This window comes from Zea mays, chromosome 6 (genome assembly GCF_902167145.1).
Source record: "Zea mays cultivar B73 chromosome 6, Zm-B73-REFERENCE-NAM-5.0, whole genome shotgun sequence".
In the NCBI taxonomy this organism is placed as follows: domain Eukaryota; kingdom Viridiplantae; phylum Streptophyta; class Magnoliopsida; order Poales; family Poaceae; genus Zea; species Zea mays.
Genome location: NC_050101.1, coordinates 101,235,190 through 101,378,187, shown reverse-complemented (window position 1 = coordinate 101,378,187; position 142,998 = coordinate 101,235,190). Strand labels below are relative to the sequence as shown.

At 49.3% G+C, this 142,998-nt stretch overlaps 4 protein-coding genes, 3 non-coding genes and 1 pseudogene across 12 annotated transcripts; 5 read left to right on the top strand and 3 right to left on the bottom strand.

The window, feature by feature from the left end:
• The first annotated feature begins 42,619 nt into the window (after positions 1-42,619).
• LOC100194212 (uncharacterized) lies at positions 42,620-47,349 on the top strand. 2 transcript variants are annotated; one of them, XM_023300233.2, is made up of 9 exons: positions 42,626-42,820; positions 43,191-43,317; positions 43,463-43,979; positions 44,095-44,225; positions 44,331-44,737; positions 44,858-45,525; positions 45,625-45,982; positions 46,315-46,467; positions 46,584-47,349. In XM_023300233.2, exons 1-9 carry the CDS (start codon positions 42,669-42,671, stop codon positions 47,026-47,028), a joined length of 2,958 nt encoding a protein of 985 aa, XP_023156001.1. In that variant the 5' UTR covers positions 42,626-42,668; the 3' UTR covers positions 47,029-47,349. The 2 variants fall into 2 exon arrangements, with proteins under 2 accessions (NP_001337972.1, XP_023156001.1); NM_001351043.1 differs by having other exon boundaries at positions 42,620-42,820; positions 44,858-45,982; positions 46,584-47,154.
• A 3,660-nt stretch (positions 47,350-51,009) lies between these two features.
• Positions 51,010-52,484, bottom strand: LOC100304367 (uncharacterized). Its single transcript, NM_001165805.1, has one exon. It carries the CDS (start codon positions 52,385-52,387, stop codon positions 51,206-51,208), a length of 1,182 nt encoding a protein of 393 aa, NP_001159277.1. The 5' UTR covers positions 52,388-52,484; the 3' UTR covers positions 51,010-51,205.
• A 2,420-nt stretch (positions 52,485-54,904) lies between these two features.
• Positions 54,905-57,969, bottom strand: LOC110175867 (uncharacterized; annotated as a pseudogene). The gene is made up of 6 exons (NR_147029.1): positions 57,325-57,969; positions 56,779-57,231; positions 56,028-56,681; positions 55,864-55,939; positions 55,662-55,757; positions 54,905-55,488 (listed from the first exon to the last, which is right to left on the bottom strand). The product of NR_147029.1 is annotated as an uncharacterized protein (transcript).
• A 15,205-nt stretch (positions 57,970-73,174) lies between these two features.
• On the top strand, positions 73,175-73,247 carry TRNAR-CCU (transfer RNA arginine (anticodon CCU)). The gene has a single exon. It is a non-coding gene; the product is annotated as a tRNA-Arg (tRNA).
• Positions 73,248-77,518: 4,271 nt separating this feature from the next.
• On the top strand, positions 77,519-77,591 carry TRNAR-CCU (transfer RNA arginine (anticodon CCU)). The gene has a single exon. It is a non-coding gene; the product is annotated as a tRNA-Arg (tRNA).
• Positions 77,592-77,675: 84 nt separating this feature from the next.
• On the top strand, positions 77,676-77,748 carry TRNAR-CCU (transfer RNA arginine (anticodon CCU)). The gene has a single exon. It is a non-coding gene; the product is annotated as a tRNA-Arg (tRNA).
• A 16,374-nt stretch (positions 77,749-94,122) lies between these two features.
• On the top strand, positions 94,123-103,594 carry LOC100281753 (uncharacterized). 3 transcript variants are annotated; one of them, XM_035959591.1, is made up of 8 exons: positions 94,123-94,621; positions 101,086-101,144; positions 101,496-101,639; positions 101,758-101,873; positions 101,956-102,166; positions 102,261-102,498; positions 102,748-102,898; positions 103,019-103,594. In XM_035959591.1, exons 3-8 carry the CDS (start codon positions 101,570-101,572, stop codon positions 103,376-103,378), a joined length of 1,146 nt encoding a protein of 381 aa, XP_035815484.1. In that variant the 5' UTR covers positions 94,123-94,621; positions 101,086-101,144; positions 101,496-101,569; the 3' UTR covers positions 103,379-103,594. The 3 variants fall into 3 exon arrangements, with proteins under 3 accessions (XP_035815484.1, XP_035815483.1, NP_001355023.1); XM_035959590.1 differs by lacking the exon at positions 101,086-101,144 and adding an exon at positions 95,278-95,381; NM_001368094.1 differs by lacking the exon at positions 101,086-101,144 and having other exon boundaries at positions 94,178-94,621; positions 103,019-103,590.
• LOC103629641 (uncharacterized) lies at positions 95,388-99,324 on the bottom strand. 2 transcript variants are annotated; one of them, XM_008650727.3, is made up of 6 exons: positions 98,897-99,324; positions 97,350-97,490; positions 96,966-97,276; positions 96,789-96,867; positions 96,038-96,627; positions 95,388-95,950 (listed from the first exon to the last, which is right to left on the bottom strand). In XM_008650727.3, exons 2-5 carry the CDS (start codon positions 97,486-97,488, stop codon positions 96,041-96,043), a joined length of 1,116 nt encoding a protein of 371 aa, XP_008648949.1. In that variant the 5' UTR covers positions 97,489-97,490; positions 98,897-99,324; the 3' UTR covers positions 95,388-95,950; positions 96,038-96,040. The 2 variants fall into 2 exon arrangements, with proteins under 2 accessions (XP_008648949.1, XP_008648950.1); XM_008650728.3 differs by having other exon boundaries at positions 96,966-97,273; positions 98,897-99,323.
• Positions 103,595-142,998: the final 39,404 nt, after the last annotated feature.

Here is a 142,998-nt window from a genome sequence, read left to right as displayed (position 1 = left end):
TGTCCATTCCGCTGGTAGGCGGCATGCTTGTCCATTGGCAGGCAGCACGCCCATGCTGCTGCATGTACTATACTCATCATCACGCGTATGAACCGAGGAAGCTACCGTTGTGTACCGACACTGCGGGGGCTGCGTACATCTAGGCGCCAGAAGATCTCTCAGGCGTCATCTACATTAGTTGCTCCATGTATTTCTTCCATTATGTCCCTGGGCCCACATGTCGAGGCTCAGCAACCTTGTACGTGCCCCCCTTGGGCTATAAAAGGGAGGACACACGACATTACAAGACACACTCACTTAGACTCAGACTCACAAGTTCATACAAGCTCTCAAGCTCAATACAGCACATAGTGGAGTAGGGTATTATGCTCCGGCGGCCCGAACCACTCTAAACCTTTGTGTGTTCTTGTGTTCATCGTCCATCTAGCAACAGGCAAAACGCTTAGGCCCCCTCCTCATCTTAGGATTTAGGGCGGGTGCATTCCGCCACCCAGCCAGAGAATTTCCTCTCCGACATTTCCTCTTCCACACCACGGGCCTCCAGCCGCCCTACGCCTGGTGCAGCTGCTGCTGTGCGCTCTGTGCGGCAGCACACTCCTGCGCAGACGTTCAGGGCGTCAAGGGCCGCTGCCGGTGCGCTGTCCGCAGCCAGGGAGTTGTTGCGCCACCCTCCTAGCTCCATGGCCTCGCTAGGGACCATGAAGCAGTGGCGTGACGACGTCGACCGGCTGCTCGGCATGGCGCACTCTGGCTCAGCCAGGCCTAGGCCTCGCTCGTCCCGGCGTCAGCATGAGGCATCGGCGTTGGTGCGCTCGCCCTCTGTAAGTGTTGCGCCAATCGAGGACTTGCGAGTGGAGCTCAACCGACGACGTGCGGGAGAGGACGCTCCAGACTCTTTAGAGGGACCAGACGACCTATGGGCAGAACTCACAGCAGGCATGTGGGCGAGGATGCCCGTGTCTCTCCGGAGAAGGCGCGTGAGCGCCGACAAAACATCGAGGGTCGCAACCTCGACTACGACTTCGCTGCGGTTGCACCGCAGACCCTGACGGGCGCCTGGATCCTGACGGGTGTCCCGTTGGCCGACGTGGGCTACGCCGCACTCGCGGATCACCTCCGCGCGGCGACGTGGCCATCCAAGTTCCGGCCACACTTGCCGGAAAAGTACGACGGTACGTCAAACCCATCAGAATTCCTACAGGTATACGTCACCGCCATCACGGCAGCAGGTGGAGACACTGCTGTGATGGCAACATACTTCCATGTAGCCTTGTCCGGGCCAGCCCAGACTTGGCTCATGAACCTTGCCCCATGATCGATCTACTCCTGGGAAGAGCTTTGCACGCGGTTCACCGCGAACTTCGCCAGCGCTTACCAACAGCATGGCGTGGAGGCACACCTCCATGCAGTGAGGCAGGAACCCAGGGAAATTCTCCGGGCATTCATCTCCCGCTTCACCAAGGTACGGGGTACTATTCCTCGTATCTCATATGCTTCCATCATCACCGCTTTCCGCCAGGGGGTGTGTGATGAAAAGATGTTGGACAAGGGCGAAGCCAGAAAACAAAGTTATTGGGGTCTGTTCTACTAATCATCATCTAAATACACTAGCTAACAGTATATTTGTATAGTATTTTCCAAATTTTATAGGGGTCAGCTGACCCCAATAAAACCCCCTAGCTCTGCCCCTGATGTTGGAGAAGTTGGCCACGCACGACGTGGAAACTGTCACCACACTCTTCGCTCTGCCCGATAAGTGTGCTAGGGCCGCTGAGGGTCGTGCATGGCACTTGGCACCACAGACCAGGGTCGCCCAGACGGGCGAATCGGGTGCTGTCGCCTAGGACGGCAAGAAGAAGAACAAGAAGAAGAACCACGGTCACGAGAGGCCGCAAGCTGCCGCTACGGTCGCCGCGGCTACGACTAGGGGCCGGAGCGAGCGAAACAAGCGCCCACGGCCACAAGGGGGCAACAGCGGCTCGTGCCCTGTGCACCCCAACAGCCGCCACAACGCCGCGGAGTGCCATGAGATAATCAAGCTCGCAAAGCGCATCAGTGAGTGGCGCAAGCAGTCCTCCAAGGACGGCTCCCCACCTCATCGTCGGCCTGGCAAGGAGAGGGCCAACGACGGCGAGGTGGCCGCCGAGGAGCGGGACCTCGGGTACTAGTCGCCCGAGGGGTCCTGAAGGACGTCTTCACCGAGGGTTTTGACTCTGGTGACGAGAGCGACTGACGCAAGAAGCTGTACGTCATGTATGGCGGCAGTTGGGAGCTCACCTCCCGCAGGAACGTCAAGTGCCTGCGCCGTGAGGTCCTGTCGGCGACCCCAGGGGTCCCGAAGGCTGCTCCACATCAACAATGGAGGAGCACCACCATCTCCTTTGGGGCATCTGACTACCCCGACAACATGGCAGGTTCCGGTGTACTACCACTCATTACCGCCCCTATCATAGCCAACCTGCGGCTACACCATGTGCTAATCGACGGTGGGGCCGGCCTCAACGTCATCAGCCATGCTGCATTCAAGCAGCTGCAGATCCTAGGGTCCTGACTAGGACCCTCTCGCCCATTCTCCGGAGTGGGCCCACAGCCGGTGTACCCCCTTGGGAGCATCACGCTCCCGGTTACATTCGGGACAAAGGAAAACTTCCGCACGGAGAACGTCCAGTTCGATGTCACGGAGGTTAACCTCCCCTTCAATGCCATCATTGGTAGGCCGGCCCTATACTGGTTCATGGCCATTGCCCATTACGGGTATTTGGTCCTCAAGATGTCGTCCCCTGCCGGGGTCCTCACCGTGCGGGGCGACCGCGCCGCTATAGTGGCGGCTGTCGAGAAGCTGCACGCCCTAGCAGTGGAGGCTGCTTGCCCCGACGACGGAGGGAGGGACCCCTTGACCTCCGGCACCAAGGCGCCGACCAAGGTGCCAAAGGTGCGACCATCTGGGGTGGACGACGTCCCCGTCAAGGCCGTCCGGCTCACCGCGGATTCCTCCCAGACCACTCGCATTGCGGGTGATCTGGACGAAAAATAGGAACTCGCGCTCGTCGCCTTCCTCCAGGCAAATGCCAACGTGTTCGCATGGGAGCCGTCATAGATGCCTGGGATCCCTAGGGAGGTGATCGAGCACCATCTGAAGATCAACCCTGACGCCAGACCGGTGAGTCAGAAGCCTCGCAGACAGTCCGTTGAGCGGCAGGACTTCATCCGCAAGGAGGTCAGAAAGCTGCTTGATGCCGGCTTCATCGAAGAGGTTCATCACCTAGTGTGGCTGGCCAACCCGATCATCGTCCCCAAGGCAAACGGGAAGCTTCGGATGTGCATCGACTACACCAGCCTGAATAAGGCCTGTCCCAAGGACCCGTATCCACTTCCATGTATAGATCAGATCGTGGATTCTACCTCCGGGTGCGACCTATTGTTCTTCTTAGATGCTTACTCTGGTTTCCATCAAATCCAGATGTCTAGGGAAGATAGGAAGCATACCGCTTTTGTAACAGTGGATGGTCTTTACTGCTATGTTGGTATGCCTTACGGTCTGAAAAACGCCTTGCCAACATTTGTGCGGGCGATGAGTAATACTTTCGAGGACCTCATTAGGGACAAAGTGGAGGTGTACATCGATGACATCGTAGTCAAGACTAAGGCAAGGTCGACCCTAGTGGAAGACTTAACCCTGGTCTTCGACAAGTTACGGGCAACCCGCACAAAGCTGAACCCGGACAAGTGTGTCTTTGGGGTCTCCACAGGGAAGTTTCTGGGGTTCCTGGTTTCACACCGGGGCATTGAAGCAAACCCAGAGAAAATTAGGGCGATTGAGCGATGAGGCCTTCGGCTCGAATCAAGGATGTCCAGAAGCTTACAGGGTCGTTAGCCGCCCTTAGCCGCTTCATTTCAAGGCTGGCTAAGAGGGCGCTACCTTTCTTCAAGCTCCTGCGAAAATCCGGTCCATTCTCTTGGACCAAAGAGGCTGAGCAAGCCTTTCAAGAGTTGAAGTAGCACCTTGTGTCCCTGCCGATACTGGTAGCTCCGGAGCCAGGGGAGCTGCTGTACCTGTACATCGCGGCGGCTGTAGAGGCGGTGAGCATGGAGCTGGTCGTCGAAAGGATGGCACAAGAAGGCTAGGAACCTGAGGGCCTAGGACCAGCTACAAGTAACAAGACCATTCAGAAGCCGGTCTACTACGTCAGCGAGGTGCTCCATGAGGCGAAGACCAGGTACCTTGAGATGCACAAGCTCCTCTATGCTGTGCTTATTGCGTCCAGGAAGCTGCGCCACTATTTCCAGGCACACAGGGTTGTGGTGGTGACCTCCTTTCCGTTAAGGGCCATCCTCCACAACTCTAATGCCACAAGAAACATCGCCAAGTGGGCAGCGGAGCTCGCTGAGTTCCAGCTGGACTTCCAGCCTCGCCATGCCATCAAGAGCCAGGTCCTGGCTGACTTCATCGTGGAGTGGACGCCTCCCCCGAGCGCCCCTGGGGTCCGGATCCCGACTTGGACCCCACACCTGCGAAGCCTAGGGGTCCAGTCTTCACGGAGCCCCACTGGACGCTCTTCTTCGATGGGTCCGCTCGTCAGCAAGGTGGCAGAGCCGGAGTGGTCCTCATCGACCCAAGCGAAGATCAAGTGAAGTACATGGTGCACCTTGAGTTCAAGGACACTAACAATATGGCCGAGTACGAGGCACTTATCTTCGGCTTGTCTGTGGCCCTATCCCTGGGGATCCGTCAACTCCTCGTGAAGGGGGACTCCCAGCTGATCATCAAGCAAGTCCATGGGGAATGTAGCTGCAACGAGCCTAGGCTTGCAGCTTACCTCCTCCACGTAAGGAAGCTGGAGAAGGACTTCACAGCCTTGGAGCTGCAACATGTTCCTTGGGTTGACAACTCGGCGGCAGATGACCTCTCCATGAGGGCATCAACTTGGGCACCCGTGCCCGAGGGCGTCTTCAAAAGATGGCTGCTGAGACCCACTGCCCAGCCTGCCGAACTGGGCGAAGGGGGCAAGCCCAGCACCTCGAAGCTGGCGATCCCGGTGGCGCTACATCTATAGAACCCACCGAAGGTTGTGTGTGCAACAGGGGGTCCTGCCTACCCCTTAATGCCACAGCCAGTATCTCAGAGTGGTCCTGATGCATGGATCTCCGAGATCCGGGACTACCTGAAGGAAAACATTCTTCCTGAAGACCATGTATCCACAGAACGCATAGTGCGGTTGGCTAAACGCTACGCGATGGTGGAAGGGGATCTCTACCGCCGCGGCGCCAATGGCATTCTAATGTGGTGCATTACCCAGGAGGAGGGCCGTGAGTTGCTCACGGAGATCCATGGAGGTGAGTGTGGAAGTCATTCTTCATCCCGCACATTGGTCGGTAAAGCTTTCCGGCATGGCTTCTACTGGCCAACCGCCCTCCAGGATGCAGTTGAGATGGTAAGGTCCTGCAAGGCGTGTCAATTCCATGCAAAGCAGATACACACACCAGCTCAGGCTCTGCAGATGATTCCGCCCTCCTGGCCATTCGCTATATGGGGGTGGATATCCTGGGACCGTTCCCCAGAGCCGTAGGTGGGTACCGGTACCTCTTCGTCGCCATCGACAAGTTCACCAAGTGGCTAGAGGCCACCCCTGTGGTCAACATCACCTAGGGTGCTGCTGTCGCTTTCCTCAAGTCGATTTTTTGTAGATTTGGGGTCCCAAGCCGTATCATTACAGACAACGGGACCTAGTTTACAAGTCGGCTTTTCCAGGAGTATTGCGAGGGCATTGGCACCCAGCTCTGCTATGCGTCTGTGGCTCATCCTAGGAGCAACGGCCAAGTGGAGAGGGCAAATGTAGAGATCCTCAAGGGACTCAAGACACGCACTTACGACTGCTTGAAAAATCACGGTGCAAATTGCGTCAGTGAGCTTCCGTCTATGCTGTGGGGGAACCGGACCACACCCAGCCGAGCTACCGGGGAGACCTTGTGCTTCCTTATCTATGGGGCCGAAGCCTGCCTTCCCCCAGAAATCATCATGGGCTCCCCATGGGTCTAGGCTTTCGATGAGTCTATGCAGGAATAGCTACGGCGTGAGGACATGGACTTCGTCGACGAGCGCAGATGGCAAGCAGCGATCCGAAATGCACGGTACAGCCAAGCGCTCCGGCGCTACCACCAACAGTTCATGCATAGTAGGAAGCTCCGGATTGAGGACCTGGTCCTAAGGCGAGTACTGAACCGAGAAGGGCTCCACAAACTCTCCCCCAGTTGGGAAGGACCCTTCAAGGTGACGGAAATATGCCGACCCGGGTGTGTCCGCCTTGCTACAACTGAAGGAGAGCCTCTTCCCAATCCTTGGAACATAAAGCATCTCCGTAAGTTTTTCCCATAAAAGCAAACCTGGGGACCTAGTTTTTTTCCTTTGTAACTAGGTAGCACATATATGTATGCCAGCCTGGTGAGGTCCGTCCTCATAAACCCGGTCTGTTGGCCTACACCCATGTATATCAAGTTATAAAGAAAAGTTTCACCCCAGCGTTGTTTTTGTGATGGCCTTACTTTGCTTCAATTTACGAGCATTATTTCTTATCTAACCCACCCAAACAGTTCCCACCCTTACTGGTATAATGACATCCAAATTGAGTAGCCAGGCTTGCAGTTTGGGACCCCTCGACAAGGGGGGGTCCGGCAGCCTGGGGGCCAGTTCTGGAGAACAGGTCCTTGTCTCTTGGGGTGGCCCGGAGCTGCGTAGCCGCTTGGCCTGGTCCCGCACCCTAAGCCTGCACGCTCCACCATTCTGTGACGGGTACCCTAGTATCTAGAACCATGGTCATGTGGGTCCGGTAACCTAGGGTCTGGTTCTAAAGAATGGACGCTTGTCTCCTGGGGTGGTGCGGAGTTGTGTAGCTGCTTAGCCTGGTCATGCACCCTAAGCCTACACGCTCCACCACTCTGCAACGGGTGCCCTAGTATTTGGAGCTGTGGTCCAAGGGGTCTGGACACGCGGATTGGCTTCCTAGTCTAAGTCCTGCAGGTCCTATGGCGTGAATCAAAGGATAAAAGATACCAGTTAGTGGGTCCTATGGGTGCACTACTGAAGCTTCCTAGCCAAGGCTGTGTGCAGGTCCCGGTCCCAGTCGAGACTATCTCCTGGGGGCCAGGTCTCCAATTCTCTCTTAAGTGTACTGGCATCCAGCCTCGACAACTCGAACCTGCATCCCGGGGGGCCAGGTCACCAATTCTCTCTTAAATATGCTGGCATCCAGCCTCGACACGACGAGCCTGCATCCTAGGGGGGCCAAGTACCAGGGAGAAGTTGGTAACACCGCACACAGCAAAGACAAGTAACATACATATAAGTTCTATCGATGTTAGATAAATAGTACTTAAGAGTATATTACACAACCAAAAACTATTACAGAGCCACTTCCCAGTGGGACCCTTGCCTCCTCTCTGTAGGTCTAACTACTCATCATCGGCGGGATCCCGCTGGAACCGCTCCGCCACCATCTCCATGATATCCTGCACGGCCTCCTGAGCGGCGTCTTCAGTCTCGGCCATCGGACCAACGATCACCGGCTCCAGGGAGATGGCCAGGTCGTGGCTCCAGAAGCATGTCAAGATGTATTCTATCACTGCCCGGCAGAGCCTGCTGCCTTCGGCCTCCAGGAGGGCGCCAAGTATCTGGTCCAGGCGTCGGAGGCGGTCGGCGGCGGAATCTAGCACCGGCAGCGCGTCGGAGATGGGCGCCGGCGGCTCCAACACCAGGATGGGGCTCACCCCTAGCGGCACCAATGCTGTGCTTGCCTCGCCGGCCTAGGCGGCGATGCACTGGACCTCGACGCGCTGCTCTGCCCGAAGGTCTTCGAGCGTCTTCTTCATCGCCTCCACCGCCTGGAGTCCCAGTGCTGCCTGCGCCGCCTGCGCCGCCTGGAACCGGCGGACCCGCTCCTCCAGCGCTCGCTCCTTCTCCTCCAGCGCCCGCTCTTTCGCCTCAGCCTCAAGCTCATGCTCGGCTAGCGACTTCTCCCGCCCTTCGACCATTTCCTCCTTGAAGGCGAGATCCGCCTCCCGCCTGATGAGGACCGCCTCCTGCCTAGTGAGGTCCGCCTCCCGTCCGGCGAGGTCTGCCTCCCGCCTATCCAAGGATTCTCCTCTTGCTTTTAGCTTCTCCTCGGCCAGGGCGGCGTCGCGGGCCTTGTCATCGAGATCCCGCTACAGCCTTTACAGGCTCTCCATAGTCGCGGTCTGTTGAGTCCGCTGCTCCTCCAAAATTGCGTTCATAGCGCTCAGCTTGGTACTTAGCTCGGTGACGACCTCCTCTCTCTGGTTCAAATGTTCCTCCTTCTTGGCCAGCTTTTTCTCCTTCCAGCTCGCCTCCAGCTCCCTGGCGAACACCCTCTAGAGGTCCTTCTTGTAGTCTTGGCGGTCCCGCGCCAGCTCGGACCGCTCGAAGGCGAACTGGCGGGACATTGTCTTGGTGCGCTCCTTCAGTTGGGTACGCCAGTCGCTGAGGCGCTAGTGTTAAGCCTCCAGCGCCTCCCACTCCCGCCGGATCACCGCCTCGGTCTCTTGAAGGGCTTGATGCGCTCGAGACAGCACCCGGGGGAGGGGAACCGGCACCACTTCTGGCTCGGCGCCGGACCGGAGCCGCCGCCCAAAAATCACCTCTGTCTCCTCCGGAGTGGGTGGCGGGACGGAGCTGGACGCGCCCCCCACGTCGACCTCGATGATGGGGGCGGATGCAGCTGGGGCCTCCTCTACTGCTGCTGACGGAGCAATGGGGACCCCCTCCGCCGCTGCGGCACCGCTGGCCGTCGGTGGCTCCGCTGCTGCCGAACCCCCAGCTGGAGCATGGGAGCCCAGTGACGCTTGCTGCTGGGCGCCTGACCCGCTGGTGGGCACGGCCTTGGAGGCAGAGGGGGAGGAGGCCCTGGCAAGCAAGGATGGGTTGAGACCCGTCGGCATGATAACTACAGTCGCAAAAACAAGGACGGGGCTACACTTACTTGGGGCCCTGAACCTTCCAGCGACCCTAGAAGCGGGACATCTGCTGTTGTTGTTGTTGCTGCTGTTGCTGCCCCCGGGGTGGTGACGGCGGGCCCGATGGCGGTGGCGGTTGTGGCGGCGGCGCACCCGATGGCGGTGGTAGCGGAGGACTGGGACGCCTCTGCGCGCTCTGGGCCTAGGAGCCAGTCTCCTCGGCCCCACTGGCAGTCCTCTGTCGCTTCTAGGCGCTGGCCTCCTCGGTCCCGCTGGGGGGTCCGACACAAACGAGCCATCGGCGCGGCGCAACCGACGCCGCCTCTCTTCCTCCGACCCCCCGGTGACACCCGAGGCGGAGGAACTGCTCGCAGCCCTTTGCCCTTGTCCAAGGGGCTGGGGGCCGCGGGAGGAACTCCGGAACCTACACCGGCGGGCTGGGAACCTCCAGCCGGTACACCGGGGATCTGGATCCCGCGGTGGGGGTCCCGGCCGCTAGTCTGGCGAACCACCATGCTGCTCTCGTCGAGGGTTCGCAGCCAGGCCAAGATCGCCGCCCTCAACCCTGGGTCGTCACAGAGCGGAGAGATGTCCTGTAATACCTCTGGTGTTACTGTTACTAAAACTTGAGCATAACATCATAAGCATTGACATTTCATGTGTTTGGCACACGTAGAGTGCATTCACTAGGCAAAAATTTCAAACAAGTTGTATTGATATGACATTTTGCAAATAAAACCCTAGAGTAGGGAACTCAACCCTAGAATGGGTGTAATAGAGCAAACAAGGCTTAAACAAGTGAAAACTTCAAAGCTTGTTAGAGATAATCATAAAATGTCACCATGGATAAACTCAAGTGGGATCCAAACCCTAAGAGTACAAGAAACCCTAATTGGAACCTTAGAAAACCCTAGCCTTAAACCCTAGGGGGCTATGTGCAAAATTAGAGCACTTTTGGACTAAAGTACAAAAACTATGAAGTTAAGATGTCTTAAGTCATATGGTTTACAATTATGAAGATTTGCAACCTAAACCCTGAGTTTTGGACCTATTTGCAAAAAGGCCCTATTTGAGTTCTAAGGTTAAGTCTAAAACCAGTGATATTGGCCCCACTTTGAAGCCCTATATCTCCCAAATTATGAGGATTTTGTTCTATGTCACCACATCAATTTGGTAGAGCTATTATGGGAGAATAAATTGATGCAGACAGTCACTCTAGTTGTTATATAAAAATCAAAGAAATTGTAGCCCAAAGTTGCTCTGTCAGACTTGTATCAAGTAACTGAAACTGAACCTGAAGACAAAAATGGTCACAGTGATATGGGACCAATTTGAGCATGACATATCTTTGAATTCGTTCAGTTTTGACCCAAGAATCCTATAGTAAGTTTGTAGACTGATGTTTAGTAAACAAATTTTATTAAGGGAAGTTGCTCTATTCTTAACAAAAATCCAGAGATCGGGGGGTGGAAGATGGTCAGTTCAGACAAGTTCTGAAGATCCAATACACTGAAAAATCTGAAGAACACCAAGAAAAGATCTGCAGCACTGTTGGATTGCATGAGCTCGGATGAATCGGTGGGGATTTGATCGCAAGGGAGTAACTCGGGACGTGGCACCATTCCGCGTGCTGAGCCGAGCGTGGCCGGAGTTAATCACCGGCGGCCACCGTGACTCAAATAACTTTCGCCGCGGTGTCACCCATGCCTCGATCTCCCTCACTGTGTCTCTTCCCTACGTGGTAAGCATGCGCTAACGAAGTTATCCATGGTCGGAGAACGCTAGCCGGACCGCTGTGGCTATAAATAGCGCTATGAACCACGGCGGGGTATGCACACCTCCACCCAGTGAGTTGACCGCAATCCAAAATTCGCATTGCCTCTGCCCCCTCCTCCCAAATTGAATGTGCATGGTGAAACTATAGTTCCTTACGGTCGTAGAGCCCCAATCTCCAACCCTAATTTCACCCAGAACCACCGCGACATCATTTCCCCCATTTCTCTGTCACCGACGAGCCCAGGTCCTCTGTGCTCCGTGGCCAGACCACTCTGGTAAGGTTCTGTACGTCTCGAGTGTTGTTTTAGTAGCTCGGTATGCTCATGAAGCTTATCGTGGCAACTGTTTGGTCAATTCGGCCATGATTGAGCGGGAACGCGAGCTCGATGTCACGGTTTCCGCCGTGCACGTGGGCAGACCGTTCTCAAAGTGTTTAAGCCAAATTGACGAGTGTTCCTAGGTCACCCTTGGTCAGTTATGCTTCCCCTGTAGCTAGACTAGGTAGCCGTCGCCAGCCATGGCCTGTACATGCCACGTCGGTGATCGACGGCGAGCGCACCGTGGCCAGGGATCTATTTGGAGAAGAAACAAAGGTCAAGGGACCTCTGTGTAACTGTCAGAGAGAGAGAGAGAGAGAGAATAGTAACTAGGGGTTCTTAACAGATATTCTAAACAGCGGAGGCCTCTGTGCAAGTCTGCCAGCGCGGGCGCGCGCGCGCGTTTTCCACCTAGGATTGGGCCGCCTAGGCTGGATTTGGCCCAAAACTGTTCATTCCTTTTCTTTTTCTTTTTCTACCAGAGCTAAATAAATTGTAGAAAATTGTAAAAAAATGGTAAAAATACCAAACCAATTTTGCTAGATTCCTAATTTCCTATAGAATTTAATAAAAATAGTTTCATGATTTTTAATCCAAATAGAAAATTATAGAGTATTTAAAATAGGCTAAAATCTTGTTTCTGGATTTTTAGAAAATAGATAATGATTCCAAAAATCCCCAAACTTTTTGGATGACCCTTATATATTATTTAGAAGCTTTGGGTAGAGTTTGGTACGATTTGGGCCTTGTTTGATACTTAGAACCTAAATCCCTACCCCCTGCCCTATGAACTTCACTATTGACTCCGAAAACCCTAAGTTCTCGGAGGTCCATGAAGGAAAATTGTATTCAAGACTTTAGATAATAAACTTTTATTATCTTTGCACTCTCATGAGCATTACATGGGCATTCATTATTATGTATGGTTATATTTAGAAAACGAAGAAGAAATAGAAGAAGAGAAGACTCCACCACCACCACCTAAGGAACATCAGGTAGGCAACTGCTTTTATTTTGATATCTGCGGATCTGAGCCTGATTCACCAGTAAAACAAGGCAAGCCCCGGTGCATTTGCCGCCTCCTTGTTCCTTTTAAATCTTTCTCACTTACTTGATGCATTAGGTGATAGGAGTTGTGTGCTAAACTATTGATGCATCTCCTTCCTTGGATTACTTCCTAACCCTGTTTTACAAAAAGGTTTTCTTATGCTTAGCTTTGCTTTAGAAAAACAAAATGTTTTGCTTTATCAAAGATGATGTTGCAAAGTGGGTGGGAAGTTTTCGAAAATAAAACTTGATGGTGGATCCATCATGGCCATGATGGGTTCAACATCGGAAAAGATGTACCTCTGCCAGGTACCAAACTTTGGGGTTTGAAATGATTAAGCTGAGACCAGGCAGGTGACTTGCACGAGAAGAGAGTCTCGGTGTAGTGTCTCCGTCTGAGTCGATTAAGGACCGTGTCAATGTAGGCTTGATGACCGAGGACCCTTTAACTGGTCACATGCCTCGTCATGGGTAAGCTTTGCCTCGGGCAGACTAATACCAGAATAAGATATCACGCAATGGGAGTGGAGAGATGGCGAGAGTAGCGTGTACCCTCCGTGGCAAGAGGCTGGACGGTGGTGTATCTGTGCTCTCGGTTGGCGTGAACCTGATCTGGTCTTAAGAACCTCGGTGGCGAGTTGACATATGCAAGGGTTAAGTGCTACATATGTCGTGTGATTGGAGATCCTCAGCTGACTATAATCGATTCGGATTGTCGTACCTTCGCGGTTATGAAGACTTGGTCACTGACCTATACGTAGAAATCCAGTAAAGAGGAAAGGTTGTTAAGAAATTGTCTAGTGCAGGTCAAGTGATTGAACAAGGATAGAAAGAACTCTAGATGTAGGTAACTTTACCTAACCTGATAAGTAAAACTGGATTTTAAGGATCCACTCTTAGTAAGCATTTCTGCAAACAGAGTCATTGACTATTGTTAAGCCTTGCCTTGACTCCCTAAAAGCCAGCATACCCTTGAGAGTCTTTTCTTTAGTCGGGTAAGACTTGCTGAGTAATCTCATACTCAGGGCTTTGTCCCATGTTGTTTTTAGGTGAGGAAGCAACCAACTTTTGTTGCTTCTGTTCTAAGGTGGTACCAAAGGAAGAGCACCAGGAGTGAAGCTGCGGGAGGAAAGGATCCTCCATAAAACTTTCGTTTAATACTTATCGGGAGGGGTTTTTGCCTCCCATGGTTTGTAATAATAATACTCAGCACTCATATATATTATATTTCTGGTCTGTTATATTATAACTCTATCTTACTTTTCAATAAAAGTAAGTTAATGTAACTGCTTCCGCATTTTCGTATCTCCGATGCTTGTAATGTCTGCATGACGGGTGAAACGCTCTTGGGAGAGGTAAGAAAAGCAGATACCGAACTTGTCAAGTGATTCAGAGGCACCTACAGGGTTGTCTGAGGTCTGTTGGACAAGGACAACTGTAGGTGGGCCTAATGACTTGGGAGGTTCCGTCACAGCTGGTATCGGAGCGAAGCCCATCTCTGCAGATATTGTGAGGCATCTTCAAAAGGAATTTTCCAAGACTTATCTAGAAAAATTTCTTTCTTTCTTATCTAGCTTCCTTCTGGAGAACTTATTTGAAAGACCAGATATTGAGTGCAAGGTATAGAAGGTGTGAATCAACTAAGGTTGATTCTGTAATTACACATGCATCATGCTAAAAACTATGCTAATAAGTTTTTCCCCCTTAAGAAATGTCGCCGCGCACAAGAAAGACCGCGCGCAAGTCTACCGGGCCGATTGGCGTACCCCGTCATCAGCTTGCCCCACAGCATGAAGATAGCAGTAGTGGTAGCAACGATCCAATCGGGGATCTGGAAGCCCAAGTTGATCAGCTTCAAACAGAACTCCGTCACAGGAATGACATATGGGTTGCGGATGGTGAAAGAACAAACGAATTAAGAGCAGACATCCGCTACCTGCAAGATCAGCTCGCGGAGCGAGATCTAGCGCTCGATTGGGCGGTTAACTCTCATTCGCTTGCCTGGGCTAAGGAGGCAAAAGCTCGAGCCCGCGTGGTGGAGCTTAGCTCAGCCGTAGATAACTTGCAGGTTTATTGTAATACTCTACATGAAGAAGTTCATGTATTGTATTCCCAACTGCATTATTGGGGCGAAGGCGAAGACGCCAACCTTCGCTAGATGCCTTCGCCAGACTCGCTGCAACAACGGAGACAAGACGACTGGCAGACTCTACCCTTTGTCCCACGCATCGGAAGACGAAGGCCTACGGCGAAGTCGTCCCATCCCGCGACCTCGTCCAACATGGAGGCCCACGTGTGATCCAGCACATTATAGTAGGCCCTGCGTGGCCGCTACGCATTACGAGCCTAATTTGTAAAGGCTTCCCTGTAATTACAGTTTGTAACCCTGCTTTATGGGAATATTCCGGGGATAACCTAGGCGCCTGAGGGCACATGCATCCTTAACCCAAGACGCTGGGCACTCAGGCACCTATAAATACCCCCGTACAGTGCCCTTGAGAGGCTGAATTTGACAGAGCTATTGCCATCTCGAGTTGAAACTCTGTTTACACTGTTTTTGCTCCCCTGTTGGATCGACTTGCCCAGGAGAGCAAGTTCCAACATTTGGCGCCCACCGTGGGGCTCGAACCCACGACCACAAGGACCATTCGTGCTACAAAAACACCACCCGCGATGGCACCCAAGAAAACCACCTCGAAGGCTGACGAGGCTGCGAAGGCAGCACTGATGGCCGAGAAAAAGGGCAAGGCCCTTGTCAACACCACCCACCAAGAGCCCTGCGAAGACGACGCAAACAGCAAGAGGCAGCGCAACGAACAACCCACTACCAAAGGCAGCCTCCGCACCTGCAGCTCTGGAGGACAACCGCAACATCCCCCAGGCTTCGCTCCACCAGAGGGCGCGGACGCCACCGAGGACGACGAAGTCATCGGCGTTTTGGCCGAAGAGCAGCTACAGCTGCGCGCCTTGCGCCTCAAGAACCGCAACCTCCAGAAGCAAAAAGAGATCCTCGAGGCCAAGCGCCAACGTGTGTCTGCACAAGCCAAGGTGCGACAGATGATACGCGACGAACAGCAGAAGGCTCAGGAGCTTGAACAAGAGATCGCGCTCATGCAGAGCGAAGGCCAATTCGGCCTGCAACACGACCCACCCCTCCAACAGCGCGCACAAATCGAAGACCTGTTCATCCCTCAGCGCGGACACGCCATCCCTCACGCCACGGCATTCCAAGGCGTCAACTACCTTGACGAGCGAAGACCCCTGGCACCTCATCTGCAAGTGACACCATGGCCCGCCAACTTCAGGGCAGGGACCTATCCCAAGTACAACGGCAGCACTGACCCAGCACAGTACATCATGAGCTATCAAGTCGCCGTTGCATCATCCGTAGGGGACGATGCCACGATGGCCAAGTCATTCATCATTGCCCTCGAAGGCCCAGCCCTCACCTGGTACACCAGGTTGCCCCCATTGTCCATCGACTCCTGGAGAAGTCTCTGGGACAAATTCTTGCTCAACTTCCAAGGGTACCGCCCAGACACCGATGCCCTGGCTGAAATCTCACTCTGCAAGCAGCTGGAACGAGAGACTCTGCGGGAGTATTACCGCAAGTTTCTGACTCTCAAGTCACAACTGCCTTCGGTCGACGACCAGATCGCCATCCACTACGCCATCAGTGGCCTTCGGGCCAGCGTCCTTTACAGCCACTGCATCAGGGATCCGCCTAGGAACCTCCAGGAGCTGTATCAGTTGTTTGAAAAATACGCCAGATCCGAAGAGCTCCACCAGCGCAAAGTCGAGTCTCAGAGGAAACCCAAAGACCCTCCGCAGTCCAGCCGCACATGGACGAGGCCCTCGCAGGCAGACTCCGGTCGGGACGGCCGCAATCAGCAGTAGGTACACAACATCGCCAACCAGCACCCCGCTGGTGAGGCCCCTCGCCGCCAGGAGTATCCCCCCCAGGGCCATGGAAATGGAACTCGTGGTCGGGGCCGGGGGCGTGCGCAGCAGCCACGCAGATTTTACTGCCTGTTCCACGGCGAAGACTACGCGCATCCTACAAGAGACTGCCTAGAGACGAAGGCCACCAGAGACAGGATGGCACGGGCGCAACCAGCCGACAACCCTAGAGTTGTCGCGCACACATATCAGCAACCCCCCAGCCATACAACCACGGCCCCGCTCCGCTTCCACCGCACCACGCATACCAACATCACCAGGAGGTACAAATCGTACCTCCCCCACCCCCACCGCCACACCATCAACAGCAAAACATCCACCACCCCCAAGCCCCAAAGCAAGAGGACTTCGCCGATCAGCCGTATCGCGGAGTCATTCATATGATCACTGGGGGGTCCAGCGCCGACTTCGACACAAAGCGGCAGAAGAGGGACCATTACCGTAGCATCAACCACGTCGCCGTCACCGGTCCGGTCGTGCAGATAAAGTGGTCCCATGTACCATTGACCTTCGACGCCCAAGACGTCGATCTACGCAGCGCCCCCCACATCGACGCCATGGTCATCAACTGCAGCGTGGCAGGCTGGGACTTGCACAAAGTCTTAGTCGACAATGGCAGCCAGGCAGATATCATTTTCCTCCATGCTTTCGATCGCATGGGCATAAGCCACAGCCTGCTCAAGCCATCGGACAACCCCCTGTACGGCTTCGGCGGCAAGGGCACCTTTCCCGTCGGCAAAATAGAGTTACCCCTCTCCTTCGGTGCAGCACCCAATGCCCGAAGTGAGTAAGTCACGTTCGACATCGTCGACATGGTGTACCTGTACAACGCCATAATGGGCCGGGGCTCCATCAACAAGTTTGAGGCAGCTATCCACGGACTTTACCTGTGCATGAAGATCCCAGGTCCGCAAGGCGCCATCACAGTCTACAGCAACCAGCAGGTTGCGCGTAACATAGAAAGAGACTTCGTCCCCGGACAAAGAAACGTACACTGCCTCACGTCCCAGAGCGAGGTCCCCGGGTCTGCCAGTCCAACCGCCAAAGAACATGAAAAAGCACAGCTGCAGAGCAACGACGGGACCAAGACTGTCCCCCTCGACCAGGAAACACCCAAGCAGACGGTTACCATCAGCGAAGACCTCACTTTGCATGATGAGGAGAGACTCCTCTGCTGTCTGTTCAAGAATAAAGATGTCTTCGCCTGGTTCGCCCTCGACCTGATCGGAGTCAATCGCTCCATCATCGAGCACAACTTAGGAATTGACCCTTCGGTGAGGCCGAAGAAACAGCGGCTGCGTAAGATGTCTGACGAGAAGAAGGAAGCCGCCAAGGCCGAGGTGCATCGCCTGCTCGAGGCCAAATTCATTGAGCCAATCGCCTACCCCACATGGCTCGCCAATGTAGTGATGGTGCAGAAGAAGAGCGGCAAATGGCGGATGTGCATCGATTTCACCAGTCTTAACAAGGCCTGCCCCAAGGACAACTTCCCGCTGCCTCGGATCGACAAAATCGTCGATAGTGCGGCCGGGTGCGAAGTCATGTCACTCCTCGATTGCTTCTCCAGCTACCACCAAATATATATGAAGGAGGAGGACAAGGCAAGCACCAGCTTCATCACACCCTTCGGCACGTATTGCTTCATCAGAATGCCGGAGGGACTTAAGAACGTCGGGTCCACTTTCTCCCAACTCACCAAAACGGTGCTCGAGAGCCAAGTTGGCAGAAATATATTCACATATGTGGACGACATCATCGTCGCCAGCAGAAGCAAGGAAGACCACCTGGCTGACCTCGCCGAAACGTTTGCGAACATGCGTGACGCACGACTTCGCCTGAACCCCGAAAAGTGCGTCTTCGGCATTTGCCAGGGGAAAATCTTGGGCTACCTGGTGTCACACCGTGGAATTGAGGCCAATCCAACCAAAATCCAGGCTATCATCAATATGACGCCCCCGCAGTTAGCCAGAGAAGTACAACGACTGACAGGCAGGTTGGCCGCCCTCAACAGATTCATCTCCAAGTCCGTAGAGCGAAGTCTCCCTTTTCTCAAAACATTACGCGGCGCAAAAGACTTCGCATGGGGACCAGAGCAGGCGGCGGCCTTCGCTTCATTGAAGCAGTACCTGTCGGAATTGGCGATTCTTACAAGCCCTGACCCCTCGCTACCTCTGTTGCTCTATATCACGGCTTCGCCACATGCGGTCAGCGCAGCACTGGTTCAAGAGCAGACTAGAGAGGGCACGATCAGGCAATGTCCAGTTTATTACGTCTCTGAAGTGCTCACAACATCGAAATGTAATATGACGGAACTAGAAAAGATCGCCTATGCAGTCATGACGGCCTCGCGCAAATTGCGCCATTATTTCGAGGCATTCAAGGTCTGGGTCACCTCAGATAGAGGACTCAGTGAATTATTTAGAAATCCGGAGGCATCAGTACGGATTGCCAAGTGGGTAGCCGAACTCTCCGGCTACCACATCACATTTGAACCCAGGACAGCCATCAAGTCACAAATCCTGGCAGACTTCGTCGTCGACTGGACTGGGCCAATAACACAGCCAGACCCGTCCACAGAGAAAGTGTGGACAATCCATTGCGATGGCGCATGGTGCCATGCGGGGGCAGGCGCCGCTGCGGTCATTACTTCACCCGCTGGGGTCAAGCACAGATACACAGCACGCCTCAGCTTTGCTTTGGAGTCTGATAGGTGCACCAACAACATAGCAGAATACGAGGTTGTCATCCTCGGCCTTCGCAAGCTAAGGGCGCTCGGTGTCACCACCTGCATCATCAGAACAGACTCCAAGGTAGTCGCCGGCCAGGTCGAGAAAGACTATGCAGCGAAGGACCCCGCACTCATGTAGTACCTCGCGACCATCCGCACCCTCGAAAGACAATTCAAGGGTTTCACGTTGCAGCACGTGGACCGAACCAAGAATGAGGAGGCTGATGCATTGGCCAAGGCAGCCGCCAGGGGCGAGGCCCTGCCCTCCGACGTATTCTACCACGTCATCGGCACGCCAGCCGTCCGTAGCCCAGAGGGGCTCCAAATAACCAATGACAGCGAGGGTCACCGCATAGTCAACCTCATCATGACCGAAGACTGGCGGGCACCAATAACCCTGTTCCTGCAGGGGTACTATCATCCAACCGACATCAATGAGGCCAAGCGCCTCAAACACCGAAGTCGGGACTTCGCACTGATCGAAGGCCAACTTTACAAGAAGGGCATCAGTCAACCGATGCTTAAGTGTGTCATCGAGATCGAAGGCGTCCAAATTCTGTGTGAAGTCCACAGCGGGACTTGCGGCTCTCACGCAGGGCCTAGGGCCCTAGCTGCAAAGGTGATTCGTCAAGGTTTCTACTGGCCCGCCATGATTTGCGCCGCAAATCGGGTCACAAGGTCCTGTGAAGCCTGCCAGAAATTTTCTCCATGCTCGGGAAGCCCTTCGCAATTCACGAAGCTAATCGCCCACACGTGGCCTCTTCAGCGCTGGGGCCTGGACATTGTCGGGCCCCTGCCCACGGCTCAGGGGAACCTCAAGTTCACCTTCGTCGCCGTTGAGTATTTTACCAAATGGATTGAGGCGAGGGTTGTATCCACGATAACATTGAAGACTACCCAGAAATTCTTCTGGCAAAATATTGTTTGCCGCTTCGGAGTCCCATCCGAACTCACAGTCGACAATGGCAAGCAATTCGACAGCCAAGGCTTCAAGGATTTTTGCTTCTCCATCGGCACCAAGCTTGCCTTCACCTCAGTGTACCACCCGCAATCCAACGGTAAAATTTTCATAGCCGTCAAGAAAATGCTCCTCGATGACAAAAAAGGCAAGTGGCCAAACCTGTTACTTGAAGTGGTCTGGGCGCTGAACATGACTGAGTGTAGGGCGACTGGGTTCACCCCTTTTTGCCTTCTATACGGATCGGAGGCTATGACTTCGCAAGAAATAAAACATGGGTCACCGCGGACAGTCGCGTCGGTCGTCCTCGACGTAGACGAGCCTACTTCGAAGGACCTCATCGACGGAGACCGCGTCTTCGCCCTATAGGCTCTGAACAAATACCAAGCTCAAACAAAAGCATGGCGCGACCACACAGTCATCCCGAGGGAATTCAGCGAAGGAGACCTCGTACTCGTCCGGACAGCTCGGACAGAGTCCCGGGGCAAGTTGGAGCCAAAATGGGAGGGCCCTTTCATCGTCAAGACGAAGGCGTCCGCTAGCGCGTACAGGCTCACAACGCCATCCGGTGAAGACTTAGAACATTCTTGGAACATTGATAATCTTCACAAATTTTTTGTTTAACTCCTCAGGGCCACTTCGCCCTTGTAATCCGCAAAACAGTTTTATACCGGCCCGCACTCTTTTCCTCCCGGGGGGTGAGGTTTTTAACGAGGCGGAGCCATGTAATATACACGCGAAAAATCCCCCGCAAAAATTACGTCGAAAAAGACCGCATCAACGGTCTTCGTCATTCGACCGACACAAAAGTCACCGCGAGGGGCAGCGCTGGCTACCTTCGCGTGCGACAGTCCGCGCAAAAGTCGCCTAAGGGTGCAGCCGGACCAGCACAAGAAGTGCACAAAAAACAAAGTCTTCTCCAAAACACTATACGTGCAAAAGTCGCCTAAAGGTGCAGCCGGACTAGCACAACAAGTGCACAAAAAACAAAGTCTTCTCCAAAAGACTAGTCGTGCAAAAGTCGCCTAAGGGTGCAGCCGGACTAGCACAACAAGTGCGCAAAATCGAAGTCTTCTCCAAAAGACTATCCGTGCAAAAGTCGCCTAAGGGTGCAGCCGGACTAGCACAGCGAGTGCGCAAAATCGGAGTCCTCTTCAAAAGACCATCTGTGCAAAAGTCGCCTAAGGGTGCAGCCGGACTAGCACAACGAGTGCAAAAAATCGAAGGCGCATTACATCAGTGCAAAAGTCTACAGGCGCAGCCGGACCGACACAATAAACGTGCTAGACAAGGTGCGCAACGCCCTATGAACATAGCCAGATGCGCGAAGGCACATAGCCTCATCATACAAACTATAGTTACACGCGTACAGCGAGGGCATCACACCTTACATTGGTTCAACCTTCGGAATGATCCCCATCTCCCTATAGTTAAATAGCATTATCCTCGGCTCCTCACCCTCAAAAAGACTTCGCAACTCCCCCTCACCTATACTCGCCCCAACCGGCGAGGACAACAATTCCTGCCTACCAGCCTTGCCCACACGAAGCCAACCACCATCCAATTCACTCACTCTACGCTTCGCCACCGCCCTTCGCTGCCTACGCCCAACACTCGGACCAGGCAAAACTTCAGCATCCGTAACACGCGGAGAAGCCTCCGCCTCAGCCACATCCAAGGCCGCAAAGTAATCCAAGCCCTCATCCGAAGACTCTTCCGTCCACACAACCGAACTCCCAGAGTCATCAAACTCAGAAAACTTAGACGTAGACTCATCTGATTCATTTCCAGCGACCACGTTTGAAGCCGCCACAAAATTAGCAGTAGCGGTTGCGTGCGCAGGCCCAAAATCTTGAACCTGCGCAGCAACCAAGGTTCAGTAACACAAACAAAATTCCCTAACTACTCCACACCCACTAAGCCACCTGCGAAGACCCAGCCGCCGCCACGGGATCTTCCACTGCTGGCTCCATCGCTGCCTTCGGGGGATCCTCTGCCATCGGCACAGTGGCTGGCGGCGAGCCTCCACCAGATACAGTAGACGCAGGGGCAGCGTGGGAGCCTTCACCGATTTCCGGGAGCGGCGTCGGGTCGACCTCAGCCTCGGCCTCCACCGGGTTGACCTCCGCTTCGGGCAGCGCGCTGTTCAGATGTCCGAAGTCCTCCACGTCCTCAGCACGCGCCATCTACAACACAGCACACCGATTCAGCACACCCTCGTATACTCACATTCAACAAAACACAAACTTTACCTGATCCCTCGCCCTGTCAGCTCGTTCCCTAACCGCCTCCCGACCGTGGGGGCCCCACATCCGGTCGAAGAGGGCCCCCGCGGCGTCCTTCACCACAGGGTCTTTGACCTTAAAAATCTTGCGCCCGAAGTCTTCATCGGATCGGTCGAAGCCCTCATAGTGACTGCACCCCTCGCGGGACAGCGCATTCATGGCCCCCTCGCAGGTGACGAGGGAGGCAAAGGACATGAAGCCCTCCACGATGGTCGAGAGCGCTAACAATTCCTCTTGTAGCCACTCGAGGAAGCGAAGGCCCGCATCTCGATCGGGCACCTTGAAGTCAGCAGTCTGCGCACCCAGCTCGCGGTATGAGTCCACGAGCTGTTTGCGCGTCCGCTCAACTTCCGCGCGAGTAGAGGCCTCGGCCCTCTCCATGCGGGCCTGCAGAGCGTTGAACCGCGCCTCCCATTCCTTGGCGCGCTGGCTGGCGAGACTCTCCTCCGCCCTCGCCAATTTGGCCTCCGCCTGCGCCATCTGCGCCTTGGTGATGGCCGGGTTGGCCTCCCTCCTTTCCTCCACCAGCTGGCGCCGGAGGTCCGTCCGCTCGCCCTCCAGGGTGGCCACCTTCTCCGCCAGCCTGCGGCTTTTGCTCTCCGCAGCCGATTTTTCCCGGACGGCGTCCACGTGCTGCGCCCGAAGTCTCTCGACTTCGGCAGCCACGTCCGCCGTAAGGGCGCCCGACGCCACGCGGTCGGCGAAGTCGGCCGCCTAACAGACACGCATGAGACCACAATCACCATGAAAGCGGCACACAACGAAGCCTACCTCAACTTACTTGATTCAGCTGCTACGTCAGCTGCAGCGACGCCTCCTGCAGCCGGCGGGACACAGTGCCCGCTTCGTCCTTGACGGCAGTGGCCGCCGAAACCTCGCCGCCAGCGCTGAAAGCGCCACCCTTCACCCCCAAAAACCGCGGTAGACGTCGTGGTTGCCACCGCAGGCGAGACGGCAACAAGTTGCCCTTCACCCGACCCTGCAACGTATCACCGGTCAAAAAACTTACCAACGAGATAGTCATCCACGCTAATATTTGTGCCGAAGTCGGCAACGCGTTTCCCCGGCAAAGGCTGCTCCCGGACCTTCGCAGCTCCTTCCGGGGCGGACTTGGTTCCGCCAGCGCCGGCCGCCTTCGTGCTCTCCGGCAACTTGCTAGATCCAGGCGCGGCCAGCTTCGTAGCCAGCGAAGGCTGACTACCACCAGGGACGGCAGCCTTCGCACTCCCCCGCGCTCTCTTCGGCCTAGCCTCAGGGAGCCTGACGACCGCCCGGCGCTTCTGCGCAGCATCATGGCGATCCTTGTTCATCACTACCGACACAACAGCAGCAATATTCCATCCGTAAGGAAACACTCTCAAGTTACGAGCCATGCGAGATGTAAAAAAGTCTTCGCCAGCCGCGCGGGGGATAGGAACATTCTTGGGCCATCGACGCCCGGTAACCTCCAGCATCCGCGCCGAAGACTCCCGGAGCTCGGGCGAAGACATCCTTCCCCCGGGGGCCGCACATGTCCCCATCAACTCCATAGCAAAATTTTCGGAGACCCCCAGTTTTCCCACCGCAGTACCTAGCTTCCTCTTCTTAGTGGATGGGGCGGCCTCCGGCGCGGGGTCGTCTTCGATCACTGCCGCTGGTTTTTTCCCCCGGCGGTCGACAACATCTACCCCGGGATAACCGCCATACGACAAACCATTCAACTCAAAGACCCTATTCAGGCGGTCGTTGGATCCACGTATGTCCCAGCTCCGCTGGGCCTCTGTCCTCGGCACGTAGCGACCAACAATTCGCACCGCCCAATCCTCTGCCTCACGCACAACCGCAGCAGGATCCCGCCCTCACACATCCAAAACAAAAAGCGGACTTCGCACTTTTCGCCCACCCAGGGAGGGCATCTCGTGAGGGCATACTTCGCCCAGCGTCCATCCATGCGCCAACGGCCACACCCCATACCCTATGAATTCCTCAACCAGATCACGCCCGCTACTCCTACGGGCAGCGATCCGAAGGGCCTTTTCATTCTCATCATCCTCCGCCACTTCAAATAGCGGGTACGCCACATAATAATGAGAACACATGATGGCAGCAGGGAGCCCAGGGTGATCTTCGACTTCAGCCTCTGAAACATAGAACCAATAGTCCCACCAGTTGCCCCACTTATTTCGGGCACAGGGGACCAGCTCCACAACCTCCATCGAAGTCTTCCCGAACTTCGGCGTGAAAGTGCACGATCCGAATTGTGCAATCTTATGTCCAATTCTTCTCTTCTGCTAGTGCAGACAGTAGTGCTTGGCGAAGACTTCCACCGAAGGCTGACCACCATACGACGTTGTTGCCCAGACATACTTCGCTAATGCCACCATGGCGTTCGGTGTCAGCTGATGAACCTGGACCCTGAACTTCTGCAGAACCTCCGACACGAAACGATGCGCAGGCAGACGAAGGCCGGCAATGAAAAATGCCTCAAACACAACCAATTCACCCTCGGGCTCGGGAATCTCCTCTGCCCCCGGCACACGCCCGACCCCGCCGCCAAAATACCCCAACCGTTGCATATCTTGCACGCGGCCCGACGACATCCACGAAACACCGAATTCCACCGTATCACCCGGTCGCAATTCCACCGCTGTCGCACTGCCCGAGAGATCCTCAGAAGGCGTCTCGGCCGTCGGCGTGGTCACAGCAGACGAGGAGGAAGACGGCATGGCTACGTACCATCGACGGCGGCGCGCGGTCTGCTTCACGCGGGCCAGTTCTCCGGCGAACAGGAGCAAGGAGGGCAGACGAGCAAGCGAGCAGTTTGAACAAGGGAGGTTAGGGTTTTCGCGGCGCGCAGAAAGGTAAATTTCAATCCGCGCCGCCCCCACCCCCTTTTTATACACAGGGCGCGACGCTTTGGGAAACCCGCAATCCAACAGTGCGGTGTCAATCAACGGTCATGTCAAAAACCTCCGCGGAACCACTTCGAGCGAGGGCAGCGTCTCCACCATCTAGCGACGCCTTCGGCACCAGATGACTTAGTCGAACTGGTCCCTCGGAGGAAAAATGTTGGGGCGAAGGCGAAGACACCACCCTTCGCTCGATGCCTTCGCTAGACTCGCTGCAACAACGGAGACAAGACGACTGGCAGACTCTACCCTTCGTCCCACGCATCGGAAGACGAAGGCCTACGGCGAAGTCGTCCCATCCCGCGACCTCGTCCAACATGGAGGCCCACGTGTGATCCGGCCCATTATAGCAGGCCCTGCGTGGCCGCTACGCATTACGGGCCTAATTTGTAAAGGCTTCCCTGTAATTACATTCTGTAACCCTGCTTTATGGGAATATTCAGGGGATAACCTAGGCGCCTGAGGGCACATGCGTCCTTAACCCAAGACATTGGGCACTCAGGCACCTATAAATACCCTCGTACAGTGCCCTTGAGAGGCTGAATTTGATAGAGCTATTGCCATCTCGAGTTGAAACCCTGTTTACACTGTTTTTGCTCCCCCGTTGGATCGACTTGCCCAGGAGAGCTAGTTCCAACATGCATCCCAATGTACCTGCGGATCCTGTCGGGATAGAAGCCGGACCTTCTGGGACAGCGGGAGAAGCCTTTGGTGGTGAACTAGACCTTTTCAGGCCTCCTCCCTCTATGAAGTTGGTGGATGAATGGTCTCCTACGCCCGACAGCGAGGCTACTAAAAGTGACAAGAAGCAAGAGTAGCATAGTGTAGAAGTAGTAATAATGTATAATAAGTAATGTAATCCTGTTGTAAAAATTCGAGTCTGTAACATTACCCTTTTCAGTAATGTATAATGGATGGTTTTCTTTGGCATATTATATTTTTCTCAATGTTTGTTGCCTTAGATGCCTTCCAAGACTCGTTCACAGGATGGAGCAGGGACCTACAGTGGGAGGGAAGCAACACCAAACCCACCTCTAGTACCTCTCACGTTAGCTGAGGCCATCGCTGCCTTGGTTAACGCTACAGCCGATAATACCCACTTTCTGCGCGAAATGGCGAGTCAACAGTTACAACAACAAGGCGGGCAGGCATATCCGCAAGGCCCCATGAAACATCCTATCTGGATTTCTCTGAGACGCGCCCTCCATTGTTTGTCAAAGCAGAGGACCCTCTAGAAGCGGATGAATGGATCCGCGTCATTGAACAGAAGTTCGGGCTCCTCCGGTGTTTAGAGGTTCAAAAGACCCTATTCGCAGCCCAACAATTGTGTGGCCCTGCCAGCACTTGGTGGGGAAATTTTGTAGCCGTTCAACCAGCTGCTCATCAAATAACTTGGGATGAGTTCAAGATGGCTTTCTGCGAGCACTATATACCTGAAGGGGTGCTCCACATGAAGCAGGAGGAGTTCATGAAGTTGAAACAAGGCAGGGATACTGTTACCCAGTATCTCAATAAATTTAATCACTTATCCCAATATGCAATTGATCAAGTCAACATAGATTCGAAGAAAAGGAATTGCTTCATGAGAGGCCTGAAAGATCGAATGCAAAGAAAGATGGCCACCTGCATCGACCTTACGTACGGAAGGGCTGTCAGCACAGCGCTGGCAGTTGAGGCTAAATATGCATGTTCCGGAAAATCCAAGGGTTACGGAGGCGACAGACCCAGTCAGGGGTCTGAGAAAAGGCAAAGGTTGGTAATCCAACCTTTCAATCCGAATCGCTCTTCCCCACATCCACCCTCCTACCCTTTCAAGCAACTGGTCTTTATTCGCCCCGCCACTGCCCCCACTCCAACAAGTCAACTGGGTGCCCCTGGCACTCGTTTCCCTGCCCTCCCCAGCTCTTCAACTGGTTGTTTCAATTGTGGAAAGTCTAGACACTTTATCAAGGACTGTCCATATCAGAAGCAGAATTGCTCAAGTAATCAGCAAAGTTCTGGGAATTCCGCTCAAGGGAAGGGAAATGCGGCAAACAATACCGCGGGCAAAAATACAAGGAAAACGGGACGAATTTATTATACTCAAGTGGCCACAACACCGGACGGCGAATCGGTTATGATGGGTACGTTTCTAGTGGCCAATCACCCTGCAATTATTCTTTTTGATTCTGGTGCTTCGCATACGTTCACAAGCAAGAAGTTTGTGGAGCAATATTGCATTCCATACCATGAATCAAGGGAAGGGTTTAAAATTCATTCGGCTGGGGGACAAATATTTACTAAGGAAGTGGCTTTCCAAGTGCCCGTAACATTGGCTGGACGGGACTTTCCTACTAATATGATTGTTCTGAAAGGCCAAGACATAGATGTAATTCTGGGCATGAATTGGTTGGCCCAACATAAAGCTATTCTCAATACTGAATTGAAAACTATCAAATTGAGTTATGGCCAAGAAGAGGTTCTCTTGACCATTCCCCTAGCCATTCCAGCTAAACCATTTGGTAGAGTATATGAAGCCATCATACCGGAGATCAAAGATATTCCGGTAGTATGTGAGTTCCCAGATGTTTTTCTAGAAGATTTGCCCGGATTGCCTCCAGAAAGAGATGTAGAATTTGTAATTGAGTTGAAGCCCGGTACGGCTCCCATTTCTAGAAGATCGTACCGAATGCCTCCAAATGAACTGGCAGAGCTCAAGACCCAGTTACAAGATCTATTGGAGAAGGGATTCATCCGGCCAAGCTCGTCACCATGGGGTTGTCCAGCCATCTTCGTCAAGAAGAAGGACCAAACGCTTCGAATGTGCGTGGATTATAGACCCCTTAATGAGGTTACTATCAAAAATAAGTACCCGCTTCCACAGATTGACATTCTATTTGATCAACTGACTAGAGCGAGGGTCTTTTCCAAGATTGACCTCAGATCGGGCTATCATTAGATCCGTATCCGGCCTAAAGATATACCAAAGACCGCATTCACTACGCGGTATGGTTTATTTGAATACTTGGTTATGTCTTTCGGACTAACAAATGCTCCTGCCCACTTCACCTATCTTATGAACTCGGTATTCATGCCCGAGCTGGATAAGTTTGTGGTAGTATTCATTGGCAATATCTTAATATATTCCAAGAATGAAGAGGAGCATGCCCGGCATTTACGGATCGTGTTGACGCGCTTAAGAGAACACCAATTTATGCTATGTTCAGTAAGTGCGCCTTCTGGCTGGAAGAAATCCAATTTCTGGGACATGTATTATCTGCCAAGGGGATTGCGGTGGATCCCAGCAAAGTCAAGGATATTTTGGAGTGGAAACCCCCAACTACTGTACATCAAGTCCGAAGTTTCCTTGGACAGCTGTCTATTACCGCCGATTCATACCAGATTTTTCCAAGCTTGTGAAACCAATCACAAGTTTATTGAAGAATGATATTAAATTTATTTGGTCTTCGAAGTGTAATGAAGCCTTTGAACAATTGAAGGTATTATTAACCACTGCTCCGGTATTAGCTCAACCGGATATTGAGAAGCCCTTTGATGTGTATTGTGACGCATTAGGCAGTGGTCTTGGCTGTGTTTGCCGAGTAATAGCTTAAGCTACAAGGCAGTTGCGCCGACATGAGGAACACTACCCCACTCATGATCTGGAGTTAGCTGTTGTGGTTCATGCCCTAAAAAACTGGCGTCATTATCTGCTGGGAAATATCTATCACGTCTATACAGATCATAAGAGCCTGAAGTATATCTTCACCCAGTCAGAATTGAACATGAGACAGAGACGATGGCTCGAGCTTATTAAGGACTATGAATTGGAAATTCATTATCATCCAGGCAAGGCCAATGTGGTAGCAGATGCACTCAGTCGTAAGGCTTCCTGTCACTGTCTTACGATGAAGACTTCTGATACTACGTTATGCCAGGAGATGGAGAAGTTAAACCTGGGAATGATCCAACATGGAACCTTAAATCAGTTAAAGCTTGAGTCAGTCCTTTTACAAAGGATAATGGATGCTCAAAAGGATAATGAGGGTATGAAGCACATCCGTGAGAAGATAGAGGCCGGAAAAGCCAAGTGCTTTAGGAAAGACGATCAAGGCATTGTATGGTTCAACAACCGCATAGTTGTGCCAAAGAATGAAGAGATCCGCCAGCAAATATTAGATGAAGCACATCTTAGTCGCTATTCTATTCATCCCAGAAGCACTAAGATGTATCATGATCTAAAACAACATTATTGGTGGACAAAAATGAAGATTGAAATTGCACGCTATGTGGCAAGATGTGACACTTGCAGACGTATCAAAGCCATACATATCAAGACTGTCAGTCCATTACAATCTTTACCTGTCCCAACATGGAAATGGGAAGATATTAGCATGGACTTTATTGTGGGATTGCCCAGAACAACAAAGGGATATGACTCTATTTGGGTTATAATTGACCGGCTTACAAAAACTGCTCATTTTCTGCCAGTCAAAACATATTACCTGGTCCTCACATATGCGGAACTGTACATTGCTCGCATTCTCAGTTTGCACGGTGTTCCAAAGACCATAGTGTCAGATCGTGGACCTCAATTCATATCCAAATTTTGGGAAGAACTTCACAAGGCTTTGGGTACTAAGTTGCTCCATAGTTCAGCCTATCATCCTCAAACCAGTGGTCAAACTGAGAGGGTAAACCAAATATTTGAAGATATGCTGCGAGCATGTGTTCTGGAATTCCCATAGAAATGGGATGATTGTTTACCATTAGCGGAGTTCTCATACAATAATAGCTATCAAGAAAGCATTAAGATGGCACCCTCTGAAGCTTTGTATGGTCGACGATGTCGCACTCCGTTAAACTGGTCTGAACTAGGGGAAAGAAGTTTCTTCAGGCCAGATATGGTAAAGGAGACCGAAGAAAAGGTTCAGTGAATAATTCATAATTTGAAGAAAGCTCAAGCTCGTTAGAAAAGTTATGCAGACAAACGACGTATGCCCTTGTACTTTCTGGTTGGAGATTATGTCTACCTGAAGGTTTCACCAACGAAGGGGGTAACACGTTTCGGGGTAAAAGGGAAGCTAGCACCCCGGTACATTGGTCCTTTTCTTGTACTGGAGCAATGTGGACCAGTGGCATATCGACTTCAGCTACCTGAAGCCTTGTTTGTAGTACATAATGTGTTCCACGTGTCTCAATTGAAGAAGTGTCTTCGGATTCCTGATCGAACCATTGAAGTAACAGATGTTTCCTTAGAGCCAGACTTGACATATTCAGAGTATCCTATTCGAGTCTTGGATCAAAAGGACAGAATTACCCGAAGAAGAACTCTCAAATTTTATAAGATACAGTGGAACCAGCATTCAGAAGATGAGGCTACATGGGAAACTCGAGACTTTTTAGAAAAGAATTTCCCAGGCTTTCTAGCCTCATGTAATGTGTAAAGTATCTGCAATTGTTATAATACAGGAGTGAGTCCCATACCACCCCTGCCTTGTACCAAGAATAAGGAAATAAAAGAGTGAAGCATTTCCTTTTCCATTACTTGCCCTAGGACCTTTTAATCTCGGGATGAGATTCTTTTATGGGGGAAAGGATGTAACACCCCTGGTGTTACTGTTACTAAAACTTGATCATAACATCATAAGCATTGGAATTTCATGTGTTTGGCACACCTAGAGTGCATTCACTAGGCAAAAATTTCAAACAAGTTGTATTGATATGACATTTTGCAAATAAAACCCTAGAGTAGGGAACTCAACCCTAGAATGGGTGTAATAGAGCAAACAAGGCTTAAACAAGTGAAAACTTCAAAGCTTGTTAGAGATAATAATAAAGTGTCACCATGGATAAACTCAAGTGGGATCCAAACCCTAAGAGTACAAGAAACCCTAATTGGAACCCTAGAAAACCCTAGCCTTAAACCCTAGGGGGCTATGTGCAAAATTAGAGCACTTTTGGACTAAAGTGCAAAAACTAAGAAGTTAAGATGTCTTAAGTCATATGGTTCACAATTATGAAGATTTGCAACCTAAACCCTGAGTTTTGGACCTATTTGCAAAAAGGCCCTATTTGAGTTCTAAGGTTAAGTCTGACACCAGTGATATTGGCCCCACTTTGAAGCCCTATATCTCCCAAATTATGAGGATTTTGTTCTATGTCACCACATCAATTTGGTAGAGCTATTATGGGAGAACAAATTGATGCAGACAGTCACTCTAGTTGTTATACAAAAATCAAAGAAATTGTTGCCCAAAGTTGCTCTGTCAGACTTGTATCGAGTAACTAAAACTGAACCTGAAGACAGAAATGGTCACAGTGATATGGGACCAATTTGAGCACGCCATATCTTTGAATTCGTTCGGTTTTGACCCAAGAATCCTATAGTAAGTTTGTAGACTGATGTTTAGTAAACAAATTTTATTAAGGGAAGTTGCTCTGTTCTTAACAAAAATCCAGAGATCGGGGGGGTGGAAGATGGTCGGTTCAGACAAGTTCTGAAGATCCAATACACTGAAAAATCTGAAGAACACCAAGAAAAGATCTGCGGCACTGTTGGATTGGATGAGCTCGGATGAATCGGTGGGGATTTGATCGCAAGGGAGTAACTCGGGACGTGGCACCATTCCGCGTGCTGAGCCGAGCGTGGCCGGAGTTAATCACCGGCCGCCACCATGACTCAGATAACTTTCACCGCGGTGTCACCCATGCCTCGATCTCCCTCACTGTGTCTCTTCCCTACGTGGTAAGCATGCGCTAACGAAGTTATCCATGGCCAGAGAACGCTAGCCAGACCGCCGTGGCTATAAATAGCGCTATGAACCACGGCGGGGTATGCACACCTCCACCCAGTGAGTTGATCGCAATCCAAAATTCGCGTTGCCTCTGCCCCCTCCTCCCAAATTGAATGTGCACGGTGAAACTATAGTTCCTTACGGCCGTATAGCCCCAATCTCCAACCCAAATTTCACCCAGAACCACCGCGACACCATTTTCCCCCTTTCTCTGTCACCAACGAGCCCAGGTCCTTCGTGCTCCATGGCCAGACCACTCTGGTAAGGTTCTGTACGTCTCGAGTGTTGTTTTAGTAGCTTGGTATGCTCGTGAAGCTTGTCGTGGCAATCGTTTGGTCAATTCGGCCATGATTAAATGGGAACGCGAGCTTGATGTCACGGTTTCCGCCGTGCACGTGGGCAGACCGTTCTCAAAGTGTTTAAGCCAAATTGACGAGTATTCCTAGGTCACCCTTGGTCGGTTATGCCTCCCCTGTAGCTAGACTAGGCAGGCGTCGCTCGCCATGGCCTGTACATGCCACGTCGGTGATCGACGGAGAGCGCACCGTGGCCAGGGATCTATTTGGAGAAGAAACAAAGGTCAAGGGACCTCTGTGTAACTGTCAGAGAGAGAGGGAATAGTAACTAGGGGTTCTTAACAGATATTCTAAACAGCGGGGGCCTCTATGCAAGTCTGCCAGCATGGGCGCGCGCGCGTTTTCCACCCGGGATTGGGCCGCCTGGGCTGGATTTGGCCCAAGACTGTTCATTCTTTTTCTTTTTCTTTTTCTTTTTCTTTTTCTTTTTCTACCAGAGCTAAATAAATTCTAGAAAATTGTAGAAAATGGTAAAAATACCAAACCAATTTTGCTAGATTCCTAATTTTCTATAGAATTTAATAAAAATAGTTTCATGATTTTTAATCCAAATAGAAAATTATAGAGTATTTAAAATAGGCTAAAATCTTGTTTCTCGATTTTTAGAAAATAGATAATGATTCCAAAAATCCCCAAACTTTTTGGATGACCCTTATATATTATTTAGAAGCTTTGGGTAGAGTTTGGTAGGATTTGGGCCTGGTTTGATACTTAGAACCTAAAACCCTACCCCCTGCCCTATGAACTTCACTATTGACTCCGGAAACCCTAAGTTCTCGGAGGTCCATGAAGGAAAATTATGTTCAAGACTTTAGATAATAAACTTTTATTATCTTTGCACTCTCATGAGCATTACATGGGCATTCATTATTATGTATGGTTATATTTAGAAAACGAAGAAGAAATAGAAGAAGAGAAGACTCCACCACCACCACCTGAGGAACATCAGGCAGACAACTGCTTTTATTTTGATATCTGCGGATCTGAGCCTAATTCACCAGTAAAGCAAGGCAAGCCCCGGTGCATTTGCCACCTCCTTGTTCCTTTTAAATCTTTCTCACTTACTTGATGCATTAGGTGATAGGAGTTGTGTGCTAAACTATTGCTGCATCTCCTTCCTTGGATTACTTCCTAACCCTATTTTACAAAAAAGGTTTTCTTATGCTTAGCTTTGCTTTAGAAAAACAAAATGTTTTGCTTTATCAAAGATGATGTTGCAAAGTGGGTGGGATGTTTTCGAAAATAAAACTTGATGGTGGATCCATCATGGCCATGATGGGTTCAACATCGGAAAAGATGTACCTCTGCCAGGTACCAAACTTTGGAGTTTGAAATGATTAAGCTGAGACCGGGCGGGTGACTTGCACAAGAAGAAAGTCTCGGTGTAGTGTCTCTGTCTGAGTCGATTAAGGACCGTGTCGATGTAGGCTTGATGACCGAGGAACCTTTAACTGGTCACATGCCTCGTCATGGGTAAGCTTTGCCTCGGGAAGACTAATACCAGAATAAGATACCATGCAATGGGAGTGGAGAGATGGCGAGAGTAGCGTGTACCCTCCGTGGCAAGAGGCTAGATGGTGGTGTATCTGTGCTCTTGGTTGGCGTGAACCTGATCTGGTCTTAAGAACCCCGGTGGCGAGTTGACATATGCAAGGGTTAAGTGCTACATATGTCGTGTGATTGGAGATCCTCAGCTGAGTATAATTGATTCGGATCGCCGTACCTTCGCGGTTATGAAGACTTGGTCACTGACCTACACGTAGAAATCCAGTAAAGATGAAAGGTTGTTAAGAAATTGGCTAGTGTAGGTCAAGTGATTGAACTAGGATAGAAAGAACTCTAGATGCAGGTAACTTTACCTAACCTGACAAGTAAAACTGGATTTTAAGGATCCACTCTTAGTAAGCATTTCTGCAAACAGAGTCATTGACTATTGTTAAGCCTTGCCTTGACTCCCTGAAAGCCAGCATACCCTTGAGAGTCTTTTCTTTAGTCGGGTAAGACTTGCTGAGTGATCCCATACTCAGGGCTTTGTCCCATGTTGTTTTTAGGTGAGGAAGCAACCAACTTTTGTTGCTTCTGTTCTAAGGTGGTACCAAAGGAAGAGCACCAGGAGTGAAGCTGCGAAAGGAAAGGATCCTCCATAAAACTTTCGTTTAATACTTATCGGGAGGGGTTTTGCCTCCCATGGTTTGTAATAATAATACTCAGCACTCATATATATTATATTTCTGGTCTGTAATATTATAACTCTGTCTTACTTTTCAATAAAAGTAAGTTAATGTATTTGCTTCTGCATTTTTGTATCTCCGATGCTTGTAATGTCTGCATGACGGGTGAAATGTTCTTGGGAGAGGTAGGAAAAGCAGATACTGAACTTGTCAAGTGATTCAGGGGCACCTGTAGGGTTATCTGAGGTCCGTTGGACAAGGACAACTGTAGGTGGGCCTAATAACTTGGGAGGTTCCATCACATGTCCTGGGGAGGGATTAGGGTCTCAGGGATGAAGGACTCACCAGTGATCCCCTTCACCAGGACTTCCAGCTCATCCCAGGACAGGTCGGTGCCTGGCCTACGCTGGATCCGGCCGATGTCGTTCGAGCCGGTGAACCAGCAACTCAGACGCGCCCTCCTCTGTAGCGGTGCGACCTAGCGCTTTAGGAAGTCATCGACCACGTGCATCGATGTCAGGCCGCCGGTTACCAGGCTCTTGATCCTGTCTAGTACGGGCTCGAACTCCGGCGCCAGCGATGGCCTGGTCCTCCATTGCTTTCGGTCGAGCCGTGGCTCGTCGCTTGGCAGCACGAGGCAGTCGTTGGCCTTCGTGCTAGCGATCACCCAGTCGGCACGCCAATTTTCCCACCTCGCACCGCCAAGGGAGGAGATGTAAGAGCCGACCGAATCCGCCCTTATCTGGAAGTAGTAGGCGCCGAGGTGGTCCTTCGCCTTCCCCAACCTCACCAGCACAAAGAAATGGCGGAAGAGGGCGGTGCAGGGTGCCACCCCCACGAACATCTCACGTAGATGGGCGAAGATGGCCGCCTGGAGGATAGAGTGGGGGTGAGGTGCTGAAGCTGGAGGCCAAGCTCCTCCAACAGCAGCAGAAAGAATAGCGACATCGGCAGCGCCAACCCGCAAGAGAGGTAGGAGACGAAGAGCACGAACTCCCCGGCTGCAAGATTGTCGAGGGGAGAGAAGTTGGCACGGATCCATCCGGCCATAGCCGGTGCGCCCCATCCGAGCAGGTTGCGCACCATGTTGAGTGCCCCCTCAGATTGGAAACGCTCGAGATGAACCAGCGAGGCCATAGCGACTGCGGCGGTGGAAAGCTGAAGAGCGCGAATGCAAAGAGGCGCAGAGGGCTCGGAGGCAAAAGGGCGCAACAGCTGGAGAGAATGCGAAAGCGTAACTGCTACACGCGGGGATAATCCCTTTTCAAGGAAGACTCCCCCGCTCACGCCCCAGGAAATTCCGTCCGACGCGCACCTAGCACCCAAGCGACCCAGTCGCTAACATGGGGGCCCGGGCCCATAAGCCATGCAGCTGGTGCGCCGGTCTCTAAGTGCAAAAAAGATGAACCACCACGCGTGGAGTGAACCGCCACGCACGATCGTGCGCCGCCTCGGGGCCGCTGCGGGGGAATATTTTTAACCTAGGCGGTGGCAACGAGGCGCCCCGCGCGCGGCCTGACGAAACCGGCATGTGTGGAGGCCACGCATCAGTAAGCCGCGGGGACAGGCACGACAGTTGATGTGACCGATGGCAGACTGACAGCGTGTGCGCGCCGAGTTAATGCAGCACGTGCTGAGGTGGCGCCCATCACCGGTCATGCCATGCTGACGCAAGGTACAAGTTTTGGCCCCACCTGTGGCTCGCATCCTCCCCTGAGGTGGGCCCGGGGGCCACTGTCAGTACCCTGAAATAGGGGTACCCCTTATTATAGCATGAAGACACAGTGCCCACGCGGCTATCTCTAGTCGCATGGTGAACAGCACCCGGCCCCACCATGTGGACGGCTCCAGGGTCGCCACGTGGCCAGAGAAGACAATATACTCTAAGATGTCAATAGTGGGTCTGGACCCCCATGGGAAAGTGTTGGACCCCTGTACATGTAGACCGGACCACCGGGAAAGGACTAGGACCCCCACGGGCGTGACCTGGACCCCCGGGACGGGTCCTGGACCCCTCTATGTGGGGTCCGGGCCACCCACAGCCGGGTCCCGGGACTCTGGGACAGAGAATACCCAGGCCTTGCTCAAGGTCTGGTAGGGATTCGGTGTCGACACGTGTCTAGGACTAGCATGGTGCGGACCTGTCCGCATACGCTACTGCTCCCCGCCCAGGCAGAGACCCGATGCTGCCACGTGGCCTACTGCGCGTGACATAAGCCAACGGGCGGAGACTGACGTAAGGCCTCTGGGTTGCGCGACCTCTGCGTTTATTGCGGATAAGGCGTGCCGCCTGACAAGCGATGTGCCGCCTCGACATTTAATGAGACCTGTCCATTCTGCTGTCAGGTGGTGACCTATCCATTCCACTGGCAAGCAGCGTGCCGCCTCAGCATTTAATGAGACCTGTCCATTCCGCTGGCAGGTGGCATGTCTGTCCATTGGCAGGCGGCATGCCCATGCTGTTGCATGTACTATACTCATCATCACGCATACGAACCGAGGAAGCTACCGTTGTGTACCGACACTGCGGGGGCTGTGTACATCTAGGCACCAGAAGATCTCTCAGGCGTCACCTGCATTAGTTGCTCCATGTATTTCTTACATTGTGTCCCTAGGCCCACATGTCGGGGCTCAGCAACCTTGTATGTGCCCCCCTTGGGCTATAAAAGGGAGGGCACACGATGTTACAAGACACACTCACTTAGACTCTCAGACTCACAAGTTCATACAAGCTCTCAAGCTCAATACAGCACACAAAGGAGTAGGGTATTACGCTCCGGCGGCCCGAACCACTCTAAACCCTTGCGTGTTCTTGTGTTCATCGTCCATCTAGCAACAGGCAAAACGCTTAGGCCCCCTCCTCATCTTAGGATTTAGGGCGGGTGCATTCCGCCACCCGGCCGGAGAATTTCCTCTTCGATAGTTACCTTATATCCTTTTGTCGTGAGGCAAGTGGGAGTGTAGGAGTCGTCGAAGAGATTGGTGAAGAGTTGCGAGGTCGAGGTGGATTGAATGGCGACATTAGCCACCTCTTCCTCTTCCTCCAAGCTTGAACTCTCTTCGTCGGAGTTCCATTCTTCACCTATGTGAGCTTGGCTCCCTTCTTGAAGTATCCCTTGCTCTTGCCTCCCTTCTTCAACTTGTCCCTTTTGTAATCCTTCTTCGCATCTTGTTCCTTTTTGTTTGGACAATTTGCTATGAAGTGACCGGTCTGGCCACATTCATAGCATGCCCTCTTCTTTCCTTTTCTCTGATACCTATCATTCTTCCTTACAAACTTCTTGAAGGTCTTGATGAACATAACAGTGTCCTCATCACTTGAGCTCTCTTCATCGCTTGATGTTTCAACCACTTTCTTTGACTTGTGGTCTCTGCTTTTCTTGAAAGAATCTTGCTCATTTGAAAACAAGGCATGTGAGTCTCTTGTTTTGATTGGGGCTTCTTCAGACTCATGTTGTTGAATTTTGGCAAATAGTTGATGAGGAGTCATCTCCTCATAATCATCTCGATCTCTTATCATCCTTGCCAGACTCGTCCTTTTCTTTATAGGCTCTCGTAAATAGCCTAGTGACCTTTGAGTCACTCCAATCTTCACTACCTAGTACTCGAATTTTGTTGACCAATACCATTAATCGGTCAAAGAGTGATTGAAGAGATTCACCCTTAGACCAATCATATCTTGCAAGTTCGCTTTCCAAAGCTTCAATTCTATGTGTTTTAGCTTTGGGATCTCCTTCATGTGACATTTTCAGAATGTTCCAAATGTCACGTGCATCTTCTCTTCCTTGAACTTTCTGGTACTCTTCCGGACAAAGGCTTCCTTTGATTATGCTCACTGCTTGAGCATTGCAATGCACCTCTTGCATCATTTCCGATGTCATATGTTCTCCTTGGGTAGGCTTATGCATACCTATATTAACAATCTCCCAAAGACTAGGATGCACACCGATTAAATGTGACTTCATCTTATTGGCCCACTCATCATAGTTCAACTCACTAAGAGTTGGTAACTTTCTGAGTGGAGCCAAAGAGAAGTTTGGAATAAAATTTCTAGAATAATCAAATTGAACCTTATTGAATTCGGTAAATTTACTTTTGGTCGATGATCCTTCGGTGCTGAGACTTACCTTGCTCATCACCCTTGACACCAAAAGTTCCACCAAGTCATCATTATATTCAATCTTTTCTTTTCCTCTGTCTTCTTCAGCCTTTTGTCTTGTTCTTCTTCTACGGCCTTTTTCTTTGCATCTTCCTCTTTCATTTTGAGGAACATTCTCTCTGCAATCTTCATGGCGAGGTCGAGGACCTTGGGGTCCATTCCTCACCGGTGGAGGTGGTAGGAATTTCCTTGAGAAGAGGATCCACATGGTCCCTTTGCATAGACATGATCGCAACCTCACGCGGTTAAGCGTAAAATGAGGCACGAAGTTCTGATACCAATTGAAAGTAGCCTAGAGGGGGGTGAATAGGCTACACCTGAAATTTCTCACCAAAAACTTCGAGATAGTGTCAAATTCAAGTTGCACTGGTGCAAACTGGTTCAGCTGATTTTGTTCCCAACTGAACAAGTTTGAACCTGCTCAACTTAGATTAGATAAACAGTTAAACAAATATCACGAAGTAATGATAGATTCTTTTTTAAGACTTGCTCTAGAGAAAATCCACTCGAATGGGTGACAAATCTATGTGGACCAGTTCCACAAGATTTGCACACAAAATAAATAGATCAGAACTAACCAACAATTAAAGCACTTTTCAAGAATATACCAAGAACACACGATTTAACCCAAGGTTCGGCAATCACCACAAAGGTGTCCTACTCCTCGTTGAGGAGCCCACAAAGGGTCGGGTCTTTTCCAACCCTAATCCTCCACAAGCCGACCACCAAGGTCAAGGCAATCTCTTCTTAACTTAGCTCAACGAGTGGGTGATACAAACTTCTTGGGGTCGTCCACAAATTTGGAGACTCCCATGCAACCTCTATCCGTCAAGGAACACAAGGTTCCAAGAGTAACAAATCCGCACAAGATTAAAGTTTGTGATGAGCTCGAGAGATGAAGAGAAAGGGAGAATTGAGATGAAATCAACAGCGAGTTAGACAAACTTCACCTCACACCAAGGGTCCTTCAATCAATTGAAGGAGATGCGATTTTAGGTGTGAGATGTGGAGTGAATGCTCTTGTTTGTGAGTAGGTTAGCTAGGAAATCGTGAATGGGGCTAAAGTGAATGAAGAGAGAGAGTGCAAGGAGTATATAAAGGAGCCCCAAAAAGATGGTGGCCGTTGGAGAATTCTGACTGAAAACCGGTTGAGCCGGTCCTAAAACCGGATGAGCTAGTTTCCACCAGAGTGGTTCTCGGTTCAGGGACTGGCTCAACCGGTCAATGAACTAGTATCAAAACCGGTTGAGCCGTTTTCAACAGTCTACGCACTGCTTTTTCTGACATGGCAGACTGGCAGACAGTCAGTGCAGAAAAGAGCAGGGTGAACAGTCCAAAAAAACCGGTTGAGTCGGTTTTCAAAAAGTTTGAGCTGGTTTTTAGAAAACATGACAGAACCTTGGGGAAGTCTGAGTGGGAAATAAAAGTGGTTTTTCCAAGAGCATTCAAGGTCTAACAAAATGTTTTCTTAGAGGTTTTTGAAGAGGTTTAGACTGAGCTCATCGCAGTTACTTACTCAAATTTTGCGGATCCCTCTTAATTGAATGGTGATTCCTATAACTCAAGAATTTGTAAAATTTAAACTGTCGTTGTTCACAAGCACTCGAAACACGCCATATGATGTAGAATTTTAATCCACGGTGCTTTCCCTTTTGTGTACATATGGAATCTGTGCTCCTTCTATCTTTAGGATAATTGTATACATACTAGGAGCAAACTTGTTAGAAACTCTGTTTATTTTGTCATTTAATCACCAAAACCCTCAGTAAGGGTTGATTGCACTTACAAAAACATATCTTAGTAGCGATTTACTTGCATATTATTTGTAAACTAGTCGGTTGACCGTGCGTTACGACGGTTCACAACAGTACCCACGTAAACTATCCACCAAAAATATCTCAAGTTTTTTATTGATTGTCTCCGCTCTCCGTATAATGTTTTTTATTTGACTAACTGATGTTGTTGTTTACTCCATACAATATGTCTTGGTACAACACAGGCAATGAAGAGAGCGATTAAAAGAGAGTTCACAATGACTGACTGAACGAACAGAGATTATAGAACGACATAATTCTACCATACAGAGACCAAATAAGAGCAAGTTTGTGAGCTCAAGTTTCTAAAATAAGTCACATGAACTCAAACTTATAAAAAAAAGATAGATCAAAATATGGATTGGTTGTTAAAGTCAGGCATCAATAAAAACTGGATGCGCTCCATACAAATTATGGTACTTCGTAGCGATTACTAATGTTTAAAACCAACAAATAACTTTTTCTTTTACTGTTAGCCTAACAAATCATTGCTGCTCCATCCAATTCAGCAACCTCAAACACCATGAAGTCCATTGCACCAATATGGTCTCAGAAACAACCTAATGCATGCAAGAGCCAAGAACACAATGGATGAGCACCATGTGGTAGTGCCCGCATAGATCTCCAAATCCTAACACGTATTTTGCAGGATCCATGAGCCATCATCAGAAGAACACAAACCATGCGCAGATAATAAATAAAGTATTAACACACCCAAATTATGTTCAGTCATTAGCACAATAAAAAACTAACACCCAAAACAACAGAGGAACAACGCAATATTTTTTGCAATGACGGAAGGATGAGTGACAGGTACATAGAAGTGGTAGAAGCATACCGAGTCGACACTGTGGTAAGGGAAAGGCCATATAGACAGGCTATGTAGAGCCATCAGGTTTTCATAGAGCAAGAAAGGAAGGGAAGAGGCGGGCAAACCTGTTCGTTGCCGAAGAAGGACACGGCGAAAACCTGGGCATCTGGAGGCGACATATGTAGTATACCGCTAGATACATATAGGGAGAGAGCACACAAGCGGAGAAAGAACCCCAGCCGGAGCAGCTCAAAAACCTAGAGGCACCCGCATCAGGCATCAGTACGAGAAGGGCGAGAGAATGCGAGTGCCTTCCTAGCCCTAGACCCGCCAAGGCGACACAACAACACCACCAACTCTATAGCATATGCCGACTGCTACCGAGCTACGGACCTTGGTTGTCCAATATCTCATACATGGACTCCCCATCGCCAAGATAACCTACGCGTGGCAGGCGCCACCGTGTCCTCCACAGCGGCACGCATGGAGAAAGGCCAGGAGCAAGACCGACTTGCCACGTACCCACATAGACGAGGGTCGGTCGGCTCGTGGCTGCGACCGCGGGCGTGGGCAGCAGGTTGGGGAGGAAGAATAAGACGAAGGCAGGGAAGACGAACGAGACGTCCGGCAACGACGAAAACGATGGTGCACGCATGCTGTGAAACGTTCTCATGGACGTGCAATAGCCAGTACGCAGGTCGGTGTCGGGACTGGTGTCGGACGAATATGGGGAAGAGACGCTTGCTCCCACGTCCTCTGCCGAGAATGGGGTCGTATGGAGGCGAAGGCATGAGGGAAGAGAGAAAAGAAGTAGGATGACGAACGAGGTGGCGGCAACTGAGGCGAGTACCATCATTATCGTGCGGAGGTATAGACGGCCAATGGACCATGTCTGGCGGGCCGGGCCGGGCCGAGGCATGATCCATTTAATAGTGCTTGGGCCAGCCCGACATGAGCGTCGCCCCGTGCTTGGGGCGTAGCTTCGATCCGTAGTGCTGGCCCGGCCCGACACGCTTAAATTTTTTATAAAAAATCGTATATACATATGTACAATTTATATTCAATATTCAGAATACCTGAGCATGTTGATCTACTAGTTAGATAGCTTCACTCAGTGTCTTCCACCCTTCTTCCATTAGGACGTGACTTCGAACCCCCACCTTCTGCACTGTTTTTTTAATATTTTACGCTGATTCAATCAAATGGATTGACAGCCTAATGGGCAGGTCCGACACGGTCAGCAGGCCGGCGTGCCAAGACTAGACCGGAGCTGTGGGCGTCGGGCCTAGTGGGCTCATGCGGGTTGTTGTTTGACCATCTATATGTGTGGGTGTGGTTTGAGACGTGGAGCGTTGAAACTGATGCTTTAATATAGAAAAAAAAGATAGAGATAGAGATTTATAATTTTCTATAAACATTTCATACTTTTTTTAGAACATACAATTCACATTTTTTCACACGGCGTCCAAAGAAAATGATGGACGCCCAACAAAAGATGCTGCGTCTCCTTCCCGGCCCGGCCCAGACCAGCTCAACGGGCAACCGCCTCGCTGAGGCCGAACCGTCGCTGGGTGCTAGAAGAACGCTACGATTTCTCTTCGCTTCTCCTGCCTGCGGTTGTGCGGCCTGCCTCCGGTAAGGAGTCAGCCAAGAACGCGATGCGACCGGCCTTCTCCGCCTCCAAGCCGTCGCCGTCCGGGAGGGAGAAGGGCAGGAGGAAGGGCGCCTCCGCGGCCGAACAGCTGCTCACCGGCCAGGCCGTCCCCCTCCGCACCCGCCTCCACGACGCTCTCGCCCTCGGCCTCACCAAGTAATTACTGATTCCCACACTCCTAAGACGAATTCATAGCATCTATACTTCTACAAGCGTGCCGAGGAATTAGCTCTTGTCCACTATGCAAACAAGATTGCGTGGTCTAGGTAGCTCGGTTCGCAACTTTGGTGATTTCACCTGGTATAATCTCGCCCCGAGTTGTATAATACATAGTTGCTTTAAAGGTCTGAACCCTGTGTTTGTATAATACATACCATACAGGACATGAGGACATAGTTGCTTTAATATTCAGAGACATGGCATATAATCAAATTAATAGAGAAATAATTGGGTTGTAGGGATGTGTTTTCACCAAGGTGTGTGTTCTCTTTGCTCTGTTTTTTTTAACCTTCTATGTATATGTCAGGTCTGATGGCCACGGTGCTAAAAAATGGCAGTCTACTGATGCTGGAGTACAGTCTCACGTGCTCAAATCGGTGGGTGCATTTGTCGGTTGTCTTTCAAATGAACTGCTCAGACTTCCTCCTATAAAGGTATAATCCCCTGTATTTCGATTTGCATTAAAATGCCTTCTTCAGCTGTTCCAAGTTATTTCTTAATGTCCTTGTGGTATACTCTTCTAGAGTGCTATTTATAAACATGAAAATACTATTGTAACCAGAAGTGTTTGTTTACCAGGAGTCAATTTCAGATATACTTGTAGCACTGGAAGGTATTCTTAAGACAGAGAACGTTTCAGTTCTGATCCAAGCAGCTGACGTGAGCTCGAAGTTTTTCTCTACTTTAGGAAATTCTGTTCGCCAATACTCAGTTTTGGAGATGGTTTCGTGCCTCTCATGCCATTTGTCTGCAAATCAGCTACGTATTGCTTTACCATGTGCAAGTGCATTGACTTGTATATTGAACAACCAAGTTACAGCGAGAGCTTCGACTCAGGCAGAAATTTGGGAGGCTCTGGACAAGACCAATGCAGTTGCGAGTGTTATTTCAACTCTACAGAATTACACCGAAGATGTCCATCCACTGAACTATCTGACAGAGATGATATCTCTGCTAAGAAGTATACTGTGGATTTGGCCTTCCTCGAGATACCATGTATGGAGCAATCACAACTTGATGGCCAAACTAGCACATTACTGTCTTACTGCTGAAACAACAGTTTCAGCTAAAATTCTTAAGCTATATGCTGCTTTAGGTACATCTGTGCCTGTGGTAATTATCCTCTTTGACTTCTGTGTCCAGTTTCCCATAGATATTTTGCATTCTCATTTGGTTTCCTCTTTCACATCTGAAAACTATCTGTAATTCAGCTTTATGTGGCAATGGAGCAATGGTCCTTCTTAAGAATGAAGAGCTGATCATTAAGACTGGTAACCTTATGGGAAAATCTCATCCTACTGTTACTAGGATTGAAGCATTGAGGCTCTGCCAGGTTTTTCTGGTAAGAATCGTCTCAACAGAATTTGATGGTTGAATAATATTACCCAACTATTATACATGTTTTCCCTCCAGAAAGAGAAACTTAAAATGGCTTTGTTGCCTACAGAGATCTTCAAGGGGCTGCAATTGGTTGATGACTGCACATGGTCAGCCTATTGTTCAAGGCATAACCAATGCCATGTCTGAAATAAATGAGAAGACATTAGTAAGAGAGGGATGTCGGACTGCATTACTGGCGCTTCGTTATTCTGGGAATCATCATAGATGCTTCTGGTTTAATGCTATTGATAAAATACTTTATAAGATTCTTTGTGGGAGCTGCAACTCTTCATCTCATGCACATCAGACTTTGTGCCATGGGGAGCTGTTCAATATAGATTCCAAAGATATTATGGATATACATCCCTATGTATGGGATATACTCGGATATCTAGCAGTACATTGCGACAATGAGCATTTTTCGGTAGGGACATGTCAGAATAATTTCTTGCAGGGACTGATATCATGTGCTTGGTAGGTAGTAGGTTCTATCCCGTTGGAGTGCAATTTTTCTGGAATATTTGTTCAGTGCCACAAGGAACTTTATATTCATGTTAAGATCTAAATTTGTCTACCTCATGCTTCTTTGTGCAGCTCGCTAGCAACAGATTTAACTCTGAAAAAAAGTCCCCTCAAATTGTCTAAGGAGGAGCAGGAACCGGCTTTGAGGGCAGTTCTTATGATGCTTCTCTCTCCTAGCCAATTCATTTTCTCTGAGGCAAGTTCTAAATTTCTGGAAGCTGTTCTACCATTAGACAATGAATATATGAACATGTTCATGTCATCACTAGAATCGAATGTTACCAGAAATCTTACGGCATCTTTTGACTGTGTCAAGATCATGACCAACCTCATGAACATAGCATGCTTGTTGGTAGTACAATCTAACTATAGTCTCAACAAAAGGAGTGCTGTAGATGTATTATCCAACATTATCAAGGAATGTCTGCACGATCATTTGTACATTACGAGATCAAACTTTGCTTCTCATCTGCAATTTTGTTTTGATGGAAGTTCATGCTGCTATCTCTCTGAAGAGTGGGAGGGTGAAAATATTGTTTTATTTTATGGTCTCGTAGTATTGTTTAATCTGCTGAAGAGTGACAACTTTATTTGTTTCCACTGTAAAAGAAAGTTAGATGCGGGGATTGTGTGCCATGAATGCAGAGATCATTACAACGAAGGTTTGGTTGGAGTCCTTAAACAAGCCTTGTGTCAGAACATGAGCCCAGGGCCCAAGTCTTATATTGCACATATACTGAGTATGTTTGGCCTCTGTGGTTTTCCAAGCAAGCTAGGAGGAAATATGAGAAATGTTTTGTGTGACAGTGAGTTAGTTGATCTGGAACTGTTGCTTGCAGATGGCGAATCTCTAAGTGCTCATGCGGCTATCCTATCAGCAAGATGTCCTAAATTATTACCATCTGAAAAAACTTTTGTCCGTGATGGGTCAGTAACTTATGAATGGGGCAGAAGGTCATGCTATCATGTTCGAATGTCTGATCGTGTAGATAGTCACGCTCTGAAGAAAATTTTGGAGTATGCATACACTGGGTTGGTCACTGTAGATGATGCCACTGTTAAGCCTGTAAAAACACTTGCAAAGTATTGCCATTTGAGATCGCTGCACTTGATGCTTCAGAAAGAGCAACCTAGATGGCACTCATGTCCCATATATGATCTTACTACAGCACTCGAACCAGCTAAACATTCGTTCTCGTGAGTACACTTCCATTTGTTCTCACTTGTGAGCCAAAAGTTATGGCGTGCTGACTAGTATTTATTTTGGGTCTGAACATATGATACCAGGCATCTGTTGCTAAAACCTCTAGTTATTCACATCACAAGTATAATATTAGTTATTTGCATTCTAAATTTCTGATGCTGCTCTGAAGGGTTCTTGAAGAACTATTAGATAGAGCCCAAGAAGAGATCACACCTGGCCCTTCTATACTCATGTGTTATAATTATAATCCGTATGCTCAGTATTATCTTTGCTTTTTAACAAGTTTTGCTGACTCTCGTTGTACGTCGTTGCATTTAATTTCCAGGGACATCATTTTGGAGGCCCAATCAAATGACAAAATGGAGTGTCACCATGGTTCGTGCCAGTTATCGACTCCTCATATTCATAGCCATAAGGTCATTCTGAGCGTGAGCTGCGAATACCTCCGTGCTTTGTTCCAGTCTGGGATGCATGAGAGGTACGCCTTCTGTTTCCTGGCATCTGAAGCAGGGTGTCGCACGCATTATCTTTGTTGCTTATCTATAAGGACACGTCGTGAATGTTTAAAACAACCGATAAGAGCCATGTGTGCAGCTTTGCGGAGACTATCAGAGTTCCGGTCGGATGGGAAGCACTGAGAAAACTAGTTCAGTGGTTCTACTCAGGCGAGCTGCCTAGAGTTCCACCTGACTGCCGATGGAAGGCTACGAGTACAGAAGAGAAGCTATCTATCCTGAAATCGTACGCGGAGCTGTCGTCCCTGGCGGACTTCTGGTTCGTGGACGGGATGAAGGAAGAGAGCCTTCAAGTGTTGACCTCGTGCCTGAATTCCTCCAGCACGGACGCCTCCCTCGCCTTCATCGGCTTCGCGGCGAACTTGGGCCAGTGGGAGCTGGTGGAGGCCGCCATCAGCAGCGTGGCGCATCTGTACCCCAGGCTGCGAGACTCCGGTCGGTTGGAGCAGCTCGATGAGGACGTGCTCAACATGCTGCGGACAGAGCATGTCAGGTATTTGCAGCACCGCAGTGCAAGTAAATGAATCCTTAATGTCATGGAGGGTTTTTTTTCCCCGTCCACTGGTGGTCGCATAGCGGTCCTGTTGTCATGTTGTGGTGGTGTATGCACAGCTGTTGCGTTAAAAAAAAACTGTACAGCCACTTCCGTTGAAGCTTATGGCGTCATGAACGGGGCTCATCTCCGTTGAAACAGGTACTCTCTCCGTTCTTTTTTATTTGTCGCGTTTTAGTAAAAAAAATGAATTAGCGGACGATAAATATTAGAGAACGGATGTAGTATATTAGTATTGGTTGATATCTCTAATCGATACTAATGTCAACTCATTGATACCGGGTTGAGGTCACTATCTGGTGCTAATAGAATCAGTACTAACTGGTGTATCTAATTAGTACTAATGATGATTCAACATTAGTACCGGTTGAAGGTACCAATAGATACAACTGCTCCATACAGGACCGTGATGGTTAAAACCGTTAATGATACTTGCGTTAGTACCGGTGCTAGTTTCTTGCCTAAGAGGGATCGTGCATGTGTGTTAGAAAAATTATAAGATGTTGTTGGGTACTTGTTCTCAAATGCTTCGAATTAAGAACAAGACAACATAAAATGTTAAATGTTAATGCCCTTCATATATTGAAGCATTATTTTCCCAAGAGTATAATGATCTTCGGACGAAGGTTATGAATAAAGGTCACGAAGATCATACCTTCGTGATTAGAGTTTTGAAATAATGAGAGAGATAAAATATGAAACATGAAAGAATAGTATATTAAAACACTTAAACTTATTTATATACTTTATTATACAAACTTAAATGTTAAAATATAACATTTAATCACATTTATATCTTCGACTTGACATAAGTCAATAATCTAAGTGTCGCATGCAAACGATTACAAGATTGCATGAACAGTACGGGGTACTGTTCATCTATTTATAGGCACATGACGCAGCCTGTGAGAAATTACATCTATGCCCTTTACAAATGCTTACAATCATAATACAAGCTATCACGGGTCGATTAGTTATTTAATCTTTAAGTCGGTTCACTCCTTCGTCTTGAGACATGTTACTATGTCGAAGCTTTAGGGGTGATAGCTTCGGCACTGCTTCTGAGAGGATCTGCCGAAGGTGTTTCTTCTTACAGAATCTTCGGCGACGAAGCATATCCCCAACAGATGTAATAGAGGAATTTTTGCAATCTAACAGAATCTCAGTGCTTGCTATTTAAAATTGAATCCATCTTTCGTAAACAAGCCCTAGTGTTAGAACTGCATTTTTTATTTCTGACACTTCCTGTCTCCGTGGTTGGCCACGCTGGTCTAGTCGATCTTCCTCTCCACATCCTCCTGATGCATGCCATGATCCTGCTGTTCATTCATATACCAGACATATCTGGTCATCCGGGGATGGATCGACGACTGCAGCCGGCGGCCAAGTGGCAGTGCCGTTGCGGAGCCTAGCTGGGCAGGGCGCGCAGTCCAGCTCGATGGCCAGCCACGTCGGTGACACAACGGACACCGGTGACCACTGATCCGTTACAACTCTCACTCGCTCCACGACAAACACTTGCTCCGTCCTCGCCCAGTTGTTTGAGTTAAACAAAACCAAGTCGAACTAACCCAACGGACCAAACAGATCTGCCAGTGGCTGGCCATCCATCAGTTGCTTTGCTTCCCCAAGCACTACTCCAAAAAATAAAATAAAATAAAATATAATAAAATATTACTAGTAGTAGCAGTAGTAAAACACAGCAGCAACATGGGACGGGCAGTAGGGATGAAAACGGTCGGAAACGGTATTTATTCGGTAATCGGTTTTTTCTTTGATTGCGAATAAATAGGATATGGAATATACAATACAAATTTGTATTCTTGTTTTTAACATCCAGCTTGTTAAGATTCATAAAAGATAAACCTCAAATTCATCCTACATTTTCTCAAATAATAGATATAAACTTCGGTATGGATTCGGAAACAAATTCGGTAATTTTTTCAACTTTTTGTGTTGTAGGGAGCAAATAATACATAAAACAACTTATATAATATTTTATTCATATTTGTACTAATGTGCTTGATAACATAAGAAAAAATCAACATTAAATTTTATACATATCTATTTTAAAATATTAAATTTGTTCTAACAGTTCGGATTACCACTTTCATCCCTAACGGGCAGCATGCAGAGGCCAGTACAGGCTGTCCGTGTCCATGTCCATGTCCCTCCGCTACCGTCCAAGCTAGCGTTCAATAAACAACATGTTTGTCACAGCAGGCAGGTCGCTCGCTGCACAACATATAATTAGCACCAGGTCATTAGTAGCACTTGATTAATAATCAATTAACGAGGCCCTCTTCTGTGTTTTAGCAAACCATCCATGGCCATGCGGCAGGCGGGTCAGGTCATGGGCGCTAGCTGAGGCCTGAGGCTGAGCTGCCTCCCGGCGGTGGGACAGGAAGTCACACGGTGCGGGACGGTGGCAGCCGTCGCGTCGCGGCCGGCGCGAGAGACCCGTCGGACCGACGGGCGCGTACGCTGCAGGTGCTGCTGGGTGGAGGCAGTGCAGCCGTGCAGGGAAAGGCGAACGCTCCGGTCCGGCCATTGGCACGGCGTCTGTCCTCTGACGGATCTCTGAGCTCAGTTTTTTCTCTCTCTCTCTCTTCTCTGTGTGTGTGTCTTCTCTCCACGCTCCACTCCGTCGGACAGAGTCCTCAGCCAGGCAGCCATTACTCACGGACGCGCTCGCATGGCAGGTGCGGTTGGTATTGATGGCGGCTCAGCTTTTCTTCCGGCCTCTATGATGGTGGGGTACTAGGCCCTTTTTCACACTTTGTGGTGGCCGTCAGGCGTCAGTCGTCACTAGGATCCAAGATGAGCATTTCGATCAGATGTCTTTCTTCCCCAGCTGTGCCGAGACCAGAGACTGTTAGCTCTGAGACGTCCGGTACGGTCTGGCCGTTTCTCGCGTTCCACACGGGCATGCAGCTGCGCCGCCATTTGTCGCCCGATCTCTCCTGTGGTATACGTTCTGGTAAAAGGCAGCAGGTCCACTCTACGGCCCCATTAGTTAGCGAGCGCATTCCTCTCACGTAGTCACGTTGGCCATTGCAATGCAACCCGGCCCCCCAGCAGCCAACGCGACGGCCATGATCCATTGATCCGTGATGATGCGTGCTCCATGGCGTGCCCCTGCAGTGCGTAGATACAGACAGATCTGTCACCTGTGGCGTGCCAACGCACTGCGCTGCTGCGTCCACCTACGCCCAAGGACGAGCGGGCGACTCATGGCTCGCGGTGGCCCGGTCCACGCACGCTCTCAGCTCTCATGAACCCGCGCGGTGGCCGGTGGTCTACACGCTGCACCTGCACTGAGGCAGGCGTCTGGGCCTGGGGGAGGGATGGGCGGATGGCCCGCCTGCATGCGCTGCAGCGCTGGGTAGGGGGTGAAAAGCTAGCTGCGCAGCTTGCTGAGGGCTCGGGTTCGGGTACCCGTGGCGTACTGGCGCGACTCGACGGACGCCGGCACCGCGCGGCGCAACCGCGCAAGTGACATGGGACGCCTACGCCGTGGCGGCGGCAGAGATCGCGGTGACGCCTGTGCGCTTTTGCTTGCCGTTCCCCGCGGGTTAAGAAAAGCTGGCCACCATCACCATGCCGCCTGCTTGCCCGCCCGCCCGCTGCGCGAGTATAGAGCTGAGCACATGCGCCACGGTGCCCGGATCCAGAGCAGAACAGAACAGATCAAGCTGGAGCGCCGGGGCGGGGGACCGGCCTGGCCCCCAATTGCGCTTCGCCTCTGCCCCTCTCCCATGAATGAACCGGCACCCGCTTCCCGGCATATGTGCTGACTCCGATGCAGTGCAGGTAACCCCAGACAACGAGGGCTTGCAACTGCGTGAGCGTGACGACTGGCGTCTGGGATTTCCGCCGTCGCTCTGCCCCAGAAATGCTGCCATCATTTTGTTTTGTTTGCATCGCGGTTGTGAAAAAGGAGCAAAAGAAAGAAAAAAAATACAGCCTCCCCCGCGGCCGTCTTCTCCAAAGAACAAACAAAATCAGTTAAGACCAACCGGCAGCCAAGCTATCCATCCTCTCATCATCATGACGGTCGATGGCAACGAACAGCCCTGTGCACGGGAACGAGACAAGCACGAGGTCCCGCGGCTGCCTGGTCAAGTCAAACAAACGGGGGCGTCAAATCAGCCGGACGATCTCGCCACCAGCTCGCCGCTCCACCCTTGCGGCGGCGGCGCTCTCCGCCCCAGCGACGACGACCTGGCGCTGGAGTCCTTCCTGTCCTTGAAGAAGCCGAACACGGGGCGCGGGCACACGGAGACGTTCAGCACCACGGGCGCCACGCGGACGCAGGCGGACGAGTAGGACCGGTCCACGGCGCGGAACCGCGGCTTGGGCGCCGCCGCGTGGAAGCTGCAGGGGGAGCTGGAGCTGCGTTCCAGTTCTAGCCCCTGGAACACAATCTTGCCCGACGAGTTCATGCGCGGGGAGTCCACGGACAGGCAGCGCGGTAGCGCCGGCGGAGACGGCCGGCGCCGCGCGCGGGCGGAGGAGGTGGAGTGGCGGTGGAGGGAGTGGGAGTGGGAGGAGCGGGCCAGGCGGAAGCGGGGCGGGTCGGCGGCGGCGGCGGCGGCGGCCGAGTCGAGCGAGAGGCGGGGCGCGTCGTCGTGGCCGGAGGAGGACGACGACGACGAGTGCGAGAAGCGGGAGGAGGACGCCAGCGACAGCGACAGCGACGCCTCCGAGTCGGAGCTGTCGCGGAGCAGCGGCGCCGACGCGAGGTCCGGCGCGCGCCCGGTGTTCCGATGGAGCAGGAGCTTGAGCGACCTCGCCGCCGCGGACCTGGCCGCGGGCGCGGGGGTCTTCGCCACCGCCGAGGCCTTGGCGGCGCACGGGCTCCGCGCGTCCGCAGCTCTCTTGAGCCCGAGCAGCTCGCGCCAGCGGCCGGAGCAGCTCGGCGCCTTGGGCGACAACACGTAGGGGTCGGCGCCGTCAGCCGCCGCGGCGCGGAGGGGCTTGATCGGCTCCGCGCTGCTGGGCGCCGGCGGCATTATCTCCTCCGGCCGCACCGGCGGGGGCGCGGCGGCGGCTGCGGCGGCCTCCGCCGGATCCGGCGAAGGCGCTGCCTTCCTTAGAGGCAGCAGCTTGCCGTCGGCGAACAGCTCGTCCGCGGGGAGCATGGTGGCGGAGCCGCCCAGGCTGAACTCGAAGTCGATGAAGTCCTTGGAGATCGCGGGCTCTGGCGTGGTCGTGGCCACGGGATCCGCGGCCACGTCGCGGCTGATGGACACGCGCGGGCTGAGCCACCTGTGCGGGTACGGCACCGGCGCGGCAGCGGGGAGGTTACTGGTGACGGCGGAGGCCATGGACCGCGGCGGCTACGCGCATCAAAGTGTGGGTGTGGGTGGGAGTGGCACTCTTGCTGGAGCTGCCGGTACTTGCGGTGGCTAAAATCCAGTGGCGGATGGTGGGCGGGGAGCAGCGGCGAGGGGAGCGATGAGAGAGAGGGTAACGGTGGTAAAGCCGCCTATATATAATAGGAATGGTAACGGAGGGCCGCCGGTTCGCGGAAGCAGATGTGGCGGCCTTTGAGCTGGGCGACGCGTGAAACGGCGCTCCGGCCTCCGGGAACAGCCGGCAGCAGCGGGGGGAGCTCGTCGGTTTCCGGGTTATATTTTTGTAACGGCACCGTCCACTGGCTAGTGGCTACAGCTACGTCCAGGGGAGAAACAGATGAGGTCCAGTGGTTTTCTGCTGCGTCTGCAGTAGTATGGTGGCTGATCCGAATACGAGTGGAGTGGAATCTCATGTGCTGGATTGGGTGATGGGTTGGATGTTGGAAACTGGCTGGGTTGCAAGAACAGAGGCTGCTATCAAACTTGATGCTGAGCTGGCTGGAGAGGTCCTAGTGGTGGATGAGCTATCAACTGACAAGAGAGGGTCCAGTAAGGGTATCGATGAGACAGACCATCAGGTCCAGGAACATCGACAAGGTAAGAGGGTCAAGGTTTTGAATTCAATTTTGTGAAAGAACTTCCAAAGCTAGGTGAGGCCAAACCTGGAGAGGAAAGCTCTAGGAAACATGAGGACGATATTTCAGAAGAAGAGGATTGGCTTGTTCGCTGCGGCTTTAATCCGACTGCGGCTGCGGCTTCTACAGTATTTTCTCTCTAAGGATTGCAGCTGCAACAGTATTTTGCAGCTGCAACAGTGCTCCCACATGGGCAGCCGAACGCGCTCGAAGAAGATGGGGACAACATACTCACTGAATGGGAAAGGACGAAGGAGATTGTCTTGAGGCCAGCATTATGGATACTAAAAGCTCTTCAGAGGAGTCTGATAAAGGTAAAGATTCATCTAGGAAGTGTGAGGAGGGCTCAGTTATGACAAATGCTGGTGGTGCTAGGTCTCGATTCCATACTGTCGTTACCCTAGGTCATGTTTCTTTTTTCGCCAATACATGTATGCTTTATTTTTGCACAATATAATCGGTAATTATGATTGTGGAGGATCATGCGACCTAGACTTAGTCGAGTCTTAGACTATCTCTAGCCGCTTACTCATTTCTATACATAGCCGGCTCTAGCTATAGGCAAGAAGGACGATCGCTTAGGGCCCCTCAATTCAAGAGGCCTACAAAATTATATATAGTATATACTAATGTATAGAGATAAAAACTTTTTTCATAGCATGATATTGTAAAAGGAATTTTTTGAAATTGTGATGGGTTTAAAAACCCTAAAAAACATGGGGTTTCTTGCCTTCGAATCCATCCGGCTAGGAGTCGCATGTCTGGCCCCCTCAACCCCCGGACGCGACCACTCCTCTTCACCCACTAGCTGACGCAGCGGCGCTACCCACCACACATCATTAAAGTTGAAATGGGAAGACAACGGGAGTGATCAGAGGAGAGAGAGAAACACGGCGAAGTCCCGATAACTTCTTTTTCGGTCCGGGGTATGTAAACATTGTTCATAGATGAAGAGAGTAATTTAAAAAAATTCCATTATACTCCCTCCATCCCAATTCATAATTCGTTTGATTTTTTTATCACATGTTTTACCAACTCGTCTTATTCAAAAAATGTGGTTTTGTGTATTACCAAATATATTTTACATAGGACTTAAATTTTTTTCACGATCCTTTGAATAAAACGAGTGTTCAAATTTAGGGTTGAAAAATTCAAATAAATTATATTTTGAAATGGAGCGAGTATAATCTTTACTAGTCGGTTGCCCGTGCGTTGCGACGGCTCACAACAATACCCACGTAAACTATCCACCAAAAAGATCTCAAGGTTTTTTATTGATTGTCTTCGCTCTCCACATAATATTTTTTTATTTGACTAACTGATGTTGTTGTTTACTCCATCGAATATGTATTGGTACAACACAACCAATTAAGGGAGCGATTAGAAGAGAGTTCACAACGACTGAATAAACGAACAGAGATTATAGAATGACATAATTCCACCATATAGAGACCAAATAAGAGAAAGTTTGTAAGTTCAAGTTTCTAAAATAAGTCACATGAACTCAAACTTATAAAAAAGATAGATTAAAATATGGAATAGTTGCTAAACTGGATGCGCTCCATACAAATTATTGTACTTCGTAGTAATTATAACATTAAAAATCAACAAGTAACATTTTATTTTACTGTTAGTGTGACAAATCATTGTTGCTCCATCCAATTCAGCAATCTCAAACACCATAGAGTCCATTGTGCCAATATGGTTTTAGAAACGACCTAATGCTTGCAAGAGCCAAGAACACAAGAGATGAGCACCATGTGGACTGTGGTAGTGCCCGCATGGATCTCCAAATCCTAACACGTATTTTACAGGATCCATGAGCCATCATCAGAAGAACGCAAACCATGTGCAGACAATAAATAAAATATTAACACACCCAAATTATGTTCAGTCTTTAGCACAACAAAAAAACTAACCCTACATTTGGTGAACAGAGTAACTTTATTTGGTATACCAAAGTATCGTTATGTTGCAACTCCAACCGTTCGTGATGGAAAGCATAAACCTTGACAAGGTAATGACTAATGAGTTATGCAAATGAGTAATGACATATTCCCTCAATTTTGTGGTGATCGTGGGTTCCAACAATGTGCAATGCAACTGCATCTTCTTCTGAAACAAAGGGAAAAGTCTGCATACCAACACAGGCTCAGAGCATGGTGAGTGGTGGAGACAAAGCAGATGCTCAAGATGCTCCCCGTGCTAGCCATCACGTTCGTTCCCAGTGCGATGATGGCACATATCAACACACTGTTCGTCAAGCAGGGCACGACGCTAGACCCTTTCTCTAGAAGCCCCCAATCCGCACCGCTGACGGCACCACTGTATTCCAATTACATGATTTAACTGGAAAGTATCATCCATTCATTGCATGTATTTTGTACCATTCAGTCATAGACCAACACTATGGCAAATTAGTACCTGAACAATAGCCTATAAGAAACATGAAAGCGAATCTAGTTAAAGAAAAAGATGAAACCGAACATAGAGCGTTCAGAGTTTATGGTGATGGTACTTGCAGTAGACAGTAGCGCGAGTGCATCATGCAACAGAGCTGAAATAAAATCTGCAAAGTACTTTGATATTTTAATGTAAAAAAGATATACCTCTTTCACTTGCTTTTCATCGCACAGAATCTGATTTGCTCCAGCTAGTCGCCACGCTTCCAGGACTGGTAGAAGCAAGTGCTTTTGGCGGATTATCTGCCACAAAAATAGAATACAATGAATATACTTCACAACGTTCCTTCAAAACTTGGAATGACAAACAAAAAGTTGGATTTCATTTGTAGGATGTATAACTACTTACCATGTGGAACCACGACCAAGGCGACTACCTTGTTTTGATCTATTTCAGATGTGCCTCGGGCTGATTCATTGATTCCCTACTAACAAAATACGGAAGTATTAGGGCACATGACCGAAACATGATAAGGATTGGCACCTTGTTAGTGCAGTATCATTGGAAATTACCAGTAAATCTGTTGGTTCAGCACTTCAGCTGTGGGCATGACTTGTTGAACTGGCTCGGGCCCAGGTTCTTGAGCTGGAGGGTGCAAAGGAGGCACCGTTGGTGATTCTTCAACTTTTGATTTTTTTTGTTGTCCTCTATGGCCAGTACAGAGATATGTTGTCCCAGATTAACTATTTGCGGGCCTCTCTATCTTGTTACCATGTAAATTAAGTAAAGTATTGATTAAAACCTGTGCAGGGTACAACTATCCACATGAATAAATAATAGTTATACAAATAAATAAACAATTCTCGTGTTACCAAACCTCTTCCTGTTCCAACGTTGTAAATACTGACTTTTCTAGTGTCTGCCTTGTTGAGCGCTTTCACATGAGCATCAACTAAATCTGTGACATCAACATAATATCTCTAATGCAGGTTCCATCAGCTGTTGGATAATCTGTTCTTTTAACCTATAGAAAGATCATGCCTAACCATCATCTCCATCTCATAGCACTGCTTGCCCAAAACATATTAACAAACCAAAATTCAATCAGCGTGGATCATATGGAGCATAGGTTTAAGTAACCAAACCAATTGCCACTAAGTAGAAGGAATGTCAAAGGAGCTAAGCAGCTCTCGCCTCATTCTAGTAAGCAATAGTAACCCTGGTACCTATATCATTATCATATAGTTTAGTTTTTTCCAGTGCGTTTAGGCGGTTTAATATGAGCCAAGTATTACTGTAGCAGTTCTATAGAATAAAACGTACATCTGGAAATGTTCACATGGCTAGATGAGCCCTTTGCTTCTGAAGCAATCGACGGTCTCCCTGATGGTCACATCAAACGGAAGGAAACAAACGCCCAGATCGATCAACTTCTTGGAGGGCTCCTTTGCTCTCATCAACCAACCTGTTTGTCCTCTTTGATAGTTGATTCTGATGTGAAAAAAGTAAAAATGTCATTACCAAAATGAACAGCTAGCCCTGCTTACACAAACCTGATGCATGTTCTTAGAAAATGTATGACCTATGAACTGGGAAATCATGGTACATATCAGCAATTCTATCGGTGAAGTCAAACAAACATTCCATGGACGCCAAGCACAACCCTGTGTAGATGGGTTCTCATACGTCACGATCGAGATTGTGCCATGTCTCTAACATCGACCACCCTGTGTTGACAGGGTCCGACTCAAGCCGTTGGCCTGGTTAATTTTCAACCTTCAAGAACGACTTGCGCTATAAGTTTGTTTATTGCATGAAAACCCATTTGCGATTCAGTTGTGATGCAGTGAATGATAATGGATAACCAACCTCTTAGGTGTTGCAACAGATTATTCAGGCTGGTATTGACTGATGACATGAAAAATGGACCCAGAGTAGTCCCTGGATTCAGCACAACCAGCTGCAAACCTTCCCTTTCGGCGAACTCCCACTTATATGCCTTCGTGATGTGGGCTGCGTAGCTATCGTCCTTCCCCGTTGCCCGCATGATCTATAGCTACACCGCCTCAGAGAACCTTCGTGTCCGAGTAGGCGGATTGCTCCCAATGCCGAAGATGGGACCCGCATCGCCGGTGGGACCCTGCTCGTATCTCTCCTCACCCTGTGGAATCCGTAGTATGAGATAGAGTTCTAGATCATAAGCCTCTGAGAGCTCCACCTCCATCCAGGGGATCTTCGTGTTCGTAGCCGAGGGCAGGCAGGGGTAGTGGCGGCTATGGGAGAAGCGGATGCATCCTTATCCAGATGGGTTGCGGCTGCGCGGTGGCGGGGGACGACACTAAGCAGGATGGGGCAGGCTCGCGGGGGGTGAGGATGGCGACTTTCATGGGTGCGGTTGTTGCGCTGCCGCCGCGGAGAGATGGAGCAAGAGCTGGCGCACAGAGCTGGCCCAGGCTCTAGAGATTTCCGCAGGGGGTCTAGGGTTTAGGGGCGACGCGCCGTCGGCAGGCCTGTGGGATGGATGTGCTGGTTAGGGTTTCTTGACCAAGATGGACGCGCGGGATGGGGAGCAGAGATCCCGAGCTCGCGGAACTGTATAGCGTCACATGGACGGCGGGTTTAATACTCAAAAAAGTAGGGGTTTTTTTTGCAAAAGATTGACACATGAAGACCGTTGAAACTGATGCTTTAAGTGTACTCCTAGTATAGAAGAAGGGTTAACACATTAAAAAGTCTCCATCGTGGACTAAACTGTTTCCTTCCGATGACGTGCCAAGCCATAAAGCCTTTTGCAAGCCCAATTTGCAATCATTGATTTAGGCCTCCATATTTGGGCCGGATGTTCATTATGCGCGTTAGGGCTCAATCCGGGTAGAGGACACGAATCTCATTGCACATTTTTTGCTATATTGCACTCACAATTCCTTTATTTCCAATTTAAATTTAGACTTTTGATCAGATTTTATTCAGAACGAGCTTGAGTGTCACGTTATGACGACGTGACCACCTTGAGCTCGAACTCCTCGACGACGACCAGCGACAACCCCTCCACTTGAGCGGCGCCGAGTGCTCCGCGCCTTTGATACCCTAGCGTCGCGCCAGTCGAGTTGGCCATCTTAACGCCGTTGACATACACGGCGAACTCTCCCGGTGGCGCCAGCGAGGGCAGTCCCAGGAACATCACCTTGCCGATGACCAGCTTCCGGCTCGGCCCGTACGCGTCGTGCACCACGTGCGACATGAGCTTAACCCCGTCGCGCCCCTGCGTGCAGCTGAACCGCACCAGACTCCACTCGCCCCGCGGCCCGGCCATCTCCGGCAAGTCGCCGCCGTCGAGGAACAGCTCCCCGGATGCGGATCCGTCCTCGGCGAGCGCGACCAGGAGGTGGAACGCGGTCTGGCGCGCGCGCGACGTCGTCAGCTCCGGCAGCTGTAGCGGCAGGATGTTGCCGCCGGCCACGTGTACGTTGACCGTGTCCGCGGGCCCCGGGAGGGTGACGTGCTTGCCCGTCGCCGAGGCGACGACGACCTCGTGGTCAAAGAGGCTGAACCACCGCCCGGCCGGGAAGTAGGCTTCGACGGTGGTGGCACCGGGCTCGAGCACCGGCGACACGAGCACGCCGCGCCCCAGCAGGAACTGCCGGTCCACGCCATACGTGGCCTCGTCCTTGGGGTAGGAGAAGAAGAGCGGCCGCGCGATGGGCGCTCCCGTGGTGTGCGCCTCGTACATCAGCGTGTACATGTACGGAAGCAGCCGGTAGCGCAGCCCGAGCGCCTTCCTCGCCGACCGCGCCACCAGCTCCCACAGGTACAGCTCGCGCCGGACCGTGCCGATCGCCGAATGGTCCCTTGCGAACGGGTAGAACGCGCCAAGCTTCACGAGCAAACAACGAAAGCTCAGCTCATACATGTCAGTGGACATGGCATGCTGGTCTTGGAGTGCATGGAAAGCTTGTACCTGGATCCAGCGGCTGCAGAGCTCCTCGGTTGTGTTGCCGCCGAAGCCGCAGATGTCAGCGCCGACCATGGGGATGCCGAAGAGGCCGAAGCTGAGCATGGTGTTGATGGAGTAGCGGAGGTCGTCCCACGTGGCGGCGTTGTCTCCGGTCCAGTGCGCGGTGTACCGGCCGGACCCCACGAACGTGGACCGGCTGAGCACGAAGGGCCGGCGGCCGGTGTCGGCGAGCAGCGCGCCGTGCGTGGCTCGCGCCTCCAGGAAGCCGTAGAGGTTGTGTGCGTCGTAGTCGCGCACGCCGCCGTAGTGCACCGCGGACGCCGGCGTGGTCTTGTTGTTGATGGGGCGGTGCACGCCGGAGTTGTTGATGCGGTACGGCGGGTCGTCCAGCGCGTTGAGGGGCGCCGGGTCGACGAAGTTGGAGACCTCGTTCATGTCGATCCAGAGGCCGTCGACGGGGAGCGTCCGCCGGAACAGGGCGATCTCGCGCGCCCAGAACTCGGCGGCGCGCGGGTTGAGGAAGTCCGGGAAGTAGACGTACCCGGGCCACACCTTGCCGAGGTAGTTGGTGCCGTTCCGCTTCAGGAACACGTCCTGCTGCATCCCTCGCACGTACGTCCCGTATGTCTCGTTCACGCTGATCCCTGCAAGCGCGTCGTCACCAAGTCAAGCAATCTGGGCAGGCAGCAAGCACATCGATCGCCATGCATGTCACGACGCAGCAGGCCGGGGTACCTGGGTCTATAATGACGACGTATTTCTGGCCGTTCCGGTGGAGGCGGTCGACGAACTGCCGCATCGGGCCGGCCGGGAAGTTCACCGGATCCAGCGTGAAGTCCTTGAACGCGTCCATGTAGTCGATGTCCGTCCACATCACCTCTAGCGGGATCCTGGCCTTGGCGTACCCGGCCACCACGCCCTCCAGGTCAGCCAGGTTCTTGTACCCGTACCTGCACTGGTGGAACCCTGCAACGAAAATAAATACTCGATCAGCTCAGCTGCAAGAACAGAGTGCTCCACTCCAGCAATCCATCCATGGAATGGAATGGAAGCGACGCAACGACTGGTTGGTGTGGTTGGCCGTACCGAAAGACCAGTACGGCATGGGGGCCGGACGGCCGATGAGCTGGGTGTACTGGTCGACGACGTCGAGCGGGGAGGGGCCGGCGAAGAAGTACAGGTCGAGCACGCCGCCGATGACCTTGTAGGTGAGGTAGGAGCCGCCGTACTCGACGTCCATGCCGTTGCTGTTGAGCAGGAGCACGCCGTGCGCGGCGCCGGCGTGGCGCACGTCGAGGTAGAACGGGTGGGAGCCGTACAGGTTGACGTCCGCGTTGGCGGCCGGGATGTCGGCGTTCCACATCGTGAACGTGTCGTTGCGCTGCAGCCGGAACGTGCGCTTGGTGTGCTCGCCTAGCCCGTACAGCGACGCCCCGCCCTCCGGCGGCAGCGCCGTGGTCAGCTCCAGGTACCTGTCCTTGAAGACCAGCGCCGCGGAGGTGTCGAAGAGGGCGTCGCCGCTGGAGCGGCGGGACACGGTGAAGCGGAACGGGGAGGCGTGGAGGGTGAAGGCCAGGTCGGAGGTCGCCGCGGAGAGGACGCGGCTGTGCGGCGGCGAGGCTCCCGTGCTCGCTTCCAGGGGCACGTCGTCCCGCGGCGCCTCGCGGGGGATGACGCTCTGAGGGACCTCCCATCTCCGGTGATCCGCGTCGGTGATGCGAACGTGCAACCGGCTGTCCGTCTCAAGGCTGCCGCCGGCGTGGGTTTGGAGGAAAAAAAACGTTAGGAACGTGCAACTAATAATAACAAGGGAGAAATAATGTGTTCTAAATCATCCAGTCATCTATCAAGTCTTATCTTCAAAGAAATATAAAAAAGGGAATAGAGCTATTCTTGAGTACAAACGCCTGGTTCATAAATAAAAAAAGAAAATATCCATGATGAATCATTAAAATAATTATCTAAATTCAGTTGCATACGTCAACCTGTTTAACCCAAAGACGTAGAAAAAAGAGCGAGCACAGTTTTTGTATTTTAATTATACTAACCAGAATTTAGACTCGTGACCTCATATTAAGTTGTATGTATCAACCGATTCAATCGAAAAGTGCTCGTTTAGACGTACTTTTAGGAAGATGAATGATAAACAATTAACTTATATTATATTAATATGTTGACCAAATTTTTAATCCGGAGGTTGTATAGATATCACAACGCCACGCACTAAGCTTAAGCCGGAGATCGAATTGACAACTCAAAAGAACCGACCAATGAGCATCTCCATTGGCTACCCTACCCACCCCCCAACCCCAACCACAAAGTAGCCGAAGATCGGATAAGCAACGCATGGCATGGAAGCACACGCTAGTACTACTAGTTAGTATTTAATCCAGGAAGAACGTACTTGCCTCGCGGTCAGGCTGAGCCTCTGGACATCGGGCCCGAGCTCCGGCTTTTGGCCGCCGGCGCCGGCGCCGGCGAGCTCCAGCCGCGCGGACAGCTGGCCTCCTGCCCTGGACACCGACACGGCGTGGTACCGGCCGGCCTGGGCGGCCGCGCGGGGCCATGGGGCAGGGAGGAGCAACAGGAGGAGGAGGAAGACGACGACGGCGGGCGACCACGACAGCGCCATGGCATGTGTGCGAGCTGGAGGGCTAGCTAGCTAGGCCTAGAACAAGACAGTGCAGGACACTGCGGGGGCTCTTTTAAACAGAAATCGGAAATGAAATGGAGTGGAGTCGCGAGCTGGAAGGATCGGGTCTGTGCACTGCAGTCTGCAGGGCCACAGACAGCGTGTCCTCCACGGCTGGGTGGTTTTGCGGGCACGGGAAGCGGAGAAGGCACATCGACGACGTCCACGGTCCACCCACATGCACGGCGTCGGCGCGTGCACCTGGATCCTCACGGCACTCAAAAGGGGACGGGACGGGATGCCATGCGCGATCCAACGTCAGAAGAGCAAAAGGCGATGCGCTTTTGGGATGATGAGCACTAACGGGCAAACTGTATGGTAACGCTTGGAGTACTCTGACCAAATGCTAGGGACGTACGGCGTGCCAATATATGGTTGTTCTTTGTGGGTCCCGGGCCGGGTCATGGGCTGACATTCCAAAGGATGGGCCGACATTGCAAAGGAAGACTGCAATGGCTAATGGGTTAGGGGCGGTAATTCATGGTGATCCAAAATGCTTCTTCATAAAATGATAGGTCCTAAATAAATTTTAGTTCAAAAATAAATAAAAATAGAGAATGATTCTAATCCGATTCGATACTTAAATCTTATAGTATAAAATTTAGACATCATCGTCACCTCTACTATAAGAAGTTCTCTGGAGAGTGTTTGGTTTTACGAACTAATTTTTAGCCTTTCTGTTTTATTTCTTAAATTACTAAATATAAAAACTAAAATAGAGTTTTAGTTTACACATGTAGTATTTTAGAGACTAAAATAGAATAAAATTAAGTAACTAAAAAATAGTCTCTAGAAACCAAACACCCTCTAATGTCAAAAAATAAATAGAGTTAGGAGAGGTGCTGAGGACAAACCGTTGGAGAAAACTGGATCTCCATATGCGGATAGTAAAAGCTGGATTTCATCCAAAAATTGGACTCGCTGTTAGAAAACCGGTCCGGTCTAGACTAACCATCATTAATTGAGGGTGATTTTAATATTGTTACTAAAAGGGAATTAGGCTTACACCTAGTCCCTCATTAATTTTGGTGGTTGAATTGCCCAACACAAATATTTGGACTAACTAGTTTACTCTAGTGCATAAGTTATACAGGTGCTAAAGATTCACACTTAGCCAATAAAAAGACAAAGTATTGGGTTCAACCAAAGAGCAAAGGGACAACCGAAGGCACCTCTGGTCTGACGCACCGGACTGTCCGGTGTGCCACCGGACATGTCCGGTGCACCAGAGGATGCGACTCCGCTATAATTCACCGGACTGTCCGGTGTACACCGGACATGTCCGGTGCTCCAAGGAAGAGCGGCCTCCGGAACTCGCCAGCCTCGGGAATTCACTTCGGCCACTCCGCTATAATTCACCGGACTGTCTGGTGTACACCGGACTGTCCGGTGTAACAGCGGGGCAACGACTACTACGGCGCCAACGGCTACCTGCAGGCGCAATTAATGCGCGCCAGCGCGCGCAGAGGTCAGACACGCCCATGCTGGCGCACCGGACAATCTACAGTACATGTCCGGTGCGCCACCGGACATCCAGGCGGGCCCAGAAGACAGAACTCCAACGGTCGAACCCAATGGCTTTTGGTGACGTGGCTGTCGCACCGGACATGTCCGGTGTGCACCGGACTGTCCGGTGCGCCATCGAACAGACAGCCTCACCAAACGGCTAGTTTGGTGGTTGGGGCTATAAATACCCCCAACCACCCCACATTCAACATATCCAAGTTTTTCCACTTCCCAACTACTTACAAGAGCTCTAGCATTCAATTCTAGACACACCAAAGAGATCAAATCCTCTCCAAATTCCACACAACGCCCTAGTGATTAGAGAGAGAGATTTGCTTGTGTTCTTTCGAGCTCTTGCGCTTGGATTGCTTTCTTCTTTCTTGATTCTTTCATTGCGATCAAACTCACTTGTAATTGAGGCAAGAGACACCAAACTTGTGGTGGTCATTGTGGGAACTTTGTGTTCCAAGTGATTGAGAAGAGAAAGCTCATTCGGTCCGAGGGACCGTTTGAGAGAGGGTAAGGGTTGAAAGAGACCCGGCCTTTGTGGCCTCCTCAACGGGGAGTAGGTTTGAGAGAATCGAACCTCGGTAAAACAAATCCGCGTGTCTCACTTCATTATTCGCTTGCGATTTGTTTTGCACCCTCTCTCGCGGACTCTATTATATTTCTAACGCTAACCCGGCTTGTAGTTGTGATTATTTTTTGAGAATTTCAGTTTCGCCCTATTCACCCCCCCTCTAGGCGACTTTCAATTGGTATCGGAGCCCGGTGCTTCATTAGAGCCTAACCGCTCGAAGTGATGTCGGGAGATCACACCAAGAGGGAGATGGAGACCGACGACAAGCCCACTACGAGCCAAGGGAGCACTTCATCGGAAGAGTCCCGCACCAAGAGGAAGGAGAAGAAGAAGAACTCCTCCAAACGGAAGGAGAAAAGATCTTCCTCTTCTCACCACAAAGAGAAGAAGGAAAAATCTTCTTCTCACAAGTCGCATCGGAAAGGCGACAAGCACAAAAGGATGAGGAAGGTGGTCTACTACGAGACCGACACTTCATCAACATCAACCTCCGACTCCGATGCGCCGTCCGTAACTTCTAAGCGCCAAGAGCGCAAGAAGTTTAGTAAGATCCCCCTACACTATCCTCGTACATCTAGATCTACTCCATTACTTTCCGTTCCATTAGGCAAACCGCCAACCTTTGATGGCGAAGATTATGCTAGGTGGAGTGATTTAATGAAATTTCATCTAACCTCACTCCACAAAAGTATATGGAATGTTGTTGAGTTTGGAGCATAGGTACCATCTATAGAGGATGAGGATTATGATACGGACGAAGTGGCCCAAATCGAGCACTTCAACTCCCAAGCTACAACCATACTCCTTGCCTCTCTAAGCAAGGAGGAATACAACAAGGTGCAAGGGTTGAAGAATGCAAAGGAGATTTGGGACCTTCTCAAGACCGCGCACGAGGGTGATGAACTCACCAAGATCACCAAGCGGGAAACGATCGAGGGGGAGCTCGGTCGTTTTCGTCTTCGCCAAGGGGAGGAGCCACAAGATATGTACAACCGGCTCAAAACCTTGGTGAACCAAGTGCGCAACCTCGGGAGCAAGAAATGGGATGACCACGAGGTGGTTAAGGTTATTTTGAGATCACTTATTTTCCTTAACCCTACTCAAGTTCAATTAATCCGTGGTAATCCTAGATACACACTAATGACCCCCGAGGAAGTAATCGGGAATTTTGTGAGCTTTGAATGTATGATCAAGGGCTCAAAGAAGATCAACGAGCTTGACGAACCCTCCACGTCCGAAGCACAACCGGTGGCATTTAAGGCAACGGAGGAGAAGAAGGAGGAGTCTACACCGAGTAGACAACCAATTGACGCCTCCAAGCTCGACAATGAGGAGATGGCTTTAATCATCAAAAGCTTTCGCCAAATCCTCAAGCAACGGAAGGGGAAGGACTACAAATCCCGTTCCAAGAAGGTTTGCTACAAGTGTGGTAAGCCCAGTCATTTCATTGCAAAATGTCCTATATCTAGTGACAGTGACAGGGGCAACGATAAGAAGGGAAAGAGGAGAGAAAAGAAGAGGTACTACAAGAAGAAGGGCGGCGATGCCCATGTTTGCCGGGAGTGGGACTCGGACGAGAGCTCCACCGACTCCTCCTCCGACGACGAGGACACCGCCAACATCGCCGTCACCAAGGGACTCCTCTTCCCCAACATCGGCCACAAGTGCCTCATGGCAAAGGACGGCAAAAGGAAGAAGGTTAAATCTAAATCCTCCACTAAATATGAATCCTCTAGTGATGATAATGCTAGTGATGAGGAAAATAATTTGCGTATCCTTTTTGCCGACCTAAACACGCAACAAAAGGAAAAGTTAAATGAATTGATTAGTGCAATTCATGAAAAAGATGACCTTTTGGATTCCCAAGAGGATTTTCTAATTAAAGAAAACAAGAAACATGTTAAGGTTAAGAATGCTTATGCTCTAGAGGTAGAAAAATGTGAGAAATTATCTAGTGAGCTAAGCACATGCCATGACACTATTGCCAACCTTAGAAATGAAAATGCTAAATTAATTGCTAAGGTTGATTCTCATGTTTGTGATGCTTCAATTTCCAATCTTAGAAATGATAATGATGATTTGCTTGCTAAGATTAAGAAATTGAATGATTCTCTTGCTAGCCTTAGAATAGAAAATGAAAATTTAATTGCTAAGGCTAAAGATTGTGATGTTTGCAATACTACCATTTCCGACCTTAGAACCAAGAATGATATGTTGCATGCTAAGGTTGTAGAATTAAAATCTTGCAAACCCTCTACATCTACCGTTGAGCACACTTCTATTTGTACTAGATGTAGAGATATTGATATCAATGCTATTCATGATCACATGGCTTTAATTAAACAACAAAATGATCATATAGCAATATTAGATGCTAAAATTGCCGAGCAAAACTTAGAAAATGAAAAGTTTAAATTTGCTAGAAGTATGCTCTATAGTGGGAGACGCCCTGGCATCAAGGATGGCATTGGCTTCCAAAGGGGAGACAATGTCAAACTTAATGCCCCTCCTAAAAACTTGTCTAACTTTGTTAAGGGCAAGGCTCCCATGCCTCAGGATAACGAGGGTTACATTTTGTACCCTGCCGGTTATCCCGAGAGCAAAATTAGGAGAACTCATTCTAGGAAGTCTCACTCTGGCCCTAACCATGCTTTTATGTATAAGGGTGAGACATCTAGCTCTAGGCAACCAACCCGTGCCAAGTTGCCTAGAAAGAAAACTCCTATTGCATCAAATGATCATATCATTTCATTTGAAACTTTTGATGCATCTTATGTTTTGACTAACAAATCCGGCAAAGTAGTTGCCAAGTTTGTTGGGGGCAAACACAAGGGCTCCAAGACTTGTGTTTGGGTACCCAAAGTTCTTGTTTCTAATGCCAAAGGACCCAAAACCGTTTGGGTACCTAAAGTCAAGAACTAAAATTGTTTTGTAGGTTTATGCATCCGGGGGCTCAAGTTGGATACTCGACAGCGGGTGCACAAACCACATGACCGGGGAGAAGAAGATGTTCTCCTCATATGAGAAAAACCAAGATCCCCAACGAGCTATCACATTCGGGGATGGAAATCAAGGTTTGGTCAAAGGATTGGGTAAAATTGCTATATCACCTGACCATACTATTTCCAATGTTTTTCTTGTAGATTCTTTAGATTACAATTTGCTTTCTGTATCTCAATTATGTCAAATGGGCTACAATTGTCTCTTTACTGATGTAGGTGTCACTGTCTTTAGAAGAAGTGATGATTCAATAGCATTTAAGGGTGTATTAGAGGGTCAGCTATACTTGGTAGATTTTGATAGAGCTGAACTCGACACATGCTTAATTGCTAAGACTAACATGGGTTGGCTCTGGCACCGCTGACTAGCCCATGTTGGAATGAAGAATCTTCATAAGCTTCTAAAGGGAGAGCACATTTTAGGACTAACAAATGTTCATTTTGAGAAAGACAGGATTTGTAGCGCATGCCAAGCAGGAAAGCAAGTTGGGTCCCAACATCCACACAAGAACATCATGACGACCGACAGGCCACTTGAGCTACTCCACATGGATCTATTCGGCCCGATTGCTTACATAAGCATCGGCGGGAGTAAGTACTGTCTAGTTATTGTGGATGATTATTCTCGCTTCACTTGGGTATTCTTTTTGCAGGAAAAATCTCATACCCAAGAAACCTTAAAGGGATTCTTGAGACGGGCTCAAAATGAGTTCGGCTTAAGGATCAAGAAAATTAGAAGCGACAATGGGACGGAGTTCAAGAACTCTCAAATTGAAGGCTTTCTTGAGGAAGAGGGCATCAAACATGAGTTCTCTTCTCCCTACACCCCACAACAAAATGGTGTAGTGGAGAGGAAGAATCGAACTCTATTGGACATGGCAAGAACCATGCTTGATGAGTACAAGACACCGGATCGTTTTTGGGCCGAGGCGGTCAACACTGCTTGCTACGCCATCAACCGGTTATATCTACACCGAATCCTCAAGAAGACATCCTATGAACTCCTAACCGGTAAAAAGCCCAATATTTCATATTTTAGAGTTTTTGGTAGCAAATGTTTTATTCTTGTCAAAAGAGGTAGAAAATCTAAATTTGCTCCTAAAACTGTAGAAGGCTTTTTACTAGGATATGACTCAAACACAAGGGCATATAGAGTCTTTAACAAGTCCTCAGGACTTGTTGAAGTTTCTTGTGACGTTGTGTTTGATGAGACTAACGGCTCTCAAGTAGAGCAAGTTGATCTTGATGAGATAGGTGAAGAACAGGCTCCATGCATAGCGCTAAGGAACATGTCCATTTGGGATGTGTGTCCTAAGGAATACGAAGAGCCTCCACATGTACAAGATCAACCATCCTCCTCCACGCAAGCATCTCCACCAACCCAAAATGAGGACGAGGCTCAAGTTGATCAAGAGGTAGAACAAAATGATGAGCCTCCTCAAGACGACGGCAATGATCAAGGGGGAGATGCAAATGATGAAGACAAGGAGGATGAAGAACCAAGACCGCCACACCCAAGAGTCCACCAAGCAATCCAACGAGATCACCCCATCGACACCATCCTCGGCGACATTCATAAGGGGGTAACCACTCGATCTCGTGTTGCCCATTTTTGTGAGCATTACTCTTTTGTTTCCTCTATTGAGCCACACAGGGTAGAGGAAGCACTCCAAGATTCGGATTGGGTGATGGCAATGCAAGAGGAGCTCAACAATTTCACGAGGAACGAGGTATGGCATTTGGTTCCACGTCCTAACCAAAATGTTGTAGGAACCAAGTGGGTCTTCCGCAACAAACAAGACGAGCATGGTGTGGTGACAAGGAACAAAGTTCGACTCGTGGCCAAGGGGTATTCACAAGTCGAAGGTTTGGATTTTGGTGAAACCTATGCACCCGTAGCTAGGCTTGAGTCAATTCGCATATTATTAGCCTATGCTACTTACCATGGCTTCAAGCTTTATCAAATGGACGTGAAGAGTGCCTTCCTCAATGGACCAATCAAGGAGGAGGTCTATATTGAGCAACCTCCCGGCTTTGAAGACAGTGAGTATCCTAACCATGTCTATAAGCTCTCTAAGGTGCTTTATGGGCTCAAGCAAGCCCCAAGAGCATGGTATGAATGCCTTAGAGATTTCCTTATTGCAAATGGCTTCAAAGTCGGCAAGGCCGATCCTACTTTATTCACTAAAACTCTTGACAATGATTTGTTTGTATGCCAAATTTATGTTGATGATATCATATTTGGGTCTACTAACGAATCTACATGTAAAGAATTTAGTAGGATCATGACAAAGAAATTCGAGATGTCGATGATGGGGGAGTTGAAGTATTTTCTAGGATTCCAAGTCAAGCAACTCCAAGAGGGCACCTTCATTAGCCAAACGAAGTACACTCAAGACATTCTAACCAAGTTTGGAATGAAGGATGCTAAGCCCATCAAGACACCCATGGGAACAAATGGGCATCTCGACCTCGACACGGGAGGTAAGTCCGTGGATCAAAAGGTATACCGGTCGATGATTGGTTCATTGCTTTATTTATGTGCATCTCGACCGGACATTATGCTTTCCGTTTGCATGTGTGCAAGATTCCAAGCCGACCCTAAGGAATCACACCTTACGGCCGTAAAACGAATCTTGAGATATTTGGCTTATACTCCTAAGTTTGGGCTTTGTTACCCTCGGTGATCCACATTTGATTTGATTGGTTATTCGGATGTCGATTGGGCGGGGTGTAAGATTAATAGAAAGAGCACATCGGGGACTTGCCAGTTCTTGGGAAGATCCTTGGTGTCTTGGGCTTCAAAGAAGCAAAATTCGGTCGCTCTTTCCACCGCCGAAGCCGAGTATATTGCCGCAGGCCATTGTTGCGCGCAATTGCTTTGGATGAGGCAAACCCTGCGGGACTATGGTTACAAATTGACCAAAGTTCCTCTTCTATGTGATAATGAGAGTGCAATCTGCATGGCGGATAATCCCGTTGAGCATAGCCGCACTAAACACATAGCCATTCGGTATCATTTTCTTATGGATCACCAACAAAAGGGGGATATCGAGATTTCATACATTAACACTAAAGATCAATTAGCCGATATCTTTACCAAGCCTCTTGATGAACAAACTTTTACCAAACTTAGGCATGAGCTCAATATTCTTGATTCCAGGAACTTCTTTTGCTAATTTGCACACATAGCACACAAGTATACATTTGATCATGTCTCTTCTATATATGCTATGACTAATATGTTTTCAAGTGTCTTTCAAACCAAGTCATAGGTATATTGAAAGGGAATTGGAGTCTTCGGCGAAGACAAAGGCTTCCACTCCACTCTACTACTCATCCTTCGCCGTCACTCCGAGCATCTCTCCAACTTTGGTATTATCTTCACTCATTTATTTTATAACCAAAGGAGGAGAAAGTATTTCGTCGGGCTCTAATGATTCCGTTTTTGGTGATTCATGCCAAAGGGGGAGAAACTATGAGCCCAAAGCAAAAGGACCGCACCACCACCTAATTTTAAACATTTGGAGATTTTCAATTGGTCAATTTCAAATTGGTATCTTATTATGTTCTAAAGGGGGAGGAAGTAGTAATTCAAAAATGATATGTCAAAACCCTCTTGAACACTAAGAGGAGGATCTCATTTAGAGAGATTTTTGTTTAGTCAAAGGAAAAGCATTTGAAACAAGGGAAGAATTTTTTTTTAAAAAAAAACATGAAAATGCTTTGCAAAAATCTTATTCATCTACCTTTGACTATGTTGCAAAAGGACTTTGAAAAAGGATTTACAAAAAGAATTTGCAAAAACAAAACATGTGGTGCAAGCGTAGTCCAAAATGTTAAAAATAAAGAAACAATCCATGCACATCTAGTAAGTAACATTTATTGGCTCAATTCCAAGCAACCTTTGCACTTACATTATGCAAACTAGTTCAATTATGCACTTTTATATTTGCTTTGGTTTGTGTTGGCATCAATCACCAAAAAGGGGGAGATTGAAAGGGAATTAGGCTTACACCTAGTCCCTAATTAATTTTGGTGGTTGAATTGCCCAACACAAATATTTGGACTAACTAGTTTACTCTAGTGCATAAGTTATACAGGTGCTAAAGGTTCACACTTAGCCAATAAAAAGATAAAGTATTGGGTTCAACCAAAGAGCAAAGGGACAACCGAAGGCACCTCTGGTCTGGCGCACCGGACTGTCCGGTGTGCCACCGGACATGTCCGGTGCACCAGAGGATGCGACTCCGCTATAATTCACCGGACTGTCCGGTGTACACCGGACATGTCCGGTGCTCCAAGGAAGAGCGGCCTCCGGAACTCGCCAGCCTCGGGAATTCACTTCGGCCACTCCGCTATAATTCACCGGACTGTCCGGTGTAACAGCGGGGCAACGACTACTACGACGCCAACGGCTACCTGCAGGCGCAATTAATGCGCGCCAGCGCGCGCAGAGGTCAGACACGCCCATGCTGGCGCACCGGACAATCTACAGTACATGTCCGGTGCGCCACCGGACATCCAGGTGGGCCCAGAAGACAGAACTCCAACGGTCGAACCCAACGACTTTTGGTGACGTGGCTGTCGCACCGGACATGTCCGGTGTGCACCGGACTGTCCGGTGCGCCATCGAACAGACAGCCTCACCAAACGGCTAGTTTGGTGGTTGGGGCTATAAATACCCCCAACCACCCCACATTCAACATATCCAAGTTTTTCCACTTCCCAACTACTTACAAGAGCTCTAGCATTCAATTCTAGACACACCAAAGAGATCAAATCCTCTCCAAATTCCACACAACGCCCTAGTGATTAGAGAGAGAGATTTGCTTGTGTTCTTTCGAGCCCTTGCGCTTGGATTGCTTTCTTCTTTCTTGATTCTTTCATTGCGATCAAACTCACTTGTAATTGAGGCAAGAGACACCAAACTTGTGGTGGTACTTGTGGGAACTTTTGTGTTCCAAGTGATTGAGAAGAGAAAGCTCATTCGGTCCGAGGGACCGTTTGAGATAGGGTAAGGGTTGAAAGAGACCCGGCCTTTGTGGCCTCCTCAACGGGGAGTAGGTTTGAGAGAACCGAACCTCGGTAAAACAAATCCGCGTGTCTCACTTCATTATTCGCTTGCGATTTGTTTTGCACCCTCTCTCGCGGACTCTATTATATTTCTAACGCTAACCCGGCTTGTAGTTGTGATTATTTTTGAGAATTTCAGTTTCGCCCTATTCACCCCCACTCTAGGCGACTTTCAGTTACTAACGTGAAAGAAGAAAAAAAACATTAGAGCTTGGTCCTTGTTTTGTTTTCGCCTTGTTACTGTTGCAATAGAGCGGTCTCTTCTATGTTCTATCATAAAAAAAAGGAGATGGTAGTAGGTAGAAGATATAATTATATAGTACCACGCAAGCTGAAACACGTGATGCCTTTAATTAAACTGGTCAATTCTACTACCTATTTGGCTCATATACTGAAAACTACTAATATATACATAACTTATTCGGTACGCTGTCGTAATCATCAAGCCATCTACTACCAGCTGTTCTCAACTCCTCAAAAAATGTATATATACTAGAAAAAGGCCATCGAGCTATTTTTTCTATTCAATAGCAACAAACAAAAAGAAACAAATCATTAAAGCGATTACAAGCACGCATGGTGCCCGCCTGCACAACGCGTAAAACGGCATGTACTACTGTAACGAACAAAATCCAGTAAATGTCACATATATAAAACGAGACTGGATTGCGTTGTTACAGCTAGATTTCAGCTACCCTGGCTATCAGATTAACCTAAACCTGTCTAGCCCAGGCCACGTAATCAAACATGCCCCGCGTGTCAGTGTCACAGGATGCTCGTTCCCGGTGAATCTAGCAGACGTGCCGATGAACACCGTTTCGTCGTTTTCAGGACATCCACACTGTCTCCTCTGCCAGCATGACAAAAATAAGCGCAGTCTTATAATCTGATGATCATTTAGAGTCATTAAGGCGCTTGTAGCTCAGTGGATAGAGCGTCTGTTTCCTAAGCAGAAGGCCGTAGGTTCGACCCCTACCTGGCGCGTCTACAGTAGTGACTTTCATCGAAGCCTTTCAGATGTTTACACTCTAATTTTTTAATTGACATTTAATACTGTTTCAGTTCCAAATTTTTAATGATGTCTTAATACTGTTTCAGTGACTTCAATGAATCCTTAATTTTTTTGTTTATTCCAACGCTATTCCTCTGCCTGCCGTGTTTTTTTTTTGCCATTTTTTTTACTGCCAACACATTCCAACGGGTTTCCCATTTTTTTATCGACATTTACCGATTCAGGACTTCAATATGTGTCCGCATCTTGGCACCTGAGCTTGTTGGGAGCAAAGCATGTTTGGGAGCAAGAGTATGGAAAATGATTGAGGCTGATTTGGTGGGAGGGGATTTTGAGAGTGTAAGGCCCAAAATATGTATAAAAATTAATTAACAACAATAAAATAAATATATGAAGAAATAAAATAGTAAATTCAGATATCTTAAATTATATATTTGAGTATTGAAAATTGAGGATTGGATTTTGAAAACCAAGAATTATTGTAGAAAAGAAGTAATAGATTAGATTTCTATTCAACTAAATGATTATGTATAACAATAGATGATGTACCATAAGCATTTATTTACATGAATATTTAATTCTAAAGTAACTTTTACTTTTTATCCCACCTTCAGAATATCATTTTCCTAAGGAGGAAGAAAACAATATGAGTGTTTTGCATATTTCAAACATCTACTAAACAAATAAATCAGCTAAAATAAATATATATCTATTACTTCACAATTGATTTTGAGTATGTGTTAAAAATTTGAATTCCTAAATTTTATCTTGGATTTGAATTTTAATTTTGTAAATCAAAAGGGGATAGAAAATAGAGGATGAGAAGGAAATTCTAGAATTTAGAAAAAAGAAGAAAATAAATATTATGTAGATAAAAATAAGTAAATAAAAATATATTATTCCTACACTAGAGTTTGAATTTGTATAATTGACTCAAAGGTGAAATTCATATTCAAATCTAAAATTGGATTCAAAATAATTATGAATAAAGAAAAACAGAAAATAGAAGAAAAAGAAAAGGAGAAATACTCTGATGGGCTGAGTTCCCTCTATTCAGCCCACTAAGGAATTACTTCTGCGCGGCCTAGACTTCATTTCCACGCGTGCCGACAGGTGGACCCTCCTGTCAGCCGCTCTTAACCCGCGCGCACATGAAACCGCCTCGGGCTGGCATGTGGGCCCATGTCCTCACCCGCGCAGCCCCACGCTCTTTCGCATCACGCACTGACAGACTGGCCCTGCTTGTAGCCTCCCCTCCCGGGTGTTGACACTGGTGTGCGGGCCGGGGTGTCAGATTCTTCCTCTCCCTCTGTAACGGACGCCTGGATCTCCCCCGTAAGACTCAGATCGCGCGGTTACGACCGGACCGAGCGTGATCTCAGGGCATGCTCACCTGCTCGGACTCAGTCCAGGGTTTAAAGCCGTGCCCCTCTGAGCCATCCAAAGGGAGATCCGTCGAGCCACCATTAGCGCAGTGAGGAAAAAATTCCAGTCCGCCGCCATCGCCAGGCCGAGAGAGGGCCGCCACCCATGAATCTACTGCTCGTCGTCGCTAACGTCATGGGCGTTCACGAGGATCGTCTCTGGTGCTCGAGGAATCTCACCGGCAGTCGGACCGGGTGCGGGGCATTAAAGCGATTACTTGTTCGGGTGTAAGACCAAGGAGATGTTTGAGACAATAGTTAGTTGTTAAAATTAGTTATAAACATTCAAACATGCTAGATAATAATTTATTTATTAGTTACTTTTAACAAATTATCTAAGTTATATAGCTATTTATTAGTTAGCTAATTTCACAAACAAATTTGTTAGCTAACTACTATTAGCTCTAGTGCATCGGAACATCTATACGCTATTTTTATTCCGGAACTGCATAGACGTCACGGCATCACGCGCTAAGCAGCGCTAATCCGGACCACGAAGTAGCTAGCTGAGGATTGGATAAGCAACCCACGGCATGGAAGCACGCGCTAGTAGTACTAGGATTTGTAATCAATCCAGAAAGAAAGAAATAGCATACTTGCCTCGCGGTGAGGCTGAGCCTGCGAACGTCGGGCCCGAGCTCTGCCTTCTGGCCGGCGCCGGTGAGCTCCAGCCGCGCCGACAGTTGGCCCCCCGTCCCTGACACCGACACGACGTGGTACCCGGCCTGGGCGGCCGCACGGGGCCACGGGGCAGCAGCGAAGAGAAGAACGACGGCGACGACGACGACGACGACGAAGCGCGCGGTTTGCCGCGGCGGCGGTGACCACGGCCACGCCATGGCGTGCGAGCGCTAGGTGGGGGCTAGGGCAAGAACAAAATAGATTATGCAGGGTGCTGCAGCTGCACAGGAGCTTCTAATCAAATGGGGAGTGGGATTGTGGGTCGACTGGCCTGGCCACTTGCGTCTGGCGCCCTCTCCAGAGTCCAGACCTCCAAGTCCAGTCCAGCCGCGGGGTGTGGAGGGCAGGAGGAGTATTGTATTATTACCGCTTATTGGATTATATTGTGCAGAGTAGGCCAATTATTGGATTATTAATTTATTATACATATTGTGCGGTTCTTGCCCGTGATCGCGTCTTCGTCTTCGCTAGAGCTTTCTATACCAAACACCGATACCAATTATTCCTCTTGTTAATTAGCTGTTGTTTTCATGGAAAGAGTCCCCGGCCCACCACCACGCGCCACACAAGGTCACAAACATGGGCGGCGCCGGCGTTCTGCCGACGATATATAAACCGCTCAGCTAGCGCAGCTATTCTCTCCCGTGAAATCTATCGGAAGGAATCGACGACGTTGCAACTGCGACTCCCCGGAACCATGTCAAGTCTCCATCGCTCTCAGTCTCAGAACGTACGTCTCCACGGTTCTCCTGCCCCAGATATATAGTGACACTGAACAGTGAACACTGATGTACTGGGGGTGTTTGGTTTCTATGGACTAATGTTTAGTCCCTATATTTTATTTTATTATAGTTTCAAAATTGCCAAATATAGAAACTAAAACTTTATTTTAGTTTCTATATTTAGTAATTTATACACTAAAAAGGAATAAAATAAAAGGACTAAACATTAGTCCATAGAAACCAAACACCCCCTCATGTCTACTTCTTGGTAACGGTAACATACTAACAACCATATACACATCTATCGATGTTCCTTCGTTGTAATATATCGCACCTAGCATACACGTCGAGGTTCCGGACGTCGTCGTCGCCGGCGGCGGCGATGGCCGCGAGCTGGGCGCGGAGCCGCGCGCCTCCTTCGTCCACCGCCGCCGCGCGGGCAGCGTACCCGCCGGCGGCGGCCTCCGCCCACAGGCAGGGCGGAGCGCGGCGGCAGAGGTACAGCGCGAGGCAGCAGAAGTAGAGCAGCGCCCGGGCCGTCGTCGACTCCATCGCGTGACCGTGCGGTGCCACCGGAGTCCGGAGCACGCACTGCTGCACTGGTCGCGGTCAGGCGGCAACTTATATACTCCGTCCGGGATGGCTGGGTGCGTCTTTTGCCCCTCTCGCGGTCGCGGCCGTCCGAATGGGCCAGTAGCTGCGCCATGGGTGGCGGTGCTAGAGCTAGACCGTTAGACCGCTTGGCGTGGCCTAGCGCAGAGCGAGACTGTTAGAGCTGTCGATCGCCGATGACGATGACGGTGTCTCTTTCTTCCGCTGCTGCCTTGAGAAACGCGGGCGCGTTTGGCAGTTTCGTCTCTGGCGTCAGCTCCCATCCACAGGCCTGGACGATGTCTCTGATCGCGCAAGTCCCGCGGCAGGACGGCCGGCGGCCACCGGCTTTGTCGTCGTCGTCGGCAGCACCGCAGCAGGACCTGGACCAGAAGCATAAGGGTGGATTCATCACCTGGCTTTTATTCAGAGTATTCCGAGCCGGCGGAGGCAGCAGCGGTACCACAAGGCACAAGCACGCAGGGTGGCCGCCTGCACAACGCGTAAAACGGCATGTACTACTGTAACGATCAAAATCCAGTAAATGTCACATATATAAAACAAGATTGGATTGCGTTGTTGCAGCTAGATTTCAGCTACCCTGGCTATTAGATTAAAATCTAAACCTGTCTAGCCCAGGCCACGTAATCAAACATGCCCCGCGTGTCACAGGATGTTCGTTCACTGTGAATTTAGCAGACGTGCTGATGAACACCGTTTCGTCGTTTTCAGGACACCGGCCACACACGGTGCGGTTGTCTCCTCTGCCAGCATGACGAAAGTAAGCGCAGTCTAATCAATGGATGATAATTTAGAAACAATAAGGCGCTTGTAGCTCAGTGGATAGAGCGTCTGTTTCCTAAGCAGAAGGCCGTAGGTTCGACCCCTACCTGGCGCGTTTGATTTTTTTTACTGCGAGTGTAATACCGGCCTCTTGAAGTTAATTTTAAAATTGCAGTGACTTTCATTTAGAATCAACAAGGCGCCTGTAGCTCAGTGGATAGAGCGTCTGTTTCCTAAGCAGAAGGCCGTAGGTTCGACCCCTACCTGGCGCGTCTAATTTTTTTATAACTGCGATGACTTTCATTGAAGCCTTTCAGATGTCTACACTCTATATTTTTAAATGACATTTAATACTGTTTCAGTGACTTTAATGAATCCTTATTTTTTTGTTTATTCCAACGCTATTCCTCTGCCTGCCGTGTTTTTTTTTTGCCATTTTTTTACTGCCAACACATTCCAACGGATTTCCATTTTTTATCGACATTTACCGATTCAGGACTTCATTCTGTGTCCGCATCCCGTACTTGGCACCTCATCTTGTTGGGAGCAAAGCATGTTTGGGATCAAGAGTATGGAAAATGATTGAGGCTGATTTGGTGGGATGGGATTTGGAGGGTGTAAGGCCCAAAATCTGTATAAAAAAATTAATTAACAGCAATAAAATAAATATATGAAGAAATAAAATAGTAATTTCAGATATCTCAAATTATACATTTGAGTATTGAAAATTGAGGATTGAATTTTGAAAACCAAGAATTATTGTAGAAAAGAAGTAATAGATTAGATTTCTATTCAACTAAATGATTATGCATATCAATAGATGATGTACCATAAGCATTTATTTACATGAATACTTAATTCTAAAGTAACTTTTACTTCTTATCCCACCTTCAGAATATCATTTTCCTAAGGAGGAAGAAAACAATATGAGTGTTTTGCATATCTCAAACATCTACCAAACAAATAAATCAACTAAAATAAATATATATCTATTACTTCACAATTGATTTTGAGTATGTGTTAAAATTTTGAATTCCTAAACTTTATCCTGGATTTGAATTTTAATTTTGTAAATCAAAAGGGGATAGAAAATAGAGGATGAGAAGGAAATTCTAGAATTTAGAAAAAGGAAGAAAATAAATATTATGTAGATAAAAATAAGTAAATAAAAATATATTATTCCTACACTAGAGTTATTTGTATAATTGATTCAAAGGTGAAATTCATATTCAAATTCAAAATTGGATTCAAAATAATTATGAATAAAGAAAAACAGAAAATAGAAGAAAAAGAAAAGGAGAAATACTCTGATGGGCTGAGTTCCCGCTATTTGGTCCACTAAGGAATTACTTCTGCGCGGCCCAGACTTCATTTCCACGTGTGCCGACAGGTGGACCCCCCTGTCAGCCGCTCTTAACCCGCGCACACATGAAACCGCCTCGGGCTGGCATGTGGGCCCATGTCCTCACCCGCACAGCCCCATGCTCTTTCGCATCGCGCACTGACAGACTGGCCCTGCTTGCAGCCTCCCCTCTCAGGTGTTGACACTGGCGTGCGGGCCGGGGTGTCAGATTCTTCCTCTCCCTCTATAACGGACGTCCGGATCTCCCCCGTAAGACTTGGATCGTGCGGTTACGACCGGACCGAGCGTGATCTCAGGGCATGCTCACCTGCTCGGACTCAGTCCAGGGTTTAAAGCCGTGCCCCTCTGAGCCATCCAAAGGGAGATCCGTCGAGCCACCATTAGTGCAGTGAGGAAAAATTCCAGTCCACCGCCATCGCCAGGCCGAGAGAGGGCCGCCACCCATGAATCTACTGCTCGTCGTCGCTAACGTCATGGGCGTTCACGAGGATCGTCTCTGGTGCTCGAGGAATCTCACCGGCAGTCGGACCGGGTGCGGGACATTATGGTGGCGCCATAATTTCTCATCGGAGCTCTGGCTTCGTCGCGGCTCCGCTTCATGCCGCGGACCGGCCTCACCACAGCGCTTCCATCGGTAATACCTTGCCTGTTATCTTTGCCTCCGCTCTTGCATCGTGTTGTGTGTCTCCAATCGAAAGTTAGCTCACTGGGCGATGAACGGGTTGTCGTCGGTGGATCTCCGCCATGGGGATTGTCTGCCACTGACCGGAGGTCTGCCTGGGGAGGAAGGCGATCGGTGAGGCGTTGGATGAGTCATGTGCGGCTGGGATCAGAATACCTGGCTATTAGATCTAAACGGTAGGTTAATGATCGGACGGCTTGGATTGGGAGCTGGGGTACCAGTTCGACTCATTAAAATGGGACCACCAGATTGGAATCCAAGGGCATAGGATTGATAGCAGTCTAATTAAATCCGGGGCGTAGATCTTGGATCCTGGGGCTCGGGTTGCGTACCGATTTGAGCGCGGCCAGATTTAATCGTGACCTTTGGTTTAGATTGGACGACCGGTGTTCTGCGATACCCCTTCACGAACACATTTTCATAAGAACCCCCTGGAGATTGGATAATTAACCCGCAGTCCATTTGATGGTTGGCTGAGTTTGGGCGAGTTTTATAAAGTTGCCCCTGTGCTTTTCTGTAATAGTGTGCATGATCTAGAGGATAGAGAAAGAGAATAAATGATTATGGAAATAGATTTTTAGTATAAAATTAATTGCAGAAACTTGTTTAATCCCTAGAAAATTCATACTTAGTCCAAATTGACCCATTCAAATTTTTATAATTTGGTAATATTGTTGTGCATCACCTAGTGCCTCTGTTTTGACATGAAAGTCACATTAAAATTTATATCCTATTTAATCTTGTACAAAACACATAAAATCCTTAGAAATTCATAAATTAAAATCTATAACTCCGATTTAATCCGTTCAAGTTGCGTTAATCTCGTATAAATATATATTATGCAATAACAACATTTATTGTGCCATGTCACATTCTTTATAATTAGATCTTGATTTAACTTATGTTGGTTAGTCTTGTTAATCTCCTTATCATTATAATCTACTAGAATATAATTTATGGTCAATTTATAACTTAGATCAAAGTGAGTTAAATTATTTATAAGATATTCTCTCATATGATTTATACTAACCAATTTATAATATAATTTAATATTTTAATCACATAGATCTTTTATAGAATCATAACTCTTTAACCGTAACTCCGATTTCAGTGGTTCTCGTCCCCACGATCTCGTAGCAACGCGTAGATCTTTATTATGCAGTATGTTCTTATGTTTGGTGTGATGTTAATTTTTTCTATACCATGTGAGAGCACCTAAAGGGGGTGAATAGGTGATCCTGTAAAAACTTGAAACTTAATGCCACAAAACTTGATTAGGAGTTAGCACAATAAAGCCAAGTGGCTAGAGAGGAGTTCTTGCAAAACACAATAACCACAAAGGAGATCAACACAGAGAGGCACAATGGTTTATCCCATGGTTCGGGCAAGTCCAACACTTGCCTACTCCACGTTGTGGCGTCCCAATGGACGAGGGTTGCACTCAACCCCTCTCAAGCGGTCCAAAGACCCACTTGAATACCACGATGTTTTGCTTTGTTTCACTATATCCCGCTTGCGAGGAATCTCCACAACTTGGAGCCTTTCGCCCTTACAATTTGATTAACACAAAGAATCACGGAAGTAAGGATGGGATGAGCAACACACACAAGACACAAATCAGAGCAACAATACGCACACAAGTCACAACTTGAGCTCTCAACACAACTCAAAGAGTTCTCTACTCAAATGGATCTCTAGTTGCTATCACAAAGAATCGAATGTGCGGAAATGAGGTCTTGGTGCTTAGGAATGCTCAAGGGATGCTTGGTGTTCTCCTCCATGCGCCTAGGGGTCCCTTTTATAGCCCCAAGGCAGCTAGGAGTCGTTGAGAGCATTCCAGGAAGGCAATTCTTGCCTTCTGTCGATTGGCGCACCGGACAGTCCGGTGCACCACCGGACACTGTCCGGTGCGGATTTCTTTCCTGTTTTGGCGCAGCCGACCGTTGGAGATTTGGAGCCGTTGCCGCACCGGACAGTCTGGTGCCCCCTTCAGACCGTTGGGTCGGCCACGCGTCACGCGCGGATTGCGCGGTCGACCGTTGGCCTGGCCGACCGTTGGCTCACCGGACAGTCCGGTGAATTTTAGCCGTACGCCACCGACGATTTCCCGAGAGCGGCCTTTTCACCAGAGCCAGCCTGACGCACCGGACACTGTCCGGTGCACCACCGGACAGTCCGGTGCTCCCAGACTGAAGTGTCTTTGGCTGAACAAAGCCATCTCTTTTCCAAATTGATTTCTCCTGTTTCCAGTACTTAGACACAATACATTAGTACTTAAAACAAAGTACTAAGTCTTAGAAACATACCTTTATGTTGATTTTCACTTTGTCCATCATTTGGCATAGATTAACACATGACCACTTGTGTTGGCACTCAATCACCAAAATACTTAGAAATGGCCCAAGGGCACATTTTCCTTTCAATCTCCCCATTTTTGGTGATTTATGCCAACACAACAACAACAATACAACGATGTGCAACATCAATGCAAATAAGAACACAGATTTGTTTTGAATCAAATTTGACATATTTGGATCATTCTTTGCCACCACTTGGTTTTGTTTTTGCAAATCAACCTCAATTTCCTATCTCTAAGTCAAACACACTTGTTGAGACATAAAGAGAGTTGTTCCAAGAGAAATTGATCAAAGATTTCAAAAACTCCCCCTTTTTCCCATAATCAACCATTCTCCCCACAAGAGGCCAACTTTTGACAAGAGAGACAATAAGAGAGTTTTGTCAAACCAAAAGCTCTATTCTACTATTTTCAAAATTCTCAAGTGGTAGCTGATCCATTTATTGCTTTGGCCTTAATTTCTCCCCCTTTGGCATCAAGCACCAAAACGAGATCATTTTTGGCCCTCAAACCCCATTGCCTCACCAAAATTGTCAATTAAGAGCAAAAGACAATAAGAGACATGAAGATGAATTTGGAGTAAGTTACCCTCTCATCGGAGTGCAGTGGAAGTCTTTCATGGTCCAAGTTCACCTTTCCCTTTCAATCTACCTTTGAGACTAAATCAAGCAAACTCAAGCACATAGTTAGTCTCAAAGGGTCAAGTTGTAGCACATCTCCCCCTAAATATGTGCATCTCTTGCAAATGGACTTGTGAGGTCCGGGGAGTGCTTGTACAACTTGAGCACCATAAATAAGCACAAAATTCATAAGGAACATGATCAAGGCATAAAACACATGTATGCTATAAATCAATCCAGGTTCCGCGAATCTAAGACATTTAGCTCACTACGCAGCCTACAAAAGGTCTTCTCATCTAAAGGCTTGGTAAAGATATCGGCTAGATGGTTCTCGGTGCTAACATAAAACACTTCAATATCTCCCTTTTGCTGGTGGTCTCTCAAAAAGTAATGTCGGATGTCTATGTGCTTTGTGCGGCTGTGCTCAACAGGATTGTCCGCCATGCGGATAGCACTCTCATTGTCACATAGGAGTGGGACTTTGCTCAGATTGTAGCCAAAGTCCCGGAGGGTTTGCCTCATCCAAAGTAGTTGCGCGCAACACTGTCCTGCGGCAACATACTCGGCCTCAGCGGTGGATAGGGCAACAGAAGTTTGTTTCTTAGAACTCCACGACACCAGGGACTTTCCTAAGAATTGGCACGTCCCCGATGTACTCTTCCTATCAACCTTACATCCAGCATAGTCGGAGTCTGAATATCCAATCAAGTCAAAGGTAGACCTCTTTGGATACCAGATCCCGAAGCAAGGCGTAGCAACTAAATATCTAAGAATTCGCTTCACGGCCACTAAATGACACTCCCTTGGATCGGATTGAAATCTAGCACACATGCATACACTTAGCATAATATCCGGTCTACTAGCACATAAGTAAAGCAAGGAACCTATCATAGACCGGTACGCTTTTTGATCAACGGACTTACCTCCTTTGTTGAGGTCGACGTGTCCGTCAGTTCCCATTGGAGTCTTTGCGAGCTTGGCGTCCTTCATCCCAAATCGCTTTAGCAGGTCTTGCGTGTACTTCGTTTGGGAGATGAAGGTGCCGTCCTTGAGTTGCTTCACTTGGAACCCAAGGAAGTAGTTCAACTCGCCCATCATCGACATCTCAAACTTTTGAGTCATCACCCTGCTAAACTCTTCACAAGACTGTTGGTTAGTAGAACCAAATATTATGTCATCGACATAAATTTGGCACACGAATAAGTCTCCGTCACAAGTCTTAGTGAATAAAGTTGGATCGGCTTTCCCAACCCTGAAAGAATTAGCAATTAGAAAGTCTCTAAGGCATTCATACCATGCTCTTGGGGCTTGCTTAAGTCCATAGAGCGCCTTAGAGAGCTTACACACGTGGTCGGGGTACCATTCATCCTCAAAGCCAGGGGGTTGCTCTACGTACACCTCCTCCTTGATTGGCCCGTTGAGGAAAGCGCTCTTCACATCCATTTGGAACAACCTGAAAGAATGGTGAGCATCATAGGCTAACAATATGCGAATTGACTCTAACCTAGCCACAGGAGCAAAAGTCTCCTCAAAGTCCAAACCTGCGACTTGGGCATAACCTTTTGCCACAAGTCGTGCCTTGTTCCTTGTCACCACCCCGTGCTTGTCTTGTTTATTACGGAACACCCACTTGGTTCCCACAACGTTTTGCTTGGGACGAGGCACCAATGTCCAAACTTCATTTCTCTTGAAATTGTTGAGCTCCTCCTGCATGGCCAACACCAAGTCCGGATCTAGCAAGGCCTCTTCTACCCTGAAAGGCTCAATAGAAGAGACAAAAGAGTAATACTCACAAAAATTAACTAATCTAGAGCGAGTAGTTACTCCCTTGCTAATATCACCCAAAATCTGGTCGACGGGATGATTCCTTTGAATCGTCGCTCGAACTTGAGTTGGAGGGACCTGTGGTGCTTCTTCTTCTTCAACTTGGACATCTTGTGCTCCCCCTTGATCACACGCCTCCTCTTGAGGTACCTGTTCATCATCTTGGGTTGGGGGGTGCACCGTCGTTGAGGAAGAAGGCTAATCTTGTTCCTTGTGTTCCTGCGGTCGCACGTCTCCAATCGCCATGGTACGAATTGCGTCCGTTGGAACATCTTCCTCATCTACATCATCAAGCTCAACTTGCTCTCTTGGAGAGCCATTAGTCTCATCAAATACAACGTCGCTAGAGACTTCAACCAAACCCGATGATTTGTTGAAGACTCTATACGCTTTTGTATTTGAGTCATAACCTAACAAAAACCCTTCTACAGCTTTGGGAGCAAATTTGGAATTCCTACCCTTCTTTACTAGAATGTAGCATTTACTCCCAAATACACGAAAGTATGAAACGTTGGGTTTGTTACCGGTTAGAAGCTCATATGATGTCTTCTTGAGGAGGCGATGAAGGTAGACCCGGTTTATGGCGTGGCAAGCCGTGTTCACAGCTTCCGACCAAAACCGCTCGGGCGTCTTGAATTCTCCAAGCATTGTCCTCGCCATGTCTATGAGCGTCCCGTTCTTCCTCTCTACCACACCATTTTGCTGTGGTGTGTAGGGAGCAGAGAACTCGTGTTTGATTCCTTCCTCCTCAAGGTACTCCTCCACTTGAAGGTTTTTGAACTCGGACCTGTTGTCACTCCTTATCTTCTTCACCTTGAGCTCAAACTCATTTTGAGCTCTCCTTAGGAAGCGCTTGAGGGTCACTTGGGTTTCAGATTTGTCCTGCAAAAAGAATACCCAAGTGAAGCGGGAAAAATCATCATCAATTACTAAACCATACTTACTTCCCCCGATGCTGAGGTAGGCGACAGTTCCGAAGAGGTCCATATGAAGCAACTCCAAAGGTCTTGATGTGGTCATCACATTTTTGGTATGATGAGAGCTTCCCACCTGTTTACCTGCTTGACAAGCTGCACAAGGTCTATCTTTTTCGAAGGTTACATTTGTTAGACCTATTATATGTTCTCCCTTTAGAAGTTTGTGAAGGTTCTTCATCCCCACATGTGCTAAACGGCGATGCCACAGCCAGCCCATGCTAGTCTTAGCAATTAAGCATGCATCTAGACCGGCCTCCTCTTTTGCAAAATCAACTAAGTAGAGTTTGTCGTCTAATACACCCTTAAAAGCTAATGAACCATCACTTCTTCTAAAGACAGACATATCTACATTTGTGAATAAGCAATTATATCCCATATTACATAATTGACTAACGGACAACAAATTATATCCAAGCGATTCAACTAAAAACACATTAGAGATAGAATGCTCGGAAGAAATTGCTATTTTTCCTAGTCCTTTAACCTTGCCTTGATTCCTGTCACCGAATATGATTGAGTCTTGGGAATCTTTGTTCTTGACGTAGGAGGTGAACATCTTCTTCTCCCCCGTCATGTGGTTTGTGCATCCACTGTCGATAATCCAGCTTGATCCCCCGGATGCATAAACCTGCAAGGCAAATTAGTCTTGGGTCTTAGGTACCCAACTCTTGTTGGGTCCTACAAGGTTAGTGACAATAGTCTTAGGAATCCAAATGCAAGTTTTGTCTCCCTTGCATTTTGCCCCTAATTTCCTAGCAACCACTTTCTTATCCTTTCTACAAATAGCAAAGGAAGCATTGCAAGCATGGTAAATTGTAGAATGTTCATTACTTACTTTCCTAGGTACATGAACAACATTTCTTCTAGGCATATGATGAACAACATTTTTCCTAGCAAAATTTCTATCATGCATAATAGAAGAACTTGAAGCAATCATGGCATGAGAATCAAAAGCATCATAACTTCTATGAACATTCCTAGAATATCTTCTGTCATGGTACATGAAAGCATGGTTCTTTTGAGCACTATTAGCCATAGGGGCCTTCCCTTTCTCCTTGGCGGAGATGAGAGCCTTATGACTTGTTAAGTTCTTGGCTTCCCTCTTAAAGCCAAGTCTATCCTTAATTGAGGGGTGTCTACCAATCATGTAGGCATCCCTTGCAAATTTTAGTTTATCAAATTCACTTTTGCTAGTCTTAAGTTGAGCATTAAGACTAGCCACTTCATCCTTTAATTTGGAAATGGAGACTAGGTGTTCACTACAAGCATCAACATTAAAATCTTTACACCTATTACAAACCACAACATGTTCTACACAAGAGGTTGATTTATTAGCTATTTCTAGTTTAGCATTCAAGTCATCATTGATACTCTTTAAGCTAGAAATAGATTCATGGCATGTAGACAATTCACATGAAAGCATTTTATTTTTTTTAACTTCTAAAGCAAGAGAATCTTGTGCACTTACAAATTTATCATGCTCTTCATATAAGAGATCTTCTTGCTTTTCTAAAAGTCTATTTTTCTCATTCAAAGCATCAATTAATTCATTGATCTTATCAATTTTAGTCCTATCTAATCCTTTGAATAAACTAGCATAGTCTACTTCATCATCGCTAGATTCATCATCACTTGCAGAGGCATAAGTAATAGCATTTCGAGTGCTTACCTTCTTCTCCTTTGCCATGAGGCAGGTGTGATGCTCGTTGGGGAAGAGAGACGATTTGTTGAAGGCGGTGGCGGCGAGTCCTTCGTCGTCGGAGTCGGACGAAGAGCAATCCGAATCCCACTCCTTTCCAAGGTGTGCCTCGCCTTTAGCCTTCTTGTAAACCTTCTTGTTCTCTCTTTTCCCATTCTTTCCTTGTTCCTGGTCACTATCATTATCGGGACAATTAGCAATAAAGTGACCAATCTTACCACACTTGAAGCAGGAGCGTTTTCCCTTCGTCTTGCTCTTTTTGGGATGCTCCTTGCGACCCTTTAGCGCCGTCTTGAAGCGCTTGATGATGAGGGCCATTTCTTCCTCATTGAGCCCCGCCGCCTCAACTTGTGCCACCTTGCTACGTAGAGCCTCCCTGCTATTTGTTGCCTTGAGAGCAATGGCTTGAGGCTCATGAATTGGACCATTCAACGCCTCATCGACGTATCTTGCCTCCTTGATCATCATCCGCCCGCTTACGAACTTTCCAAGTATTTCTTCAGGCGACATCTTGGTGTACCTAGGATTTTCACGAATATTGTTTACAAGATGTGGATCAAGGACAGTGAAAGACCTTAGCATTAGGCGGACGACGTCGTGGTCCGTCCATCGCGTGCTTCCATAGCTCCTTATTTTGTTGATGAGGGTCTTGAGCCTGTTGTATGTTTGGGTTGGCTCCTCCCCCCTGATCATTGCGAACCTTCCTAGTTCGCCTTCCACCAACTCCATCTTGGTGAGCATGGTGACGTCGTTTCCCTCATGTGAGATCTTGAGGGTGTCCCAAATCTGCTTGGCGTTGTCCAAGCCGCTCACCTTATGGTACTCATCCCTGCACAATGAGGCTAACAACACAGTAGTAGCTTGTGCATTTTTATGAATTTGTTCATTGATGAACATGGAACTATCCGTACTATCAAAGTGCATTCCATTTTCTACTATCTCCCATATACTTGGATGGAGAGAGAACAAGTGGCTACGCATTTTGTGACTCCAAAATCTGTAGTCCTCTCCATCAAAGTGAGGGGGTTTACCGAGGGGAATGGAAAGCAAATGAGCATTGGAATTTTGCGGAATACGAGAGTAATCAAAATAAAAGTTCGAGTTAACCGTCTTCTTTTTCTCGTAGTCGTTGTCATCGTTGTCCTTTTGGGAAGAAGAGGACTCGTCGCTGTCGTCGTAGTAGACGATCTTCTTGATGCACCTCTTCTTCTTCCCGTCCTTCTTCTTATGACTTGAGCCCGAGTCAGTGGGCTTGTCGTCTTTCGGCTCATTGATGAAGGACTCCTTCTCCTTGTCATTGATCACTATCCCCTTTCCCTTAGGATCCATCCCTTCGGGCGATTAGTCCCTTTCTTGAAGAGAACGGCTCTGATACCAATTGAGAGCAGCTAGAGGGGGGTGAATAGGTGATCCTATAAAAACTTGAAACTTAATGCCACAAAACTTGATTAGGAGTTAGCACAATAAAGCCAAGTGGCTAGAGAGGAGTTCTTGCAAAACACAATAACCACAAGGAGATCAACACAGAGAGGCACAGTGGTTTATCCTGTGGTTCGGCCAAGTCCAACACTTGCCTACTCCACGTTGTGGCGTCCCAACGGACGAGGGTTGCACTCAACCCCTCTCAAGCGGTCCAAAGACCCACTTGAATACCACGATGTTTTGCTTTGTTTCACTATATCTCGCTTGCGAGGAATCTCCACAACTTGGAGCCTCTTGCCCTTACAATTTGATTAACACAAAGAATCACGAAAGTAAGGATGGGATGAGCAACACACACAAGACACAAAATCAGAGCAACAATACACACACAAGTCACAACTTGAGCTCTCAACACAACTCAAAGAGTTCTCTACTCAAATGGAGCTCTAGTTGCTATCACAAAGAATCGAATGTGCGAAAATGAGGTCTTGGTGCTTAGAAATGCTCAAGGGATGCTTGGTGTTCTCCTCCATGCGCTTAGGGGTCCCTTTTATAGCCCCAAGGCAGCTAGGAGCCGTTGAGAGCATTCCAGGAAGGCAATTCTTGCCTTCTGTCGACTGGCGCACCGGACAGTCCGGTGCGGATTTCTTTCCTGTTTTGGCGCAGCCGACCGTTGGAGATTTGGAGCCGTTGGCGCACCGGACAGTCCGGTGCCCCCTTCAGACCGTTGGGCCGGCCACGCGTCACGCGTGGATTGCGCGGCCGACCGTTGGCCTCGCCGACCGTTGGCTCACCGGACAGTCCGGTGCACACCGGACAGTCCGATGAATTTTAGTCGTACGCTGCCGACGATTTCCCGAGAGCGGCCTTTTCACCAGAGCCGGCCTGGCGTACCAGACACTGTCCGGTGCTCCCAGACTGAACTGTCTTTGGCTGAACAAAGCCATCTCTTTTCCCAATTGATTTCTCTTGTTTCCAGTACTTAGACACAATACATTAGTACTTAAAACAAAGTACTAAGTCTTAGAAACATACCTTTTTGTTGATTTTCACTTTGTCCATCATTTGTCATAGATTAACACATGACCACTTGTGTTGGCACTCAATCACCAAAATACTTAGAAATGGCCCAAGGGCACATTTCCCTTTCACCATGTCTGTTTGTATTGCTACGACTAGCAGTGCGGTCACGTGGATCTGAAGAATCACCCTGGTAACTGAAATCTCAAGTGCTAGGCAAGTTGTGCCCTTGACCACTTTTGTTACCCAATAATGTTCTTTATTATCACTTATTCATGCATAGGTGTAATTTTGATGGGCCCAATAGGTCACCCTAGACTGTTTATCTTTTTACCTTGTTTACCCCTGAATCATTGGGTAGTTATGCTATTGCTTTACACGATTTTTGGGTTAATATTTCATTATATCCATGTTCCTATTATTCTGTTATGTTATTTATGTTCATGATAAGATCATCATGTTAATGGGAACATGGAGAACCACCCGGGAAAATAGTGCTACCACAAGGATAGTATGGGATGCCCTTGGCTGACTAATTAGGAAAGCTAGTTGATGACTACCTTACCCGAAAGGGGCAAGAGCAGTAGGGGAGTGGTCAGTGTAGGGAGGTCCTTGGGTTGATTTTGCTGCGATGGCGGTCAGGCGAGGGATCCCTGAATTGGAGCTTCCTAGAAACTGTCGGAGAGTGGATCTCCGGCCGGGTGGCGGAGTGCACCCGCCCTAAGTCCTGAGATGAGGAGGGTCTTAGGCATTTCGCTTGATCGTTGGAGTGAAAGGGAAGAACACAAGAACATACAAGGGTTTAGAGTGGTTCGGGCCGCCGGAGTGTAATACCCTACTCCACTGTGAGGTGTATTGCTTGAGAGCTTGTATGAGCTAGCGAGTCTGAGATTGTGTCCTCAGATTGCGTGTGTGTGTAACGTCGTATGCCTCCCCTTTTATAGCTGAAGGGGGGCATGCACAAAGGGACTGGGCCCCGACATGTGGGCCCAGGGACATAAAGAATATAGTGCTTGGATCCTCTAATATCTGTTGTCGAGACAATCTTCTTGTGCCCTGATGCCCGAGATCTGTGTATCCTTGGCGTACATGGGAAGCTTCTTGTGGAAGAGAAGACGGGTATAGCGCGCCGCTCGACACGGGCGCACTGTCCGCCAACAGACCCAGCAGGCGCGCCGCCTGCTGGATGACCTTGACACCGCCTGCCAGCGGATGGGACGGGACGCATTAAATACTGAGAGGGCACGTCGTCCGTCAGCGCAGTGGCAGGCGGCGCGTCTTTTCCTCAATAAATGTAGGGGCTGCACGACTTCTTGTCAGGTTCGGCCCGGTAGCTTATGTCATGGGCCACAAGCAGCGGATCTCCGCCTGAGCGGGAAGTGGTGAGCAAGGGCCGCCCACATGTCAGCACTGGACCCCTACACACACCAAGGTCCTTCTCGTTCATGAGAAAGTTTCACATCATGCGTGCACCATCGTTTTTGCCATCGTCGGACGTCCCGTTCGTCTTCCCGACCTTCACCCCGTTCTTCCTCCCCAACCTACTGCCCCCGCCCACGGTCACACCCGCGAGCCGACCGATGCTCGTTGATGCGGGTACGGGGCGAGTCCTCCTAGCCTTTCTTCGGTGCGTGGCACCGAGGAGGACAGTGGCGTTTGCCACACTTTTGTTATCTTGGTGATGAGGACTCCATGTCTAAGATATTGGACAACCAAGATCCGTAGCGCGACAACAGTCGGCATATGCTACGAAGTTGGTGGTGGTGTTGTGTCGCCTCGGCAAGTCCAGGGCTAGGAAGGCAGTCGCATTCTCTAGCCCTTCTCGGACTGACGCCTGGTGCGGGTGCCCCTCGGTTTGGAGCTGCTCCGGCTGGACTTTTTTCTTCGCTTGCTTGCTCTCCCTATATGTATCGAGCAGTATACTACCTATGTCGCCTCTAGATGCCTAGGTATTCGTCGTGTCCTTCTCCGACAACGAACATGTATGCTCGCCTCTTCCCTTCCCTTCCTGCTCTACGAAACCTTGGAAGCGGGGGAGGCGAGGGATGGGGGGCCCTGATTTGCTGCCTATGGTACCCGTTCGATGGCTCGACATCGCCTGTCTACATGGTCTTTCCTTTACCACGGTGTCAAGTCGGTATGCTTCTACCACTTCTATGTACTTGTCACCCATCCTTCTGTCATTGCAAAAATTATTGTGTTGTTCCTCTGTTATTTCGGGTGATAGTTTTTTGGTTTGCTAAGGACTAAACATAATTTGGGTGTGTTAATACTTTATTTATTGTCTGGACATGATTTGTGTTTTTCTGACGATGACTCATGGATCCTGCAAAATATGTGTTAGGATTTGGAGATCTATGTGAGCACTACCACATGGTGCTCGTCCATTGTGTTCTTGGCTCTTGCATCCATTAGGTCATTTCTGAGATCACATTGGCGCAATGGACTCCATGGTGTTTGAGGTTGCTAAATTGGATGGAGCAGCAATGAATTGTCACACTAATGGTAAAAGGAAAAGTTATTAGGTGGTTTTAAACGTTAGCAATTGCTACAAAGTACCATAATTTATATGAAGCGTATCCAGTTTTTATTGATGTATGACTTTAGCAACCACTCCATATTTTGATTTATCTTTTTTTAAGTTTGAGTTCATGTGACTTGTTTTATAAACTTGAGCTCACAAACTTTCTATTATTTGGTCTCTGTATGGTGGAATTATGTCATTCTACAATCTCTGTTCGTTCAGTCAGTCGTTGTGAACTCTCTTCTAATCGCTTGCTTCATTGGTCGTATTGTACCAAGACATATTGAATGTAGTAAACAACAACATCAGTTAGTCAAATCAAAAAAATATTATGCGAAGAGCGAAGACAATCAATAAAAAATATTGTGATCTTTTGGTGGATAGTTTACGTTGGTATTGTTGTGAGCCGTCATGATGTACGGGCAACCGACTAGTTTTATTATAAAAATAGACTTGCACACATAAAAAAAGTTTATTTAAAAGTAGAAAGAGTATGGCATGTTTGATTGTGACTGAAAGATATCTGGGCCAGATAGATCCCAGGCCGTCGATGTCGGAGCCTGGTGGCTAGATGCACGGCATCCCCAGATCACTAACCAAACGAGCACTATGTACTGCGACCATCAGCAACTTAAAAGTTAAAACTATTTGATTTATCTAGTCGCATGAGCTTTCTGCATCCCAGGTCAAGGCCCCAAATCTTCTCTTTTCACGGTTGGGGTGTGTGTGGTTCTCTAGGTAAAGTTTAGCTAGTGTCACATCAAATATTTAAATATTAATTATGAATATTAAATATAAGATTAATTAGGTTTAATAAAATTATCTCGTCTTCTAGTCTTATCTCTGTAATTGGTTTTATAATTCTCATGGTAACATATAGATGATGTTATTGTCGTCCACCACAGCCCAACATAAGCCCACAAAAGTATAGTACATTTAAAATTTCCGGCCGATCTAACATACAATATATTTTAGGTCGTATTGTATGAACCCACAAATTTAAGTTGTCCACACCATATTGTGTAAATAGGGGGATTTGCACAGTATATTATACTGTTTATAGAGTGTAGTTTGCAATAAATGATGAGATAAGGTAGTTGTTGAAGACAACCTTAGGTCTAGACCTATGAGATGACATATGTAACTCAGAATATGTCAAATAGCTAAATGGGTCTATTAGTCTGTTTTCAATAGATCATGTATATAGTCATACAAAATACAATTTTATATTGTATGCTATATTATTCACACATTTAAGTTTGAAATAGAAAGAAAAGATATGAGATAGGATGGATAAGCTGTCGGAGACAACCTTAACCTATAAGTTATGCAAAAGCCTTAAATTTATATTAAAGCTAAAAATCAAATTTACAACAGCAAATTTTAATAAAACAGAAGAAAATTAATCAGCAATAGGGTCTAACCCTGTTTGGCCGTTTGTTTACCTATAGATTATATAATCTAGCTTAAATAACTTAAGAGACAGACAAACAAACAACATAATTTAGATACCTAGATTATAATAATCCATAAATAGATTATGAGATGCTTATATAATCCATAAGATAGATTATATAATCATGAAAGAAAATAAACATGACATTTGGGTGTTTGAATGCACTAGAGCTAATAATCAGGAGGTGTTTGAATGTACTGAAGCTAATATTTAGCTGCTAAAATTACTTGTATGCATACAAACAGTCTACCTAATGGTTTAACGATTAGTTATTTTTAGCAAATTAGCTAATAGTTATCTAGATATTTGTTAGTTAGCTAATTCTACTAGCAATTTTGTAGCCAACTAACTATTATCTCTAATGCATTCAAACACACTCTTAAAGCATATCCAATAGTTATGTAAATTTAGTACCCTAAATTATAGCCGCTAACTATTAGCTCTAGTACATCAACTCCTTAATATTTATAGTGAGATAACAAGCTATTTTAGTTGTCTGTCTGACTGTCTCATTAAACACGTTAGCTCCAAATTGTTAGCACCGAGCGTGCTCGATGGTCGTGGCCCAACGCGTCAGTCTGTATCGACCGTGCCCTCTCCAACTCCAACGCGGCACATTTCGTCCAGACCGATTGATCGACAGTGCCGTCATCTGCTAAGCCCATCCGGATCGTCCAAACATCAACTCAACTACTCCTTGATGAGGTCAATCTCAAGTCGTCTCCAAGGTCTGTCCAACTCACCAAACCGGAGCATTCCATTGTACCCCGCGGTGACGCGTCCCGGCCCCGGCGGCCGGCGGGTCTGCCTACCGGTACCGGCCCCGCTCGCTCGCCGAGTCAACGGCTTGACTGCGCCCGCCCGCCACGTTCGTAGTACTATACAAGTACATGCCTTTGCCTTCCCTTTCCTCTCCTCTCCTCCTCTCCCACAGTCCCACCCGTTTCGCAGTGCAGAAGCCGGCGAAACTTCCAAGCCCAAGGAAGGAAAAAAAAAACTGTCACCTTTAACTCGATCCCCTCTTCCCCGCCCGAGTCAGAGCGGCGGCGCCGGAGCCGGAGCCGACAGCTTCCGGCAAGCGGGGGCTACTTGGTGCGGCGGGCTATTTCCGCGGTTTTGTGCCACAGCGGGACTGAACTGCCCGCCCAGGCTGCCCTATCAGGGTCACCAAGATTGAACAAGACTGAACTGCCGCGCTTCAGGTGAGTCTCGCCGTCTCGTTGAGTTTCTTTCGTAGGGAAAGATCCTCTCGCCTTTTCTTTCCTTTTTTTTGTGTTGCTTCTTGTGCTGTTGCGTACTTGCGTTGCGCAAATCCTTGCTTCTGTGTCTGGTCTGGCGTGGCGTTCCCTTGCTGGGCACGCCGCACGCGAGTAGTAGGCTATTCAAACACTGCTTTTGTGTCTTCGATCGATCAACGCCGGCTGGCCTGACTCAGGACCAGTCGCTAGATTGCCTACTAATAGTCTCTGGGTAGAACACCTAGTAAAAGAGATTTTAGTTCTGAAAATCTGATCCGATGTCGGTAACACATACATAATTGTCGGGTCCCGACTTCCGATAAATCATCACGTCAGTACAAATGTGCAGATTGAAGCCAATCATGCATTAATTGCTCAACAATCAATTGGATTGGATGCCAGCGCATCTATACAGTACTACTAGTATTTCTATTCGTCACTATTCTGTACCATTGGGCCGTAATCCGTTGCTAGCACGGAGTATTATTTAGGCCTTTTCGTTTGTGCCGGATTGGTGGGTTGGAACGATTCCTAGCCGGATTGTTTCTCTAATTTATATAAACTTTGATTAGGCCCCGTTCGTTTGTTTCTGATCGAAGACAGACATGTTTTTATTCCAGGGCCAAATAAAGTGAATCCGGATGTTTCACTCAACATTGGTCAGAAAAAAATCTAGATCTGGAATAAAAACTGGTGCTACAGTGAAGGCTGTTCGTTTTGACAGGTTTGTTGCTGCTCAGTTTCGGCCAGCATAGCTGCTGCCCAGTCCCAGTTTCGGCCAGCTGCTGTCCAGTTTTGGTCAGGATAACTGCTCAGCTTTGTTTCCAATGCACTTGCACATACATACACATATTAACAACTAAGAAACAATGGTGTACATACATACAAAGATACATACAGTAATAATAAAAAGACCTCCAATTGTTCACGCATACTTGCCAAAAGAAACAGTAACATAAGAATCAGCTACATAAGCAAATGCAGTAACAACAATGGTCACACATACGAAGTTGTCTTTCCAATACTTGACAATACACATAACAAAGTTGCTAAGACATAACAAAGCTGCTAAGAACAGCAATTCAAAGCTGCTAGATATCAAAGTTATAGTCTTGATAGACAAATTATAGTCTTGCCAACAAACGCAAAGAACAATCTTGATAGACTGTCATCTTCAACAGCTAAAAGATAGAACAGATGTGCTAAGAAGAAACATCACTTTAGAACTAAGCATGTCAGTTCAAAATAAGAAACCTCCAGATGTGCTAAGCATCACCAATTGATCACCCAAACCTGTCCAAACAAATGGAACAATTAGATTGAAAGATAAAAGCCCAAGTGAATATGGTTGAGTGGAAGGTAAAGACACAAATATCATACCTACTAAGCCATCTCATTTCTTAGCCAAATCAAAGCTGATTCTTGATCCGCTTCACATGCACATATGAAAGTCTCTCTATTCTCTTTGCTCTTGGTGAAGACTGAATATGCTTTTGCCTTCTCCAGTTTGGTCACTTCTTCCATTATGTTCAGAACTGATATGCACCTTTTGATGGAGAAATCTTCACTTTGAGTTGCCTCCTTTTCTCTTGTCTCCTTTTCTCTTGCTTCCTTTTCTCTTGCAGCTTCATCTTCTACTTGCTTGCTCCTCATTTCTAGGTATTTGTTCATCATATTTTCTATGTTATCAGTCTTTCTAGGCTTCTTTGGTTCCTTTTCTTGCTTGTTTCTTGACGCAGCAGGTCTTCGCTGTCCACTTTCTTCATCTCGTGACAGAGTATTAGCCCTTCCTTGAAGCATATCTTCATTCCTTTCCGTGAGTGCATCATCAACTTCATCATCTACATCATGAACAACATTCAGATCAAAGCCTTGTGGTCCATCTTCTGCATCCTGAAGTTGCTCATTCGGTTCTTCCTCTTGCAGTGCCTCAAGAGAAGTGCAATTCCAAGTCCCTTCAGCCAAGTGTCCTACACAATAACAAAGAAATATAAACTTAGCAAAAATATGTCTCTACCCAGAGCACGAGTGGAAAGAATGGGACATTTTGAATGGGACATTCAGAAGGATCATACTGAAATTCAGAAGTTAAACTATATTATATATTTCAGTATGATGTTTGGAAACTTACCATCATAAAGCTCTCCCAAAGCATCAAAGAGCGGGAAGGTTGCCTTGTTGTTGTTAAACTTCTTGATTTTAGGAAATGTCTGCACAATTAAAAAAACATTGATCAAATACGAGATTATCATTATAAGGTTATCCTACATAACTAATTTGATAATTGAATTTCAAGAAATCAACTTACCACCATGAGATTCTCCCACAAAGCTGGTGGTCCTTCAACCATATTCCTTTTCTCATTCCAGGTGGACCCACTCTGTTGCTTTGCTGCTTTGAGCATCTTGTAGTCTCTCTTCAGCTGACCTTCTTTATCCTGAATTTGAGACTTTGTAAAGGAGACATACTTGTTCCTCACATGAAACTCCTTGACCATTCTATTCCACCCTTCGGAGTTCCAACCATTGTCACCTCTATATCCACTTTCTTTAAATTCATGGAGAATGTCAACAAGAGACCTCTCAAGGCCTGGATTCCAATCCGCTCTTTGTTTCACTGCTACATAAATAATGGTCACACATCAGTAATACAAAACTTACAAGAAAGCATGAAGAAACATTGAACACAATACCTCTTGGAGAACTTCCACTCTTTTTTGCCCCACTGCATTTAGGAGAAGTCTTCTTTTTAGTAGCACTTGTTGTAGGAATGAACCTACGCAACTTTGGGGAACCGCCTATGTTGAACCTTGGGGAGCCTTTTCCAACCATAGCTTTTTAAAGAAAAAACTTATTACATTTTACAATACTACTAATTAAATTATTATAACTTATTCAACCACGAAAATACTAATTTAGATGTTGTTGGTATTGAGCCCACATTTCTTGGGCGATGGTATCTCTTAAAGCATTGCCTTGTGTAGTGCCTGGGTCACTCATTTGATCACCACTTGGTAGAGCAACAAAGTTTGATGGATCAATATTATCCGGCTGATGATCTAACCAATCCTCATCACCATGAAGTGATCGGATTAGATTGTGGAAGATGGCAGCAGCTATAGGTATCTTTACTTGGTTTTCCAGTGTGTGGAACGTGGCAACTTTGAGAATGGGGAAGCGCTTTTTAAGCACCCCCAAAGCCCTTTCCACATGGTTCCTCAGAAGTGCGTGGCGATGGTTGAAGAGCTCCTTCGGGTTCTGTGGTCTTCGATGTCCAGCCCCAAATTCCTTCAAGTGGTACCGAGCTCCTCGGTATGGAGCAAGAAAAGATGGAGTATTTGCGTACCCTCCATCAACTAGATAGAATTTTTCTGGAGGTACCTGGAAACCCTTGCTCATAGCTGATCTTAGCACTCTAGAATCTGTGGCGGATCCCTCCCATCCACTAGAAACAAAAGTGATATTGAGATCGAAATCACATGCCACCATCACATTTATGCTTAGTGTTCCTTTCCGATTTCGAAAAGGAGAATGTTTCTCGGGAGATATGGAAATAGGAATGTGAGTTCCATCAATGGCACCAAGACAATTCTTGAAGAATGGATAGAATCTAGGATTATCTTGGATTTTTTGATGCACTTGATTAGGATCAGGAGGCTGAATGAAGCAACGAGATAGGACAGGAATGACCTTATTGAAGAAGTGGTTGATGTGATGATGGAAGGTGTCATTACTGTGCCCAAAATACACTTGGAGATCCTGATATGAGGCGTTGCGACTTAGCATGTATAAGAAGAACCCCAACTTCTCCTCGACCGTGATCCTTGTATCAACAATGATCCTTCTCCTTCTAAGATAAGTTGCAAGCTCTCTGAAGATGTGTGGTTCCATCCGAAATGTAACTTGACAGTTCTTGACATGTCCCTCGAGGAGTCGACGAACCTTAACCTCGCCTGTCTCATTTGAGGTATGGCGTTTTTTCTTTTGTCCCCCACCTCTAGTAGAACCCATCAGATATAAGGCGGGGAAAATAAATATCATCATGTCATCATCTTCTTCTTCCCTCCTCTTTCTAATACGATCCCGCAATGAGATGCTCATTGTAGAACTAAATAATATAGATGTATTGTCAGGTAGAAGTTAAATAATAAAATAGAATTAAAGCAAATCATGTATCGCTTCAAAAGTACAAGTAACAAGGACTAAAGTAAACCATATATACGTATAAATAATTTAATACCTTTTGGAGTTGGTACCGGATCCCAAGAGGGAGGAGGTTCACCTTCCCCAACTATAATTGGTGTTGTAGGGATCTACATGTAACAACTCAAATAAGTAGCTGTAAAATACATTTAACATCAGATCAGTATAGCACATACATGAAAGGAAAATATCTAACAAATACTCAAGTAGTTATATTGTAGAAACATGAAATGAGTTTTAAAAGTTTACCCTGAGCTTTGTCCAAATTGACACGGATTGTGGAACTGGAGGGAGTGGTAGTTATATTGTAGGGTGGAATGGTCTTTATACTTTCATATCCCACCTCAATGGAAAAAGGGGCATTCGAAGTGGAAAACACGAGAGGATTTTTATTCAGGTGCTCCTAAGGATTTCTTTTCCTGCCTTGCCCTCGCATACCCTGTTGCAATTTGGTGTGAAGTTATGTCTAATCCAAGAACCAGTGATCTGGAGTGCACCATCCGCGTGCGAGGGACCGGCCATCTGTTGCAATTTGCCATCTCCAGCACCATCTGCGCGCGCGCGAGGGACCGGTCGGCGAACAGCGGGCGAGGAACCGCACTGCATCTGTGCGAGGGATCTGCGCGCGCGTGCAAGGAACCGCACTGCATCTGCGCACTGGATCTGCGAAGGCAAAATGCGCGGGGCCATTCCAGGATGCAAGGATCGCCCGCGAGGGCGTCCTGGCGAACACGGGTTTCGATGTGTGGGAGGTCGCCACTGACAAGAGTTCCTCAACGGCGGCGGCAGCGGCGTGTGCCCTGAACGGCCAGCCGCCGCGTGTGTAGCCTGACCTCAGATGCAGATGCAGTGGAGAAGATGCAGATGCAGTGGAAGGCGAAGGACGCGGCAGCGCAGGTGCGTTTGGGAAGAGAGGGCAGTGGTTACCGGTGAGAAGGCAACGGGGAGAGTTGTCGTCGTCGCTGCGCTGTGTCGCCAAGCCGTCACTTCGCGCCGCCACGCCGTCACTTGGCGGCGGCGTCTTCTCGCCTCGTTCGTCGCCAGCGTCGCCCAGTGCTCGTTCCTCCGAGATTGGATCCGGAGGGCAGCACACCCGGATTCCTACCAGGCCACTGTGTTCAGAAAAACTCCAAACCGGATCCTTCTCATTTTTTGATTCAGGCCCAAACGAACGGTATTCAGACAAGCGGCCCAATTTCAATCCGAGTCATTTTTTTCCACCTGGAACCAGGCCCGGAATGGACCAATCCAGTCTAACCGAACGGGCCCTTAGCTGGAAAAATTCCGGGTGCAATCGGACGTAAACGAACAAGGCCTTATAGTACTTCACATTTCACAACCATCAGTTATTAGATAAGCAATGACGTACAGGCTGCACACATGAACATCTGATGAAGCATTTCTTTGGTGGGTTGTCTTCTTCGTAACTTCGTTGTTTATCGAAACTCGAAAGAAGTCTACGGAGTATTTTTCTTCCCCCTTTTCTCCAAAGTGTGTTTGGTTGTGTTAGGAAAGCAGTCAGATGTTGATGTCTATCTAATAATTATAGGAGATATTTTGAACTGGACTAAGGCTGTAGTGGGCCTAGCCTACCGTGTTTGATCGTATTATCAATGGTCATCAATTAGGTGGGATGATGTAGCCTGTGCTGCGGCCTGCGGTGCTAGTTTGTTTTTGTGAATGGACATAGGAATAGGATACGGGTGATGAAAACCACTGCTTTGTGCGTTAGTGGTTTTCTGCTCCTGCTCTGTTCACACTTGAAGTGCATTTGAATTATGTGGTCAACTCCTTGCAAAAAAAAAAGGTCTTTGAATTATTGAGACCTGAATTGGTACTATCTAATCTAATGATAGGATACGAGTGATGGAACCACTGCATTGAATTATTATCACTTGAATTGGTAGTTACAAGTGGAATACCAACATCTCCAATTAATGGTCATCGATAAGGTTCAGTGATCTAGCCATTGCTGATGTGTGAGTTCCTTTTGTGAAGCAACACTAGGATGTATGTGATGAAACCACTGCTTTGTGTATCAGTGGTTTTCCTGCTCCTGTTACTTCGAATAATGTAGACTCCTTGGTCAAAAAAAACCTATGGGGTCAATGGAATTTGTGAATCTAGTAGGTGGGATTATAATATTTGTATGCATAGGAAAAACAGTAGGCGTGGACATAATTTATGCAACCGCATGGAACTCAAGGGATTTTATTTTTGCAACAGCATCTTTGTGGCTCTTGGGTTGCATTTATTCTGAGAACTATAATGCTGTTATTGGACAGGTTACAATTCTGCCCCCCCCCCCCCCCCCCCCCACCCACTCACCCAAATATGTTTTTAATTAAGTTTTTTTTTAATTACAAACATACAATATACTGTTTACATAGGTATCCTTTCCTGCTACTGCAATTGTAGGGAAGTAATTTTTTGCCTATATACATTTTCTGACTTCTGTATGTTTTTTGAGAAGGATATACACGTTCTAGTGATTAGTGGCATTCAGTTTCTGGCTTTTTCCTTAGGTTTCCATTTTTGCTAAGCACAAGTTTTTCCCATTTTTTATTGATGCAAGTTGATTAGTATTGTGTATACTGCTACTTCTTTCATAAGCAGAGCCTCTATTCATGTTTCAGGATACTGAACTGCCATCTCAGTTAAATGATATACTGCACAACAGTGGGCAGCGATAGTTTGAGACACATTAGCAATGAGTTGTTTTTCTCACCTTTTCAAGAGAAAAAGGGGGCCACAACAACAAGACGATCCATCTGACAATTGTAAGATCCCTTATGCCTACAGTTATGTAAAAAGACCACTATTTCAAAAGTCATATGCTTCTTTTCAACTTTCAATGAATCAATCTGCCTTCCTTGATACGAAGACTTATTTCTGCAGATTTCACTGGTTCTGAGAATATAACAAGATTCAGCTACAGGGAACTGGTTAGAGCCACATCAAATTTTGACCAAGGCAATAAGATTGGTGAGGGCGGCTATGGACCTGTCTACAAGGTAGTAGCACAGCCATTTTCAATTTGATGAAGGACCAGAATGCACTAGTGGTGTTTGAAACCTTTCTAACTTACAACTTCAGGGAACACTCAAGGATGGGACACTTATTGCCGTGAAGGTTCTGTCTTTACATTCTAGACAAGGGGCAAAGGAGTTTCTTAATGAGCTTCTTGCAATCTCTGATGTAACACATGAGAATCTTGTCAAACTCTATGGCTGCTGTGTAGAAGGAAACCACAGGATCCTTGTCTACAATTATCTTGAAAATAATAGTCTTGCACATACCCTTCTAGGTTGTTCTCTTTGCTGAATTCTCAATATTGTTTTCTGGAGTACTATCCTTTTAGCAAGGTATTTACATCCTGTACATTCTTGTCCATTCTATAGATTCGCGACACAGCAACATCCAGTTCAACTGGAGAACTCGGGTAAATATCTGCATCGGTGTTGCCCAAGGATTAGCTTTCCTCCATGGCAGTGTCAGCCCTCACATTGTTCACCGTGACATCAAGGCGAGCAATATACTTCTTGATAAGGATATGACGCCAAAAATATCTGATTTTGGTCTGGCAAAGCTTCTACCTCCGGATGTATCACATGTTAGCACAAGAGTCGCAGGGACCCTGTAAGTGGAAGTTATTATTATTGTTACATCTACTGTGATGTATGTTTTTTACTGCTTGTTGTGGTCCTTCAAACTTAGTTGTGAGAGGCATTGGCAGCTACAATTGCCCAGTGATAGTTACTTGAAGAGGTTCTTTTGACCTAAATATCTAACCAGGGAGTGCAATGGAAAGAATGAAACCAAGCTAGTATTTGATCATTCAGACATGGTTTGCGTGGTACCTCACTCACACTGTAGTTTTGCCTGCAGAGGTTACTTGGCTCCTGAATATGCAATTCGAGGACATGTTACACGGAAGGCAGATGTCTACAGCTATGGCGTTCTGCTTATCGAAATTGTGAGCGGAAGATGCAACACTGATACGAAATTGCCCTATGATGACCAGATTCTCCTTGAGAAGGTATATACGGGATTCTACTAAGTACTAGTACAGACAAGACAGAAAACACTTGCCATGAAAGTGGTTGCTTGCTAATTCAAACTGCATTTCTGAACAAAGGCATCTCTACACACTTTGCAGACATGGAGATACTATGGTCGCGGGAATCTGGAGAAGATCATAGACAGCTCCCTTGGCGACGACCTGGACGTTGACGAAGCCTGCAGGTTTCTGAAGATCGGGCTCCTCTGCACCCAAGACGGCACGAAACGCCGGCCGGGCATGTCTGCGGTGGTGGCCATGCTGAGAGGCGAGGCGGACGTGGACACGGAGACGATCAGCAAGCCCGACGTGATCAGGGATTTCGGAGACCTGAAGCTGCGGAGCAGGGCCACGTCGTCCACGCTGCTGACCTCGATCATGGCGCGGTCGTCCCCGCTGTCGTCTGAGGAGACGACGCGCACCTCCATCACCTTCACCGAGATATCGGAGCGCGACTGACTGACGATCGCCGTTAATTCGCCGACAAGAAGTGGGCTGTGAGCCTGTGACCGTGTAGCTGGAGGAGCGGAAAGTGTACGTAGCATAGGCCGGGGAGAATTCTTTTTGCTGGTTTTATGTGATCTGTGTGCGTATTTCTATATTACAATCGCGGTAGGAAACGGCGCTTCAAAGACTATCCACGTCAGCTTCTAATTTATCATCCGTTGGATACTACATCAACGGCAAAGCGCAGCAGCCAAAAAACCAAGTGCTGACCATCAGTCTGGAGACTTCCACAAGCTCCACGAAACAAACCTTCGGACCCTTCATCCTCGCCTTTTCACGCGCTCAGATCCCCGATGACGCGTTACAATGCATCCTTGTGCTCCTCGCGTCCCTCGCCGCTGCCGTCGCCGCAGCATCCTCGCACACTCACTCGCTCTCGCGCTCTGCCTCGGCCTGCCACCACCACCACCATCTCGCCTGCTACTCGCCAATGGCCCCTGCCTCGTCGCCGGTTGCAGGCTCCTCCACTCGCTCCGTCGCCTCCGCCACATCCGGCTAGCCGTCGCCGGGGACACAACCAAGCTTGGCCTGGGCGCGACAACCAGGTCCAACCGAGCCAGCGGCCGGGGAGATCTGAAGGGGTGAGGGGGTGGGGGGACGCGAGCGTGCACTCTCGGCTCCCGCCCCGCGGGGGAAGCGGAGACGGGCGGCGAAGGCGGAAGGCCACGAGGTGTTGGGATTTGGGAGGGGTCAGGTCAGGAGTGGCCGTCCCGCTCGTGAACTCCTGCGCCAAACGCAAAACTGCCGGCTGCAGCCTGCAGTCGCCGACCGGAACTGGGACGGGTTTGGTTTGGTGATGGCGGCCTGCTCTTGGATCGAGACGGCCCGATTGGATGAATGATCGCGTCGCCGATTAAATAATCACCATCTGATCTGGATGGGGTGTCCGCGTGTCACGGTGTCAGTTTGGGGTACGAGAGTTTGGTTGTCGGCTTATGTCTCGGGGCCAGGATTTCTTTGCCCACATGTGAACGTCATGAACTAAACATGTTCGTTTTAATCTTAATTCATGTGTCTTCTAACATATTCGTTTTAATATCAATTCATGTGACTTAGAAGTGAGTGGGTGGGACAAGTCAAAATTACTTTTAATTCATCTCAATCTTCTCCAACTCATTTCTATATATTAAAGGTGGACACAAAACTTACACCATATGTGTCCACGTCGTCTTCTTTTTTTCAGAACGCACGATCACATTTCAACGGCAGAAAACGTTTCGTGTTTCCTTTGTCGTAGCTGTCATCGGCTGAATGTGCGACTCAGTCCTGGAGTATTCTGGAACCCGAGCATCGCTTTCTCTGCTACAAAGAAAGAAAGAAAAAAAGGTCCCCTTGTCTACGCTGCGACAAAGCAATATGGCCCGTGGTGAAGGACAGAAGGAAGGCAACGACATTGACCTGCCGACGCTCGCCCTACCGTGTTCTCATCCATGGGCCTCCTCAGACTGTCTCCGTTGGTGCCCGCCGCCAGCTGCGGCGAGTTCGCCGGCTCCCAGGTGGCGTTACTCAGTGTCAAAGTCGGAACCAGCATCCGCGATGAAGGACATCAATTCCAAGAATGTGAAGGCGACCACAACGGTAAAGGACCTTCAAGTCTACTATCCAGGTGTGTGCACTCTGTCTGTGCTCGAGCTCGAGCTCCAATCGTTGTCTAGGACACCTCGGTACTAATTTCATTCTGTCAATGTCTATCCAATTAGAAGAATAATAATATCCATATTTATTTCTATATATTAGAAATTATTATCAAATAAATAAAGGTGCTCTGCTTGTCCTAAGGTTGTTATAGTACACGCGCGCGACTTTACTAGTCTCTACTACTACTTAAGTTTATAGTGTAGACGTCCACACAACAGATTGGCGCACGGTTCTGCCGTTCTCTGTTCTCTCCCACGCACGCGCATACCTTCCCCGCCGCCCCGAATCTCGCCCTAGCGGATCTCGCGCCAGCCCCCGCCCTACCCCCGCCTGCCCCCACTCTTCCCCCGCCGCCCCGCCGCGGATCTCGCCCCCCGCGGATCTCGCGCTAGCCACACAACCGCGCACCCTCCCACGTGCGATGGAAGCAGCCCGCTCCGAAGCGCAGCAGCGGGCAAAACCAGGCACCCGCCCGATCCGATTAGGCTTCTGTCTCACCCATCTCGCCCGGCCTCCGCGGAGAGATCTGGTGGTGGAGGCGATGCCACTGGGCGACGGCGCGGAGGCGGCGGACTTCGTGCTGCTGGACGAGCTCCTGGCGGCGCTGCCGCGGGACACCTACGAGCAGCTGGCCTCGACGAAGAGGAGCTCCCCACTGACGATGAGACGGTCGGCTTCGAAGGGATCGTAACCTCCGGAGCTGTGCTGACGTGCATGGTGACCAGCTCCCTCGCCTCCACGCTGCCGTCAAGCGCATCCTTGGCGCGTTTGCTTCAGCCACCAGGTGCTAATCCCATACCTGTCCATACGCGCATCTCCCATTCCTGCATATTCATTGGTCAGTTGTTGGTTCTCTTGTTTTGCCTTGATATCATCTGTGTTTTGACTCTGATCTAGGGTAGGTAAACTACCAACCCAAAACCAAAAATGAACCTACGTAGGCAGGGAATCACTCAAGCAAAGCCCTTAAGTTAGCAGTCCTTAACAGTCCTCTTACAGTTTCATTTCCAGTCCTGGATTGTTTCAGCAACTAAAGTCAATGTGGTTTCTGCTTTGTCTACAGGAATGCTATGGCTTAATGCCCTAATCTTCATATTCCTCTTCTTATATCTGCACTTCCATGGACACTAGGTGACACTAAATTCACAAGATGTCTTCATTGATATAAGAAACCTTGATGCACAAAACTTGGAACTCGATAGATATTTGTGCTCTAATTTTATTATTGCATTTACATTTTTTGGTTATAGTATTAACGTCTAATATCAAAGGACTGCTATTGTGGGGGGCTCTAATGGCATTTCTTATATTGACAACATCCTACTTTTGTTGATGGTGAACAGTACTAAATCTCGTTATTGTGTCTTTTCTCTCAGATTAATGTATTTACTTGATTTCAATACTGAAAACATTGATGGACAGAAACTCATATTGTACTTAAAACAAGGTATTGAAATGGCATGCTTGACGCCAGTGTGTTCAGTGTGCCATGTGCTTGTTTTCCTATAACTTAAACCACTGATGGACAGAAACTCATATTTCACTATAAGAGGCATGTAGTGTTGGTTGCTCTAAAATAACACGCATAACCAGATTTTGGAGGGGAGCTTCTAATTACTGATTAGTGCACGTTTCTTGATTTTATTGCGTGTTGTTTCGTACATCTGTTCCTAGGTATTCCAGTTTTTTCTCCTATAGAAGAACTACTAAAACATATAAGAACTCCAACGGGATAAACTGATTATTGCAAGGTAAAATTGCAGTATGTGGTTCTGAAATCTGGACCTCTTATATATATTTTTCTGTACAGGAGACTGGGTTTCATGCATTAAAATCTGTTATGTTTTGTTTTCGCAGGTTTATGCTGATGGAGATAGCTTAGTGTCGACATATGAAAGGCGGGCAAGCCTTAGGGAATTCTATGGTAGTCTCTTGCCTATATGGGCGTGTTGTAACCCCTGCATCAATCTGCTTTGGACTGGAATTCTCATAAGCATTCTTCCATTGCAGCAGTTATCTATCCGATTCTGTAGCAGCTTGAGAGTAGTTTGATCGAGAGCGACCTGAAAGGGAAGGGCCGATGCAAGGATATAGTGAGTAGGAGGATGGAGGATTGGAAAAAGGTAATTACCTCTCACAATTTTCATTATCTGTATGTGAATTTAGACAGACTATGCAATTTGGATATGGATTTCGAGTCTAATTAAAGTGCTACATTTTAGTTATTTAATGTGTAGCCGATAAATTAATACTACAATATTTGCAGAACTCCACGCAGGCCACACGCAACACCTCCTACGACAGCTTCCGGCCGCACAGCATGGCCGACAGCAGCGAACCAAACTGGATCTCAGAACAACAACAACCATTCAGCGTTGGTCCCTGTGAAGCCTGCGCCGAAACGCCGTGGCAGGAAGCCGAAATGCATTGTGCACAAACAGCTGGACATCCCAGATATCTGCGACCGGCTTACATCGTCTGTGGCGTGCGAAGAAATACTGTACTGTGAGGTAATGGTCTGCTATGACTATGATCAGAACTCCCTTCTCTTGAAATAGTGTAGTCGTGGCGAACAATCTGAAGTTTAAGACGCATGCACCATGTAATGATCCATCTGATCTTGCAGGAAGTGAAGAACCAGGCCGTTTCTGAAATCGATGCCATGTATGACGAGATAAGGCCTGCGGTTGAAGAGCACGAGAGGGACAGCCAAGATAGCGTCTCCACAAGCCTCGCGGAGAAGTGGATCGAGGCTAGCTGCCGCAAGTACAAGGCCGAATTCGACCTGTATGCTGCAGTACTCAAGAACGTTGCCTCCACTCCGCTACGGTCGAAGGATGATGTGGCCCCAAGAGTGCAGAACGGGTTGAAGTACCTGGAGAACGGCTCATGATTTTTTTAGCTAGAAGCGTGAAATATTACGTATGCCTTCAATTTGTAGTATAGGGATTGCATTTTTTAACTGTGGTTAGTCTTGTATTTAGGTAGAGGCATTGTAAGGATACATGATTTTAAATAGCGTGGAATCATGTCAAACGCACATTTGATCTCGTTCTCGTGTATATGCTGTTTTTCTTGATCAATAGAACTTTATATCTATGCCCATATTATGACTGGAATATTTTTTTGAGAACCAAGTCACAATTTATTACATCCATAAAATTTCAATTAAGTACGGAAAATGTTTGTGCTGATAGAGTGCTAACAACTTGTTAACGGATTAAGATGTACCCCGACGTTGTAGTTTATGCTCAAACTAAATGTTGAATACACTCGGATCCAGAATTGTCAGTACCAGGCAACCGAGGTATGTACTTTGATTCTTTCTTTCCTGGTCGACTGCTACTGCTAGAGGTAGCCTTAAAGGATCATATCTCTTTACTACTACTTAAGACTACAGTGTAGACGTTCACGTGTAGACGTTCACGGTGCACGGTTCTGCCCCTCTCCCCCCACACCCCCGGCATACTACCCCTCTGCTCCGCTCTCCATCGCGCCCTCCTCACCCTCCCAGCTGCAATTCCCGTCACCCGCAATCTCCGGAGGGGACGCGCCGGCGCTGAAGCTGGCAGGGGCGGAGCTGACGGCCATCTTCCGGGTGATGGCAGACCTCCTCGGCGACCCGGCGTGGCCGCAGCTCCACCCGTGGCCCTGCACTGACACGCCATGGCCGAGCCTGTAGTGCGAGCTCGCGCCCGACGACGCGTGCGTGCTCCGCGCCACCCGCCTCCACCTGGGCCCCGACGTCGCCACCCCGCCCTGCAGGCCCGGGGTTAGGCTCGACCCCGCCTCGTTGCGGGGCCTGCCACACCTCTGGACGCTCTCCATCTTCGGCTGTTTTCGGTGCCGCCCAGGCCCCCGTCGAGCTATCGCCCGCGCTGTTCACGTCGTCGTCCTCGCTCGAGCAGATCGTGCTCAGGTCCAACCCCAGCCTCACCTCCCCCGTACGGCGACGTTGGTTATCATTGTTTTTAGAAAAAATGGCGTATTAGTATTGACACATCACGTATCCATATGAAGTCTCGTAATTGATTAATAACATCTTGTTGATCACAGGTGTAGCTATTAGACAATATATGGGTTTGATATATGATCATATATGGTGTTTAGTTGCTTCTACTTTGTTCTAATTGGTGAATAAAAATGAATGGGTCTTTCACCTTTTCCTTCTGTCGGGAGAGCACATTTCATGAAATGATCCAAGATTAATTACTATTAATGCTTTTATCAACGGTGTTCGTGTACCGTCGCAACGCACGGGCAACTAACTAGTATATATAGATGTCCGTTGCCTCGATGGATTAGAGTTGTAGAGAGCATGAACCAATAACTGGAAGTGCTGTGTGTCTTGTGATCAAAGTTTCTGTTGGCCGGTCCGGGCCTGCTCCCGCCCCCGATCGACGATGGAGAGGTGCAGTGAAGTCAGGCCAGCGCAGAGGCAGGCCGGCGGCTGCTGGTGTGTCGCCGGCGGCCGACACGCGCGCAGGCGCAGGCGCAGGCCTTGGGTCTGGGCAGGCAGCTGGCAGAAGCAGGCTGGGAAGTAGCATCATGATACAACGCAAGGCCGGCGCTGCGAGCTGCGAGGCTGTCCTGGCCACGACCACGGGGCGCGCCGGCGGCAGCCACAAGCACGGCAGTGTTCTCGCCGCCTGCCTCTCAACTCTCTTCTCTCCTTATATATCACTCGCATGCTGGACCCGGCATACATGGTAAAGCCCACTCTGCCGGGTCAGACACACGCATGTTCTTGGGCTTTTGGCCTGGAACTGGAACTTCTTCTGGGATGACCATCACCTGGGTGAAAGGAAACCATAAACTCTATCCATTTTCTAGGTATTTATGCTGCCGTGCGCCTACCATACCATGCATGCAGCAGTTTTGAAGTCTTGAAGAGAGCTGTAGTATTCTTGTGGTACATGGCGCGGGCGAAGTATCCGTGTGCACACGGAGGAGAGGTGCACATGATGCACATATACAATCTCAACCATCGATCTTTAATCCAACAGCTGATCTCCCCTCCTTTGCAATTTCTCAAATTGACCCTCCCACCTCCCTCTCATTGCCTTGTTTCTTTTCAAAAAAAAAACTCTGGCGTCCCTCACTCAAATCAAGAGGACTGCGGCAGCGAGGATCAGAACCACGCCGGCGATCTCCCGTCCAAAAACGAAAGCGCGACATCTCACCTTCTAGCCAGTGCAGGTCTTGGTTGCCTCCCCTTTGTCTTCCCCAACCCAGCGGGCGGGAACCGGCCGACCAAACGCGGTGGTCTGCCCTTGTCCGACTTGGGCGAGCTAAGTCACACAAGAGAAAGAATGTCAAAAATGAAACTAAGAAGCCACACAATCCGAAGAAGGCCAACAATGAGACTATGGAGCAAGTATGATAGATGAATTTACAGTTGATCTGCTAATCTGCTATATATGACGCTTGTTACTAATAAGTACTTTACATTTTTTTTGTTTCAACGGTTTCTTAGTTCAGTTCTGTTCAGTACATCATGTTCAGTGACCAAACCATTTACAATTGTTTCACATTCACACAGTTCCTGCACTTTTCATTTTGACAAATCATACACAACTCTTTCTCTTTTCATTTCGTGAAAACAAACCACTCGTTGATACATTTTCTGGTTACAAGCCATTCACTGATACATCACTTCAACAATCAGGTAGTAGCCAACCTGTGGAAGTTAGGTAGTACACACATATTAGTAATCTAAAATATGTACATGTTGGGGACTTTTTCTCAAATGCTATGAGTTAAGAACAAGGCAACACAGAAAATGTTAAACGGTAAAGTCCTTCGTCCTTCGAAGCATTATTTCCCTTAGGATATAATGATTTTCGGACGAAGGTTATGAAGGGCGCACCTTCATAAACACAACATATGATGATGAAGAATGAACTATATGAAATATGAAGGATAACATAGACAATTATATATTATTATCAACTTATTTTTGCATTATTATTATGAAGAAATAGAAATGACATCAAATTACAAATGTACCTTCGGCTTGGAAGGAGATGAAAGTACAAGTGTAACGCAAAAGCAAATGCCAAGTCAGCGTGAACAGTACGGGGGTATTGTTCACCTATTTATAGGCACGGGACACAGCCCATATAAAATTACATTCATGCCCTTTACATTTGGTAGTAATTCTATAGTAATCCACCGAGGTCTGAATAGCCTTTTCATCTTTAAGTCGGTTTCCTTTTCTGCTACCACGCCGAAGCTTTCCCGCTCACATCTTCGGCGTTGTATCAACCTTCGTATTATTTTGGGCTTCTCCTACTGTGATATCGACTCGAGTCCGAAGATACCTGTTCACACATTATACTCTAGAAACACTGTTAAATCCTGTTTTTGAGGACCTTCGGAAGCCGAAGGCCCCCAACAGTAGCCCCTCGCAATATTAATTTGTTAAAATAATAAATTTAGATTGCGACATGGACGAAGGCTTTAAGCCGAAGGTCCGAAAAAACACCTTCCCTTTGCTAGAATAGCAACATTCACTGACAGGCGGGGTCTTTCAATTTTCAACGCACTGGGCGTATAAATAAGGGCATACCGTGAGCTCATTTGGTACGCTTTTTTGCCATCTGCTCTCGCTCACTCAATTTTTAGCTCTTGCGCACCAAGATTTGCTTAGCTTTTTAAGTTTTGAAGCTTCGGCGTTGAAAACAGTTTTTTAGTGTTTCCGAAGATGTCTGAAGATAAGAAAGCTGCTGCCGAGATGAAGCTGAGTCTCTCTGAAGAGAAGAATTTGGGGTTTCTTGTAGCAATGTCGAAGACCAATACAGAAAAAATCACCAAAGAGATTTTAGAAGGTTTGTCTGAAGATACTGATGACAGCGACAGTTATGATGTGGATAGTGGTGGTGAAGACTCCGAAGATCGCCCTTGGCGACCAAGCCATGCGGTTTTCGGCAAATCAAGTATCAAAGAAAATCATCTTGTCAACATGAGAGGAAGATATTTCCGGGACTTGTTCGTTGTGAGGGCCGACGAAGGAGAAAAGACTTGTCCGAACCCTGAAGAAAATGAAGTCGTAGTGTACCGAAGCTTTTTGAAAGCTGGACTTCGATTTCCCCTGAGCAACTTTGTCGTAGAGGTGCTGAAAATATTTGAAGTCTATCTTCACCAACTTACCCCCGAAGCAATCATAAGGCTGAATATCTTCGTGTGGGCCGTGAGAAGCCAAGGTCTGGAACCTGATGCAAAAAGTTTCTGCAACATACACGAATTATCATACGAGACAAAACCTTGGGGTAAGGAACAGTATCACAATAATTTTGGCTGCTACAGTTTCGTTTCTCGGTCTGGGTCAAGCTGTCCCGTGCCAACCTTTCGGAAGAGATGGCCCGGCGACAGGAAAACGCAGTTTTTCCGACGGCCGACACTATTTCCGACGGTACTTAGGGTACCGTCGGAAATAGCGCTATTTCCGCCGGCCCACGGCCAGCCGACGGAAATAACTCTATTTCCGACGGCCCCACGGCCAGCCGACGGAAATAACGCTATTTCCGACGGCCCCGGTAGTGGCCGTCGGAAATAGGTGGAGGCCCTAACGGCCGTTACCCGCGCGGCCCCCCGGCCGCACACACACAACGCACACACACTAGCTTCACAGAGCGCCGCCGCCGCGCCCCTGCAGCAGCCGCCGCCGCGCCCCTGCAGGCAGCCGCCGCCCGGTTTTCCGCCGCCGTCGCCCGGTTTGCCGCCGCCGTCGCCCGGCCGGGGCTCGCCAGAGCCGCCGCCGCCGCCCGGCCGGGGCTCGCCAGAGGCGCCGTCGCCCGGGGCGCGCGGACGTCCCCGCCCCCCCCGGTTTGCCCGCCGCCGCCGCCCGCCCGGGGCTCGCCAGAGCCGCCGCCCGGCCGGGACTCGCCAGCGCCGGTGCTGCCCCTCGAGCCGCCCGCCGCCGCCCGGACGGGACTCGACGCCTGCCGCTGCCCCTCGAGCCGCCCGCCGCCGCCGCCCGGGCCCGTCGCCCCCGCGTGGACGTCCCCGCGCGACGCCTGCCGCTGCCCCTCGAGCCGCCCGTGCCCCGGTTTGCCCGCCGCCGCCGCCCGGGCCCGTCGTCCCCGCGCGACGCCTGCCGCTGCGCCACCCGTCTCAGGTTTGCGCACCCATCACATAATCTTACTAGGTAAATATAATAGTTTAAATTAGTCGTATATTAAAACACTGATGGATAATTAAAATCTTACTAGGTAAATATTAAAACACTGATGTACCGTCTCTAATGATTATATTTAGACTTGGAGAATTGTAATCCAAGTATAAAAAGTAGACAATTGGATATCCTATTGTCTAAACCTCTACCACTGGCAAGGGTGAATTTGGACGAGATACTCCTATTTGAGACGATTGCGCCAAGTTGCTCTAATATGGCTTGTATAATATGCTGGTGGTGCATAACATAGTATTAGTAATAGGTCTATAGGCGATACTATACTAAAATAGGTTTAAACTTATGCGTCACCCGTTTCGGTCCAACACATTGCTTAATAAAGTAGTGTGTTGTACCGAAATTGTCCCTTTTTGGACAGCCTTAGAGTGAACGACATATCAAATATGATTTATGATTAGTCAATGAGTTTGAGCGAGATTTCGACAGCATAACCCTCTTGTTCTCCGTTGCACCATTACGGGCGTGCAATGGAGAACAACGGGGTTATGCTGCCGAAATTTCGTTCAAACTCATTGACTTATCATAAATCTGTGATATGTCGTTCACCCTTAGGTGGGTTTAGGACCTATCCTTTCCTATAATTGTAGGACCACCGGCTGATAATATATCTAGAAATTAATGAACTTGTCTTGATCTTCAATTAGTCGAACGATGGGTGATAGTCGTCGCTGGATGTATGAAGGCTGGCGAAAAAATGATCCTTCGCTTGAGTGGATACAGAAAACCGAAGATTTTATCAATCGTGTTTTTTCTTCGTCAAGAAATGGTCGAGTGTGGTGCCCATGCAGTGTTTGCAAAAATTATCAACGTCAAACCAAGAAAGAGATGTCTGGTCATCTTTGCAAAAATGGCTACGTGCCAAATTATGAAGTTTGGGTGCATCATGGTGAGGAGCTTCCCCGTGGATATGCTCCAGAAGGTCACGACGATTTTGACCCGGATTTAGACCGAATGGAGGAGATGGTTCAGGATTTAAGAGAGGATCCCGATTTAGTGTTTCCAGATAATCCTGAGGATCCTCAACCGCCGGAAGTTAAAAAATTCTTTGAACTTCTCAAGGCAGCAGAAGAGCCGTTGCACGAACACACGAGAGTAACCATTCTTGCTTTTGTGACGCGACTTATGGCTATCAAGTCTAAGTTCGCATTCTCCATCAACTGCTTAAATGAACTTTTGAATTTGATCAGCGACGTATTACCACCAGATCACAAAATGCCCAAAGACGTGTATCAGTCAAGAAAGTTACTCTCTGGCTTAGGTATGGAGTATCAAAAAATTGATGTTTGTCCAGATAACTGTATGCTTTTCTGGAAGGAAAATGAAAAATTAGACAAATGTTTGAGATGCAGCAAATCAAGGTTCGTTGAGGTCGTAAATGAAGATGGAGATAAATTGACAACAGAAGTAGCAAAGAAGCAACTTCGTTACATGCCTCTCACGCCTCGTGTAAAACGGTTGTTTCTCTCAAAAAACACCGCTAAGCAGATGAGATGGCACAAAGAACGTGACCGCGAGAACCCTCAAGTTATGATGCACCCATCTGATAGTGATGCGTGGAAGGCGCTTGATGATTTTGATTCGGATTTTGCTAGTGAAGCTAGAAATATTCGAATCGGGTTGGCGACGGACGGGTTCTCACCTTTCAATATGACCGCATCACCGTATTCTTGTTGGCCTGTATTTGCAGTTCCATACAATCTTCCACCTCACCTTTGCATGAAATACGATTACATGTTTCTGTGTCTAATCATTCCTGGACCAGAACACCCTGGAAAACATCTCAATGTAATGTTGGAACCTTTAGTCGATGAGTTGAAAAAATTGTGGGAAGGAGTCGAAGCTTACGATTGCTACAAGAAAGAGAGATTCAATCTTCGAGTTGCGTACTTGTGGTCGATTCATGATTTCATGGCCTACGGTATTTTTGCTAGATGGAGTTGTCATGGAAAGTTGACATGTCCAATATGTGGTAAGGATACAAATTGTTTTCGTCTTGAGTTTGGTGGGAAGATCTGTTACTTTGATTGCCACAGATGTTTCTTGCCTCTCGATCACCCGTTCAGATTTGAGGCAAATCAATTTCGAAAAGACACCATTGTTACCAAAGGCCCACCGAAGCGTTTGAGTGGCGCAGAGATTCATGCTGCGCTCGATAATTTGAAACCAGACGGTACTGGTTACCTGGGATTTGGAATAGAACATAATTGGACACATAAATGTTCTTTGTGGGAACTCCCTTATACGGAGGCCTTGATTCTGATGCACAACATTGATGTCATGCACCAAGAGCGGAATGTTGCTGAAAGCATTATTAGTACATGTATGGATTTTCCCGATAAAACCAAAGATAATATAAAGGCCAGAAAAGATTTACAGAAAATTTGTAACCGACCAAGCCTAGTCTTGCTTCAGAGTGGTGCTAAGCCACGTGCGTCATTTTGTCTAAAATCTAAGCAAAAGAAAGAGGTGATGGTGTGGTTGAAAAACTTAAAATTTCCAGATGGGTATGCCGCGGGATTCAGAAGGTCCGTGAATTTGAGGACAGGAAAAATGAATGGATTGAAGAGTCATGATTATCACATTATTATGGAAAGATTACTTCCTGTAATGTTTCGGGGTTACTTGAATAATGATGTGTGGACGACGTTAGCTGAGTTAAGCTACTTCTATAGACAACTTTGTGCTAAAGAAATTAAAAAAGATGTGATGGAGAAATTAGAGAAGGAGATTCCGGTCCTTATTTGCAAATTGGAAAAAATATTTCCCCCTGGATTCTTCAATCTGATGCAACATCTACTTGTACACCTTCCATATGAAGCTAAGATTGGGGGTCCTGTGCAGTATAGATGGATGTATCACATAGAAAGGACACTTAAGAAGCTTAGTGCAATGGTTGGCAACAAGGGAAGAGTTGAAGGGTGTATTGCTGAAGAATTTAAATATAAAGAGATATCAGCCTTCACGAGTGTATACTTTGCAGAAGAACACAATGTAAATGCACCTACATTAAGGTATAATGTTGATCAAGCTGGTCCATGCAGTAAACTCAAAATTTTGTCATTCGAGGGAAAGACAGTTGGAGCATCAACTGAATATCACATTGGACGTGAAGAAAAGTTGGATGCATTACTCTACATGTATGAAAACATGGAAGAGATGACTCCATACTTCAAGTAAGCATAGATTTTCAAAATTGAAGAGCAACATGTGCTCATTACTCCTCGTAACTCTTTTATTTACTTTTTTTTTCAACAGAGAGTACGAACGACAGAATAAGGGTAAACTGTCGACGAGGCTGTATGAAATCATGCTTCGCGAAGGAAAAGAAGGCACTCCCAATTTCATTAATTGGTTTCGAGTTCATGTAAATATCACACCCGTTTTCTTATGTGTTCATATAGTTTATCTTTTTAATAGTTCCTCCTATTGATCTATATTCGTAACTGACAGTGCGAAAAAACTTCCAACGTTGACGAGGACTTACGTCAGATGTCACGTGCACTTGTCAAAGTCAGAAGCTATGGTCGTTATGATGTCAAGGGATATCGTTTTCGTTCAACCAAATTTGAATGTACTCGACCGTTAGCTGCGACAACAAATACTGGTGTGGTATGTTGGTCTTTTGATGAGCAAGGAAGGGAGATGAATTATTATGGAACTATCAAAGATATATTGGAATTCGACTTCGCTGGGGGAAAAATCTGAAAGTTATGTTCTTCAAATGTGATTGGATCGATCCTAAATATGGGATACGACAAAACCAATTTGGTATGGTAGAAGTCAAACACGAGCGTATAATGACTCGTGGTTGTAGTAAATTTGTTCTTGGTTTTCAAGTGGACCAAGTGTATTATATGTCATATCCCTGTATCGATCTTAAAGACTGGTGGGTAGTGTACAACGTAAATCCCCGTGAAAGATTATATTTAAAGGGTGATACAAGTTATCGACAAAATGAGGTGGAAGCTGATGTTGAAGAAATTTATCAAGAAATTGAAGTTCCACCCGTTTTTAATATAGAAACAACAATGGAGCCAGATTCAGTAGCGGGCGATCTTAATGATGTAATAGTTCCTCCAAAAAGGAAACGAAAGTCGAAGAAGAAAAAGACGCCCGAGAGAAAGTCGACGCGCTTGAGAAGACAACAAATTAATCCTGATTTCGAATATGATTAAGAAGTAAATATTTATTTTAATGAATTAAAATTTAATTTATTGTTATACTATGTTGTTATCTCTTTATTGTTATACTAATATAATTTTCAATATGCAGGATGGCGGCTCGAAAGTTGAAGAATTTTGTGAAGGGCATGACGAAGGGCTCTTCTTCTTCTTCAGGAAGAAGCAAAGCACAGGAGTGTCTGTTCCAGGGTACCGAGTCGCTCTCGAGCAACAGACGACAGGCTTTGATGGAACATCTTCCACCTGATATGCATGGACAGGTGTGATTACTCTAAATTATTATTTTATTTCAATATAGTAATGTTTATATGAATCTAATGATTAAAGTGTTTCATGTGCAGGATGTTAACGAGACTCGAGAGGAGGAGGCGAGGGGTGAGGATGCGGCCGATTACGATGCGGCCGATGCAGACTATGAGCAGGAAGATGATGCTGGAGGTGGAGGTGGAGATGGGTGGTCTTCCGGTGGTGGTCAGTTTGAGGGTGGATGGTCAGCAGGCGGATGGGACTCATGGCCTAGCAGTGATGCTGGAGCTTCTAGTGGTGGAGGGTCTTCTCGGGCACGGAAGTCGAGGAAAACACATTGGGTGCCTCCTCCTAAAGTTCCTGCTCGTGAGGAGGATAAGATTTTGATCGTACCGTGTGGCGACGAGTGAGTTGATTCTAATGTTAAATATTTGTTCATGCATTATATGAAATTTGTTAATGCTTCTTTTGTACAATGTGGTTGCAGGTCTTGGATTGATGCATCTTTTCAAGGTCAAGGACGTCGCACACAGGTGAATAAAGTTTTGGGAAGTATATGCAAATATCTCTGGCCTGGTGTAGTGATGGAGAAAGGCGTTGAGGTGCCTTGTATGTCTTGGGATCAGTACGGGCTCGCGTTCAATGCGGAACATAGGAATGCCCAAGGTGCTGTGTGGCATGAGTTCTGGGTATGTTCTCTAGCCCAACTTGAATTGATTCAACTATACAATGTGCTAAAAATCTTGTTTCTTGTTTTTTTCAGAAACGTTACAAGTTGCCTGAAGATGGAAGTATGAACGATCGTGCACGGATCGTTTTTAACAAGAGCGCGACTACCTTGGTTAGGGATCAGATGTATTATGCTCGGATCCAGGTCACTTCTGATTACATATTAAGGCAGGAAGGACGTCGGCCACGTTCCAAAAGTGAGGCATCAAACAAATACTTAACCGAAGAAGAATATCTTGAGGTAAATTGTTTTTATCCTAATTCATGTCCAAGTGTTAGTACTAACAATACATTGGATCGAAATAAAGTTTTCAGACTCGGTGCCATGGATGGCATCAAATGAGGCTGGTTGGCGGGCTGTATGCAAATATTGGGCAACAGATGGATTTAAAGGTGTTTCAATGAGAAACAGCTCAAATCGTGGGCATGATGTTCACCACAGATATGGTGGTGATGGCCACGTTCGTTTGGCAAAGCGCATGGTAAGTGTAATTTATGGTCGTGCATATCATGAATCTTCTATGTGTTTTATGTTATTTTCTTTTGCCTGTAGGAAGCTAGTTCTGGTGTTACGCCGAGTGATGTTCAGGTTTACCTTAGAGGTCACAGGGGGTCGGATCCTACAAATCCAGAACAGTTGTGTTCTCAGTCAGCTGCTGAGCGTGTGGTGAGACTTTCGCAACTAGTTACAATGCACTTCTATTCTAAGAGTCGAGAAAAATATAACTGCATTGTTTATTATTTGTCAGGCCTCATATGGTGCTTCCATGATGTCGGAGCATGGGCAAGACTATGATTGGATGAATCAGCCTATCGATCCTCAGGTTGTGTATGCTAGTGGAGGCGGAAAACCTCATGGACGGTGAGTTTGCTATTATTAATTCGTCGATTTGATCTTTTCTAACATGATGTGTTGCGTGTTTAACTTCTTTCTATTTTTTTCTAGTTACCCCATGTTTGGTAGTGTTATCGACTCGACTCAGGTGAGGCCTGAAAGGTCTCGTCCATCGAGGTCGTCTAGCCGTGGTCCTCGCTCTAGTACCCAAGGAAACGTCGAGCTGATCCGGATGCAGGAAGCTTTGAGGCGGCAGGAGGAGTATAACAAGCAACAACAAGAGTACTGGGCTGCTCAATTTGCACGACAGCAGGAGATGATGCAGGTAATTAGATCCTCGTGAGCCTCTACTATAATTGGAGCACATATTTTCTAATATATCCTTGTAACATAGCTTTCAATTTCTTTCAGCAAATAGCACTAGGGCAACGTCCAGATTTTTCAGCGATGACTATGCCACCTCCTCCACCTATCCCGCAGTTTGTACCGACTCCACAATTTAGTTGGCCCACACCTGCACCTCAGGTTATATTACTTGACTTTTTCTTTTGACGTTGCATAACAAGAATTTAACTACTAACACATTTTTTTGAATGTTGTAGGTCCCTCCAGGAAACTTGCTAACTCCGGGAAATGAGGACTCTGAAGATGCGGTCGCTTCTTTTGTGGACGGTCTTCTAAACAGTGGAGGAGCTAGCGGATCAAATCAACCACATCCATTTGATCAACCTCCTCCATTTGAGTAGCCTGTCTGCTTGTGTTTTTCTCGTACTATGGACTTGTGAACTTGTGGTATTGGGAACTTGTGTTATTGTGAACTTCTGAACATGTGAACTTGTGAACATTGTGAATTTGTGCTTTAACTTGTGAACTTGAGCTTTAACTTGTGAACTTGTATTATTGTGTGTTTCATGTGGTATTGTATGTGATTCTGGATGAATTATTGAAAACTGGATATTGTGTGCAGATTGAATTTGTGTGATTGTTTGTAAAACAAAAAGCAGGCAAATCCTGTTTCTCTGTTTTTTAATTACTTCCGACGGCCGCTTATTTCCGACGGCCCCGTCGGAACTAAGCTGTGACGGCGTCAGGCGCCGGCGGCCAGCCGTCTGCGGGGCCCACCTCGCTTTATTTCCGACGGCGCCACCCTGGCCGTCGGAAATAAGTTTACTTCCGACGGCCCCGTCGGAAACGCGGATACTTCCGACTGGGTATCCCCTACGGCGTTACTTCCGACGGGACCCGTCTTAAGCCGTCGGAAGTAGTTACTTCCGACGGTTCAGGACTTATTTCCGACGGTTTAGGCCGTCGGAAACTGGGCGTTTTCCTGTAGTGCGAAGCTTCGGCGTTGAAAACAGTTTTTTAGTGTTTCCGAAGATGTCTGAAGATAAGAAGGCTGCTGCCGAGATGAAGCTGAGTCTCTCTGAAGAGAAGAATTTGGGGTTTCTTGTAGCAATGTCGAAGACCAATACAGAAAAAATCACCAAAGAGATTTTAGAAGGTTTGTCTGAAGATACTGATGACAGCGACAGTTATGATGTGGATAGTGGTGGTGAAGACTCCGAAGATCGCCCTTGGCGACCAAGCCATGCGGTTTTCGGCAAATCAAGTATCAAAGAAAATCATCTTGTCAACATGAGAGGAAGATATTTCCGGGACTTGTTCGTTGTGAGGGCCGACGAAGGAGAAAAGACTTGTCCGAACCCTGAAGAAAATGAAGTCGTAGTGTACCGAAGCTTTTTGAAAGCTGGACTTCGATTTCCCCTGAGCAACTTTGTCGTAGAGGTGCTGAAAATATTTGAAGTCTATCTTCACCAACTTACCCCGAAGCAATCATAAGGCTGAATATCTTCGTGTGGGCCGTGAGAAGCCAAGGTCTGGAACCTGATGCAAAAAGTTTCTGCAACATACACGAATTATCATACGAGACAAAACCTTGGGGTAAGGAACAATATCACAATAATTTTGGCTGCTACAGTTTCGTTTCTCGTTCTGGGTCAAGCTGTCCCGTGCCAACCTTTCGGAAGAGATGGCCCGGCGACTGGATGACAGAATGGTTTTATGTGAAGAATGACCTGAAAGCACGGGAAGATATTAAAGGTATAATTATGCGCCCTATTTGGCAAAGCTTCGGCCTGCGAAGGCCGAAGGTTGAAATGAATGAAGCTGCCGAAGAATGCCAGAGAGCCTTCGGAGTTATTTGTTCTTTTATTGGAACGAGATATTTGGTCCAAGAGCATATTGCCTTCAGAGTATGGCCGCTCGCGGAAAAATGGGAAATGCCGCAAGAGACCATAAAGGAGGCTGACGAAGGTGGACTTATCAGGCTGAAGTATACTTTCAAGTTCGGAGATAAATTCGTTGAGCCAGATGATGACTGGCTAAAAAGCATTGAAAATTTAAGTGATGAACTACTTGGGGCTTACTCGAAGGCCGAAGATACTGCATTGTCAGCAGCCTTCGGAGGCCGGAAAAAGAAAAGACTGAACCGAGTGTTTGACGCAATCGGGTTCGTCTACCCTGACTATCGTTATCCCATTCGAGGGCAGAAAAGAAAAGGCACGACCTCTGCGAAAGAAGAAGCTGCAGCTGCTCCTAGTGAGCCAGCACCGAAAAGAAAAAGGATAAAGGTCCTCACACATCGGCCACGCTATATTGAACCAGCCTCGGTGCCTGAGTTCACCGGAGAGACCTCTTCGGCCACCGAGGCTGAACAGCCAACCTTGCTGCCAGAAATCGCAGAAATGGCCGAAGCGCCAACAAGAACAGAATTGGAAGAACTAAAGATTTTGTTATCAGAAACCAAAGAGATGGCCGAAGCGCCATCGACAGAAAAAATGGAAGAAGCAAAGGGATCAGCTGAGGGATCAAAAATATCAGAAGTTTTAAGTCCTTCAGCAAATGTTGAGACAATAAAAATCCAAAAGGGGCCAGCGGTGACTCCGAAAAGAAAAAGAATGGTCAACGTGCTAGATGTTCTGGAAACAATTAAGTCCTCAAGCACAACTCCGAAGAAGACTGTTGAAACTTCCGAAGCGAAAACTGAGATTTTTGATACTAAGGCTCCAGAGCAAGAAACTGAAGCTGAAGCTGGGCCCTCAGAGCCCACGAAGGTAAAATCCTTGGAAACCGAGGAAGAAAAAATGACGGAGCCAATTCTTGTTGAAGAAATCAGTGCTGTTGCCCCCGAAGCATCCCCCAAAGTCCTTGATTATATTGTTCGACATGTTTCGGGGAAAAAATTATCAGAAAAAGAAAAGCAAGAGGCCCAGCTTTACGCCCAAAAACTGAAGTATCCAAAGGGGGCGTTAATATTCAACGGCAGTGGAGAAGAAGACTTTTTGTATTGTCTCCCTGACAGCAAGGAGATTTCTGTCTGTCGGGAGATGAGCAAGAGCTTCGGATTCCTAACACTAGAAGACGGGCTCTCGGTGCTGTCGAAAAACGAACTGGCCGACAGCCTGGCATACAATAGCTTAAAGGTGCAAAAAATCAGATCTTTGTATTTTTTCTTGAGACCAAAATTTTTCGTTTGCTTAAATTTATTGACGCACACACATTTTTCTTTGCAGGGCCTTATACTTAGCAATGCCCTCAGGGCCCAAAAAGATGCCGAAGACGAAGGATGCGCTATAGCCCTGAGCAACCTTCGTTCCGAAGTAATTGAACTAAGGAACAAAGGTCTCGAAAAAGATAAAATATTACATTCATTGATAAATAGAATAAAAGAAGACGAAGCTACTTTTAAAGGTCAAGCTGAGGCTCAGAAGCGTGAAATTGAAGATCTTCGAAAACAACTGGCCAGAGCTAAAGAGGAACGCATACTTGAAGAAACGAAGCGAGAACTTAGCGACCAATGGGCAAATCATTTAGAAGGAACTGTTGAAGAGCTTCGTTCGTCCAAGAAAAGATGCTATGATAAATCTATGGAGTGTGTTAAGAAGATGAAAACTAGCTTCGCCAGCGTCGGCGCCTTCTCGAGCGAAGAAAACTTTATAAGAGGCAACCCCGAAGGTCCCATCGAATGGATTAATCACGAAGCTGAGGCCTTCGAGGAAATTTTAAATAGCCGCGGAGACATATGTGCTTTCTCGGGTGCCAGGGGGATTGCCACCATTTTGGAGAAAAAGGGCTGCGAGCATGTAAAGATTTTAGCGCAATCCGAAGCTGCCTTGCCCTTCGAAGATGCAAAAGATCCTTCAGCCGAAGCTAGCATGGTTGGTGGAAAATTTTTCACCGATGTCTGGGATAATGGTGGTCGAGAAATGGCCCGAGAAATTATCCAAAAAAGCGAAAAGGGTATTCACGATGCTAGAAAAGTAGCAGAGGCTGCTGAGAAAAGCGCAGAGCCCGAAGGGCAAATAGGTATTAACTAATGGTTTTTATTGTGTTGTAATTTTTGGTTTTAAACTTCGTTCGCAATTTGTAATAGCAATGTAGCCATATCCTGTCCTCCTTCAGATCCTACTAAAGCGTCTCCGGGCCCTCACCCGAAAGGAGACGACGAAATTAAAAAGATGGCTGAAGCTATCATGGATGAAGTTGTTAATCGGCTCCTGAACGAAGCTGCGGAAGTTGTACTTAGAGAAGATTAAGTGCTATTGTAAAAACTTCTGAAATGTAATATGTGTAACATCTTGTAACCCTGAATGTAATACACTTGCTTTTATGGTTCAATTCTTTACGATGCATGAAATTTTACATACGTACCGTTTTTGAGTCTTTGACGAAAAAACACCTTCCCTTCTTTTCATGCTTCGTGAAGAAGAATTTTCATTTATCACAACAATATCCGTAGTGTTCTGAAGAATATCCAAGCTTCGTGAAGATATTTTCCAAAGCTACACTTCCGAAGATCAATAGTGTATCTCCTTGTGACTTAGCATGATTTTCCCCTTTTTCAAAACATTCTTCTGAAGATCGATATTGTGTCCCCTTCTTGTGTCATATGCAGCATGATGTATGATGCTTATGCCATGCGAAATGATGTGATGATGTTATGCTATGTGAGATGGTATTTATTTCGAAGATACACGCACATCCCTGTAATAAAACACATAATCTTTTTATATCAGCGTTGACTTTTCGCTGTAAGCCTCCCTTAGGAGCTTCTTCGCCTTTTACTTCAGCGGAATCAGCGTTTATTTTTCGCTGTAAGCCTCCCTTAGGAGCTTCTTCGCCTTTTACTTTCAGCGGTATTCGCGTTGACTTTTCGCGCTTCGCCTTTTACTTAGGCGGTATCCGCGTTTATTTTTCGCTGTAAGCTCTGCATTCCCTTTGGAACGACTTTGGAGCAGAAAACTTACACTGCGCTCCCTTTGGAACGGCTTTTTGTAGCTTCAGCAAACTTACTCTGCGTTCCTTAGAACGACTTTTTGTTGCTTCGAAGAATTCATACCGTGTCTTTTTAAAATAATTTTTTGATAATTCGAAGGTCCTCCTTGCTATTGCAAATCTTCAAGCTCCGACAACTTAAACCTGTGGAGAAGATATATTTTCCTTATGGCAGACAACAAAACTATTACTTGAAATTTAAAAAGTGTCCTTTATTATACAGAAAATAAAACTGAAATGAAGAAAACTGCTATCAAAATAGGATATTTGTCAATAGATGTGCTTCGACTCCGGCACAGTGCTATTGACTGTGCGAGCTTCGGATTGTTCTCTGAAGTCCCTTTGGTGTGGAGCATATTGGCTCCCTTCTGGCTGTTGGCCTTGTTGCAGCGGTGGTGGAGGCGGAGGCTGTTGCCAAGAAGCTTGAGGTTGACTCGCCGAAGCAACAGAAACTGCAGGGTGGTTGCCTACATATTCTGGGATGTAAGGCGAATGATATGAAGCAGTGTGCATGACCTGCTTCGGCTGAGCCTGTTGTGCTGCAGCTTCGGCTATTTCCTTTTGCTTCTGGATGGTAACATGGCACATCCTGGTGGTATGGCCCTTGTTCTCACCACAGAACAAGCAAAAAATTCTTCTTGGTTGATCTCCAAATCTTCCGCCGAAGCCCCTGGCGCCTCTGCCTCTTGGAGCTGGCGGTCGGAAGGAGCTTTGCTGTTGCCCCGAAGCCTGTGAGGAGCACTGTGGCCTTTGCTGCTGGCTCCCCCTATCATCATTTTGAGTAGAGTTGTGTCGGGGACCATAATTAGGGGTACCCTCAAGACGCCTAATTCTCAGCTGGTAACCCCCATCAGCATAAAGCTGCAGAGGCCTGATGGGTGCGATGAAGTCAGGGATCAGTCCATACGAGTGACTCGATCACGCTTCGCCCGAGCCTAGCCTCGGACAAGGGCAGCCGACCTCGAGGGACTTCCGTCTCGCCCGAGGCCCCCCTTTTTAACGGCGGACACATCTCCGGCTCGCCCGAGGCCTTGGCTTCGCTAAGAAGCAACCCTGACTAAATCGCCGCACCGACTGACCGGGTTGCAGGAGCATTTAACGCAAAGGTGGCCTGACACCTCTATCCTGACGCGCGCCCCCCGGCAGAGCCGAAGTGACCGCCGTCACTCCGCCGCTCCACTGACCGGTCTGACAGAAGGACAGCGCCGCCTGCGCCACTCCGACTGCAGTGCCACTCGACAGAGTGAGTCTGACAGGCAGTCAGGCCTTGCCAAAGGCGCCATAGGAAGCTCCGCTCCGCCCGACCCAGGGCTCGGACTCGGGCTAAGACCCGGAAGACGGCGAACTCCGCTCCGCCCGACCCCAGGGCTCGGACTCGGGCTAAGACCCGGAAGACGGCGAACTCCGCTCCGCCCGACCCCAGGGCTCGGACTCGGGCTAAGACCCGGAAGACGGCGAACTCCGCTCCGCCCGACCCCAGGGCTCGGACTCGGGCTAAGACCCGGAAGACGGCGAACTCCGCTCCGCCCGACCCTAGGGCTCGGACTCGGGCTAAGACCCGGAAGACGACAAACTCCGCCTCGCCCGACCCCAGGGCTCGGACTCGGGCTAAGACCCGGAAGACGGCGAACTCCGCTCCGCCCGACCCCAGGGCTCGGACTCGGGCTAAGACCCGGAAGACGACGAACTCCGCCTCGCCCGACCCCAGGGCTCGGACTCGGGCTAAGACCCGGAAGACGACGAACTCCGCCTCGCCCGACCCCAGGGCTCGGACTCCGCTCTGGCCTCTGCCGAACGACCTCCGCCTCGCCCGACCCAGGGGCTCGGGCTCGGCCTCGGCAACAGAAGACAGACTCGACCTCAGCTTCGGAGGAGCCCCCACGTCGCCCGGCCTCGGACGCGGGCCCGCCACGTCAACAGGGAGCGCCATCATCACCCTACCCCGAGCCGACTCAGGCCACAGAGAACAAGACCGACGTCCCATATGGCTAGCTCCGCCAGATAGGCAATGATGGTGCCCCGCGTGCCCTGTGACGACGGCGGCTCTCAGCTCCCTTACGGAAGCAGGGGGACGTCAGCAAGGACTCGACTGCTTCAACAGCTGTCCCTCCGCCAGGCTCCGTTGCTCCTCCGACAGCCACGACATCATACCAGCAGGGCGCCAAGAACTCTCCGGCTGCCACATTGGCATGTACTTAGGGCGCTAGCTCTCCCTCCGCTAGACATGTAGCACTCTGCTACACCCCCATTGTACACCTGGATCCTCTCCTTACGTCTATAAAAGGAAGGACCAAGGCCTTCTTAGAGAGGGTTGGCCGCGCGGGACCGAGGACAGGACAGGCGCGCTCTTGGGGCCGCTCGCTTCCCTCACCCGCGTGGACGCTTGTAACCCCCCTACTGCAAGCGCACCCGACCTGGGCGCGGGACGAACACGAAGGCCGCAGGATCTCCACCTCTCTCACGCCCGTCTCCGGCCACCTCGCCTTTCCCCCCTTCGCGCTCGCCCACGCGCTCGACCCATCTGGGCTGGGGCACGCGGCACACTCACTCGTCGGCTTAGGGACCCCCCGGTCTCGAAACGCCGACAGTTGGCGCGCCAGGTAGGGGCCTGCTGCGTGCTGACGAACAGCTTCCCGTCAAGCTCCAGATGGGCAGTCTCCAGCAACCTCTCCGGCCCGGACGGTGCTCCGTTTCGGGAGTCTTGAGTTCATGTCCTTCGACGGCAGCTACGACATGATACTCCTTCCACCGCCGCGCGACAACGACAATGGCGGCCGACAACCCGCCCGCCGGCGGCGGAATCGACGACGTCTTCCCCGTGTGGTGGAAGAACAACATTCGAGCTCGCTCCGTCCTCTCCCCCGCCAACGGAGGAGGAGGCGAGGCAACCAAGGCCAAGCGGGAGGTCGCGCTTCGTCGGCCGTCGAGCGAATCGACGCCCCCGACGCCCCAACGGAAGGCACGCCGGGTGTCGACCTCGCGCTCGAGACGATGGCAAGCGCCGTCCCCCCGCGACACGCTGATCCCGAGCAAGAAGACGACGCCAGCGCGCTCGCGGAAAGCTTGCAGGACGTCGCCCTCGTACCTGAGACGACGGTGCAACCAGTCCCCGATGTGACTACGTCGCTCCTCGTCGACCAAAAGGTACTGACTAACTCCCATCTTACGTCATTTCGACTCGGCCTCAACCCGCCTAGCAACCTTGCTTTGGCGGGCGCTCTCATTGAGGCGAGTGCAACCCCACTGGGGTTTCGTATGCGGTCGCCTTGGGACCGATTGACGGACGTCTCGACCTACGGGCCCTCTGGGTCCGAGGAAGATGACGATCCCAGCATCTGTTGGGATTTCTCCGGATTTGGCAACCCCAGTGCCATGCGGGACTTCATGACCGCATGTGACTACTGCCTCTCCGACTGTTCCGACGGAAGCCGCAGCCTTGACGACGAGGACTGCGGCCCAAGCCGCGAATGTTTCCACGTCGAGCTAGGGGATCCCTCCGAAGGCAACCATCTTGGCATGCCGGAGGACGGTGATCTTCCTAGGTCGGTGCCTCGCGCCGACATCCCGCGGGAGCTAGCTGTGGTCCCCGTTCCGGCGTGGGGTCATGACCCACAGCTCGAGCAAGTCCGCGGGGCGCAGGCCAGGCTCGACGAGGGAGCAGGAGCGCTTGAGCCGATCCGTCGGGACGTCGGGCAGGTATGGGCGGGCCAACCCCCGGCCGGAGAAATACGTCACCTGCCCCAAGGTCTCCAGCACCGCATCGCCAACGACGTCAGGGTCAGGCCGCCGCCCGCATCCAGCGGGGTCGGTCAGAACCTGGCAGCCGCAGCGATGCTCCTCCGCACGATGCCGGAGCCATCAACCACCGAGGGTCGGCGAATCCAGGGAGAGCTCAAGAATCTCCTGGAAGGTGCTGCGGCCCGACGGGCCGAGAGCACTGCCTCCCGAAGGCAGGGATACCCCTCGGAACCTCACGCCGCGACTTCCCGATTCATGCGGGAAGCCTCGGTCTACACCGGGCGCACGCGCAACACCGCGCCTGCGGCCCCGGGCCACCTCGGCAACGAGCACCATCGTCGTGACCGTCGGGCCCACCTCGATGATAGGGTGCACCGAGGCTACCACCCCAGGCGTGGGGGACGCTATGACAGCGGGGAGGATCGGAGTCCCTCGCCCGAACCACCCGGTCCGCAGGCCTTCAGTCGGGCCATCCGACGGGCGCCATTCCCGACCTGGTTCCGACCCCCGACTACTATCACGAAGTACTCGGGGGAAACGAGACCGGAACTGAGGCTCGCGGACTACCGCCTGGCCTGCCAACTGGGTGGAACGGACGACGACAACCTCATCATCCGTAACCTCCCCCTGTTCCTCTCCGACACCGCTCGCGCCTGGTTGGAGCACCTGCCTCCGGGGCAGATCTCCAACTGGGACGACTTGGTCCAAGCCTTCGCCGACAATTTCCAGGGCATGTACGTGCGCCCCGGGAATTCCTAGGACCTTCGGAGCTGCCGGCAACAGCCGGGAGAGTCGCTCCGGGACTACATCCGGCGATTCTCGAAGCAGCGCACCGAGCTGCCCAACATCACCGACTCGGATGTCATCGGCGCGTTCCTTGCTAGCACCACCTGCCGCGACCTGGTGAGCAAGTTGGGTCGCAAGACCCCCACCAGGGCGAGCGAGCTGATGGACATCGCCACCAAGTTCGCCTCTGGCCAGGAGGCGGTTGAAGCTATCTTCCGAAAGGACAAGCAGCCCCAGGGCCGCCCATCGGAAGAGGCTCCCGAGGCGTCTACTCCGCGCGGCGCCAAGAAGAAGGGCAAGAATAAGTCACAATCGAAACGCGACGCCGCTGACGCGGACCTTGTCGCCGCCGCCGAGTACAAGAACCCTCGGAAGCCCCCCGGAGGTGCTAACCTCTTCGACAAGATGCTCAAGGAGCCGTGCCCCTACCATCAGGGGCCCGTCAAGCACACCCTCGAGGAGTGCGTCATGCTTCGGCGCCACTTCCATAGGGCCGGGCCACCCGCAGAGGGTGGCAGGGCCCGCGACGACGACAAGAACGAAGATCACCAAGCAGGAGAGTTCCCCGAGGTCCGCGACTGCTTCATGATCTACGGTGGGCATGCGGCGAGTGCCTCGGCTTGGCATCGCAAGCAAGAGCGCCGGGAGGTCTGCTCGGTGAAGGTGGCGGCGCCAGTCTACCTAGACTGGTCCGACAAGCCCATCACCTTCGACCAGGCTGACCACCCCGACCACGTGCCGAGCCCGGGGAAATACCCGCTCGTCGTCGACCCCATCGTCGGCAACGTCAGGCTCACCAAGGTCCTGATGGATGGGGGCAGCTGCCTCAACATCATCTACGCCGAGACCCTCAGGCTCCTGCGCGTCGATCTGTCCTCCGTCCGAGCAGGCGCTGCGCCCTTCCACGGGATCATCCCTGGAAAGCGCGTCCAGCCCCTCGGGCGACTCGACCTCCCCGTCTGCTTCGGAACGCCCTCCAACTTCCGAAGGGAGACCTTGACGTTCGAGGTGGTCGGGTTCCAAGGAACCTACCACGCGGTGCTAGGGAGGCCATGCTACGCGAAGTTCATGGCCGTCCCCAACTACACCTACCTGAAGCTCATGATGCCGGGCCCCAACGGGGTCATCACCGTCGGCCCCACGTACAAACACGCGTTCGAATGCGACGTGGAGTGCGTGGAGTACGCCGAGGCCCTCGCCGAGTCCGAGGCCCTCATCGCCGACCTGGAGAACCTCTCCAAAGAGGTGCCAGACGTGAAGCGTCATGCCGGCAACTTCGAGCCAGCAGAGACGGTTAAGGCCGTCCCTCTCGACCCCAGTGGCGACACCTCCAAGCAGATCCGGATCGGTTCCGGGCTCGACCCCAAATAGGAAGCAGTGCTCGTCGACTTTCTCCGCGCAAACGCCGACGTCTTTGCGTGGAGTCCCTCGGACATGCCCGGCATACCGAGGGATGTCGCCGAGCACTCGCTGGATATTCGGGCCGGAGCCCGACCCGTCAGGCAGCCTCTGCGCCGATTCGACGAGGAGAAGCGCAGAGCGATAGGCGAGGAGATCCACAAGCTAATGGCAGCAGGGTTCATCAAAGAGGTATTCCATCCCGAATAGCTTGCCAACCCTGTGCTTGTGAGGAAGAAAGGGGGGAAATGGCGGATGTGCGTAGACTACACTGGTCTCAACAAAGCATGTCCGAAGGTTCCCTACCCTCTGCCTCGCATCGATCAAATCGTGGATTCCACTGCTGGGTGCGAAACCCTGTCCTTCCTCGATGCCTACTCAGGGTATCACCAGATCCGGATGAAAGAGTCCGACCAGCTCGCGACTTCTTTCATCACGCCCTTCGGCATGTACTGCTATGTCACCATGCCGTTCGGTTTGAGGAATGCGGGCGCGACGTACCAGCGGTGCATGAACCATGTGTTCGGCGAACACATCGGTCGCACAGTCGAGGCCTACGTCGATGACATCGTAGTCAAGACAAGGAAGGCTTCCGACCTCCTCTCCTACCTTGAAGTGACATTCCGATGTCTCAAGGCGAAAGGAGTCAAGCTCAATCCCGAGAAGTGTGTCTTCGGGGTGCCCCGGGGCATGCTCCTGGGGTTCATTGTCTCCGAGCGAGGCATCGAAGCCAACCCGGAGAAGATCGCAACCATCACCAGCATGGGGCCTATCAAGGACTTAAAAGGCGTACAGAGGGTCATGGGATGTCTTGCGGCCCTGAGCCGCTTCATCTCACGCCTCGGCGAAAGAGGTCTGCCTCTGTACCGCCTCTTAAGGAAGGCTGAGAGTTTCGCTTGGACCCCTGAGGCCGAGGAAGCTCTCGGGAACCTGAAGGCGCTCCTTACAAAGGCGCCTATCTTGGTGCCCCCAGCTGATGGAGAAGCCCTCTTGGTCTACGTCGCCGCTACCACTCAGGTGGTTAGCGCCGCGATTGTGGTCGAGAGGCAAGAAGAAGGGCATGCATTGCCCGTTCAGAGGCCAGTCTACTTCGACAGCGAGGTATTGTCCGAGACCAAGATCCGCTACCCACAAGTTCAGAAGCTGCTGTATGCTATGATCCTGACGAGGCGGAAGTTACGACATTACTTCGAGTCTCATCCGGTAACTGTGGTGTCATCCTTCCCCCTGGGGGAGATCATCCAGTGCCGAGAGGCCTCGGGCAGGATCGCAAAGTGGGCGGTGGAAATCATGGGCGAAACAATCTCGTTCGCCCCTTAGAAGGCCATCAAGTCCCAGGTGTTGGCGGACTTCGTAGCTGAATGGGTCGACACCCAGTTGCCAACGGCTCCGATCCAACCGGAGCTCTGGACCATGTTTTTCGACGGGTCGCTGATGAAGATGGGAGCCGGCGCGGGCCTGCTCTTCATCTCGCCCCTCGGGAAGCACCTACGCTACATGCTACGCCTCCATTTCCCGGCGTCCAACCATGTGGCTGAGTACGAGGCTCTGGTCAACGGGTTGCGGATCGCCATCGAGCTAGGGGTCAGACACCTCGACGCCCGCGGTGACTCGCAGCTCGTCATCGACCAAGTCATGAAGAACTCCCACTGCCGCGACCCGAAGATGGAGGCCTACTGCGATGAGGTTCGGCGCCTGGAAGACAAGTTCTTTGGGCTCGAGCTCAACCACATCGCTCGGCGCTACAACGAGACTGCGGACGAGCTGGCTAAAATAGCCTCGGGGCGAACAACGGTTCCCCCGGACGTCTTCTCCCGGGATCTGCATCAACCCTCCGTCAAGATCGACGACGCTCCCGAGCCCGAGGCACCCTCGGCACAGCCCGAGGCACCCTCGGCTCAGCCCGAGGCGTCTGCGGTTCAGCCCGAGGTACCCTCGGCCCCCGAGGGCGAGGCACTGGACGTCGAGGAGGAGCAGAGTGGGGCCACGCCAGATCGAAATTGGCAGGCCCCGTACCTGCAATATCTCCGCCGAGGAGAGCTACCCCCCGACCAAGCCGAGGCTCGGCGGGTAGCTCGACGCGCCAAGTCGTTCGTCTTGCTGGGCGATGAGGAGGAGCTCTACCACCGGAGCCCCTCGGGCATCCTCCAGCGATGCATCTCCATCGCCGAAGGTCAGGAACTCCTGCAAGAAATACACTCGGGGGCTTGCGGCCATCATGCAGCGCCTCGAGCCCTTGTCGGGAATGCTTTTCGGCAAGGCTTCTACTGGCAGGGGGCTAAAAGGGGGGAGACCCCCTCTGCGTCGAATTTTTTCCTCGAAAAAGATCTCTTTTTAGCAGAATTTCTTTCGTGCTTTTTGACTACTTCGAAAAGCGGATCCTGGAAACGACGGAGTACACGTAAGCAGCCAAGGCTGACCGAGCCGAGGGACTCCTACGCCTCCGGGATACGGATACCTCACTCATCACCTTCTGCGATAAGTAACTCGCGTTCGGATAAAGTGACTCCGTGGATCGGACAAGTCTTTACGTTTGGAAGCTCTTCTGCCGAAGTGGATCCTTCGAGCCTTCTCAACTGAGTCGGAGACAGGGCCTCATGGACAGGTGAAAGTACGCGTAAGCGGCAAGGCTGACCGAGCCGAGGGACTCCCACGCCCCTGGGATACGGATACCTCACTCATCACCTTCCGCGAGAAGCAACTCTCGCCCGCACAAACATCCCTGTTACCGACAAAAAGTCCAGATGCTCGAAGTAAGAGGAAAGGAGACACAGCTTTACAGCGCGGCGGGGATGTGTTTTCTGGCCTCGGCGGCCGCAGAAGGCACACGCTACAAGGCGATCTGATCCTGCAGGCTCGGGTCTTCACGCTGAAGGGGGCTTTAGCACCCTCGGCATCGACGACGCCTTCAGCAAGATCTGACCCAGCCTCGGACGGCGACGCGGTCCAGGGACTTTTCCGGGAATCCGGCCCAAGCAGGCGGCTCGGCCGGTTACCCCTGGGGCCTCGGCCGACCATCTCCCAAGGGCGCCAGCCCGGCTCAAGGCCTCGGCTGATCGACTCCGGCGTCGGCCCCGCTGACGGGCAACCCGGCTAGGCTCCGGCCAACCAGGTTCCCATTTTCGAGCCAACTCCGCCTCTGTTCGTACTGATATCGCTACCCCTGGCCTCGGCTCATCGAAGAGCGGCCAAGGGGTCTCCTTAACTAAGCTAGAGGAGCCTCAGACAACAAGGCCGATCGAGCCGAGGGACTCCTACGCCTCCGGGATACGGATACCTCACTCGTCACCTTGACACGGGGCGACTCATGCTTGGTGAAGCGGTTCAGATAATCAACAGGCGAGACTTAGCGCTCGAAAATAAAGAAAAAACACGGCTCCGTGCCGAAATTACATACATGTTCAGGCCTCGACAGCCACAATGAACAAAAACACTGGCATTCGAAGTGCCATTACAAATGGAACTCCGGTTCCCCCTCCGCAGGTACGAACAACCCCACTCCGAGGGGGAAGGCCTGCGGAGCAACGGAAGGCCGACGAACGGCGCGCCGTCACCTGCTCCAGCAGCGGCGACGACGACGACTTCTGCTCCGGGGGGTCGAACAGCGGCAGCACTGACCTCAGGGCGGGTGCTGCTGCCAGGAGGCCCCCGCCCACGACAAAACTTGTGAGGCAAGGGCGGGCAGAAGTCCGCAGAGTTGAAGGTCGGTCCGTGGCCGGCCTTGGCTGTCTCACCGGCAGAAGAACCTCTTTAAGCTGCCGTGGCGGACGCCGGCGCCGCGAGTGGCTCTGAAGCCACTCGCGTCCGAGAGCCAGGCACGGTGCAGCTGCCAGCGCCACGGACGACGACCGCCCTTCCCTCTGATCACTGAGCGAAGGAGCGGGCCGCCGCCCACGCGGGGGCCAACCTCAACTCGGCGCACTCCCCTCCCCAGCCCCGGTGATGAAAATCCTTGAGGCTGAGGGAGGGGCAGGGGCCGCAGCCCGGCTCGCTTTCCCCCACCATCAAGCCGGAGGTCACCATCTTGGGTGACCGCCGGTGGAGGGGTGCGGCCGGGCTGCACGATGAAAATCCTTGAAGCCGAACGATGGCTGAAAGGTACCAACTCCCACGGAGTTGCGTTCCTCCAGCGAGGAGGCGGGAAGACGGTGGATACCCCCCATCCGGGGGCTTGGAAGATGGAAAGACACGACACATAAGGGAGGAAGAAGACATGGTTGCCTTCCGAAAGGGGTCGCCCTCCTTTTAAAGGCAACTCTCCCTACGTGCGCCCCCAAACGCCACGGGCTGAGTCTTCTCCAACACGCTCCAAGGCCCTCCCCTGCGGCTCGGGGGCTGGGTCCCGCATGTCATGCAAACCGGCTCAGAGCAGAAGAAGCCAAACCGCCGCGCGTGGTGCACACAACCGCCCAGCGGTTACAAGCGACCCCCCACTTTTGCCCAGACCAACGGGCGGAAGAGGCGGGCAGCCATGCAGGCGGCATGCAACCGCGCCAGGTGGACGCGCTTCTCCGACTTCTGACACGCCAGCTTGGAGGCCCAGGCCCACGCGTCACGCAACCAGCGCGCCAGTTGCTGCATGCAAGCAACCGCACCGCCACTTGCGCCACCGTCGCACCTCTTCGGTTGCGGAACCTATGCCGCGACTCGAGGCGACCCAGCGCACGACCCAGCAGCGCCAGCCTGGCGCAACGGTCAATGCGGCCTAAAGTGGGCCGACAGTAATGACGGTGGCGGGCGGGCGGGAGCAGCAGTCACGTCGTCAGCCAGGCTCACGTCCCATCTAAGGGCAGCAAGAGAGCCTCCTCCCACGGCGTGAAGACGGTGCGCCCGTGATCCGTTCCTCGAACGGCTCGCGCACGCGCAACGGCCGCCCCGCCAACCACTCGCCCCGTCACATTAACTCCGCGGCGGGACAGGCGGCGCTCCTGGCAGGAGAAGCGGGCGACGCTTCGCCTTCGCCGTAATAACCGCGCCAAAAAAGGTACGCCACGTCGTTCGATTTCGTATCCTTTTCCTTTTTTCCTCTTTCTCTATCTCTTGCAACAGGGACCGGGAAAGGGGGATACCCCGAAAAGGATCCTTCTCTGTGAAGGAACCGGGCTCCGAGCCCCCCCTACTGATCAGAGGTTCGAAGGCTGGCCCTCCGAAGGGTTCAACAGTCGCCTCAGATCGCGTGGGCCCGACACCCACTACTGGTCAGGGGTTCGAAGGCCGGCCCCCCGAAGGGCTCCACGGCCGCCTCAGGCTACTCAGGCTCCGCGCCCATTACTGATCAGGGGTTCGAAGGCTGGCCCCCGAAGGGTTCACAGTCGCCTCAGACACCGAGCGAGGGATGACCAGAGGTACGTTCGATACATAACCAAGGCTCGGGCTGCGCTCCCGAGGTACCCTAGGACATTTCCGAGACCAGCGGGAGCGATCTTGTAACGGAATCCCATCGGAGGGAGGCATCGAGCCCTCGGACCCCGTCGCCAGGGGACCGGGTCCGGCAGATCATCCGAAGGTACTTTTGGGCGTGCCTCTGGGCCCCTAGCCGACCCCCAACGAACGGGGCACGGACGTCCACTCGGATTACCCGCTTGCAGCTCACCGGAGACACCATGTTCGGTGCCCATCGAGGGTAACATGGCGCACTCCCCCCTCCTCCTTGCGGAAAGGCGACGTAGGGGCGTATGTAAAAAGCCGAGTCTGTCCCTGATCGTCCTCTCGCCCTGTGCGGAGGCTTGGGGGCTGCTCTCGCAAACCCGGCTCTGGCCGAATCGTTGACAGCGTCAACATACCAGCCCGAGAACTTGGGCCCCGACCGTGCACCCGGGCTACGGCCAGTTCGCATGAGGGAACAACCAGACCAGCCGAAGCGTTACGCAAGGCATTAAGACCTCGAAGGAGTGAAATCACTCCTCCGAGGCCTCGGGGGCTACACCCACCGGAACAAAATGCAACCGAGAAAGGCTGGTCCCCTTGCAAAAAAGTGCGACGAAAGCCTCCAAGCGAGTGCTAACACTCCCTTCGAGGCTCGGGGGCTACTGTCGGGGACCATAATTAGGGGTACCCTCAAGACGCCTAATTCTCAGCTGGTAACCCCCATCAGCATAAAGCTGCAGAGGCCTGATGGGTGCGATTAAGTCAGGGATCAGTCCATACGAGTGACTCGATCACGCTTCGCCCGAGCCTAGCCTCGGACAAGGGCAGCCGACCTCGAGGGACTTCCGTCTCGCCCGAGGCCCCCCTTTTTAACGGCGGACATATCTCCGGCTCGCCCGAGGCCTTGGTTTCGCTAAGAAGCAACCCTGACTAAATCGCCGCACCGACTGACCGGGTTGCAGGAGCATTTAACGCAAAGGTGGCCTGACACCTCTATCCTGACGCGCGCCCCCCGGCAGAGCCGAAGTGACCGCCGTCACTCCGCCGCTCCACTGACCGGTCTGACAGAAGGACAGCACCGCCTGCGCCACTCCGACTGCAGTGCCACTCGACAGAGTGAGTCTGACAGGCAGTCAGGCCTTGCCAAAGGCACCATAGGAAGCTCCGCTCCGCCCGACCCAGGGCTCGGACTCGGGCTAAGACCCGGAAGACGGCGAACTCCGCTCCGCCCGACCCCAGGGCTCGGACTCGGGCTAAGACCCGGAAGACGGCGAACTCCGCTCCGCCCGACCCAGGGCTCGGACTCGGGCTAAGACCCGGAAGACGGCGAACTCCGCTCCGCCCAACCCCAGGGCTCGGACTCGGGCTAAGACCCGGAAGACGGCGAACTCCGCTCCGCCCGACCCCAGGGCTCGGACTCGGGCTAAGACCCGGAAGACGGCGAACTCCGCTCCGCCCGACCCCAGGGCTCGGACTCGGGCTAAGACCCAGAAGACGACGAACTCCGCCTCGCCCGACCCCAGGGCTCGGACTCGGGCTAAGACCCGGAAGACGGCGAACTCCGCTCCGCCCGACCCCAGGGCTCGGACTCGGGCTAAGACCCGGAAGACGATGAACTCCGCCTCGCCCGACCCCAGGGCTCGGACTCAGGCTAAGACCCGGAAGACGACGAACTCCGCCTCGCCCGACCCCAGGGCTCGGACTCCGCTCTGGCCTCTGCCGAACGACCTCCGCCTCGCCCGACCCAGGGGCTCAGGCTCGGCCTCGGCAACAGAAGACAGACTCGACCTCAGCTTCGGAGGAGCCCCCACGTCGCCCGGCCTCGGACGCGGGCCCGCCACGTCAACAGGGAGCGCCATCATCACCCTACCCCGAGCCGACTCGGGCCACAGAGAACAAGACCGACGTCCCATCTGGCTAGCTCCGCCAGATAGGCAATGATGGTGCCCCGCGTGCCCTATGACGACGGCGGCTCTCAGCTCCCTTACGGAAGCAGGGGGACGTCAGCAAGGACTCGACCGCTCCAACAGCTGTCCCTCCGCCAGGCTCCGTTGCTCCTCCGACAGCCACGACATCATACCAGCAGGGCGCCAAGAACTCTCCGGCTGCCACATTGGCATGTACTTAGGGCGCTAGCTCTCCCTCCGCTAGACACGTAGCACTCTGCTACACCCCCATTGTACACCTGGATCCTCTCCTTACGTCTATAAAAGGAAGGACCAGGGCCTTCTTAGAGAGGGTTGGCCGCGCGGGACCGAGGACGGGACAAGCGCTCTCTTGGGGCCGCTCGCTTCCCTCACCCGCGTGGACGCTTGTAACCCCCCTACTGCAAGCGCACCCGACCTGGGCGCGGGACGAACACGAAGGCCGCGGGATCTCCACCTCTCTCACGCCCGTCTCCGGCCACCTCGCCTTTCCCCCCTTCGCGCTCGCCCACGCGCTCGACCCATCTGGGCTGGGGCACGCGGCACACTCACTCGTCGGCTTAGGGACCCCCCGGTCTCGAAACGCCGACAAGTTGTGAATTGACCTAACGTGCCTCGGATAGAATCTTCCTCTGAAGCCCCTGGTCATTTCAGAAAACCTGAAAGCCTCCTCCCTTCTTTGATGAAAATCATTATCGGCCCGAATATACTCGTCCATCTTCTGGAGCAGCTTCTCCAAAGTTTGAGGAGGCTTCCTAGCGAAGTACTGAGCTGAAGGTCCTGGCCGAAGCCCCTTGATCATGGCCTCAATGACAATTTCGTTGGGCACTGTTGGTGCCTGTGCCCTCAAACGCAAGAACCTCTGGACATACGCCTGAAGGTATTCTTCGTGATCCTGGGTGCACTGGAATAGAGCTTGAGCAGTGACCGGCTTCGTCTGAAACCCTTGGAAGCTGGTTAACAACAAGTCCTTCAGCTTTTGCCATGAAGTGATCGTTCCTGGTCGAAGGGAGGAATACCAGGTTTGAGCAACACTCCTGACAGCCATAACAAAAGATTTTGCCATGACTGCAGTATTGCCACCATACGAAGATACTGTTGCTTCGTAGCTCATCAAAAACTGCTTTGGGTCTGAATGGCCGTCGAATATGGGAAGCTGAGGCGGCTTGTAGGACGGAGGCCAAGGTGTAGCCTGCAGCTCAGCGGACAGAGGAGAAGCATCATCAAAAGCAAAATTCCCATGATGGAAATTGTCATACCAGTCATCTTCGTTGAGGAAACCCTCCTGATGAAGGTCTTGGTGTTGAGGCCTTCGGTTTTGCTCATCCTGAGTAAGATGATGAATTTCTTCAGAGGCTTCGTCTATCTGCCTTTGCAGTTCAGCTAGCCTGGCCATCTTTTCCTTCTTCCTCTGCACCTGTTGATGAAGCATCTCCATGTCTCTGATTTCTTGGTCTATCTCATCCTCTGGCGGTGTCGGGCTGACAGCCTTCCTTTTCTGGCTTCGGGCCTCCCGAAGGGAGACAGTCTCCTGATTGGGGTCCAGCGGTTGCAGAGCTGTAGCCCCAGTTGCTGAAGCTTTCTTCGGCGCCATAGCGAAGGTTTATGATCGCCGAAGGTGTTCAAAAACTCAAAGAGTGGAAGTGAGTTCACCGGAGGTGGGCGCCAATGTTGGGGACTTGTTCTCAAATGTTATGAGTTAAGAACAAGGCAACACAGAAAATGTTAAACGGTAAAGTCCTTCGTCCTTCGAAGCATTATTTCCCTTAGGATATAATAATTTTCGGACGAAGGTTATGAAGGGCGCACCTTCATAAACACAACATATGATGATGAAGAATGAACTATATGAAATATGAAGGATAACATAGACAATTATATATTATTATCAACTTATTTTTGCATTATTATTATGAAGAAATAGAAATGACATCAAATTACAAATGTACCTTCGGCTTGGAAGGAGATGAAAGTACAAGTGTAACGCAAAAGCAAATGCCAAGTCAGCGTGAACAGTACGGGGGTACTGTTCACCTATTTATAGGCACGGGACACAACCCATATAAAATTACATTCATGCCCTTTACATTTGGTAGTAATTCTATAGTAATCCACCGAGGTCTGAATAGCCTTTTCATCTTTAAGTCGGTTTCCTTTTCTGCTACCACGCCGAAGCTTTCCCGCTCACATCTTCGGCGTTGTATCAACCTTCGTATTATTTTGGGCTTCTCCTACTGTGATATCGACTCGAGTCCGAAGATACCTGTTCACACATTATACTCCAGAAACACTATTAAATCCTGTTTTTGAGGACCTTCGGAAGCCGAAGGCCCTCAACAGTACACATAAATTATTCACTCACACAATTTACCGATACATCACTTCAACAATCAGGTAGTACACACATACTAGGAATCTGAAATCTGTACACATAAATCATTCTCACACAGTCACTTCCATGTTCAAATAGCTTCAGGAACTAATCTATACAATCTCTGAAAAAAACACTATGAAATGAGTTCTTTGACAAATTACTAAGGAGGAGAGATCAGTTGTTGGATCAGAGATCAATGACTGAGATTGTATATGTGCACCATGTGTACCTCTCCTTCATGTGCATTGGATACTTTCCCCATGGCGCGCATGACATGAGCAGCAGTGCCTGGATTTTGGATGCAGCTTTGGAGTCTCGAATAGAGGGAGAGTTTTTATTTTGGATCTACAGGTACAGGGTAGGCATGTGGAGGCACGAGATGATCGAGGGAATTTCGGCCTTCTCTTGGAAGGCGAGAAAGTTGCTGCTTGGTCACTGCAGGCCGGCTGCAAACCAAAATGTTTGTAGTCCCTAAAAAAAGAATAGATCCTACTTGTAGATCCACCAGTTAACGTTTTAGTTGTGTTATTGCTGCTGCGGGTGGAGTTTATCCTTCTTTTTGTGAGAGGCTGTAAATATTCTAGTTTGCAGCCGGGGTGCACCAAAACTTTTTCGGTCCTTGGCCTGCGCTTGCTCCTCGATGACTCGCTGTGCCTCAGTGCCTGCAAGCAACTGCATGCCTGGCTAGCTGCCTAGTAGCCGTAGCTGATGGGCGAGAGCGAGACCACGAGAGGACGACGATGCCATAGCCAAGTCAATGCTCTCCCTCTCTCTCTACCTCTCCTTCTACCTCTCTCTCCCTCTCCCTCTCTCTCTCCCCCTCCCTCCCTCTCTCTCTCCCTCTCGCTCTCTCTCCCTCTCCCTCTCCCCCTCTCCCTCCCTCTCCCTCTCCCTCTCTCCCTCCCTCTCCCTCTCTCTCTTCTCTGTCTCTCCCTCTCCCTCTCTTTCTCTATCTCTCTCTCGGCGCAAGAACTGAACTACAAAAAGAACAGGCACATCTCGAGTTCTCGACTTGACCTGGGACGGCCACGGGGACCACCACATGCGTTTTCACTTTTCAGCTCAGGACAGTGGCGTAGCTAGGGGTATGTCCCATGTGTCTAGCGCATATACTTTATGTATATACTACTCGGTTGCCCGTGCGTTGCAACGGCTTACAACAATACCCACGTAAACTATCTACCAAAAAAATCTCAAGATTTTTTATTAATTGTCTCCGCTCTCCGTATAATATTTTTTATTTGGCTAACTGATATTATTGTTTACTCCATCCAATATGTCTTGGTACAACACAACCAATAAAGTGAGCGATTAGAAAAGAGTTTACAACGACTAACTTAACGAACAGAGGTTATAGAATAACATAATTCCACCATACAGATACCAAATAAGAGAAAGTTTGTGAGCTCAAGTTTCTAAAATAAGTCACATGAATTCAAACTTATAAGAAAAGATAGATTAAAATATGGAGTGGTTGCTAAAGTAAGGCATCAATAAAAATTGGATGCGCTCCATATAAATTATGCTACTTCGTAGCAATTACTAACGTTTAAAACCAACAAATAACCTTTAATTTTATTGTTAGTGTGACAAATCATTGTTGCTCCATCCAATTCAGCAACCTCAAACACCATGGAGTACATTGCGCCAATGTGGTCTTAGAAACGACCTAATGCTTGCAAGAGCCAAGAATGCGGTGCCGTGCTTGAGTTGTAGCCTTGGCCCGTAGTGTTGGCCCGTGTCGGGGACCATAATTAGGGGTACCCCAAGACTCCTAATCTCAGCTGGTAACCCCCATCAGCACAAAGCTGCAAAGGCCTGATGGGCGCAATTCAGGTCAAGGCTCCATCCACTCAAGGGACACGATCTCGCCTCGTCCGAGCCCAGCCTCGGGCAAAGACAGCCGACCCAGGAGGATTCACGTCTCGCCCGAGGGTCTCCTCAAGCAACGGGCGCACCTTCGACTCGCTCGAGGCCCAACTCGGGCAGGCTTCGCGGAGAAGCAACCTTGGTCGAATCGCCATGCCAACCGACCGTATCGCAGGAGCATTCAATGCAAGGATCGTCTGACACCTTATCCTGACGCGCGCTCTTCAGTCGACAGAGCCGAAGTGACCGCAGTCACTTCGCCTCTCCACTGGCCGACCTGACAGGAAAACAGCGTCGCCTGCGCTGCTCCGACTGCTGTGCCACCTGTCAGGGTGAGGCTGACAGCCGCCAAGTCCGGCCTCAGGCGCCATAGGAAGCTCCGCCTCTGTCACACCCGGTTTTAGAAGGCAAACCGAATGCAAACCATGTACGTGCCAGGATCAGTAATTCACGTACACAGCAGTTACATAACATGGACATCATCACACAGTGCTCAAAATAGTATTAAAAAGGGAAATAATAGTCGATTACATCTTACGTCTGAGACGTCCATATAGTCCTTACAATAAATCAAAGTGCGAAAACGAAACGTAGATAACCGCGGCCTTCACAGGCAGCCGACTGGGGGTTGCCGCTAACCCACGCCTAGAACTCGTCGTAGTCTTGGAACTCCTGGAAGTCTCCTTCCACGGCTTCATCTTCTCCTGAGCAGTGGTTGCAATGCTGACAACCCGGGGATGGGGGGGGGGGGTTTGGTGTGTAGAGCAAGGGTGAGTACACATCAACATACTCAGCAAGTATCCTGTTTGGCTGTAGTGGACTAGCTTTATGTGGGGATAAGTCAAGCAGTTGTTTTTAGTTGGTCAGATTATTATTTACTAATAGAAAGTCAGGTTTTAGCATTAACCCAAGTTATTAGCCCGATGTACCCTTTCCAAATGGAAAGAATACCACTTAC

Coding starts and splice junctions, on each gene's coding strand:
- LOC100304367 (NM_001165805.1), bottom strand. CDS start 52,387: ATGGCCTCCGCCGTCACCAGTAACCTCCCCGCTGCCGCGCCGGTGCCG.
- LOC100281753 (XM_035959591.1), top strand. CDS start 101,570: ATGAGTTGTTTTTCTCACCTTTTCAAGAGAAAAAGGGGGCCACAACAA. Junction 102,167..102,260: donor TCTTGCACATACCCTTCTAG/GTTGTTCTCTTT, acceptor TCCATTCTATAG/ATTCGCGACACAGCAACATC. Junction 102,899..103,018: donor ACCAGATTCTCCTTGAGAAG/GTATATACGGGA, acceptor CACACTTTGCAG/ACATGGAGATACTATGGTCG.
- LOC100194212 (NM_001351043.1), top strand. CDS start 42,669: ATGCGACCGGCCTTCTCCGCCTCCAAGCCGTCGCCGTCCGGGAGGGAG. Junction 43,318..43,462: donor TCAGACTTCCTCCTATAAAG/GTATAATCCCCT, acceptor TTTGTTTACCAG/GAGTCAATTTCAGATATACT. Junction 44,738..44,857: donor GGACTGATATCATGTGCTTG/GTAGGTAGTAGG, acceptor TTCTTTGTGCAG/CTCGCTAGCAACAGATTTAA.
- LOC103629641 (XM_008650727.3), bottom strand. CDS start 97,488: ATGGTTGGAAAAGGCTCCCCAAGGTTCAACATAGGCGGTTCCCCAAAG. Junction 97,277..97,349: donor GAGTGGAAGTTCTCCAAGAG/GTATTGTGTTCA, acceptor TTATTTATGTAG/CAGTGAAACAAAGAGCGGAT. Junction 96,868..96,965: donor TGTGGGAGAATCTCATGGTG/GTAAGTTGATTT, acceptor TTAATTGTGCAG/ACATTTCCTAAAATCAAGAA.